The 144179-nt window shown below is 38.3% G+C and overlaps 6 protein-coding genes and 7 long non-coding RNA genes across 16 annotated transcripts in view; 10 read left to right on the top strand and 3 right to left on the bottom strand.

Moving 5' to 3' along the window:
• LOC131797972 (prefoldin subunit 1-like) overlaps positions 1–713 on the top strand; it is a 2946-nt gene extending 2233 nt beyond the window's left edge. The window contains exon 4 of the mRNA XM_059115635.2: positions 19–713. Within this exon, the coding sequence (XP_058971618.2) occupies positions 19–99 (81 nt within the window). The 3' untranslated portion in view covers positions 100–713. The remainder of the gene's footprint in view (positions 1–18) is intronic.
• A 1722-nt stretch (positions 714–2435) lies between these two features.
• LOC131797944 (kelch-like protein 2) lies at positions 2436–10847 on the top strand. Its single transcript, XM_059115610.2, has 5 exons — positions 2436–2764; positions 4277–4608; positions 5716–5988; positions 7122–7432; positions 7789–10847. Exons 1-5 carry the CDS (start codon positions 2728–2730, stop codon positions 8606–8608), a joined length of 1773 nt encoding a protein of 590 aa, XP_058971593.2. The 5' UTR covers positions 2436–2727; the 3' UTR covers positions 8609–10847.
• Positions 10848–15019: 4172 nt separating this feature from the next.
• LOC131797951 (uncharacterized) lies at positions 15020–43351 on the top strand. Its single transcript, XM_066163480.1, has 21 exons — positions 15020–15118; positions 17606–17684; positions 18017–18342; positions 18922–19063; positions 19834–20159; positions 20445–20589; positions 21147–21325; positions 21970–22113; positions 23628–23775; positions 24749–25077; positions 25316–25457; positions 26966–27291; positions 27936–28079; positions 31296–31493; positions 38120–38263; positions 39085–39232; positions 40230–40558; positions 40796–40937; positions 41696–42021; positions 42548–42691; positions 43224–43351. The coding sequence occupies exons 1-21, from the start codon at positions 15041–15043 to the stop codon at positions 43230–43232; spliced, it is 3948 nt and encodes a 1315-aa protein (XP_066019577.1). The 5' UTR covers positions 15020–15040; the 3' UTR covers positions 43233–43351.
• Positions 30018–30920, bottom strand: LOC136279807 (uncharacterized). The gene is made up of 2 exons (XR_010717012.1): positions 30723–30920; positions 30018–30233 (listed from the first exon to the last, which is right to left on the bottom strand). It is a non-coding gene; the product is annotated as an uncharacterized lncRNA (long non-coding RNA).
• Positions 43352–44503: 1152 nt separating the features above from the next.
• Positions 44504–45437, bottom strand: LOC131797976 (uncharacterized). The gene is made up of 2 exons (XR_009341250.1): positions 45220–45437; positions 44504–44731 (listed from the first exon to the last, which is right to left on the bottom strand). It is a non-coding gene; the product is annotated as an uncharacterized lncRNA (long non-coding RNA).
• Positions 45438–56683: 11246 nt separating this feature from the next.
• On the top strand, positions 56684–57288 carry LOC136279959 (uncharacterized). The gene is made up of 2 exons (XR_010717082.1): positions 56684–56869; positions 57130–57288. It is a non-coding gene; the product is annotated as an uncharacterized lncRNA (long non-coding RNA).
• A 973-nt stretch (positions 57289–58261) lies between these two features.
• Positions 58262–58888, top strand: LOC136279937 (uncharacterized). Its single transcript, XR_010717066.1, has 2 exons — positions 58262–58442; positions 58703–58888. It is a non-coding gene; the product is annotated as an uncharacterized lncRNA (long non-coding RNA).
• Positions 58889–61014: 2126 nt separating this feature from the next.
• Positions 61015–61827, top strand: LOC136279935 (uncharacterized). Its single transcript, XR_010717065.1, has 2 exons — positions 61015–61229; positions 61641–61827. It is a non-coding gene; the product is annotated as an uncharacterized lncRNA (long non-coding RNA).
• Positions 61828–64300: 2473 nt separating this feature from the next.
• Positions 64301–64826, top strand: LOC131797984 (uncharacterized). Its single transcript, XR_009341251.2, has 2 exons — positions 64301–64496; positions 64631–64826. It is a non-coding gene; the product is annotated as an uncharacterized lncRNA (long non-coding RNA).
• Positions 64827–69101: 4275 nt separating this feature from the next.
• LOC136279942 (uncharacterized) lies at positions 69102–70352 on the top strand. The gene is made up of 2 exons (XR_010717071.1): positions 69102–69267; positions 70126–70352. It is a non-coding gene; the product is annotated as an uncharacterized lncRNA (long non-coding RNA).
• Positions 70353–73326: 2974 nt separating this feature from the next.
• On the top strand, positions 73327–111929 carry LOC131797932 (lipoxygenase homology domain-containing protein 1). 4 transcript variants are annotated; one of them, XM_066163409.1, is made up of 51 exons: positions 73327–73454; positions 81493–81977; positions 82139–82264; positions 82850–83040; positions 83709–83889; positions 84624–84811; positions 85306–85495; positions 85689–85873; positions 86450–86642; positions 87028–87224; positions 87302–87467; positions 88358–88423; positions 88761–88784; positions 89117–89280; positions 89765–89957; positions 90515–90678; positions 91175–91367; positions 91949–92115; positions 92463–92655; positions 93098–93264; positions 93497–93689; positions 94088–94284; positions 94938–95088; positions 95401–95433; positions 95922–96094; positions 96813–96996; positions 97099–97289; positions 97721–97877; positions 98101–98124; positions 98353–98543; positions 99098–99254; positions 99625–99663; positions 100172–100344; positions 100658–100850; positions 101230–101423; positions 101777–101945; positions 102216–102266; positions 102517–102540; positions 103432–103619; positions 103940–104096; positions 104521–104544; positions 105029–105158; positions 105854–105974; positions 106439–106507; positions 106591–106638; positions 106843–107118; positions 107829–108173; positions 108565–108715; positions 108932–109067; positions 109560–109656; positions 110209–111929. In XM_066163409.1, the coding sequence occupies exons 2-51, from the start codon at positions 81527–81529 to the stop codon at positions 110713–110715; spliced, it is 8142 nt and encodes a 2713-aa protein (XP_066019506.1). In that variant the 5' UTR covers positions 73327–73454; positions 81493–81526; the 3' UTR covers positions 110716–111929. The 4 variants fall into 4 exon arrangements, with proteins under 4 accessions (XP_066019506.1, XP_066019507.1, XP_058971580.2 ...); XM_066163410.1 differs by lacking the exon at positions 73327–73454 and adding an exon at positions 77626–77646; XM_059115597.2 differs by lacking the exon at positions 73327–73454 and adding an exon at positions 79276–79541.
• Positions 111930–113396: 1467 nt separating this feature from the next.
• Positions 113397–126824, bottom strand: LOC131797943 (nose resistant to fluoxetine protein 6-like). Its single transcript, XM_059115609.2, has 15 exons — positions 126575–126824; positions 126004–126149; positions 124989–125106; positions 124060–124162; positions 122654–122931; positions 121466–121636; positions 120480–120573; positions 119603–119695; positions 118639–118810; positions 118054–118133; positions 117364–117459; positions 116884–116998; positions 116121–116328; positions 115880–116022; positions 113397–114977 (listed from the first exon to the last, which is right to left on the bottom strand). Exons 1-15 carry the CDS (start codon positions 126789–126791, stop codon positions 114861–114863), a joined length of 2151 nt encoding a protein of 716 aa, XP_058971592.2. The 5' UTR covers positions 126792–126824; the 3' UTR covers positions 113397–114860.
• Positions 126825–133596: 6772 nt separating this feature from the next.
• LOC131797983 (universal stress protein Slr1101-like) lies at positions 133597–137312 on the top strand. Its single transcript, XM_059115644.2, has 5 exons — positions 133597–133714; positions 133850–133971; positions 135718–135801; positions 136078–136178; positions 136856–137312. The coding sequence occupies exons 2-5, from the start codon at positions 133887–133889 to the stop codon at positions 137054–137056; spliced, it is 471 nt and encodes a 156-aa protein (XP_058971627.1). The 5' UTR covers positions 133597–133714; positions 133850–133886; the 3' UTR covers positions 137057–137312.
• The last annotated feature ends 6867 nt before the right edge of the window (positions 137313–144179 follow it).

Here is a 144179-nt window from a genome sequence, read left to right as displayed (position 1 = left end):
TTCCCTATTTCTCTACAGGCTAATAAAGAATATCTTCAAAGAAGTGTCAAAGAACATGAAGATAATATTAGAGAAATGCTTGCTAGCAGACCAAAATAGCCTTGCTAACACTTCTTATCTCAGACTTACCTTACCTTGAGCTTGAGTCAAGAGGGGTGCCTGGGTTTTTTGTCCCTTGCCCTGCCAACTTTTCTTTCTTCTGTGATTTTTTTATCCAATATAAGGGGGGGGGGCCCTAGGACCCCATGGCCCCTCCCCTAGATCTGCCACTGCCTTAGATTATCTTGCATTACTATTTTTGAGGAAGATATCAGAGTGGAGCAGTGGATGGAAATACAAGTGGTTAAAGGCAGAAAGTTTCTTGGGTTGTATAAAATTACATTTACCAATTTTAGACTGATGATGATGATGATAAAGGCTGGCTGTTGCTATTAATGGTCTTTGTTACTAGAAAAGGATAGTACTCCTCAAGTTATGGAAAATTGTCATTCTGCACATGGTGTGTTTTGATTATATTTTGTGTATCTCAAATGTATCTCTAAGTATTTTCCTTTTTTACCCTTGCTTACCTGTCAATGTAATTTAAAAACATGATATTTGCTAGTTGTGTCAGTTTTGTTTTAAGTTCAGTGTCAAAGAAGAAGAATTGAAGTAGTTTGGGCCATGTCTTCATGTTACTAGTAAATAGAAATATAAGATCCATAGCATATGTATCTCTAAGTCTTTTCCTTCTTTACCCTTGCTTACCTGGTTTGGGGAGAAAGATCTAAACTACCTTAATCCCATTACCCCCTCACGTCAATGACTACAGTTTCCATACTGCTCCTTATACACTTCCTATGCTACTCACAAGGAAAATTTATGTACAATCGCAAGCTTCTTTAGTTTGCATTAATTCTTCTAATCCTAAAGACCTTAATGTTTGATTCAAGAGAAGTGATCCTGTGGGGAAAATTAGATCCCAGTTAATGTTTTCATCAAGTGGAGGACTGACAGTTTCTTTCGTTACAAAATTGGAATCTGACCACTGAATTTATTACAGTTAGCTTATAGAAGGGGCTGAAGTGATAAAATTGGATTACTTTTTCATGAGCAAAATAAGGTTTGAGCTAATATCACTATGAATCCCTCTCAATGGAATGGGAGTGGAACTGCTTTAAGACAAAATGGTGTAAAAGGAATTGTTTTCTCCCCACCCACTTCCCCCAGAGCCCTCCCCCCTCCCCCCTCCTTGCACACTCCTCTTCTCAACCCTAAGACCTCTGCAGGCAGAGAGGAGGGTGGTAATCTGAGTGAAAAGGTCTCAATTATACTAGAAACTAAACTATGCTAGCCCCCTTTGAAGTTCCCATGCTCGCAATTTAGGTTCAATTCATTTCATTTATAAGAGTTCGCAAAACATTTTAGACTTAACCGCACCCTGTGTCCATTTTCCGCAGAAAAAGCGACCTATATTTTTTTGTTGCATAATTTTGTTGTACAAATTGTTCCATTTAAATAAGAGGACTAAAAAACATTCGAGGGGAAAAAAAGATATGGCTAAAACCGTGCTCAAAGCCCGTCACTCGATGATGTAAATTATAACCTCGAAATTAAAACTCAGAGGGAACGTTTTGAGTCGATTTCGTTTAAAATTGCGTAATTTTTTTACAAAGATATATTGTTCCATACGCTCGTGACTTTCTACCTATTAAGGTTTTTTTTTTCGTGATTGACAAATCGGACTCCCGCTTCGTGGTCGTCCGATTTTGTTAATCACTCGTATGATTACAGACCGAATTGTACGACACGAAGTCCTGTTAATCAATCAGTCCAATTAATCAAAACTATGACAAAATTTGGGAAGGAAACTAGACATCGGTTATACGTTTTCATGGAAAAATCCATTAGTTAACTCAGCGAAATGCGAGGCAATAGCGAGCGCACATGACGCGATCTGTCCACTTAGATAAGCATGACGTGTTAACTGTCCCTTTAACTGGCCTATTACACTTTCCAAGCATGACTTTACAACTTATGACGCGTACACTAACCTATTAGTGCTCAAATCGGGCTGGTGATAACCAATTACGTTCGAGAATTTTGTTATAGTTTTGATTAGTGCCAGAACAGGCATGAGTGGGGTAAGTTTTGCTCATCATCTTTCTTAAAAAAGCACGGTGACCTATCTTTTAAATTGTATTTTTTTCGAAACAGACATTGGTAGGGGTCATTTAGGAAAAGTTTTTTAAAAAGTTTCGGTAGCTTTTTTTTTTTTCTTAGGAATCACCTTAAAAAAATATAAAAATACAATGAGAAAGAATGATAATATAGAAAAATCCGGCAAAATGAGCCTTCTCTTATAAACCTGCGATGGACCGCGTTCCTCTCCCCTCCCCTGACAAATACTACCAGTGGATGCTGAGTAACCGAGCCGTTAAGAAAGTGTCTTCAAGTAACTGCAGTGGAAACTCAAGTTCAAATATTTGTTTTGGAACATCTTGTATTTTGGAATACGGTGTAATCTTGTGTGATCTTCAGAACAAATCACAGAAAGCTGGGAAAAAGCACAGATTTGATGTCATGGAGAAATCAATCTTTTGTTAACTTTTCTCTCGATCGAATTCAAACATCTGTACACAATTCACTGCTACCAAGTTTATCTCGCTTCGATCTTCTGGCAATTTTTTTTTTACGATTTAGTGGCTTTCAAAGCTTACATTCATCAAGGAAAGCACAGTTTGAGTAATGTATACTTCTGTCGTGTCGAAGGAAACTAACTTTGGTGAGTATCAACAATCATAGTGTCACTTGCTAAACATCTTCTTAGTAACACCGAAGAAACTCGCAAATGCGGCCAGTGTTTTTACCACTGGACATTAGTTGTTAATGATATGACAGTAAAGCAAAGCGGTGATCTTTTTCATTTTCTTCTCAAACTTTTTGAATTGTTTCGAGAATTGTGTGGTCGACTTTCCGTAAAATGTATGAATTTGCTTACTCTTTACCGAATATGTTTTCGTTCAATCGTGTAAACGAAATTATGTCATTTAATCGATCGGCGCCAATGGGCAAATATAGAAGCTTTAATTGGGCAGATTTCATATCTGTGTTTGTGATCACTGAAGCAAGGAATGTTCCATGTTTTTGAAATTTCAATACAAAAAATGGAAATTTAAATGCCAGTGATATTTTTCGTGCGTTGATTTCCTCTGAGATTTAGCTTAAAATTTTACGCAGAGTACGTTTATTTTTTTACCCCGTTTACTTATAATCGGTGGTGTTAACATGGTCGAGGAGGAAACGTAGTCCAGCTTTCAACAATATACACAATATACACAATACTCCTGAAAATGTTCGCTGCTGTTTGTGACAAAGCAGAGAAAAAGCAAACAGTAGGAAAAAGAAGGTTTTGACTGGTCTAGCCGTTTGTCTGCATGGGAAAAAACTGTGCCCTTGGTCTTGAGTTCAGCCTTCGGCCAAGCTCAATGATCCCCTCTCAGTAAATAAAGCAGGTTTAGTGGATTCAGCTGTTTGAGGAATAATCAGTTTACTCCTGTATATACTAACTTGTCCTATCCATTATTCAAAAAAGCCAGAACAGTCCTTTACAAAGCCATGTACCAGGTTTTCTTTAACCCTTTTACTTCCCTGATTGAGTGAAACAGAATTTATCAGCATAATGCCAACACAACATCAAGTTGACAAGAATAAACTGTTAATAGGGGATTTTTAGTTTATCCAATACTTAATTCTCCAAAGGAACACCACCACAATTATGTAGCAAACAATAAGGAGAATTGATAATAAGATCTTGGGAGTAAAAGGGTTGAGAAAAGTGTCAGCAGTAGAGAATATTATGCAGTTGCTTTACTTTATTCTTTATTTTTATAACGAAAATCCTGGTGAAGAAAAAAGGTACCCTGAGAATGTCTTTCTGGCTTAGTAACACAATGCAATGACATGACAAGGGTCAATTTTCAGATCCCTCAGTTTAGAGTCTAGGACACAAATTTCTCTGCCACCATGATTCCTACTAATGAATGCATGCATATAACCCTTCAACACCCAAATATTATTGACATGTAACTTCTCCTTATAACATCCATACATTGTTTAGCAAACAAGTAATGAGAATACTAAAACTTATCAGGTAGAAGGTGCTATCTTGATCTAACACCAATTCTCGTTACTAATTTATGATGAAATTTGTAGCAGCTTGAGAGCAGAATTAACTATCACAATTTGAGAGTGTAAGGGTTGATAATATTCACTAAAATTTGTTTTTTTCTCCCAGAAACAGAACAAAGTCCCCAACCAGAGGAGAAAGTAGTGATTCCTCCCTACAGGAGTCCAGAATGTCACAACAAATCTTTCCAAGTAATGAACACCCTGCGTGAACAAAACCAGCTGTGTGATGTTTTGTTGAAAGCGGCAGGAAGTGAGATTCCAGCACACAGGGTTGTCCTCGCATCATCTAGTCCTTATTTTTTTGCAATGTTCACTGGGGAGCTGTCAGAAAGTCGACAAACTGTAGTAACCATGCGTGAAATTGATAGCCGTGCACTTGAACTTTTAGTGCAATATGTGTACACAGCTGAGATCGAAGTCACAGAGGATAATGTTCAGGTAATAAATTCAATGGCTTTAATGCTTTTTTTAAACCACTGTGTAAGCTGTGACTTATAGGTACTTACAGTAGGTGCATGTACCTTTGCTCTGACAAAGGGGAAATGCTTGAAATGTCAGCTCTGAAACTCTTTGACTAATTATTCTTACCCTGTTATACTCTCCCAACAATGCAGCACCATGGTTTCTTTTATTAGAGACTTACTCCTTTACTCATAGATGTGTCTTCAATTGCGTAATAAGCTGCATCACACTTGAATTTTAATTGTTTCTACTTATGATCTGTTGGAGCACAGAATAATATTTTACTCTTTTTATCTTGTAAAATAAATTTATTGAACTGAGGACAGACACAAAGATGATGTTACCGTGAAAAACATTTTTCTCTTTTTGTTTAGTAAAATAAATCTATGGAAGGACAGATGCAAAGATGATGTCACCTTGAACAACGTTTTGCTTTTCATTGTCATGTAAAATAAATCTATCAGCTGACAGAGGCACAGATGATGTCACCATGAACAACATTTTGCTTTTCAATTCATGTGAAATAAATCTATCAGCTGACAGAGACACAGATGATGTCACCTTGAACAACATTTTGCTTTTCAATTCATGTGAAATAAATCTATCAGCTGACAGAGACACAGATGATGTCACCATGAACAACATTTTGCTTTTCAATTCATGTGAAATAAATCTATCAGCTGACAGAGACACAGATGATGTCACCATGAACAACATTTTGCTTTTTGTTGTCATATAAAATTAATCTATCATTGGATAACTTGCAGTACTTTCATCTAAAATTTTGTAGCGACTTCTATTTTAATTCTCCAGGGAATATATATTTTTTTGCATTATATGAATAATAAATGTCCATTTTTTTGTGTTTCTGACATAGGTAAACCTCATCAACATTCCTTTCTCACTTTAACAAAGGGATACATTGTTGTATGTTGGTGACATAGAATACCTCTGCCTAAAGTGGTGTTTACAAAGAGGACAGGCATCCTGTATCATAATCTTTTTTGGAAACATTGTGTAGAAAATGCACTTAAAAATTGTGTGTACAAGTTTTGTAATTTTTTTTTTTCATTTTTTTTTTAGGTTTTGCTTCCTGCTGCTAATCTTCTTCAACTAACAGATGTCCGTGATGCATGCTGTGAATTTCTGAAGGCCCAACTCCACTCCACAAACTGTTTAGGAATCAGAGCTTTTGCTGACATGCATTCCTGCAGTGATTTAATGATTGCTGCCCACTCATTTGCAGAGAAACATTTTAGTGAGGTTGTTCAGGCTGACGAATTTCTTGCCCTGCCAACCATTCAAGTAGAAGAACTTGTCTGCAGTGACCAGCTTACAGTTCCCTCCGAGGAGAAGGTATTGTACCCCCCAAAAAACTTTAATTTAATTCCTCAACCATTGACACCATAACAACAGTATGCATGTTCTCCTTAAACTGTTCTCTGTGCATATCTTGTGGTACATTGTATGAACGAGGGAAATTTGTTTAACAATCAAGAGCTTCTTTAGTTGGTGATCATTTCCTTTATCCTCATGATCTTAATGTTTGATTCAGAGGTGATTAGATAAAAATGAATAAGATACTATTCCCTCTTTGGAGTTAAAGGGTAAAGGTCATACACACATGCAAATGAATCCCTTAACTGCCAGACTGCTCCCTGGTTTCTGCAGAAGGTGACAAGGAGAATTACTAATCCTTTTGAATGAGAGACTATTTCATTGCATGGTCCCTCTCCTCCTCTCTGCTCTCCGCCTCTCCCTCATTGCAAACAGTATTTGAAGTCTCCCTGACTGTGTGAAGGCACCCATTTGTACTCCTGGGTGAGAAGAGACCCCTTTACCCTTTGACCCCAAAGAGTGACATGCATCTAATTTCTCCTCACAATGTTACCCCTGGATCACACATTTAGGTCACAAGAATAAAGGAAAGAAGTTCAACTGAAGAAGCTCTTGATAGTTTGACAAATCCTCCTTGTTAGCACCTTGTATGGTGAACAGTATGGAGAATATACATAATGATGCTATGTAAGGCTAAAAGTGTCCAGAGTGCAGTACATGCACCACAGGAAATGTATCGAGAACAATATGGAGACCTTGAAAACTGATGTTAGGTCGTAAAGGGGTTAAGCATTTAAGTTTAGTTAAGTATTTCTTGTAGTCAAAATTGATACCTTGAATAATCATCACAAATTGTTTTTTTTTTAACATACATGTTTTATATACATATACATGTCCCCCAATAGCTCATTTAGCTGTAGTGTATTGATACTTGAATAAAATAAAGTTCATTGTTATTATTATTAATATAGCTTGTCATTGCATAAGAAACAAAACAAAAAACAAAACCAAAATAAACGAAAAAAAAAAAGATAAACTTCACACGAACTTATCAGTCTTATGGAGAAAGTGGAAAATTATGTATCCCTTTGGTCCTTTCAGTTGTTTCAGAGCATGATGGCTTAAACGTATGTGTTTGTGTTGTACTGTAGGTATTCGAAGCTGTGGTTACTTGGGTGAATTACGACCCTGAACATAGACAGGAGTGCCTGGCACAACTCATGGAGCACGTGCGACTCCCTCTGCTGTCACGTGAATACCTCGTGAGTCGCGTGGAGACGGAAACACTGGTCAAAAACAATAACATGTGTAAAGATTTTCTTATCGAAGCTATGAAATATCACCTGCTCAGTAATGAACAGCGGTCATCTGTACAGTCACCGAGAACTCGTCCCAGGACACCGATTGGATTGCCTAAAGTGATGTACGTCGTCGGAGGCCAGGCGCCCAAGGCTATACGAAGGTAAGAAAGTGAGCAGGAGTCCGTTTTATGCCGATTTAGTATATCGAGAATTTCTTATTTTTTCACATGTGTACAAGGAGTATTATTTACTGTTATGCAAGTGGAGCTCTAGTTATTTAACGCTTTTTTTTCCATTTTCATCTTAACAAACATAATTATAAGCATACAAACAAAGCACTTTTTATTGAATTAAGCATGTTTAAGGCTTAGTCTTGACATGTGAAGTGAATTTATCCTCGCTTCCCCGTAAGCTGTCGGTTCCTTTTTTTTATTCAATTTTGTCGAACATAATAGTTCCGTAACATGGAAAAATAAAGCGGCTCGAGTTGACAATACTTGTTTTGTTTTACTGTCAGTGTGGAATGTTACGATTTCAAAGGAGAGAACTGGTACGCTGTGGCAGAGATGAACTCTCGTCGGTGCCGTGCTGGAGTAGCCGTGCTAGACGGGCTCGTTTATGCAGTTGGCGGCTTCAACGGTTCACTGCGCGTTCGCACAGTCGACTGCTACGATCCTGGGAAAGACCAATGGCGTCCTGTGGCTTCCATGGAGGCGCGGCGCAGCACACTTGGTGCGGCAGTAATGAATGGACTGTTGTACGCCATAGGAGGATTTGACGGTACAACGGGACTCAACACTTGCGAAGTGTATGACCCCAAGATAAACGAATGGCGATCTATTTGTCCGATGAGCACCCGAAGAAGCAGCGTCGGCGTAGGCGTCCTCGACGGTCTGCTTTACGCCGTCGGCGGGTACGACGGCGCGTCGAGACATTGCTTGAGCTCAGTTGAGTGTTACAATCCAAACTCAAACGAATGGGGTCTAATGGCCGAAATGAGCACGCGGAGGAGTGGAGCGGGAGTGGGTGTGGCCGATGGGCTCTTGTACGCCATAGGCGGACACGACGGGCCGCACGTGCGGAAAAGCGTGGAATGTTTTAATCCGGAGCAGAAACAATGGCGATCGGTAAGCGACATGAGCATGTGTCGTAGGAACGCTGGTGTGGCCTCGGTTAATGGCTTGCTTTTTGTTGTCGGAGGCGACGACGGCTCCAGTAATCTGTTTTCTGTTGAAGTTTACAACCCCCGGACAGACCAGTGGGGCTTACTGTCAACCTTCATGACGATAGGCCGCAGTTATGCGGGAGTCGCCGTGATTGACAGGCCTAATACCTAAGGCATTATGAGACTCCGAGTGTTTTAGATTTGAAATGTTTGTTTTAATTTATTCCCGGGAAATTTGCGCTAGCTGAGTGAGTCCTGTCGTAAACAAGGATGAGGTTGTTGTTCTTTGCGTTCCTGGATGTAGGGTGGTGCATATTTCGGAGAGCCATTGGTTAAGAGCCGTTTGTTAGTTTCGAAGAAAAAAAGAGATTTTATCGCATGATATTTAATAAGAAAGAACAAGAAAGTGAGCTAGGACGAGATCATGCACACTTTTGGCCGTTGTGTTTGGCAATTTTATAAATTTTATTTAACTGAACTGTCTTACTGAATACTGTAATGTAAAATACTAAAGAAAAAATAGGGCGTAATCATGCATACTTTTGGCCGTTGTGTTTGGCAATTTTATAAATTTTATTTAACTGAACTGTCTCACTAAATACTGTAATGTAAAATACTAAAGAAAAAATAAAACGATAATATTTCGCAAAGGCTTAGTTACATAAGGGGTAAAAGGGTAAGCTTTATTTTACGAGGGTGACCCAATCAGCCTTAAGGCTGGTATCCAGAGGGGCCCTGGATTAAAAAGTACAATAATTAAACAATAAATAATAATTTAAAATACGGGATGTGATAATTTAAAAATACAAAATTTAAAAAATCGTGAACATTTATCAAAAATCTAAAGAAAGAAAGTGACTCCGCGTTCTGAAAGTAACGAGGCAACAAATTAAAAAGGGCTGAGCCCGAATATCTAAAAGTAAATTTCCCAAGGCTTAGCTTCGGTTGGGCAGGTGCAAATCGGTTCTTCTGCGAGTGTTATGGCCATATACATTGTAGTTTCTAATAAAATAGTTATATCAGTAATGAAGTACTAGCTTACTTAAGCATTTATAAACTAAAACACATTTGTGTCTTTTCCGTTTCATTTCTACCTCAGCCACCCTAGAACACTTAAAGTGTCTTTAGAGGAGTCACGCCAATCGATGTGGGCAGCACGATTTTGTAACTGTTGAAGGGTTTTACTGAAGGTGACTGACAGCTCACCCCATGTAGTGTCGGTATAACACAGGATTGGCTCGATAAGGGTATTAGAGACACACCTCGCTGCGTTAAGAGTAAGGCAAGGCTGGTATCCAGAGGGGCCAGTCAAACACTCGAATAGAAATTCCATATCTACGCGCGCCCATGTATTCTTCTCTATGTATCTCGCACCAATCATATCACAGCTTTCTTGTAAATGATGTCATGGAAGCAGGTGGCTGTGCACAAAGAATGACATAAACCATAAATTTTGAGCTAATTTTGGTAAGTGTAATGGTTTGTGGCCTTAACAAGAGCCTCGTCGATTAAGGTCGAGATTTATCGGGAAATGCAAGGTTCGCATTTAACCGTATTGTCTCATTTTTTAAGTTAAAACGTGTTTTTCCCCGCTCCTTTACTCACAACTAACACGGCAAACAACTTGCATTCCATCACGCACCGATGCATTTTATTTTTGCGAAGAAGTATTTAGGCAATAGACCACAAAATACCTGTGTGAATTCAAATAAATTAGTTTTTTTTCCCTTCTCTTAAGGTGAAATAATGCGATATTTTGGTGCGTTTGAAAGCTTCAGTCTCCCGTCTCAACCCGCCTAGGCAAAAACAATATGAAGAATGCGTACACCACTTTAAGAGAACAGATAAAAACTATAAACTTGACCCGTTAATATCAGCATACACGCCTTCGATATTCTCAACCTTTGATAAAATTACTGATGTAATCATGAGGGATAATGTTATCCTAACTAAAGTCGATTTTAACTTACGAAAATATTTAGCCACCAAACGTCATGCTGCTCGTAAATTTAACATCCCCAAGCCCCACGCAATAACTTTTCGCGACCTACGTTTGTAGTTTTAGTGATGTCCATCACTGAAGGGGAATATGGGGATACCCAATTCATTAAGTAGATTTAATACCAAAAGGGGATATATTTACGCATAATCCGACAAAAAATTTTAACAGGTGGGAAGGCCGGAGGAAGAGAAAAGTGACTCACAGAGTTAAATTCTCAAGCTGATAGACGTAATCCTGATCACGTTGTACCAATAGATTAGAAAATCAAATCAGTTGAAGTAAGCTTAAAGAGAGAAGAGAAGAACAAAATGGCATACCATTACACATTTACAATAGCACCATGACCCTTTTTAACTGTGCTCTCTGAGGGAAATGTATTTATTATTAAATAGATAAGAAACTCCTTTACAGAAACAATTGTAATAATTTCCTGAAAGAATAAACTATTTTAAGTTTAAATATGGTGGTAGAGGATCTATCAAGTTGCTCTCTCGGTTAATTGTACCTCCCATTCAGGAGCATGTGTTTGAATAAGTTCTTGATTCTTGGAATGTAATTGTTCAACTGTTTTGTCTTTCTCATTAACTAGTCTTTACATTTCTTCAAACAACGTTTTGATTTCCATGTCTTAATTGTCGTGTTTCCTTTTACAGTCCTTAATTTCATCCCTTAGGAAGGAAATTTCCCCTCTAACCTCTATTGTCTGCCCTTCAAAGATATGAAATTTATTTAACTTAATTTTCAGGGCTTCTCTTTTTCTGCCCTTTGGTGTCTTTGTGTCTTCACCTTTGACATCTCCAGCTAGTTTGCGAAGAGATTGATGGATCTTTTTCGTGACTGCTGGGTCACATCACGACGAAAAAGTTTTTAGTGAGCTTAAAGTTCCTAGTAGATAAGCTATCTAGTCGTGGCTGGCCTCTCGTTCTTTACGTTTTTTATTCACAGGCAGAAAGACGTCGACGAATTCTTTTAACTTTTGAGACAACAATCAAGTTACGGCAAATTACTTAAGCTTGTGTTTATTAAAAAATACTCCAGAAATCAAACTGTAGGGCGAAATAATCTTAAAAGTGTTCTTTCATATGTGCCAAGGACAATTCTTACCGTTTACGCCGATAAAAAAACAGCAAGCACTGCTCCAGTGATCTTTTCAAAAAACTAGTCAACCTAAATCCGAAGGCAAAAGCAATGGCGGGCAAACGAATCAGGCGCGGCTACTTAGTTTGAGACGCGTTTACCGCTTACTGTACAGCGTTGCAGTCACAATAGTTGCACATTCTATTTAATTGTGCCTCCCATTAGCTCATCAAAGCTGGAAGCGATGATTGCGTTCTTCAAAAAGAACTTTGCCCGAAAATGAATTTCTATTACGTTCAAGGTAAACTAATTAATTTCAAATTTATAAGATATTTTGTCATCTGATATCCGGTTCCTGCCTCTAAATATTCCATGGTAAGATAAACTTAAAAAAACAAAATAAAACAAATGGCGTAAAATTTATGTAATGAAAACTGTCAGTTTTCCAGAATTTTTTTAAACCAAAACATTGTCTTCTTGAGCGTGACCAATCTTTCTTTATTTCAATTAATAACGTGTTTCAGTCTTTAAAAACAGTGAAAAAAAATAGACATGTTCCCTGGCTTGGGACTTGAGAATCGTTTCTAGAACAGTGCTAGGTTTAGTATTGAGCTTACTTTACCCACTTTATGTACACGAACAGTGGGTTTGTTTATGTTGAGTACAAAGACAAGTTAAGCCAATTTTTTTTGAATATCAGAAAGTATACTTACAAAAACTAAATAAAAACTTAAAACGTTTGAGACCAATACAGGTAGATTCAAACTTTTCGGGTTTAAGGAAAAACAACTCAACAAATAAGCGCTGTCTGATTCAACATGCATTTGTGATCAGCTGAGATTTATTCAAAACTCAAACGTAATGCAAAGTCTTGGATAAATATACAAAAAAAAAAAAAAGGCCACTGAATGTCATTTTAAGACTGAATGTTGACATAAATTATTGTCTTTTGGGTTCAAATAATTTTCCATGTAACTCACAAATTTTATTCCGCATGTCAACATTCCCTCCGCCCTTGAACAATACTTCATTTCCCTCTTCCAAATTGCTCACATTAGGAATGCAGTAGATTTAGAACAGTAAGAAAATGTTTGACTGTTTTCGTCGCCAATCCGGCAAACTTTCACTTAATCAAGGACATCATCTTTGAGTAAGTTTGAATATAAAAGAGGCCTTACAATTAATAACATCTCGCAAGATCTTCGTCTGTTCACGAAGATCACCAAGAAATTTTCATTCCAATTCGTTGCAACTGTGACATTCCACTGAAATTTGTAGGGTGAGAGGATTTGTTAATAAGTACATTATTATAATCGTTTTTCCAATTTCTACAAAGTTTACTCAAACGCATTATCTTGACATTTTCTCAAAGTTTTCTCTCCCTCTTCCCGAGTCAGTCCTCCCCCGCCCGGGGTTAATGTTTCGGTGTACTTTAGAAACAATAAAACTGTAAACAAGACTTCGAGATTTTTCTCGTTTTCTTTAATTATGCATAGACATTTGTTTTGGGGGGTAACACTTTTCGTTTCGTCGAGTTCTGAATAAAGAAGTCAGAATGGCAGAATTTGGCAAAAAGATTTTTCCTTGCTTTAATTATGTCGTTTTCGTACTCAACGGGGACCTCTGCGAAGGTATGAGTTGTTACCTTAGGTAAGCAGTTCTGTGTAACACGAGTCGCGGCTTAGCAGGTTTTATTTAGTTTAGGATAAGAGAGACAGAATTGACCAAAGAAATAAGTTAGGGTGAGATCAAGCTACAATGACCTGTGGTAAAATGTTTCAATGTTGATTAGATGGTATGGCAGCGAAGAAGTAAGAAATTTTCATTTATTTGCGAGTCAAAATAATTAAGTCGAACTGATATGAAAGGAATCGCATATTCAGTCTTGATAGGTTTCACACCTCAACACCAAATTCATCACCAAATTTTTTTTTTCTCTAAGGAAGTAGTATTCAATGATAATGTAGAAATGTCGCATTTCGTTGAATTCAGATTACCAAAATTGAATTGAGGTTACGCAAAATGGATCACACGCGAACTTTTCTTTGCTTTTTTATTAACAAACACATATTAAAGATTTTTTAAATTGAAATATTTCGGGAATATAAAACATTAATAAAAGCTGTACTTTCGCATTTCGTTGAATTGAGATAGTCACATTTATATTATTAACATAATCATTCGCAAAATGAGTCACGCGAGCGTTTCTTTGTCCTATCATTAACAGACGCATTTCATAGATCTTGAAGGAGAAATATTTCAGGAAGATAAAACATTAAGAAAAGCCTTACACTGAGCGTGGAAAAAAACCGTTTGTCAAAGAAACTACTACTATGCTGTAATATAACATTCACGAAAAAAGTCGTTGTTCATTTTGGCTTAAGTTTATCGTACATTTGATCATTTTTGAAACTCGAACGCCACTTCTATGATTAAACCTCCTACATTGTAAAGTTCAAATTCTGGGGAGCTCTCAAGATTGCACTTGTACGTGCTTTTTCTTTTTTATCTTTGTCGAGCAAACTATAACGAAATAGAGTGTAAGGAAGATGGTTAAGGGTCGTCGAAAAAGCTTGCTTTCTAAGGGAACCGAGTTTTTGTGTGAAAAAGTAAAGTTTCATGGGGTCAGTCTCCCTCGAGCCATTCGAAATTTGGTAAGTTCACCTCTTCAGAAAAATAGAAAGGTAAACAAGCCATACGAGATTTTTCGCGAATCCAAAACAATGGGAAGGCTGTACTTTCTTACTGAACATTCTTCAATTTTCCCTGTAGAAAAAATGTTTTTCTTTTAAACGCCCACGCCTAACTTAAAGGAATAAAATTCCTTCCTTCTCGTCAAAAACATTTTTTAGTTTCATCTGTCACCTCACCTGGATAACTTATTACCGCCGAATATTTTTCTTTACTTGGGCTTTAAAAGAATAAAATTCCCCTGAGAAATAGGACCGTTAACCCTCTCACTGATCTGAAAGTAAATTAATTTAACTGATAACCGCACAGATCTTGTTCGATGAAAAAGATTGTGATCAAAGCATTATCGATTGATGATTTTTTTCTTCAATTTTAATTCGATCCACAGCCAGGTAGAGTGGTTAAGAGAACTTATCAAACTGTACAAATAATTGATCTTGAGACCAAAAGGAAAAACAGCTAGGGGAGGGGAGGGAGAGTAATGGTTGATCTGGTTTGTGCGTGCGTTTTGTAAAGTTGAGACTGTTTGAAAATTTTTCCTGTCTCCTTAAAATTTTGGCGATAACCCAGCAACAAAACGCCTTTTTCCACAAGCAGAGAATTGCAAAAAAAGAGATTTGATTTTCTCTCTATGCCCCCCCAGCGCAACCCTCCACCCTCGATGAAAACCGTTTTGGTGTGTTTTGTATGAAACAATAGGAACGCAAACATCGTCTACGAGATTTTTCGCGTTTTTGAAACAAAGGAACTGTTCCATTCATAATGATGTTGTTGGCTAATACCGATGTCTTTCACCCATGCTATCGTGAGAAAGTGGACTTCAAACAGACCAGAATGGCTCTTCCTTTCGCAAAGATTTTTGTGCTTGCTCTTACGATTTCTTTCTCATATTGTGAAAAAACTTCACCAAAGGTATGCATTGCTTCGTAGTGTGTAGGGTCGCTTGGCCAATTATTCTGGTAATTTTTCCATTGTTCATTTCAAATTGGAAACTTTCGTAAGAAGTGGGAAAACGAGGAGTGCACTTTAATCGCTAAACATCTTGCAGATCTTTCGCTTTGTGAAATGAAACTTGGAAAATTTTTACTTGACTAACTTTTTTTATGTTCCCGATCGCTTTATTTTAGATTTTTTTAGCGTAACCGTTGAAATATTATTCGACTCGATTCACAAAGAGAATTCGAACAATTTATTCGATGTCTTATCAAAAGTGTTGTTTCCCAAAATAGCCGCAAAAAAAATTGTATGCCTCCGGAAAGTTCGTCAAAGTTAAGATGCAGTATTTCAGTTCATTTACCTTACCCATGTTTTGCATTCCGTGTTTGAATGATTCGTAATTTTGGCTTACTAGTAACAAGTGGTGACGAATGAACTCCGAATGACAATCTAAAATTGTTTCCTTCAACTTTTGACGCACGCAAAAATATGTACACGTGGACATTAGAACCGAAGAGCGAGGAGGGGGGGGAGTGATAATGAACAAATTGGCGGTAAGACTCGATCTAGAAGGCCGTTGGGATGGAGAGGGGGTGGGGGGTTGAAGAAGTAACGTAGTATTTCTCATCTTGATGTGATAGATATAACGTGACAAGAGTATGATGTGAGAGTAAGACATATAACGTGACAAGAGTATGATGTGAGAGTAAGACATATAACGTGACAAGAATATTTGAGATCCAATGTGGCGTGACATGCCGTGACATGCCGTGACGAGATACACCGCGACAATAACCAGTGGAAGAATTTTCGAGGTTGATGATTTCGCATCGACCAATTCTTCGTGTTGAAACCGAATGGTATGAGAGAATTGCTTCCCAATGCTTCGCATGTACAAGGCGCGAGTCTTTTCTATGTTCAACTTTTGTTATTAGTTATTTCTCTCCTTTTTTCCTATGATGAACTTTGCTTACATAATATTTAATTCATTCATTTCGAAATCTTTCTTCTCATCAAACCATCATTATATTAACCATTAACCTTAATAAGAAACGTGACCAAAATTTTCTTTTCTTTTGCGAACTTTATACTCATTCGATCAAACTTCACTCAGAATTAACATTGCAAGTGTGTCGTTTCTTCTAACTATTGGCAAATCTTATAATTTTACCAAGACCATTGAAAATCATAAGCAACGTGCAAACTTGTTAGCTTACTTAGGTTAACTTTCGAATAGTTTTTTTTTTTTCTATTTTTGATTGATAATTATTTCCTCTGTACTGTGGTAGAAGCATAGGAACTGGGGTACGAGCACTTTTTTTCAAAATTTTTGATTCCTTAAAATTAACTCACAAATTGGATTTTGAAAAATGAGCTCATTTATTGAATTTTGAGAAATTAACTTACTTATTGAATTTTGAAAAGTAAGTTTCATAGATCATTTCATTTTCATTAAATGTTTTTCCTTTAGTTTTTTGTTCATTTATGTGATCATAAAAGAATTATTCTCGAACGATTTTATATAAATTACGAATCAGCAACAATTCTTTCAAAAGATTGTGCTCTATAACTATAAAATATGATTGAAAAGTCATTGGATTTCACAATGTCCATAGGTATAACTTTTTATTCCATCTAATATAAAACGTCCATCATCAAACCATGGTAATCTATTTCATAGCTGTTCTCATTATGAAATATCTGGTTTTTTTTTCAAGATCATAATTACCTTTTGAATCCCTATTTAACTTCACTCCTTGATTTTTTTTATTCACTTTTCTCTGTTATGTTGCCATAACTATTATTGTAAGCATCATTGTTTTTGGTATTTACATATATATCGAAATTTTTAATATTCTCAGTCTATATCAGTGTGTTATATTATCTATATATCTTCACAAAAAATATTTTTAACATTTTCCTCTTTATCCAAAAATAGAAATTCACAAGGTTTTAAATCATCGAATAAAATGAAGCAACCAGATCTTTAGCAACTAGATTCAGATGATTTTTAAACCATCGAAGAAAAAAAACAAGAAGAAAAAAAAATGAAGATAATTGTTTTTAATAATCAAAACCCAATTTTAAAACTGGTGATCTGAAGGTATTGTATTTTTACTGCAACTTATGGCTTCCCCAAGAAGACTGAACAGCAGAGCGTTACACAGTTTCGTATTTGTCGACATTTAACAGCTAATTAGCTGGCTAATATAAATCAAACCCTCAGACTTTGTTTGACTTTGTATAATTGTTTTTAATCATCAAAACCCAATTTTAAAACTGGTGATCTGAAGGTATTGTATTCTTACTGCAACTTATGGCTTCCCCAAGATGACTGGACAGCAGAGCGGTACACAGGTTCGTATTTGTCGACATTTAACAGCCAATTAGCTGGCTAATATAAATCAAACCCTCAGACTTGTCTTAATTTAATTACTAAAATCTACGTCTTTCACCTCGCAGGTATATTCTACCGATGAAAAACAAGAACAAGGAAAACTATCTCTACAGAAGAGAAGTGTTTATTCAAACCCTTTGATGGGTAAGAAGCAAGCAAGGGTAAAACGAATTTAGGTCATCATACACGCAATTGTCTAACGTCACCCTTATCGTGGCCTTAGAATCTGCAGACTAGTTTCTCATGGCTTCTTACCTAGGCGTCTTGCCAGAATGTAATGTTAATTTGAGATACAGAGCATAAGAGCATTGCTTACCCACAAAATTTTGAAGCAACTTACTTTTAATGCTGCGTAAAAACGTTCAGGTGCACATGTACTGTGGTATATCATTTTTCTGTTTAAAGCAAAGCAATCTTTTTCACTTATATTGTTTATTATCTTTCCCTGATTCTTTCTTTTTTGTTTTTCTTTTCAGTTTACCCCTGTTCTCTTCCTCTTGGTTTGGAAAATGGTCATGTACCAGACGCCGCATTTTCTGCTTCTTCAAGTGCAAACAAGAAACATGGTCCAGCACGTTCCAGATTGAACATGCAGCCAAATAGCAAAGGAAAGGGAGCCTGGTCAGCGGGCGCTAATGATGGCAAACAGTGGCTTCAGATAGACTTCGGGGAGCTGGTACGAGTGACCAAGGTGGCAACACAGGGGCGTCAAGACGCTAACCAATGGGTAACGAAGTACATTCTGTCCTACAGTGTGGATGGGATGCACTGGGCCGAGTATAAAGAAAACAGTGTCACATGGGTAAGCGAAAATTTCGTTAAAAATAGTTTACGTTGATTTTTAAGAAAAACAACCTTAAATTTTGAAATAAGCGACCGTAGATCCTTAGATATGGAAGTAGTGTACAATTGCCATGACAATATTTTTGCTTGGTTTTTCTCATGATTGAGCAACCCAAGGACCTGCTAGCGTTTTGCTTCAAATTTTTTTAAAAGAAAGGGTTCTAAATACTTTTAGATGAACGTAGTTACGAGTTTAACCAGCCTTTACTTCGATCCATTGCTCAGATTTATTCTTTAGCGAGCTGTACATCATACAGACGCTTTGTGATTCGAGTTGCACCTGCTCCAAGCTAAAAATTTCATCAAAATGTAAAATCTTTCATCCGATGAAATAACTCCTGTATTAATATGAAACGTGATTAAAGTTTGGGTCAATGCAATCAAAATAATTAGAGTATGACCGTCTGAAATTGTTTACATTTCACCGACATGATGTATAGTGTACACCCACAGCCAAAGTAACAGAAACGATTTTTTCACATATTTTATTTCCGCGAAAGGGCTGAATGAAATTTTGAGAATCTTTTGGATTTCCTAGGTATTTCCAGGTAACAAGGATAGAAACACAGTTATGGAGCATCTTCTTCTCTCACCATTTGACGCTCGCCTCCTTCGATTTCACCCAAAGACTTACAATGGACACACATCTATGCGATCAGAAGTTTATGGCTGTAGGAAGGGTGGGTGTTAAAACATTTTTAAAACTTGTGGATTCTCGTTTCAGACGTTTTAGTTGGCCTCAAAAAAATACTCATTACTTGCTGTTACAAAAGCAAGTTACGTGGATATTATCAAAACCAGCAACAAGTCTCATGATTCTCTTTCAATCTTTTTTTTGAGAACTGATCTTGTTTCTGCGCAAACAGTCTCCTCATTTCTTAGTCATATCCGATCCTAAGAAAAAGAACTTTATGATAGCATCCACGCTTCGGGAATTTCGATTCCGTTATCTCAAGTAATAATATTAGAATGTAATAAGGATCCACGTAGGACTTTACTCGCAAACTTTCGACCTCGTCGCCCGACCAAGCCTAACAATATAGCGGTCCAAACGTTGCATCGTGAGACAAACGATAAAACGTTCATTGAAGTCTTGGATGATGTTAGGTTAGTTTTAAGCGCTGCAGGGGTCAGTTTGATTTAGTTTCGCCTCCCTTTTTATCTAATGTTTTATCTAGAGCGTTTCAGTGAGTTGGTTTTTGTAAACTTGCATTTGATCAAAATCTTTTAATTTTTTTTTAAATTTTACACTATGTATTTTACCCAATTGTTCAACATTTATAATACTAATGAAAATGATACAAGTTTATTTGAAGTAGTAGCAGTATTTGAACTTAACAACAAGTGGCTCAGCCGATCTTAAAAATAGTTATTACTTATTCATTACTGATGTTGTATTGTCTTTTTATCACGGGCATGCAACAAACGCCATATTAATTAATATTCTTAGTTCATAGCTGCTCCGTACCACTGGGTGTAGAAGATAAACGGATTCCTGACGGTGCATTTACTGCGTCAAGTAGCTATGACAATAATCATCGGCACTCACTTGCGAGGCTAAACCTCTTATCGGATGGCAAGCACGTGGGAGCCTGGTGCTCCAAGCAAAAGAGCCGCAACCAATGGCTTCAGATAGACCTTGGAGAAATCACTGCAGTGACCAAAGTGGCAACACAAGGCCGATATAACAGTGAAGACAGGGTTAGAACATATACTCTTTCATACAGTGTGGACGGACTACATTGGACGAGTTACAAACAACGTGCTGTGGAGAAAGTAAGCTCGACTGACTTAGCAAGAGATGGAACGCCTCTAATTATTACTATTATTTGAAATACGTGGGCTTTGCGAATAAATATCAAATTTATTTTTGTTACTTGAAGTTTAAGGTATTTACCCACAAAAACAGTGACGGGGAAAGAGCAATAATTTGTGGAACGTCATTGTGACCAATGTAGCCGAAAAAGACATTACAGGGATATTGAGTTGTTTAATACAGTCGAAAATGGTTAAGAAGTGAATAGTCTACTTACCATAAACGTTATTTTCTTGTTATCTCAGGTGTTCGCTGGAAATACGGACAGAAACACCGTCATCATACACTCCTTAAAACCTCACATCGAGGCTCGCTGCATCCGGTTTCATCCAAGGAAACACAATCATAACATACCTTGCCTAAGAGTTGAGTTGTATGGGTGTCGTAAAGGTGAGTTCAGTGGATATGCCAAAACAACACACTTGATTAAACTGGTCATATTCCGGCTACAATTCGACTCGTCTTGGTCTAAAGAGTCATCTACTTTGTCGACTGCTGACACTTTTCAAATAAGGGCTTCTCGACACCTGAGTTTTAAGGAATGTTGTGTGTGGCTTAGTGATCGACTTAAATGGAAGCAAAGTAATGAAACTTTAATGAATTTGGCTTAACGCAAAACTTCGTCGCCTAATAATCATCTTGTTCCGAGAGTAATTTATATCCTTGAATTCCAAGTGCTCATGTCAGTTGTGTTCCTTTGCATCTTTGTGGGCATATTAATCAGCTTAGATCAGCTTGGTCAGCTTTGGTCAGCTACGCGTGCAAAGTGCACATACCAAGGCTTTAGTGGATTGAGCGACCATAGGATCTATTGCGACTTCTGGAAATTACTTCTCTCCGTTCCCGCGGCAAATCAGTTTATTACATAACTATTTCTTTAGTTTTTGTTAACTTTCTTCAAATGGTTTAGAGCACTTGTTTCTTACAGTGTTATTCGCTTTTTACAGTCAAGAACTGTTTTATGCCTGTGGGAGTGGAAGACGGAAGAATTCCTGATGAAGCATTTACAGCTTCATCTTCAGCCAATGGTAACTACCTTCCAAACAGAGGTAGACTTAACTTACCACCAAGTGGAGGGAAATATTGTTGGGCAGCTGGACAGAATAATGCTAATCAGTGGTTACAGGTATGTGAAAAGTCATAATACTCCACAAAAATTTTCATGAATTGATTGATATGGAATAAATAACATGAACTGTGAAAGTTAAATGCTAAGATGCTGAAATCATCCAGACAATGAAATTGAGCTTTAAAACCAAGGAGTTCAACCCGTGACTAAGCGGAAAAGCCTTTGACTTTGGCAGCTGATCAGCTGTCTGATGGAAATGAAATAAAATTTCATGTAAAAGAACATCACCATGTTAATAAAATAAATAGGAAAAGCAACATAGAAGTTTCTTTCACCTAATTTTCACACTGAGGTGTCACTGTTTCTTTTTTTTTTTCGCTTGCATCATTTCTCTCCATCCGCATTATCATGGGTTTCTAAGAATTACATGTATTATAGAAGGCCATTAAAGACGCACAAGACAAAAGAAAAAGATGTAATACAAAATAAAGTAGTATAGAGAAGTGCAACTAACGAAGCTTACTGGCACATTCTGAATAAATATCATTTAAAGAAAAAAAACAACAACAATAACAAGACACACCTACCCAACATACACACATCACTGGTGATGAATACAAATAATTAAGATGGTTAATATTGAGCAAAATTATATTTATACAGTGCCTTTTTTATGAAAACGCTTCTGCTTTTTTTTTTAGGTAAATCTTGGACGTCTGTTCAACGTACGAGGCGTGGCCACTCAGGGTCGACACGATGCCAATCAGTGGGTGACAAGCTTTTCATTGTCTTACACTGCAGATGACTTTATGTGGGTTTTCATCAAGGAAAACTGCCAAGTGAAGGTAATCAGAAAACTCAGATAATTAGTTCTTCTACTTTTGTCTTGTATCTCCTTTTTAATTTCCCCCTAATATTCAAATAATCCTCCACATCAAGTTGTGTTAACATTGGTTTCCGTTGGACCCTCAGTTTTCGAAATTTAGATTGTAGGGTCCGGACCCTCTGGGAAAATTTTTGCTTATTTTGCGAAAAAATCTATCACCAGTTCCCCGAAAATTCTTCGAACGTTGCGATGGAGGCTCTTGTCTCATGTGATTGACATGTGCGGTTAACAAATATTGTGCTGTCTCGGTGCGTCACGCTCAACAAATTGGAAATTTGGCAGAGACAAATTTTGTCGAGATTTTTGGTAAGGCCAAACAAATTTTGTCAGTCCAGTGCGTCCGGACCCTTATCGTTGAGTAACTGCTTGATTTTGTTGACACTCACTTTTTCGCTTGATTCTTACTAAACTATGATTATCATCATTATCGTTATCATTATTGAAATTTTTTTGTACAATGTATTTTCGTTGAAAAGTAGATCTTCAACATCATAACATCTTTTAAATAGGGCTTTATTTGAAGCTCGTTGCAGCATTGCGAAAGGAGGCAGGCCACAAGGGAAATATTTAAAATTAATATTCGAAAAAGACGTTATTTTATAAAACAAATGATTTTATTAAGGTATTGTTCACTACGCCTTAGGATGAAATTGGACAATCAAGATCAGTTTAGTTTGGGCGCTTTTCTTTTTCATTTTTTCGCAAATGCTGGCAGCGTTTTCCGATGCTAACTTTGCACGTATCCTACATGCGGCTCGTTTCGTCAGTGCTGCGGCACTGGTAAGAATAGGCCTTGATCACCTCAGCTAAAAAAATAAAAGAAAAACAGAAAAAACCTCAGAAAAACAAAGTATGAATTGTCGCAGCGCAAAGGGGTGGGAGAGTGTTTCTTACTAGTACAACATACAAATCATAAAAGCAAAACAAAACAACATAAAAACAATTTGGTTGGAGAACATTATACATTTCATCGAAGTAAAATAACAAACTTTCATTAGCATACATTTTATGGCTGAAATCTTCGTTTGATCAAGGCCACTCTTCAAGCTAACTTTGACGATGTATACAATTAAAACATGTATTAATCTCTTAAAATATAGCCGCTACATTGTATGTATTCTTTGCGGGAAGAAAGAGAAACCCAATGATAAACATCGAGATAAATTGCCCGGGAAGTAAACCAATGTTCCTTGCACTTAAAATCGACAGGGACTTCGCGGCAATAATGCAACTGCACGTCTCATGCTACGTGTGCACGACCGTGCGTGTTGTTTGTTTATTATTAAGCAGGAGGTCTATATAAGAAAAACTGCACCCGAAGTTACGATTAATGATGGCCTGAGGACACAGGGCAACTGATACTCCAGAACTAAAGCACCACTTTTCCCATCGTAGCCCGACCTAGATCGGTGAATAATGTACTACCGTCTTCTCGGAATGACTGCGTTATCGAATTATCGCCTTTATTTGTAGACATTTCTGGCAAATAGCGACAGGACAACAGTTGTCAAACATTTCTTCAGCCCGCATAACAGGGTGTTTGCCAGAAGCGTTCGTTTCCACCCGAAAGGTTGGCAAAGCCACATCTCCATGCGAGTGGAGATTTATGGTTGCAAAGAAGGTAAGTAAGTGATTTTAGGCATCATTTTATTTTAAGTTGACAATTCAATTTCCTGCCTTGTAAATGATGAGGTGCTAAAGAAAAGTTCCCTTTCTGAGTGTTGGAGTAGTTTTTATAAGCTATTATGGCATGCAAAGAATTTTTTTTTTTGCGTTAAAATTAACGCAGAAAAGATCTTCGATGTTATTGACTCCCAAAAAATTATGAATAAATGAACAAAAAAAATTCCACGATGCAACCTTTTCTCGTGTGGTAACAAGAGTGAGATCCAAAGTAATAGATATTCGGACAGGGAAGCCCATGTTCATCTCCTACCAGCTATTTTGCGACTTTTATAATCAGTAATAAAGAAATAAATTAGACATAGATCTAGGAATGAAATTAAAGTGAAATGAACGATCCTCCCAGCTCCTCTGCGGGCGAGGATCACCTCTTCTCTTGTTCTTTTTGTGACTTTGATGGGTTAGAAGAGAAATCAAAAGGGCTTAACAACAGTCTATGGATCATTTAGTAATTTGAATAAACTTATTTTGTTCTTTTGAAGCCTGCAAAGGAAACTCGAAAACGGATCTACTGCATAATGCAGAAGTTTATAGAACTTTTTTTGCATTTCTGTGGAAATTTGATCCGAAAACATAAGGTCAATATGCCAAACAACTCCTGCAAGGTTTGAGCCCTGTTTATAATGAAGGAAATAGATTAAGAAATTCTTGTAATGTAAACGATAGCTTTGATTGATTGGAGGTAGAGATCAAGTGTGGCGTATACCTCTTCTAGATTTATATTGCTATTCAAATACTTGCCTAATTTCGCTAAGAGTATTGCCTTCAAGGTAAATCGTTTGAGTGGAAAAAAAGCATGTATTTGTTTTAGCTTTCGCCGTGTGGATTAGCTCGAGGATTTCATAAAATCATAAAATCCTGCATTTGATGTGTTCGAATTTTTTGAAATACTGATTTATGTGATTAAACAGATCGCAGTTGCTTTCTTCCTCTTGGTATGGAGAGTGGCCGTCTTCCCGACAGCGCAATATCAGCATCGACGTATTATGACTCAAGATACATCCCGCAGTTCTCGAGACTCAATAAGATACCTAGCTCAGGCAAGGCGGGGGCCTGGTGCACACGTACCAACAATGGTAACGAATGGCTGCAGGTCAACTTTGGGCGGGAAACAACCGTAACTAAAGTAGCCACTCAGGGAAGGTATGACAGCAATAATTGGATAACGAGTTACAGTTTGTCGTACAGTGTGGATGGCTCTCACTGGGCCTGGTACAGACTCTCGGATGGACATATCAGGGTAAGAGAAATAGGTTTCACGGACAAACTTTATTTGCAGTAATAGTAATTCTATGATAATTATTGAGGTCTGGAACCCATCGTGAACATGGTAGCCTTAAAAAACCAAATCCGTGTTTGCGCCGAGAGAAAGTTATAGAAAACCAAAAATAAGTAAAACGGTTTTGTTTGTTTGTTTTTTGTTTTTAAGAAAGACGGGAACTGATATTTACTAGTTTACGTATTATCATACATGACAGGTGTTTGGTGGTAACATCGACCGTAACACTCCAGTTTATCTTCCCCTCCATTTGCCAATTCAAGCCAAATATCTTCGAATCCACCCCAGGACATGGTATGGTCACATCTGTACTAGAGCAGAGATTCATGGCTGCCAGGAAGGTAATTTTAATTAGAAAAATACACCATTAAAGCTAAGATTTTTTTACTGTAAAATGGAAGAAATCAGATTGATATCGACCTACGAAAGATTTATGATATCATGCAAAGATATGTTTTCAAATACTTGTCGCTAAATCTTCCGTATAGCATATTAAATTATATTCATTGATCTTTGAATGTGTCTCACATTCAAAAATAATTTGCAATCAGCAGGCAACTTGTCAGTAGCAGCAAATGATCTCAATTTCTCTTCGCACCTGATTAACAGTTTTCCCTCCTAGCAACTATGCCTTTGCTCTCTCTATGTAAAAGTTAAAAGAATTTCGTGTTACAATATAAGAACACCCTAAAGCTGAGTTTGTTTTTTTCCATCACCATCTGAAGCAATAGCGTCTTTATCGGATTTAACGCCGTCTTCGATTAAACGCCGCACCGAGTCATAAGAATGCGGAGTTTACTCTAGGATTAAAAATTAACTAAATACACTTGACAATTTAAATCATACAACACCACATTGAAGAGGAAAACTAGTTTCTGATGTACAAAATATGTACAAAGCATCTATATTTTTTGCCGACATATAGTTAAGAGACATGATTTTGAAAGAAACGCCGCCCCGAATAAATGCTTGACTTGAATAGACCCAACGTCGGGTAAGCCGAAAATGTAATATCCGCTGAAAGTTCTAAGTGCGACATTTTTTCATGTTTGTGTTCAAAGATTATTATTTAAGTCTTTTCACCCCGTAACTAGCCAACGTTTACACTTATTATTTCATAAGCACCTTTTTCCTTTCGACATTTTTATTGCTACCTTATTGCCGCTCTATTGCTACCTCGCATAATTATGTATCGATATATATATATATATATATAACTGCCGACAGTACTGTTTGGGCCTTCTGGGCCTCGTCAGTGCAGTGCTGATGCTAGGAAGAAGGTGTAAGTACCATATATACATACATACATACATACATACACACATACATGCATATATATGTATACATACATATATATATATATATGTATACATACATACATATATATATATATATATATATATATATATATATATATATATATATATACATCAGTAATATGCCTGTCTTCTCTCTTTTAGCGCTAAGAGCAGTTCAATAACGTACCGCCGTTTTCGCTTGTCTTTTTCCTTTTCCCGTTTTCTGGCGTTAGCATTTTGCAGTATCAATTTTGGTCTTTTCTGTGGCCGTAACAATGTAAGTGTTTTATAGTTCTCCTTCTGTCGTGTTGCTTGTTGTTTCTTTATATCATATATTGTGTAACTTTTTCAATTGTTTGCAATCTAAGTTTCAATCCACCTCAAATCGTTGAGGAGTTAAAGTGAATTGTTTTGTTTCTACACGACGTGGAGTTGTTCATTCCGTGGCCACAAATTGTATTTTCGCATAGTGCAGTTTTAACCACCTTAGCATGCAGTTGAAGTTAAGAAACGAAGTAACATGGCAAACAGTCAATTTTTCTTTTTTTAAGGATCACATTGTTCCCTTTCTCTCGGACTCGAAGATGGCCGAGTTTCAGCCAGTGCTATGTCTGCCTCGACTTATAACGGCGGTAGATGCGCTGCTAGTTTAGGCCGTTTGAATCTTGCGGCTGGTTCAGGTAAAGCGGGATCGTGGTGTGCTAATAGGAATAACGTCAATCAATGGCTACAGATTGATCTTGGCACTCCCACGACCATTACTAAAGTAGCCACCCAAGGAAGGCAGGACGCATCTCAATGGGTAACAAGCTACTCACTATCTTACAGCTTGGCCGGCTCGTACTGGGTCCAGTACACTGTGCGTGGGAAAAAGAGGGTAACCACATTTTTACAGTGAATTGTTACATATAGCTTTTTAGGTTAACTGCTCTATTATTACAGACTTCTGAGGGCTTGTAACTCACGTAAGTGGTGACTTAAGGTAACTCTTTTGTGTCAGTGTTCTTGTGAGAAAGATACTTCTGGTATTCCGGTATTATAATTATTTTTATTTAGCTTCGCCTAATTATCTCAGGCAGGGAGACCACTACAACTTTAGTCAATTACAGTGGATCCCGCGTTAACAATGACAAGGCCAGTCGTCCTTACCCGAGAAGACTAGAATTTCTATCCATTTCTTGACATTATAGAAAGGTTGCACATTCTCCTCAGTCTTTTTGAGCGTTGGTCCGGCCGGGGCTCGAACCCTCGACCTCCCGCACAATTTGTTTTCAGCCTTCTGTTCTCAAATCAATCAGAGTTACATGTAAAGACGAATGGTAAACATTCCGAGAAGAAATGAAATAGTTCTTTTCCAGAAAGATATGTTCTCAACCGAAATTTTACCACTCATAATAGTTACTATCTTCTTGACACCTGCCTTTATGATACATATTTTTGTCCTGTATAAACATTATTATTTTTCAGTGGCCTCTTACACGAACATGGTACTTTGAATTGAAATCCTTAATTTTCTTTTAGGTTTTTCGAGGAAATTTCGATCGCAATACCATTGTTGTCCACGAGACCTTCCCATCAATCCACGCCCGGTTCGTCCGAATCCATCCTTTAACTTGGCAAAGCCATATCAGCATGCGTGCTGAGTTGTACGGTTGTCCTATTAAGGTAAGAGGGAACATATTTGACTCTGTTATTACTGAGATATAAAATAAAATATACAAGAAATGCCTGTAGCGTTATAATCTACAAAGAATTTGCCCTATATTAGATTTTTATGCAGGCTTGGAGGAGTCTGATGAGTGTAGACAAGCAAATGGCACCGTGACAGAGGAGTAAAGCAAGTCTGCATGTAACGAAATGCATTTTTCAGTTGCAAACTTATAATTAATCGGTAGACCTAAATTTTAAGGAACACATTTTCTAAGATAGCTCGATTTCGCAGCGATATCAAGATGGGGAACGGGCGGCAGCAATACATCGTTGAGTTGATATATCGCTCAATACGTTCGAATGAAAACCAATAATGATGCTAGAACAAGTGATGCTCGCGATTTTCGCAGAAATCGTTTATTATCTACCGTTCGCATTACTTTTGCATAATAGCGAGGCATGATTGTAGAATAATACACCTTTAAAACTTCCAGGACTTTTCCTATGAGTTATGTTACTTCAAGATATTATCATAAAAGTATATATTAACCATGAAAATTCTTTTTTAAGGGCATCTAAGGGGAAGAAAGCTCAACGAGAGGAAACGCCGAAAGAGGATCGACTCGGCCAGTAAAAACACATGAAGTAGATGTATAGGTTACTTTTGTTAGAGAATAAAGAGCTTTTTAAAACCAAGATCTAACCTCAGGGCATGTTTACGTGGTCTACATATCTCTGTAACCACTGTATCCTCAAATTGTATATTTATACGCGTCTTTCTATATCACGGTGTGGCTACTATCATAAATCAACTCCAATTCCGATTTAAAAATAAGTGGTTTGTTTAGATCGTGTCTTAACCTTTAAAATAAATCGCGCACTTTTTTGAGGAGACTTATTGTCTTAAGAAACTCTATACATAAAAAATCTAAATGGAAGTGCATGGAAGAACACATATGCCTGAAGAAACAACAAACTTAACAAACTCTCAAAGCTCAGAAGGGAAATGACAGATTTATTTCATTTATTTATTTATTTATTTATTAATACACGGTAAAAAACTCATCAGGTACAATGAATTCTAATACAATGACTAACATCCTAAAACCTAAAAATCCTAACCCTAACATTATATCGTTGACTATCCCTTGGGAGGGCGGAATTACCTTATGCTCCCTTGTCCTCCCTGTGTGAAGAATGTGTAGGCTATTCTCAGTCTCATCCTACTTGGAAATTTCTCTCATGAAAAAGAATACCTTTTTTTCCCGTGCTATTGGTTTTGAGACCCTACCGACGTAGTCCGGATTGCCTAAACTTTGTGAATTCTATAACTCCCCCCTCCCTCCCGGAAACGTTGAGTGATTGATTTTAAGTGACGAGAGTCCGCAGTTTTATATCGCCGAAAAGGGAAGTTGAGGCGCCAAACCTATTTGAAACATCGGGGAAGATGATTCAAGGAGCTGAATTTCTTTGATAAAACAGTTGAACTTAGTCTTCTGTTTACATCCACTTCTCAACTTTAGGTGAATCGTTGTAGTGGGCTTCATCTCACTTTTAATGCCAGAAGATGTTGTCTCGAAATCTCAATTTGTATAGGAAATTTGCGCTTCCTATACATTGTACGTCCTATCATCGCCATCAGTTATAGCCCGTCAAGTCCTTGTCTGAACGCAGCCTACTTTCCAATGATTATTTATGAATTTTCTCAATCGTATTGGTCTGGGACTTTTATGAAAAAAAAATGGTTTTAGTCTCACGAATAGCAAGTCTCTGGTTCCATTAAATTATGGAGCTATGGTTGAAGGTTCTTCATTCATTTCATGGTCAGAACTTGTTCAAATTGTAAGGGCCTTTAGTTGAAAGGCAAAGAGAGGTGGAACTTCCTCATTGGGCTCCTATGGCGCGAGTGTCAAGTTAACAATATGAACCAAACATAAGTCTCTCAATAAATGTTCTTTTTTTTATATTTGCCGCTCCTTTATTCCATGAATTTACTTTCCTTTTCAACATACATGTTCTGCTGCCGAGTTAGGTTCACGTTTTTTACTTATATTAGTGGAATATTTCGCGCCTTAAGAGAGTTTTCTGCTTGAGTCAGCCGTCAAGATCCATCCCATCGCAGTTCAAGCTTCTAGCTGCCTCACAAATACTCCGTGCTGTCACTTGAACCTACAGGAACAAATAGAAATAAGGCCACTCTCTAAGTACAGTTATGTTTCACTCATTAAAAAAGTCAGTTATCCCTTAGTCCCTAAAAGTTCAGTTCCTGAAACTAAATTAAAGCCACGATAACGTCTATAGTAAGGTCAGCTTGAGACAGCGAGAATTTCATTTATGTTTTAATGATGCTCTAGGGGTTGGCTGGTCACGATTTGTTAAACTATGACAGTGAACACTCATCCCCTTCCCTCCCCCTCCCCCTTCTCAAAAAAAAACCCTTCAAAGTTTGTGTGTAAAATTGACCTCTTTTGGCCCCCCTGTCGTGCCCATCTTCCAAATCAGTGCTACAGCTCGGGATAATCATTTCGGTGCCTCTAACGTAATGGAGAGGATTTAAAAGTTTCCCACATTTCTAAAGACAAATCTGAATGGTATATTTCGTCAGATTCGTTCAGACTTTTATCCACTAAAACTTTTTGTTAACTTTGCAATACTTACATTTCTTTGGAACGTTCGTTTTCCTTTCCCAGGTGGAAATATCCCTATTCCTTCACAATCCTGAACAAGAGCAGAAAAGAACAATAAAGCGGCCACGAGCATGAAAGCTTGGATCTTCATTTTAAAAATACTGCTGGGGATTGGGGAAGAAAGGCTGTGGTTCTATAGTCTTTAGTCGCTACTCGGTCCGGAAGGAAATCTTCTAGCGATCTGCAAGGGACACGAGTGGCTTTAAAAGCGCTCCCAGCAAGTATCTCTCCTTAACCAAAACAAGGAAAGGCCATTATCCTCTTGAGAACCTAAGAACTTAATTTTTGGCTCTCGAGTAACACAAGAGATGTGTTCCACACGCGTTTTACCATAACAATAAAGACATTTGCGTAAAATAGCAAGAGCGTGGCTGCCTGTTTTGTGACAGGCTCTAGACTTGAGTGGATTGAACGACCATAGGATCTATTGCGACTTCTGGAAATTACTTCTCTCCGTTCCTGCGGCAAATCAATTTATTGCATAGCTATTTCTTTAGTTTTTGTTAACTTTCTTCAAATGGTTTAATACACTTGTTTCTTATAGTGTTATGCGCTTTTTACAGTCAAGAACTGTTTTATGCCTGTGGGAGTGAAAGACGGAAGAATTCCTGATGAAGCAATTACAGCTTCATCTTCAGCGAGTGGTAAATACCTTCCAAACAAAGGTAGACTTAACTTACCACCAAGTGGAGGGAAATATTGTTGGGCAGCTGGACGGAATAATGCTAATCAGTGGCTACAGGTATATGAAAAGTCATGATACTCTACAAAAATTTTTATGAATTGATGGATATAAAATAAATAACATGAACTGTGGAAGTTAAATGATGAGGTACTGAAATCATCCAAACGATGAAAGTTGAGCTTGAAAACCAAGGATTTCAATCCGAGACTAAGTTGGAAAGCCGTTGACTTTGGCAGCTGATCATCTGTAGCAGGTAATTTAGTGTTAACAACTGGGTTGAAAACGTAAATTAGCCACCGTAAAGGGTAAAAAAGCTGACGTTTCGAGCGTTAGCCCTTCGTTAGAGCGATTAGAGGAATTGTGGGTTGTGTGTGGATTTATATGTAGAAAGTGGAGCTACGCCATTGGTGGGAATATGGTGACGAGAAAACAGGAATAAATTAGTTGAATGAAAAGCGCTCGTTGATTCCGTGGGGATTAAGGGTGCCGATTTGGAATATAAATTTTTGTTCTAGTGTTTTACGACTTTCCCGAACTGCCTAGATGTAAGGAAAGGCCGCAAACTGCCGTATTCTGTTTAGAATGATAAGGAAGATTAAAGTGTCTAGCGACTGGTTTGGATGCGTCCTTGTCATTTCTTTCCACATCGCGAAGGTGTTCTCGGAATCGGTCACCCAGTCGTCTTCCTGTTTCGCCGATGTATAACTTATTGCAATAAGTGCAAGTTATGCAGTAAATAACATTGGCGGAGGTACACGTAAAGTGATCAATGATCTTAATGGATCTTTTGGGTCCCGATATTTCCTCTACGTTATGAATGAAAGGACAAGTTTTGCATCGTGAGCGAGCGCATTAAAAAGTTCCAGATTGGTCATTGGTTTGAAATGAACTCCTGACTAAAAAGTTGCCTATGTTTTTGTCACGTTTGAATGAAATAAGTGGGGGTTGCGAAAAGATAGTACCAGTCTCTGAATCGTTTTGGAGTAATTTAAAATTTTTAAGAATGATAGATTTAACTGCGTGGTTGTGAGGGTGAAATGTAGGAGTAAACGGAATGCGGTCAGTGTTCTCCTTCTCGGCCGTTTGTAGTGCTGCCTGTCGATCGATTTGTTGGGCACGGTGGTAGCCCGCTTGAACGACAGAAACAGGATAGCCGCGTTTATCGAAAAACTGGCACATTGCCTCTGATTTTTCGGAAAAATCAGAGTCGTCACTACATAAACGACGGAGTCTGAGAAACTGTGAAAAAGGTATGGAGTTCTTGACGTGTGATGGATGTGAGGATGAATACAACAAGTAACTATGTGAATCTGTAGGTTTGTAGTAAACACTAGTACATAAGCCGTTGCCTTCAATTGAAATTTTGATGTCTAGAAAAGCCAAAGAAGTGTCGGAAATTTCCCAAGTATATTTAAGAGCCGGATGAAAGGAATTGACGGCGGTTATAAATTGAGTGAGCTCCTCTTTGGTAGAGGAGGTAGCGCCGATGCAATCGTCAATGTAGCGGCCGTAGAGTTGAGGTTTTGGGCCGTGGTATTGGCTAAAAAATTGATGTTCGATAAAACCTACAAAAAGATTGGCGTAGCTGGGTCCCATTTTAGTACCCATGGCCACGCCATTAGTTTGTTTGTAGTAGTTACCACCGAATGAAGAGCAATTGAGTGTGAGTACTAGTTCGGCCAGACGGAGTAGTGTTTCAGAGCTAGGTTCCTTAACAATGCGTTGATCGAAAAAATGTTTGAGGGCCCGGAGACCTTCGTCATTGGGAATGACAGTGTAAAGAGATGTTATATTCATGGTGAAAATAAGTTTGTTTTGGTCGAGGAAACTAAAGTCACGAAAAATTTCAAGTGCGTGTTGGCTGTCCTTAATGTAAGACGGTAGAGTTTTGACGATAGGTGCCATAATTTTGTCTAAATAGCTGGAAATAAGTTCAGTGGGACAACTGCAGGCAGAAACGATGGGTCGACCTGGGTTGTTAGGTTTGTGGATTTTAGGTAAAAAGTAAATACACGAAGTTCTAGGAGTAGTAATGATGAGATTTTTAGCAGTGGCCGGCAATTCTTGTTTAGCTATAAGATCGTTAATCGTATTTTTGACAATGTTTTGGTTAATTAAAGTGAGATCTTTGTCGACTTTAGCATAAAAGGAGGTGTCAGAAAGTTGCCGCAAAGCTTCTTTTTGATGGAGGTCGGCCCGCCAAACAACAACTGCACCGCCTTTGTCGGCCGCCTTAATGACACTTTTTTCAGGCGATGAGTCGTTAGTAACTTGAGGGCCGATAAGTTGGTCGAGTTTTTGGGCCTTAATTTGGTGCAGATGTTTAAAAAGTTTAGAATTGGCATCCTGAATTTTGGCACGAATGGATTGTACTAACGTTTCGAGCGTTAGCCCTTCGTCAGAGCGATTAGAGGAATTGTGGGTTGGTGTGTGGATTTATATGTAGAAAGTGGAAAAATCGCCTGAAAACCTCAAAACTGTAGTTACCATTCCAGAAAATTTACTACTTTCGGATTCAGAAAAATCAGTTCTCAGCAAGGGCTTAAATTTTGTTCCCATATCACAAAAAACCGACGAATTTTCAGTTAAGCAAGACGTTGAAAAATTCCTTCGCCGCGTTCAGTTGAAAGCCTTTTTTCATGACAAAGAGGATGATTCTAACACCTCGAACAAAGATACTTTCGAAACACTCCAGATTCGAAAGTCTAAATGGACTCCCCCAGAGGGCCAGTTCTCATCTTTAGATTTTTTCCTCAAAAAATGTCGCCACGATATCAACAAACTTAAATTCAATCGTAACACCAAATTTTCCAATCTTTCTTCGGAAGAGTGGTCGGCACTAAAAAGTCTAAAAAAACGCAAAGAAAAAAGTGTCATTAAGGCGGCCGACAAAGGCGGTGCAGTTGTTGTTTGGCGGGCCGACCTCCATCAAAAAGAAGCTTTGCGGCAACTTTCTGACACCTCCTTTTATGCTAAAGTCGACAAAGATCTCACTTTAATTAACCAAAACATTGTCAAAAATACGATTAACGATCTTATAGCTAAACAAGAATTGCCGGCCACTGCTAAAAATCTCATCATTACTACTCCTAGAACTTCGTGTATTTACTTTTTACCTAAAATCCACAAACCTAACAACCCAGGTCGACCCATCGTTTCTGCCTGCAGTTGTCCCACTGAACTTATTTCCAGCTATTTAGACAAAATTATGGCACCTATCGTCAAAACTCTACCGTCTTACATTAAGGACAGCCAACACGCACTTGAAATTTTTCGTGACTTTAGTTTCCTCGACCAAAACAAACTTATTTTCACCATGAATATAACATCTCTTTACACTGTCATTCCCAATGACGAAGGTCTCCGGGCCCTCAAACATTTTTTCGATCAACGCATTGTTAAGGAACCTAGCTCTGAAACACTACTCCGTCTGGCCGAACTAGTACTCACACTCAATTGCTTTTCATTCGGTGGTAACTACTACAAACAAACTAATGGCGTGGCCATGGGTACTAAAATGGGACCCAGCTACGCCAATCTTTTTGTAGGTTTTATCGAACATCAATTTTTTAGCCAATACCACGGCCCAAAACCTCAACTCTACGGCCGCTACATTGACGATTGCATCGGCGCTACCTCCTCTACCAAAGAGGAGCTCACTCAATTTATAACCGCCGTCAATTCCTTTCATCCGGCTCTTAAATATACTTGGGAAATTTCCGACACTTCTTTGGCTTTTCTAGACATCAAAATTTCAATTGAAGGCAACGGCTTATGTACTAGTGTTTACTACAAACCTACAGATTCACATAGTTACTTGTTGTATTCATCCTCACATCCATCACACGTCAAGAACTCCATACCTTTTTCACAGTTTCTCAGACTCCGTCGTTTATGTAGTGACGACTCTGATTTTTCCGAAAAATCAGAGGCAATGTGCCAGTTTTTCGATAAACGCGGCTATCCTGTTTCTGTCGTTCAAGCGGGCTACCACCGTGCCCAACAAATCGATCGACAGGCAGCACTACAAACGGCCGAGAAGGAGAACACTGACCGCATTCCATTTACTCTTACATTTCACCCTCACAACCACGCAGTTAAATCTATCATTCTTAAAAATTTTAAATTACTCCAAAACGATTCAGAGACTGGCACTGTCTTTTCGCAACCCCCACTTATTTCATTCAAACGTGACAAAAACATAGGCAACTTTTTAGTCAGGAGTTCATTTCAAACCAATGACCAATCTGGAACTTTTAAATGCGCTCGCTCACGATGCAAAACTTGTCCTTTCATTCATAACGTAGAGAAAATATCGGGACCCAAAAGATCCATTAAGATCATTGATCACTTTACGTGTACCTCCGCCAATGTTATTTACTGCATAACTTGTACTTATTGCAATAAGTTATACATCGGCGAAACAGGAAGAAATGACAAGGACGCATCCAAACCAGTCGCTAAACACTTTAATCTTCCTTATCATTCTAAACAGCATATGGCAGTTTGCGGCCTTTCCTTACATCTAGGCAGTTCGGAAAGCCGTAAAACACTAGAACAAAAATTTATATTCCAAATCGGCACCCATAATCCCCACGGAATCAACGAGCGCTTTTCATTCAACTAATTTATTCCTGTTTTCTCGTCACCATATTCCCACCAATGGCGTAGCTCCACTTTCTACATATAAATCCACACACAACCCACAATTCCTCTAATCGCTCTGACGAAGGGCTAACGCTCGAAACGTCAGCTTTTTTACTCTTTACGGTGGCTAATTTACGTTTTCAACCCAGTTGTTAACAGTAAATTACCTGCTATACTCTCCCACCGACGCAGCACCACAGTTTCTTTAGAAACTTACCCCTTTATTCATTGATCATCTGAAGGCTCATTTCTTCGTCTGATAGAGATGAAAATAAAATTTGATTTAAAAGAACGTCACCAATAAAATAAATAGGAAAAGCAACATACGAAGTTTCTTTCTCCTAATTCTCACATTGAGGTGTCACTGTTCCTTTTTTTTTCGCTTGTATCATTTCTCTCCATCCACATCATAAAGGGTTTCTAGTAATTACAGGTCTTATAGAAGGTAATTAAAAAACGCACACGACAAAAAGAAGAAAATACATTACAAAATAAAGTATAATGGAGAAGTGCAATTAACCAAGCTCATTGACTTATTTTGAATAAAAATTACACAAAGGAAAAAAAACAACATTAACAACACATATGCACGCACGCAACACATGCATATAGTTTATGATGAGTAAAATCAAGTAAGGTGGTTAATATTGAGCAAAATAATATTTATACATTGCCTTTTAAAAAAAATGTTTCGAAGAAAGTTTAAGAATCTAAAGAGGGGAGGGATTCCAATAGAATTTCCCAGTGGGGCCAAACTTCCTTATGTCCGCTCTAAAGAAAGTGAACAATCCATAATGTCTTAACAAATATAACAAATGCAGTTTTCAGGTAATTCAGTGCAGAAGAGAGTTAATTCAGTGCAGAAGAGGGTTAATTCAGTGCAAAGAAAGAAACAAATCAGACATTCTGATTGGTCAATAATCAAAGAAATTCGCAGATAGCCAATCAAGTGCGAGCCTTGGATGTCGCAACAAAATTTGTAAATTTGCGAGCGAAACAATGGCCGGCGTTTTAAGTAGGTTTTCTTTCGCCACCGCAGCTGAAAAACAGCTTAAACAACGAAAACATTGTAAAATGCACTGCTTTTTGGTTGTCCGTTTGGAAAAAGTGGTGTTTAGAGAAGGGAATTGCCGAGGAAATCGAAAATTACGAGCCGACCCAGCTTAACACTTTGCTCGAGCGATCCAACGCCGAAATTTAAAACAAACATGGTTAAACCTCGGAAACGACGATTCCATTTCATCGAAAGTGATTCGGACACAGACTGAACAATTCCTTGAACTGTTTAGCCGGGACTTTGAACTTTTTTGCACCTTAAAGATGTGAAGATATCATTGCATATTATTGTTTTGATCGTACGCACGGTTTGAATAAATTATTTTTTGCACTTGATGCGCGCTTTGCTTATGTTTAATTATGATATTATTAGTCTTTGAAAAAATTTACTCGTGCTTTTTTATTTCAAATTGCACTCGAAATCATGTGATTACCTGTACTAATAACATACATGCAAAAAATTCAGCATGCTCATTAGCTGAGAACACGTCAATTAATTCCAAACTGTGCAGAAAGTTGAAGTTGAATGCAGAAAGTTGTAATTAAATTAATTGACAGTTAAGTTGCTCCTGCCGACCGATATATACCTAACAGAGAAAGAATACAAACGCTCAGTTATTCTCAAAATGCAGGGAATAAATCTCTCAAAGCATCTAAATTCCACTCGCCGTACGGGTTTGGGAAATTTGGTTAGCCTTTGAAAAATTTACTCATGCTGACTTATCCTAAGTTGCACTCGAAATCATGCAATTACCTATGCAAATTGCTTTCAGAACGATATAGAATTACACACATCAGTTACATAAGAGTTGAATTAAAAAAAGTAACATACGAGCGTACCTGTACCATGCTTCGTGGTATTTCAACATGGGATTCGCATGGAGTAGACTTTAATACTACTCCATACACGATATCGGCTCAGATTTTCGGAGTCAGTGATAAAGAAGCGTTTTTGATGGAAATGCTTCTGCATCTTTTAGGTAAATCTTGGACGTCTGTTCAACGTACGAGGCGTGGCCACTCAGGGTCGACACGATTCCAATCAGTGGGTGACAAGCTTCTCATTGTCCTACACTGCAGATGACTTTATGTGGGTTTTTATCAAGGAAAACAGCCAAGTGAAGGTAATCAGAAAAAACAGATAATTAGGTCTTCTAATTTGGTCTTGTATCTCCTTTTTAATTTTACCCTAATATTCAATTAACCCTTCCACGTCAAGTTGTGTTAACATTGGCTTCCGTTGGACCCTCATATTTAGAAATTTAGATTATGTGCTCAATTTAGATTATGTGTCACTGCTTGATTTTGTTCACACTTAGACTTTTTTGCTTAATTCTTACACTAAATTATTATTATCATTATTATCGTTATCATTATTGATATTTTTTTTGTACAATATATTTTCGTTAAAAAGTAAATCTTAAACATCACAACATCTCTTAAATAGCTCAAAATATAGCCACTCTTCAAGCTAAATTTGACGATGCATACAATTGAAACATGTATTGAACTCTTAAAATATACCTGCTACATTGTATGTATTCTTAGCGGGAAGAAAAAAAAACCCAGAGATACACATCGGGAAAAATTGCCCGTCGGGAAGTAGACTAATGATACTTCGTCGTTAAAATCGACAGAGACTTCGTGGCAATAATGCAACTGCACGCCTCATGCTATGTGTGCACGGCCATGCGAGGTGTTTGTTTATTATTAAGCGGAAGGTCTACATAAGGAAAACCTTACCCGAGGTTACGATTATAGCCTGAGGACTTCAGAACAAGCACGATTTTAGCCCGACTTAGACCAGTAAATAATGTGTTCGTTTTTTTCCTGCAGTTAACTGGATTATAAACCAGTTTTGTTTTCATAATCGTGTCATGAACTTAGATCGAGTGCCGCCTGCTCGGAATGACTACGTTATCAAACTTATCACCTTTATTTGTAGACATTCCTGGCAAACAGCGACAGGACAACAGTTGTCAAAAATGTCTTCAGCCCGCATATCAGAGTGTTTGCCAGAAGCGTTCGTTTCCATCCGAAAGGTTGGCAAAGCCACATCTCCATGCGAGTGGAGATTTATGGTTGCAAAGAAGGTAAGTAAGTGATTTTAGGCATCATTTTATTTCAAGTTGACAAATCAATTTCCTGCCTCGAAAATGATCAGGTGCTAGAGAAAAGTTCCCTTTCTGAGTGTTGTGATAGTTTTTATAAGCTGTTATGGCACGCAAGGGATAATTTGTTTGCGTTAAAATTAACGCAGAAAGATTTTCGATTTCATCGACTACCAACAAATCATGAATAAATTAACTAAAAAAATTGTCCACGATGCGACCTTTTCTCGTGTGGTAACAAAAGTGAGATCCAAAATAAGAGATGTTCGGACGGGGAAGCCCATGTTCATCTCCTGTCAGCTATTTTGCGACTTTTACAATCGGTTGTAAAGAAATAAATTAGACATAGATCTAGGAGAGAAATTAAAGTGAAATGAATCTGCGTGCGAGGATCACTTCTTCACTCGTTCTTTTTGTGACTTTGGTGGGTTTGAAGAGTAATATGTAGGGCTTAACAACAGCATTATACTTTGATACTCTGATCATTATTGTATAGATCATTTAGTAATTTGAATAAACTTATTTTGTTCTTTTAAAGCCTGAAAAGGAAATTCGAAAACGGATCTTACCACAGTATACATGACTACATACTGCAGAATTCTATAGATTTTTTTGCACTACTATGGAAGTTTGATCAGATGATATAGGGTCAATATGCCAAACAACTCCTGCAAGGTTTGAGCCCGGATTAAAATAAAGGAAAGATTAAGAAACTCTTATAATGCAAACGATAGCTTTGATATATTGGAGGTAGAGATCAAGTGTGGTGTATGCCTCTTCTAGATTTATATTGCTATTCAAATACTTGCCTAATTTTGCTGAGAGTATTGCTTTTAAGGTAAATCGTTTGAGTAAAAGAAAGCATGTATTTGTTTTAGCTTTCGCTGTTTGGATTAGCTCGACGATTTCATAAAATCATAAAATCCTGCATTTAATGTGTTGGAATGTTTTTAAAACACTGATTGATATGATTAAATAGGTCGCAGTTGCTTCCTTCCTCTTGGTATGGAGAGTGGCCATCTTCCCAACAACGCAATATCGGCATCGACGTATTATAGCTCTAATCACATCCCGCAGTTCTCGAGACTCAATAAGATCCCTAGTTCAGGCAAGGCGGGGGCCTGGTGCACACGTACAAACAATGGTAACGAATGGCTGCAGGTCAACTTTGAGCGTGAAACATTTGTTACAAAAGTGGCTACTCAGGGGAGGTATGACAGCGATCACAGGTTGACGAGCTACAGTTTGTCGTATAGTGTGGACGGCTCTCACTGGGCGTGGTACAGACTTTCGGATGGACATATCAAGGTAAGAGAAATTGGTTTAACGGACAAAGTTTATATGCAGTAATTGTAAGTCTATGAAAATTATCGAGGACTGTCATCCATCGTGAACATGGTAGCCTTAAATCCAAATCCGTGTTTGCGCCGAGAGAAAGTTATAGAAAACCTAAAATAAGTAAAACGGTTTCTTTTGTTTGCCTGTTTGTTTGTAAGAAAGACGGGAACTGACATTTACTAGTTTATATATTATCATACATGGCAGGTGTTTGGTGGTAACATCGACCGCAACACTCCAGTTTATCATCCCCTTCATTTGCCGATTCAAGCCAAATATCTTCGATTCCACCCCAAGTCATGGTATGGTCACATCTGTACCAGAGCAGAGGTCTATGGCTGCCAAGAAGGTAATTTTGACTGTAAAAAAATCATTAAGCTAAGACTTTTTTTACTGTAAAATGGAAGAAATCAGACTGATATCGAAATACGAAAGATCTTTTGTATCGAGCAAAGATATGTTTTCAGAGACCTGTCTTCCGTAGAACATATTAAATGATTTTCATTGACTTTTAAATATGTGTCTCACAACATGGATCTTCTCCATCTAATTTGCAATCAGCAGGTAACTTGTCAATAGCAGTAAATGAACTCAATTACTCCTTGCACCTGATTAACAGTTCTCCCTCCCAGCAACTATGCCTTTCCTCTTTCTGTGGAAAAGGTAAAAGCATTTCGTGTTCCATTAAAAGAACACCCTAAAGCTGAGTTTGTGTTTTTCCATCACCATCTAAAGCAATAACGTCTTCATCGGATTTAACGCCGTCTTCGATAAAACGCCGCGTCGAGTAATAACAATGCGGAGTTTACTCTAGGACTAAGAGTTAAATCAATGCACTTGATAATTTAAAACATAAGAAATGTGTGTCAAAAATCTGGGCATTGAAAACGGAAACTAGTATCTGATGTGCAAAATATGTACAAAGGATTTATAGTTTTTGCTGACATATTGTTAAGAAAAAAAAAACCGCTGCCATGAATAAATTCTTGTCTTGAATAGACCCAGAGTTGGGTAAGCCGAACATGTAACAACTACCTTAACAAGCAGTTGAAATTAAGAAACGAAGCAACAGGGCAAACAGTCAATTCCTTTTTTTTTTTTTTTAAGGATCACATTGTTCCCTTTCTCTCGGACTCGAAGATGGCCGAGTTTCAGCCAGTGCTATGTCTGCCTCGACTATTAACAGCAGTTCCTGCGCTGCTAGTTTAGGCCGTTTGAATCTTGCGGCTGGTTCAGGTAAAGTGGGATCCTGGTGTGCTAAAAGGAATGACGTCAATCAGTGGTTACAAGTTGATCTTGGCAGCCTTACGACCGTTACTAAAGTAGCCACCCAAGGAAGGCAGGACTCATCTCAATGGGTAACGAGCTACTCACTATCTTACAGCTTGACCGGCTCTTACTGGGTTCAGTACACTGTGCGAGGGAAAAAGAAGGTAACTTACTTTTTACTCAGTGACAGTGAATTGTTACATGTAGCTTTTTGGAATAACCGCTGGTCTATTACAGATTTCCCAGGGCTTGTACCTCACGTAAAGGTGGCTTTAGATAATATATTGGTATCAGTGTTCCTGTGAGAAAGACACTTCTGTTATTCCGGTATCTTCGAGCTTGCAAGTTTTAAAATGTAGCAAAGAGGTTCTTCTTCAAATTCTTAATCATCATTTGTAGAGTAGGCTTTGTTTTCAGCCTTCTCCTCTCAAATCAATCAGATTTTCTAGTAAAGACGAATGGTAATACTTTGAGAATAAATGAAAGAGTTCTCTTTCAGATAGATACTGCTCTCACGACTGGTATGAAAGCAACCGAAATTTCACCACTCAGAATGGTTACTATCTTCTTGACACCTGACTTGATGATGCATATTTATTTCCTGTAATAAACACAATTATTGTAGGTTAGTTTTCAGTGGTCTCTTACATGAATATGGTACTTTGAATTGAAATTCTTAATTTTCTTCAGGTTTTTCGGGGAAATTTCGATCGTAATACCATTGTTGTCCACCAGACCTTCCCACCAATCCATGCCCGGTTCGTCCGCATTCATCCTTTAACTTGGCAAGTCCACATCAGCATGCGTGCTGAGTTGTACGGTTGTCCTATCAGGGTAAGGGGGAACATAATTTACTTTGTTATTACTGTGATATATAAAGCAAAACAGACAAGAAATGCATGTAGCGTTTTAATCTACCAAGATTTTGCCCTATATTAGATTTCTATGCAGGCTTGATGGGAGTCTGATGAGTGTAGACAGGCAAACAGCACCGAGATAGAGCGGTAAAGAAGTCTGCTTATTACCAAATTCATGTGTCGGTTGCAAACTTAATCAGTAGACCTAAGGTTTAAGCAACACATTTTCCAAGATACCTCGATTTCGCAGCGATATCCCGATGGGAAACGATATACCGCCCAGTGCGTACGAATGAAAAACAATAATAATGCTAGAACGTAACAATGATAATACTCGCGATTTTCGCAATAATCGTCGATTATCTATCGTTCGCATTACTTTTACATAATACCAAGGCATAATTCAAGAATGATACACCATTACAATTTCCAGAACTTTTCTTATGAGTTATGTTAGTTCAAGATATCATAAGCATTAAATATATTAACAATGAAAATTCCTTTTTAAGGGCATCTAAGGGGAAGAAAGTTCAACGAGGAAAGTCGCCGAAAGAGTATCGACTCGGCCAGTAAAAACCCATGAAGGAGATGGTTAAAGGTTATTTTTGTCAGAGAATAAAGAGCTTTTCAAAACCAAGATCTATCCTCAGGGCATGTCTATATAGTCTATATCTCTATATAATCACTGTATCCTCAAATCGTTATTAATACGCGTCTTTTTATATTATGGTGTGGCTACTGCCATAAAAGCAACTCTAATTCCGATTTCAAAATAAGTGATTTGTTTGGATCGTATCTTAACCTTTAAAATAAATCGCGCTTTTTTGAAGAAACTTATTGTCTTAAGAAACTCCACACATAAAAAATCTAAATGGAAGTGTATGGAAGGACACACATGCCTGAAGATGTGAAATATTTTATTCAATTGAAATGTGTTCTTCGAAACCACAAACTTAACAAACTCTAAAAACTTGGTAGAGAAGTGACAGATCATAATTGTTGACTATCCCTTGGGAGGGCGGAATTACGAGAGAGCTCCCTTGTCCTCTTTGTGTGAAAAATATGTACGCTACTCTCACTTTCATTCTACTTGGAAATTTCTCTCCGTGCTATCGGTTTTAAGACCCTACCGACGTAGTCCTGAGTGCAAGAGTCCGCAGTTTAATTGTTTATATCTCTGAAAAGGGGAGTGGAGGCACCAAATCTATTTGAAGGATGGAGGTGGGTGATTCAACGAACTGAATTTCTCTGATGAACAGTTGAACTTAATCTTCTGTTTACTTCCACTTCTCAACTTTAAGTAAATCGTGGTAGTGGGCTTAGCTTCATCTCGCTTTTAATGCCAGAAGACGTTGTCTCGAAATCTCAATCTGTGTAGGAAATTTGCGCTTCCTATACATTATACGTCTTATCATAGTCTTCAGTTATAGCCCGTCAAGTCCTTGTCAAGTAAACGGCTGTGAATATATGAAAGTCATATATTTGAACTACGGATAAAGACGTGAATATGAAGTACTTTCCAATGATCGTTTAATGAATTTTCTCAGTTGTGTTGGTCTCGGATTTCTATGAAAAAAAAATTGGTTTAAGTCTCACGAATAGCAAGTCTCTGGTTCCATTAAATTAGGGAGCTATGGTTAAAGGTTCTTATTTCACTTCATCGTCAAAACTTATTTAAATCGTAAGGGGCTTTAGTTGAAAGGCAAATAAAGGTGGAATTCTTATTTTCATTGAACTCTTATGGCGCTAGTGTCAAGTCAATGATATGAACCAAACACAAGTCTCTGAATAAATGTTTTTTATATATATATATATTTGCCGCTCCCTTATTCCATGAATTTACTTTCCTTTTTAACATACGTGTTCTGTTGCTGAGTCAGGTTCACGTCTTTTACTTATATTAGTGGAATATTTCGCGACTTGAGAGAGATTTCTTCTTGAGTCAGCCGTCAAGATCCATCCCATCGCAGTTCAAGCTTCTAGCTGCCTCACAAATACTCCGTGCTGTCACTTGAACCTACAGGAACAAACAGAAATAAGGCCGCGCTCTAAGTACAGTTATGTTTCACTTATTGAAAAAGTCAGTTATCCCTTAGTTCCTCAAAGTTCCGTCCATGAAACTAAATAAAAGCCACGATAACGTCTATAGTAAGGTCAGCTTGAGAGAGCGAGAAGTTCATTTATGTTTTAAAGATGCTCTAGGGGTTGGTTTGCCTATTTTACGATATGGTCAACTATGACAGTGAACACAGTCATCCCCTTCCCTCCCCCTCCCCTCCCAAAAAACACCTTCAAATTTTGTGTGTAAAATTGATTTCTTTTCGCCCCCCGTCGTGCCCATCTTCGAAATGTTACAGCTCGGGATGATCATTTCGGTGCCTTTAACATAATGGAGAGGATTTAAAAGTTTCCCACACTTCTAAAGACAAATTTGTATGGTATATTTCATCACATTCGTTCAGACTTTTATCCATTAAAATTTTTTGTTGACGGTGGAGTACTTACTTTTCTTTGGACCGCTCGTTTTCCTTTCCCAGGTGGAAATATCCCTATTCCTTCACAATCCTGAATAAGAGCGGAAAAGAACAACAAAGCGGCGACGAGCACGAAAGCTTGGATCTTCATTTTAAAAATACTGCTGGGGATTGGGGAAGAGAGGTTGTGGTTCTGTAGTCTTTAGTCGCTACTCGGTCCAGAAGGAAATCTTCTAGTGATCTGAAAGGGACACGAGGAGCTTTAAAAGCGCTCCCAGCAAGTATCTCATCTTAACCAAAACAAGGAAAGGCCATTATCCTCTTAAGAACTTGAGAACTTAATTTTTGGCTCTCAAGTAACACAAGAGATGTGTTCCACACGCGTTTTACCATAACAATACAAACATATGCGTAAAAAAGCAAGTACGTGGCTGCCTGTTTTGTGACAGGCTCTAGACTTGTGAAAACCCAACCACATGTGCCCTGAGTGTCGTGATAGATGTTGTCAAATTACATTCGACAAAATATGTCAGCTGAATCTGAATGAAGGTAGTATTCATCAGCTCTATTTCTCAGTTTCTTAATTTTGTTTGGCCACCCTATGATAAAATTGAAATCATAGGAAAACTCTTAGTTTTGAAAGGAATTCTGGACTGACTTGCACCCCATTACCATTGAGAATTTTTCTTTGAATTTCGGAAATCGCGTGATACGTAGATCTAGTCATTTAATCTTTATCTTCTTTAACGGAGCATTAGCATAAATTGGTTGTTTTACTCGGCCGTTAAATTATAGAACAATCGTGATCTTTTCGTACTCAGTTTTAAATTGAAAGCAATAAAAAAGACTTCTTTTGGTGATTTTGTTTCATGAAAATTTTTATAGTACAGATTCAATATTGATGAGATTCTTAAATTTTTACTTAACCTCTGGCGTTGGGGTATTTCTAGCATTATTACAGTGTGCTTTTATTCGATCCTATACTTGTCATGGTTACGAGGAAGACTACTGACTTTTTGACTGTAATCATGCGCTGTTTTAAAAAACATACGTGCATTGACCGTGCTGGCAAACTAAATGTTCAGAATGGGTGCTTATTGGCAATGAATACCGCTGCTCATTGAATGTTCTTTTAATTTCCTTTGTAACATCAAGTGTGATGCACATAAAATCTTTTATGAACTAATTAGTTAGGTTTAAAGCGGATGAAGGTCAAGAGTTATTGTCTTTCGACCACGCAAACACAAGTGGCACACAAAAAAACTAGGCGACTGTTACGTGGACCCTAGAACGCCCTCATATAAAACCTTTTTGAAAATTATTTTCATTGTGGCAATACTATACAGAGAAAAGCAACAACTTGCTCTTTTTTTTACAGACATCGGCTGTCAAAGAATCGGTTTTTAAGATGTTGAACCACCTTTCCCTCTAATAACTTCTTCAAAAAATTATGTTTATACCTCAACAGAATACAAATGTCGCTAAGAGTAATGTCATGTTCATATCTGATGTTTTGACAAATGTTTAAACTCTTTATACAAGTATGGTACACTCATCTAATGTATAACTCTTGAATCCACCGTTTCCAAAAGGATTTAAAAGTGTTCAAAGAAGAAACATGTTAATTGAAATTGGACTCATCATTAGCCTTGTTACTTTCTGATAATACAATCAATCGATCAGTCAATCAGTGTGTCTACAAGCTGTAAGCTCGCTCAAACACAAAAGAGAACCACTTCAAGGATCAAATGAAATAACATGTGACACTTCAATACCAGCAATAAGAACCTGGCTTTGCCTGAAGATAAAAATCTAAATGGTTCTCTTAACATTACAAGTAGCAAGATTAGATTCCTCTTTTTTTATCAGCTTAGCAAATGTGATTTCGTTTCTGCTGAGTATTAAGATCTATGAACAAAGTAAGCGAGTGCTTTAGAAATATTCATGGAAAGTTTGCAACTTTTCCCAGATGAAGCACTAAAATGGGAAACAAGTCCATGTGGTATTGCTGCTAACAATTAATGTTAACTGTCGGGGGCGGTTAGTAAGCCAAGAGTGCTGAACAGTTTTCGTGTTCCATTTAAAAAAAAAAAAAACTAAATGACTGAGTGTAAATGGAACCCACGCAAGAATATTCAGAATCATTGTAATTGATCAGGTGATTGTTGAGCTACGTGACTGCCAGTTGGTCGATGGTTATGTCATATCTTCAAAATAATCACCCGAGCCTGGTTATTAGAATCACGAAAAACTAGTCTTAAAAATGATCACCGCGCGAATTCTAATGTTTCTGAAGAATGAAATCCAAGAATTTTGTTGCTCTGACACTGATTACTTGAGTAATCAGCTAACACATTTATTTTCCTCAAGCTTAACAAAATTTGTCAAAAAATTCTCTTTATTTCTTCTTGTGGAAAATTCAACAAGATCCACTCCTCCATATGAATATTTGTGAATTAAGGGCAGCTTTACTCACAAATTTGGCAAATTACTTTCAAATGTTTAAAAACTAAGAAGTTTTCTTTGAGACAAGAAAAATTTGAATGAGATATATCCAAATTAATACTGAGAAAACTCCAAACATCAGACGAAGTGATTCGAGCAAGCCCATATTCCGAACACATTCGCGTCTTTCGTTCTGGGATTGTAGAGCTCATTGGATATGATCAATTCACATCTTCCCAGCCTAAGGAAAACATCCAATATGGTAAACTTTATGGTTAAAAGACCCATCTTTGTTTCCCATGATATATTATTTATTGTTATCTCAAGTGGCTCTTGTGTTCATTTCTGTCTTAAAGATCACTTCTCTCTCTTTTTTAATGGCACGTGTTGGCCAGCCTACGTTGTGCTATAATTCCTCTCCAACAAGAACAAAAGGATCTTCTGGAATACACAAAGCCATAAAGTAAATACTGCAATTGTTTTGGATACATGTGATCGCTATATATGATCGCCACTGTTGATTACACTTGGCCTCCATATGTTACAATTATCTATTGGCGCTTTTACTAGCAAAATTACTGATCACCAAACACTACGATCGCCCGAGTCTTTGATTCAAATCAAGGCGAAATAGCTCACTCCTTGCTTCAGCAAAAGGCTGGTAAAGTATGATAAAATGTGCAAAAACTAACTGAAGTTCGAAGGGTTTCTTACACTGACAAAAATCGATTTTGAGATTTGCACCATGCGTGTTACCTGATATTTACAAAAAGTCTCCCTCGATAGTGGCATGAAAAGCTTGTAAAATTTAATTCCTTTTTTGAATTGTCTTCGTTCTGTAACTTTGATTCCAGCAGTTTTCGATTATATCATGACTTCAATGCAAAGCGTTTTATTCTGACTGAGTCACCAATTGCAAAAACTTATCCACTCCCTGACGTTTTATTTTTCATTTATTTTCAATCTCATTTCATCTTCTTTCACTCGCATCAAATCATTACACGAAACATTGAAACTAGTAATAATCGAATAATTTAATGCAATCGGTTTCTATTCTAACACTCACTAATAACTCTGTCGTTTTCTGTTTCCCGATGCTCAGTGAAATTTTTCCCCTCACTGGTGTTTCTGAAAGACAATGATAGTTTCGGGCATGATGCTTATTGTTGTCGCGAAATTTATTTGTTGTAGTGAAAAAATATGATACGTAATAACAATGGGTTTTTCCCCAATTAGCGTTTTTTTTTATTGGACGAGATTACGTGCGCGATAACAAATATCTTCTTACCAGTTTTGATGTAAAGTATTGCTGTGTTTTTCACACCTTGTTTGTATTTTTACTCGCCTTGCAGGCTCGTCAAACTACGATACAACTTGCAAAGATACTTAGCGACACTGCACAAGCATGACGTCTCATAAGATGCATTCTTTCTGATTCCAAATTCACCCTCACCTATTTTCAATTATAACATAATCTGGCTTCAGGAACATTAACCAGGGTGATAATTAGCTGCTCTCTATTGACTGCTTTGCAAATTGTGGGTGTATTAAGGTGTCGAAAAGACTTTGATCACAAAAAAAGATTGTGCGGAAGTCGTTCAAGAACTTGTAAAAAAAACCGAACAAAGACACTTGCGTAATAACTTTTGTTGTTGTCACGTAACGTATGCGAGCTAGTGACACTCTTCGCCGAAATATCTTTTGCCGCAAGTAGTAGTTATTGTAAAGTGTTGTATAAGGCCTAGTTCAAACGTCGATCTTTACATGTACCGAACCTAATTTCAATTTGGGTCGACTCGAATAATTAAGAGCGGCAGTTGATTCAAACGTCGATCCGAATTTAGTCGATCCTAATTGCAAAACTGAACATAACTCTATTGTAGTCAGCGGTTAATGCCTACCAAAATGGCGGAAAAAAATGCGGGAAGCACAACTTGTGGAAATGAAGAGCTTGTTTTTCTTGCAAATGCGATTAAGGAGGGTAGAAAAAGGCGACTCAAGATGCAGTTAGCATTAAACAACCTTGCTGCCAGGAGAAGACGAGTTTTGAATTTGGCTTGCCTTCTATTATTGCTTATTTCAAACACCGAACATGGCATACAAAAGTACTCCTTACACGTAAGACAGGTATATTTTGTGGTTTTAAAACAAGAGGAGCACGAGCCTTCCTCCTTTCCCGCCATATTGTTTGAATGGTTCGAAGGCTTTCGCGCATGGCACGTAAGCGAACTTTCTTGAATTGTGGGTAAAACATAATTATTTTAACGTATGTATAATGTATGCATTAAGTTCGGTACATGTAAAGTACGACGTATGAATCAATGCCGATCTTTTACCGTTCTATCCGACTAGCCGAGTCGGATAGAACGGCACTGTCGATCTGAATACAAATCTGCCGATCCTAATTGATTCAAACGTCGATCATTACATGTACTTAATAGAAACGTTAGGTTCGGTACATGTAAAGATCTACGTTTGAACTAGGCCTAAGTCAGCAGCAGAGTGTTTCTTGGCACTCGAGTTCCGTAGCCGTTCCGAAGGATTTCGAGATAAGTTTAGCTTTAGATCCGATCCGAAGGGTCTCAGTAATAGTTTAGTGTTTATTTTTTGGTGTTTCGTCCTACCATCAGGAGTAAACGCCAATGTTGTAAGAGCCATATGCTTAATAGAGAAAACTCCTCATTCCCTCCCTGGAATTCAAGTTAAAGCTCATCCAACTTCTGCTGCTATTGCAGGTCATTACAGGAAACGCAGAGGCACACATTTAAGCTACAGTTTTCTCAGCCTCCCCCTCCCCCACGCACTTCCTGAATGAGTGCCCGGGACTCTCAAATGTACACTGGCTGATAGTCTTATCCATGTAGATTTTGCTGATAGCTGCCTTGACGGAGCCCTTCGTGCTTTCGGGCCTTATCAATAAAGGGCAAAATTACTGAGCGCTGATTGGTTGAGAGAGAGGGCATTTTTTCTTAATCGAGGGCATTTTTAGTAATCAAGAGAGGGCATGATTACCTGTTAATGATTGGCTAATCCGTTGCATAGCAACCGTTCGTTATCTTGAAATTTGTTAAAAATAGACTGCGCGCGTGATTTTCCTTCGTATAAATTTTGCCCTTTATTGATAAACAAGTAATCCCATGAGACCTCGTACTATTAAGGATTAATTGCACTTGAGTTTTCAAAATTTTCCAATTTGGAAAATTTTGGAAACTCTCGTGCAATTAATCCTTAATAGTACTTGGCCTCATGTGATTACATATACTAATCCGGCCCGATGAGAAGGAGAGAGAGAGTCCAAATCGGGGCGAGGAGGGGAGTGCAGAATGCTTGGTCACATCCGGATACTTTTTAAGGCCACCGGCGGTAAATTTGAACAGCCCTCCGAGAAAAGACAGCGAAACATGAGGAAAATGGCTATAAATCGCCTACTTAAGCGTACCCTTTTTTTTTATTTTAAACACAAACTACCAAAACTACTTGCCAGCATTTGGATTTTGTAGAAGATGCTTCAATAAACAAGTTCACACTAAAATTTGTTTTCTGCGATTTTTACAACTATTATGGAATATGCTTTGAAAAATGTCTATCGGGAGGGAAAATAAGCAGTCAATCAATAAAACCGTATTATAACTCACCCCACTCCCCTGGAATTTGTTCTAGGAACGTCAAACGCACTCTGACTGATAACTCTGTTCTGCTTTGGAAAATAAGACTGCCATTTTTCCCCATCACAAAATATATATATATATATATACATATATATATATAACCTCTGTTATGTCTAGAAATATGACCGGCAAAAGGTGTTCGTATGGCCGCTTATTTCAGTAGTTTAAGAACTTTCGGGCCAGCCGGGAGTTACATCGCCAGAAATCAAGGAAATTTCGAGCCCGCTAACAATTATCAGCGGTATATCGTATTACACTCCGGAACAATAGAATATCAAGAGAATTCAATATGGCGGCGATCCCGGCTCGATCTGCAAAAAAGAGTGTTTCGTACCATGACTTATACAATTTGAGCACCGCAGATCTTCTATTTGATGAAAAGAAAAAGAAAAGAAGACCTGCAAGTAAATCTTTGGGATTTTTCGAGGCAGAGCGATGACATGATGTCAGAATTTTGATTTGCTTTAATTTAATTTTCGCACTATGATTTCTGAATTTGCATTCAATGCCTGGCATATTTTTATTCCGAAAAGGACCTGAGAACTGATTTATTTCCCTGCAAGAACATAAACAAATATGACCGACGATTCGAAGATCAGCGTTGTTCGTGTTTAACTATTTCAGTCATAGTTTTCAACATGGCGTCTCGTCACTTACTCAACATGGAAAACAAGGGATATTCTGGCGCGTTGGGAACTTTTTTGATGGGAGGAAATGGCAATTTTACAGGATATTTGGACGCTTCAAACTCTGTAGCAGTCAATTCGATCGAGAGCAGTTGACTTTATTGATGCACTTTCCTGTAATAGGCGAGTGTTTGGGATGAAGAACGACGGATTTTCAAGAACTGTATGGCGACCTAGGTCAATGATCAATGACGAAAGAACTGGCTCGGGAAGTAAGTGGTTTTTATATATCGAGTCCCTGTGAGGTTTGATGAATAGCAGAATCAGTACTGAATATGTCTCGATCGAGAGCAGACGGGACCATGAGCTCCTGATTGTTATATTTTAGAAATTTTACAAATTTCCATACTATATTATTTGGACGCCATTATGGACGAAATGCGCAAGCGCGGCCGCCATCTTGTCGAATATTTCTGCCGATGATACTCGATTTTTTCAGCTTTGTTCGCGTGAAAGCCGACTAGGCTCCTCCAGGTATGCCTTTTTCCCTCACCTCAAGAAACTCTAATTGGAAAAACATGATTGTGACTGTTTAATTCCAGGATCACAAATAAGCGTTATAAGCATAGCCAGATACCTAGCGACACATTTTGCGTGTGGCAAAAACCGACGCAGACTCGTTGTCTGAAGGAAGGGGCCTTGGAAACTTGCATAAACTGAGGGGTAAAAGTGTTAACTCTAAGGCGACGTTCTATAACTGTGTTTGACCCAGATGAACTAACGGCGATTTATTGTTCTCAATTTCAGTGCCCTTAGGGATCAAATCTTCGTTACTGTGTGAAGCTTCATTTCGCCGTCTGTGTCAGCATAGTTAGGTAAGTGGACTGACGAAATTTCGAGGGTCGGCGCGGACCGGTTTTGTTTTCGAGTGGTATGCTTCCTGGCACGTTTTACGTGTCTAATGCAGATATAGGTAAAGAAGGGCGGGGAAACATGCATGCTTGCTTGTACTTGTCACTGCCGGACGAAGATCGCGTAAGCACTGAGGTTCAGCCTGACTTCATTTCATCGAATCATTTGATTACCAAAATCGTCAGTCATAATTGCTACTCATATAAACGTTGGAAAATTGCTATTATTACCAGAGTATTTGATTTTAAAGCTCTTTCTCTTTCTCTAAATTTGGCTGGCAGGGCAAGGATCTGTTTTCTTTTTATGACTTTAAGCGTCCTCTTTTGACGAAAACTTGCAAGTTGATAAGCAAGGCCAGTAATGCCATCTTGATAACAGTTACTTGAAGTCACGAATGGCTGTGACTGAATCCATTATTGATTTTGAGAGAAAGAAATACGATTGCTGCAGTCGCGTTCAAAGGATCATGGATCAGGTATCGTTTTTCAAGGTTAAAGTGATTGGTCCACTACATTAAGAACAAGAACACAGCATTACAATTCATGAAAGACAGGTGGTAAAATGAAGCCTGATTTGGTGTGAAAAAGGAGAAATATTGCACTAAATTGAGTGCAAAACATTTTGCGATATGCATGAACTGAAGAATTGTCATGGGAAACTGCCTATGTTTGCAAATCAAACAGAGATACTTTTTGTGTGCAAGAATTGGCGACGGAAGGTAAAGTCGATGTCTGATTATGGCGGGGATCTTTAGGTGATCAAGAGAGTGGTCTCTTACAGGAAAATGTAATCACTGAGGAGATATGGAGATAATAAAATACTAGGGAAGGAGGGGAAGCAAAATGAGAGAGATGACAACAGAGCGTGGACAAGAAGTGAAAAAAAGGATTGGAACTTCTAGGCATGCATTGGCATGTTGAAAAAAAATATGCTAGGTGTTCGCCAGTTAAATCCTGTGAAACATTCTGTAGATTTGGGATATCTTTATCATAGTTTGTATGGAGTAGCCCTAGAAAATCACAGAAGTTCAGAACTTGTCAATATATTTTTGCATATAAGTATCGCTGGTCACGCATGACTAACGCTTGTGCTAATGACGTCGCAACTGCTCGTTCTTTATTTGATGTCATTAAACGCCATGTCATAAGTATTAGTAGGGAAATATACGCAAAAATTCTTCGCCTTAATGATCATATAATTTAAAAACGTAAGACCTTTCACTCTAGAAAAAAACCGAAACAATTTGTAAACTAAAAATGAAGGTTTGTTTATTGGACAATTTTTTTCAGGTTTGATGGTCTAATACAGGCGTTATAAAGGAAGTGGTTTGTTTGTTTTTTCTACTCAGAAGTAGGAGTTGTACCTTATACATATCTCTTCGTTAATGTCCACGCAAAAAATATGTTTTTTTTTTTTATCTAAAAAAAATGGTTTGAATAGATTTACTCTAAAAACCTTACCCGAAAACTTGAATTTTATTTAGTGGTCGATACATTGAGCGCCTCTTGGATATTAAATATATTACAAATAGATAAAAAATCAAGCAAGTATAAGAAAAATGTAACCGTTCCCAACATCGGGTATAAAGCACTTGTATGCTTTTGAAAAGGCTCAGCCTAGGAGTGGATTTCGGGAGTCATGCGATAAAAGTCTAGCTGGGTTGCGACCGTCGAGAACAAGCCACTTCCCAGTTCTCGCGGTTCAGTGATCTGGTGACGAAATTACGGCGCAAGGACAAGGATAGGTGCGAAGTCGTCCTCACCGATAAAAAGAATAAAGTGTACCGGTGGTGAAAATGAGATAAAATTTCTCGAAATCCAGGATTGGAGAGTGAAAATTATTTGCGGGAGAGAGGCATTCAGCTAAATAATGGCGGCAAAGGAAAGAAAAAAGCAGAACTGTTCGATATATGCAAGACAGCTGCAGCAAGGAAGCAGATTCAACCAGCCGATCTGCTGAAGATCGCAAAAGCTGATGGAGGAGAAATTACAATCAAGTGAAGCCAAATTTCTACTTCCTAAAATGTTTGGGACTTGGATGCACAACTTCTATAACTTTCCAAAGTTCTCGTTCGGCGTTCGCATGCAGCCTGGCCAAGCCTGGCCTCGCTTTCTTCTCTGTCATCATTTACTCGTTGTTTTTTCTTGCTGATTCGATCTTGGCAAGGGCTTATTGTAATTTGCGAAACGATCTAAACGAAACGAATTGGAAATCTTTTACTTTTGAAATGAACTCAAAATCTGTAATAAGCAAAATGGAAAGCTATATTTGTGAAATGAAAATCTGTAATTTGCGAAAGGAGGATTCATGTTGTAAACTCCACCAGCCGGAAGGATGAATCGGTCAGTTCGTCACTAGCGTAGATTGCAACCACAACTTAGCATATAATATCAACTATAATTAACGTTTGAACCCCAGGCTAAAATTTCTTCCGATTTCTTTCCATCTCTGAAGATTTTTGTTGTAAAAAAAAAAGGAAACGGCATGAGATAGCTGCCATGGTTTCCTGCTGAGCTTCAGGAATGCGTGACGCTTCCAGGTTAAGTAAAGTGTCATGTCACGCATTTGAATTATTCATCGTAAATGTTCAAGTGAATATTTCGCAAAGTACACCCCGAAGATTTTCATTTCGCACTTTCCGTAATTGTTATTATTTCAAGGTTTCGTATGAAATCCACACTGGTAGTGAAATGACCGATTCATCCTTCCGGCTGGTAGCTCAGTTTTCTGCACTTCTTGTGTAGTTAATTACAGATATACAGATTTTGAGTTCATTCACAAATAACTGATTTCAATTTCGTTTCGCAAACTACAGTGAGCCCTCGCTACGATTAAGCAAGAAATAAACAATGGTTATATGTTGACATCAAAAACAACTTAGGCAAAGGTGCGTGTGGACGCCGAACGAGAGCTCTGGAATGTTAGAAAAGAGGTACGTCCAAGCATTCAAAATTATTGGGACTGGAAATTTGCTCTCGCTTGTTTGTAATTTCTCTTCCTTCAGTTTTTTTTTTTGTTTTTTTTGCGGTCTTTGGCAGAAGAGGCAATTTTCAGTGATCTGCCTCAGTGAGGCAATCTTTTTGCATCAATCGAAAGGTTCTACTTAGTTTTTTCCTCTGTCGCCATCACTTCCCCGAATACCTTTCTCACAAATAATTTTTCACTGTCCCACATTTTTCGCTTATTTTCTCAACCACGGCACTGTATTCTTTATACCGATGAGAGCGACTTCGCACCTAACCTCGTCCTTGCGCCGTAATTTGGTACCAGATCACTGAAACGCAAGAACTCGGAAGTGGCCCATTTAAAGTTTAAACATATCTGAAGCCTCCTAACGACGTCATTCCTAACAAATTACATCGTGACGGCCCCCTGCGTCTACCCGTCCTTGATCCTTGTTTCCTGTCCTTGTTACACATTTATTAGTATTTTTACCTTTCTCCAAAATCATAATATGCACCTGCCTTAACTTCTAATAATTCATGTGAGCATTTTAACTCAAAAGGCATTTTTGTATCCTCAAAAACAATGAATGTGTCTCAAATATTTTTGAAATAATTTGTGGCTAACAAAAAGGAAAATTTGCTCTTGCTTTGACCTCCTGTAAAAATGGGATAATAAACCGACGAGAAGACTGAATTTGTTTTCATTTCACACACATTCTTCCAAGTACCTTTTAAAGTTCGGCAAGATGAATTAGTTCAGCTTGTAAAAAAAATAGATCCATTATTAACCTAAGTGGACAATGGCTTCTTCAGGTGATTTTTGCCGTGAAGTGTTTAACTTAACATCCTTCACATAACTACTAATTGCTTGCAAAGGAATATAAAAACCTACAGCTTGCAATAGACTATACCCCTGGCAGTTCTGGGCCTGAAAGCGACACGTCGAAGACAACATTAAAAAGGAAATGAAGATCCAGGCTTTTTTGTTCATCACTTCGCTTTTGCTGTTGGCGTCCTTTGTTGAACACAAGGTGAAGGCTTTCGGCACTTCTTTTCCTCCTGGACGAAGACAATTGTCATCAGAGGTTTGTTATTTCCGATAGAGGAAATTCCCTTAATGAAATATTTTTTGCCTGACCTTTTCATGAGCTTGTGGGGATTAAAGTCCTGGTTTCGTTTGTATATTATCAGTTCAATTAAAATCTTTTCTATGTTGCTTGAACTCGTCGATTGGCATTTAATCAATCCTCAGCAAGCTTCACTCTTTGTTAGTCTCTATTTTACATTTGTGGGCTTTTCATTTTCATCGATTAAAACTGGAAATTTCTTAATTTTTCTCCTCCAGTTTGAGGTGACATCGAGGAGTATATGTGACGCAGCTAGGAGTTTGGATTGTGCCGGAATGAAGACGAACGACTGACATGTGTGAAGTCTCTATGGGAAAACGCCGGCTAAGAAACAAACAAAAGTAAAAGAAATTAAACGTATTACGAGAACTTTTAAATGTGTTTTATTTCGTTTCTGCTACTTGCGGTTGCAGCTCAGTCTTGCGATGTCATTTCACTACCTGACTAACACCTGTGGTCATCGCTGATTTAACCTTCATTCACAGACCTGATTCATTAGCATGCCCGCCCGTTTTTTTTAATTTTAAAATCACCTCTACCCGAGCCTGGTGAATTCCTTTCGTGCATTTGTTGGAGAGTATTTAAATTGAGTGTTGTTATACAAAAGGCCATCGGGCAAGGAATAGGCCAACTGCAATTAATAAAACAAAAACTAGAAAACTTTCTCAACCGCGACAAACGCACTTTTCTAAGTCGTGATCAAGTACAGAGAGCAGCTTTGGCTGAAGAGGTTCTCAAATATCCAAAGTAGGTTCCGTGATATTTTAATCCATCTTGTTTGAGCCTCCGCCGATTACGGTGGCTTTATGAAAACGATAAAGAGTAAAGCGTGGCTTTTGTGTATTTCATACTTCACTAAGATTTTAAGGACATTTCAGTCCTTTATACAGCTACGTTTGCTGTATGAGCACCTCGAATAAGAAATGAATTAACCACACATGTATGTCCTTTAGTTTGACAAAGTGCTACTTTTGTTGACCTCAATTGGGCTGATTGGGGTTCTCATGCCTTGGCTTCGCTTGGTAACAATAGTGGGACTCAACTGTTCCCTAAGTGAACACGAACTCTATTGTGATTTAGCTTTTCGATTTGCATCAGGAAGTTTGAGTGTGCTCGAGTAAAGGCGGTGCTCGTCAGGTAGGATTGCTGACCAATCAATTCATTCTTACAAGTGCCCTTTCAAGTTCGGTCAAGTACATGACTATAACTAAAAACAAAAAAGATTAACATACAACCTGGGTGGAAAATGACTTCTTCAGGCGATTTTTGTCGTTAAGTGTTTCACTTAATATCCTTCACATGACTACTAATTGCCAGCAGAGGTGTATAAAACCCACAGTTTGCCAAAGGTTGTATCTCTAACACTCGTGGGCCTGAGAGCGGATGCGTTGAAGATAACATTGGGAAGGAAATGAAGATCCAGGGATTTTTGTTAATCGCTACCCTTTTGCTGTTTACTTCTTTCGTTCAGGACAAAGTGGAGGCTTTCTGTGGTGGTTGTCCTCCTGGACGTAGGCAATTGTCGTCAAAGGTCAGTCTACTTCCGATGAAATGATTTTTGTTGAAGTCTTTTTTTCCACTTTCCTGACCTATTCATGCAGGGATTTGAGTCCTGGTTTTCGCTTATCATTTAAATGCAAAAACTATAGCCTATGTTGCTTCAATTCCTCAATTGATATTCAATCCTTCCTATCCTTAGCCTTACTTTTTCTCTGTTAGTCTTGAATTCCATTTGCAGTCTTTTTATTTTTATTGACTACAACCAATGCTCACTTTATTTTTCACCTCTAGTTTGAGCTGAGAGCCAGGAGTGTCTGTGAAGCGGCTAGGAACCTGGGTTGTGCCAAGATGAAGTTGGACGGCTGACACATGAGAAATCGAAAAGAAAAAACCTAAGAAACTATTAATAACGAAAGACAATACATGTAAGCGCATTACAAAAACAGTATGAATAAATGACCAGGGGAAGTTAAGTGAGTTAATCATAATTTTTGATTTGTTTCATTTTCGTTCTGCTACCTGCGGCTGTAGCTCAGTCTTGTGATATATTATTTCATCATATGACCAACACCCATGACCCTCGTTAAAATATCCTTATGTATACTTTATATGACGGATCCATTTGTGTATGGGCCTGTTTTATGAAATCACCTTTACATGGGCCTGGTGAATAGATGTCCAAGCATTTACCCATAGGGCATTTAAATGGCTTATTTCGAAGCCAAAACCAAAATCAAAACAAAGGCCCTTCAGGCAAGGAAATATTTTATAGGAAGCCAATCAAAAGTCGAGATAAAAGCAAGAAACTACCCCAAGCACAGGAAAACTCAACAAGCAAAGTCTTGATCGTGTGAATAGTTTCGTGTCTGCTTTCGTAGAAGGGTAGCTATGGATTTCGTCCAAACTCATCAATTTACTATTAAGAAACCGTTGAAAACTACCTTAAAATATCGGTTCAATCGATCCGCAATTAGTATACCACCAATGAACCATAACGCTGATAGCACAGATACTAAAAGACTTGAAAGATTTTCCGGTCTTGATTATTTCATAAACAATTTCAACTACTTTAAAGAAAATGCACCAAAAAGGGAAAATGGAAAAACTACAATTTAAGCCGGTACTGCGATACATTATTCTCTCAATCGACCAAAGAGTGTTCAATGATATTTCTAACGTCATGAATCTATCCCGTTTATACCCCCGCCAATTACGCAAGCTTGACTTAAATGATTAACATTAAGACGTGGCTTTTGTGCATTAGTTAAAAATTTTAAATATCCTTACACCAATTATATACTTACGTTTATTTTTCTGTATGAGTGACTGGAAGAACAAACAATTTTGCCACGTATGTCCTTTAGTTTGACAATATCCCACAAATGTTGATGTCTTAAGGGCTTACTGGGGCTATTATGCCTCGGCTTCCCTTAGTAACAATAGTGGGGCTCAACTGATCCTTGAGTGAACATAAGCTCTTTTGTGGTTTAGCTTTTCGATTTGTACGGGGAAGTTTAAGGGTGCTTGCGTAGATGCAATACTTTTCAGACAGGAATTGTGTGGTGCGTGAGGGTCACTGTTAGCTTTATATTAATGAAATGTCATTAGAGACATGAAAGTCAGCTAAAGAATAACCAAATAAACATGTCAAAGCCTCATACGGCAAATTGTTGAATTGGCTATTGGCTTACAAAAACTGAAATACTAATTGAGTTTCAATTCTGTGGGAAATGATTTTTCGACGATTTCTTTCTACTATTCATATGAAGAAGGGAGAGGTTAAATCTTTTTTCAGATTTTCAATTCATTCATGTTGTCCAACCTATTGCAAGCGACCATTTTTTAGGCCATGACTCTGTTGTAGCTTTGAGTCTTCCCAACCACTGTCTTGGTGATTTTAGTCGTACAAAAAAGATTTGTAAGGGGTAATTTGGAGGAGCTGTGTCTTACTTAGATGTTCAAGTAGGAGAGTGGCCACTAAAGGAATATCCCCTTAACAGACTTCCGTACTCGTTAAAAAATCAAATTCTATTTAGGTATCGATAATTTTAGTCCTTCTTTATTGAATGGAATTGGATTATTTCGGCATGAACACAAGGGTAATAGAGAGTGAATCGTTAAAACTCTTAAATGTTGGGAAGCAGAGCAGATGGATGGTGTTTAATGACTGAGGCACAACGGAGGGATTGAACTGAAGACTAATGGTTGAACTCGAAACCACAAAACAGCAAATCCATTTGGCTGGCAGCGTGGGCAAATCGAATCTGATCCCAAGCCTCTTAGCGGCTTCGCCCCCAACAATGGCATCATCTAGACCTGCTGAATTCATCATTTATATTTTAATACTATCTCCCCTCTCCGGAAAATACATTAAAAGCCCACTTGGTTTAAATTTATGTAAAATGGGCCAACAGTCCCTCCAAGTGCTCTTAAAACTTCAGCCAATTAGATGTTTAAAGACCAAAAATTTAGCTAAATTAGTAGCTCAACTGCATAATGGCCCTCTTGAGGGGTAGTTTTCTCGAATTACTTTACCTAACATCCTTCAAATGACCGACTGCTGCTCGAGGTCTATATATATTTATATATTTAGACCCAAAGATCTAAGTCTTTGAGAGAGTCTATGTTTGGAAACAGTGGGACAGTGGGCTTGTCTGCAACGGAAGGTTAAGAGATTGATTGAGTAAAAGTAAAAAAGATGAAGGTTGAGGGTTTTTTGTTCTTCGCTGCCTTGCTGATACTAACGACTTTTGTTAAAAACGAGGTTGAGGCCTTCGGTGCGGGTTTACCTCCGGGAAGAAGAGAACTGTCCGCAAAGGTTAGTAAAGTTGGAAAAGTTCAATTACTGAAATGTTTCGCATGAGCCTGAACATTTTCCTAGCCCCTTTTAAAATATAAATCGTCTTTTAACTTAATAATTTTTTTTTCTGATTTCCAGATATTGAATTTCTTGGTCACATCGATGCGTCATGATAGACCAATTAGTTCACGTTACTCAAAACGAACTTGCACACAGGATAATTTAAGCCCCTTTTTCCAGACTTAAAGGAGATTCCTATTCTTTTTTCCTAATAATACTTTCTGCGGGAGTTTCGCCGAATTTCAGTGTAGGTCAAGGGTTTTAACTTTGAAAAATTTAGTCTGAGATTCTCAAACTTACAATTAAGTCAACAAAATGCCTAAAACTGTTACATTATCCCATTATTAAGAATCAGTTTCCTTTCTTTAGGGTGAGATGACACCCAGAAATATTTGCGAGGCTGCCAGAATGTTGAATTGCGCAGGAATGAAGATAAACGACCCACAATGAAATACCCATAGAAGATGCAGACGCATGTTGAGCAACCATCCACGACCAAAGAAGAATCAAGAAATTACGAAAACCTGCTGAATAAAAAGACCTATTGAAAAATTGATGAATTGTTGGTGTTGTTTTGTCGTGTTGTTTGTGCTTGTAGCCTCTGGAATTAGTGCCACATTCTAGATGATCTATAACAGCACATTTCAAATTTCCATCTGAAAGATTCGAGAACGATAATTAGCGATTCATGACTAACAAACTTTCCATCACTGATATAATTTCAGAAACTGGTCTGGATAAATCTGGTCCGTTCCCAATTGCACCTTTAATAAAAGGCTCGAGTTATAAATTCGGCCTTCTCCAAAACCTTTACCCTACGAAGAGCTACCGAGTTGCTGAAGACCTTATGGTTTTTAAGTCTTCATAAATTCGAAACGAATGGGTAAAATCTTCCACTTTGATGCAACAATCTACAAGTGTTAACTATTTCCAGGAGGGCTGGCAAACCATTTCATTTTATCAATTGATTGGAAAGCCAGAACCTTCTGAAGCAAACAAAGTTCTTTTAATGCCGCTTTGAGTTTGACTTTTTTTGTTCGCGACACTTTGTTGAAAGGGTATGTGACTTCATTATTAGCTTTACTGGCAAAATGACATGACCTGAAACCATAAGCAGATGACTAAGAGCATAACTATATTGGAAGGCTCAAAGAAGACGAAATATGACGTACAAAATGTCACTTTCCATATTAGATTTATTTTCCCGATTTAAATCTTTGGCTTTTGGAACAGACCACCCTCGTTTCAACCGCCTTCCGTTTCTTGGTTTCGTTTCATTTCTTTAGCCGCGCTTATTTTGTTTTTTCCTGTTAACAATTTTTTTGGAAAGTCTAACAAAGTGTTTTGATGTACGCTCTTAACACCGGATGTTCTTGTTCACTTCTCCTTCGTTTCGTGCATAAGCCATCGTGCTTGTAATGAAATCGATGGGGCTAACGTTCCTTGAGGTTTACTCAATGCTAAATAATATATCTCTGATTACCTTTCCTTAAATTATTTGATCCTATTACGCCTGAAAAGAAAAGCAAAAAGATCACCTGATTTGAATTATAATTCTACAGAACCATGAGTGAGCTGGCAGGATTACCTGATATTCACCTTTCCGAGTGTACATTAAACTTGGTAAAAACTAATGGACATAAAACTTAATTTCAAGGGGATAATTTCGATCACGTTTTTTTAGGGAAGGGTTGAATTTGACAGTGTTCACAGAAGCTCAAACATAAGGTTGTGAAAAAGCGGATCAAAAATGATGATGCAGATATTTCAGTCCGCTGCTACTTTGCCACAACTCGCACCCTTTGTTCAAGATGCAGTACTTTGCCATTGAATTGAAAGTACGGTCGGAAAGGTTTGCATTATCATGAAAAAACAAAGCTGTTTATGAAATTCGCCGTCACGTCAGACTTAATTTTTTTAATTGTCCATTTTGAGATACCCAGTTATAAAAATAACTAATAAAAAGCCGCGATTGGTAACAAACGCAATTGCGCGATCCTAACCTCAGAAGTAAATTTTTTTCTTTAAACATAAATGGTCGCTTGGAGTCTGATCTCGACAACAGAGCCGATTTCCAAGAATTAAAAAAAATTCCCTTTTCAGATGAGACCTTGTACCACTAATGGCTACCATATTAGTTGGATGGCTTCATCATAATACTGAAGGGGTTGAAAAGTCTTATGTTTATTGTTTGTTCGGTACGCTAGTTAGATCTCTTATTCAATAAAGATACGAAAACTGTAGATTTTTTTTCGGTAAGTTGAGTGTTTTCTATGGGATGCATTTGCAACGAGTTTTTTCTTGAGAGTTTATTACATCTTGACAGTATTTGGTTATCTCTCGGATAGAAGTAGCTTTAGTAAAGGCACTGATATCCCATTTCAAATGCTCGCTTTCAATATCTCTCCTAAAAGACAAATGACAATATATCTACTTGGGAAAACAATACCGAACTATTGACTGTAGAAAGGATCATCACTTTTAGAACCAGGTGATGAAGTGTTTTTCAAAATGACTGTACTAATGGCTTACAAAGGTGCTAAAGAAAAAGAGACGCTAAACAATAAAACTTTGTGACGTTTCTCAAAAGCTTTAGGACTCAGCCATGTCTTTTAGAAGGCCTTCGCCATCCGTCGAAGAGTGTTCTAAGGCAGAAAAGAATGGGGGAGGAGAGGCTGCTGTGCTTCCCCACATAAGACTAAAAAGATCGGAGTTTAGTCCGGCTTACCTCAATGTTGAACATCAAATTCCAATACATCAGTATTTTAGGAATATTCCAGGTAAAAGTGTAAAAAAAAAGAAGAAAAAGAAAATTATGTACTACATTTATGATAGCGCTTCAGAGTTTCAGTTTCCAGTGTCTAATTTCGTATGAATCATTAAACCACTGTAAGTCTTTTTCAAGTAGATAATGGCTTCGAACCCTACAAGGCAGTGAGGATTATTTAACGTAAAATGGTTTAATTTGATATTGGGCAGAGACTGATTACTGACAGGAAACTATATAAATATATGTGCATACGTTTATATCGTAACAGTGCAGAGGCGTGGAGCTGCAGGCTTGGTAACAGACTTGTGAAACAAAGAAAGACAGTTAAAAAAATGAAGGTCCAAATGTTTCTGATGATTTCTATCTTGCTGATGTTTACTGGCGTTGTTCAACATTCAGTGGAGGCCTTCAACGGAGTTTTTCATCCGGGTAGAAGACAGCTTTCTTCCACAGAGGTTTGTAGCTTTCTTCTCAAGGAAATGCAGTAAAACTCGATCGAACTTGAGATTGTTTGCAGCACAGATCCTAATTGATTTCAATTCCACATTATAGCAGATCACTATATTCCCTTCCTTTTCGTTTTCTTTAGTTTGAGATGAAAACCAGGAGTATCTGTGAAGCGGCCAGAAAGTTGGACTGTGCGGGAGTGAAAATGGACGTCTAACCCGTGAAACTGAAGCCATCTATCAGAAAAAACTTTTAAGTAATCAGCTATGATAAAATAAACACTTAAAAACCTTTGTAAGTTTATGAATAAAGAAACACCACTGATGAAAATCTAACAATGATTGGTGCGTATATTTCGTTTGAGTTCTTGACATATAGCTTTACCTCATTACTGTGATATATTTGTTCATTTGTGACAAAAATCAAGGGTCATTGCTGAAAAAACGACACTCTGCTCGATATAACCCTGATAGCACACAGGCCTGTTTAATACCGAATCAATAGACCTTTTATCTCCCCTTTAACATTGCTCATCCCATCTGAAAACTTTGATAATAACCCGCAAACCGTTGGAAGTTTTCTTTAAGCTTAATAAAAGTTCGACTACAGACACAGTTACTTCGAGAACCTTCAGCAACCCGATTGCATGCCCATCAAATCGATGGAACCAGAACGCGTGGTAATGTCACGAACATGCAATCATGTTCAAACGCGTGGCTTAGTCTTTGGGATCTCAAAACGCAGTCATTGTTATAATTTCATGTAAACCTTTTGATGGCAGAGTGTCAAGTTTTATAGTTTTTGAAGCTTATTTGTCCTGTAGCAAACCTTTTTTCGCGTGACCAGAGTAAGGAAAAAGGCCAATAAGGACTGAGGTACAAAAAGCTAAAGTTAATTCTCACCAAAATGAAGGAAAACTTTTTTAATTGAGCACAAAAAAGCTTAAGTGGCCAATTTCTTAAGAATTTCAGGATTTATCTGTCTGATCAGTTGCGAAGCTAACGCGAGTGTCTACTTTAATAGCAAAGTAATGTAAAGCAAAATAATTACGATTACGAATATTGACATATTGGTTTCACTTTCAATTTCAAATTTTGTTACCCTGAAATAAGGTTTTCCTCCATTACGATACATGCCACACTAAAAACCACCAAAACAAAGTTAACACATTGTGTTTCTTGGAGCAAATAACTTAACAAATTAAGTTTGCGACTGTTGTTAATTCTCTTATTGTGAACTGTTCGAGTTGCCCCATATTTCCCTTGAAGAGTTTTGATAATCAGCATATGATCGATTGAGAAGCACATGGAGGAGATCATTTTCTGAGATAAAAACTGCAATTGTCTGCAGTTAATCTAACTTATAATCAGACTGTAGTAAAAAAAATCTCATGATTTCAAGACTCCAACTCTTGTTGTCTGCTTTGGTAGGAAGAAGGGTCGATTATGTAGTTGACAACTTCTGAGGTAGATTTAGAAGGTGGAGCGTTGCTGAAACCCAGCCGTACAGTTTTTGTATTTTTGTCAAGATAGTGATTCAGCCACTGGTGATTCTGGTGGTTTTAAATTCTGGCCTTGCGTGCGGAAAATGTTTTTATCTGTTTTGCAATACGGAAGGACATATTTTGTCTCGTTTTCAAAACCCGTTTTCAAATTTATCCAGTGTGATGTTGCAGCAGCCTAACTTGCCATCACTGGTTTAGCAACAATATAGCGCCATAAGGTTTACTTAAGCATATCATTAACAAGAGCACTAAAATCAAAATACAATTTTCCAAGCTAATTTTTAATTTTTGTGTCAAAAAGGCTTAACCACTCTTTTCTTTAAAGTGCCTATGACACGATTTTTTTTTTACGTTAATATTTAGCTTATCATATGTACAAACCAATTCCGATAGAAGAAAGATTTCAAAAAACTTAAAACTCGGTTTTTTCGGGCCCTAAAGTGCTCTTATTTTGTCTTAAAAGTGTCCCGTGAACTGGTTGACACTTACAAATCTCTCACATTTCTTGTAATTTTGTATCGGTCAGCGTTGAAATACTCTTGAAACAATGTCCAATAGCGATGTACACCTACCTTCCACAAGCTCTGCCGAAAGTTTTGGTACATCGTACTTAAATAGTAAAGAAGAAATGGAAGTTGTGAGTACGGTTTTACTCTACGAAGGAGAACCGCGTGCATCAAACGAAGATTTCGACTAAGACTGTTTCTTGCGTGCGGTGTTCGGGTCAAGATTGGAACAAAAAACTTCCGATACTGAATATTTAGTTAGTTGCATTTGTGTTTTGTTTTCTATGGCGAAATCTATGTTAAGAATGGGTAGCTGTGTTCATTTTTGTTGACATAACATTTTATTCTTTGGCACTAAGTGAAGCGAAGGTTCCCCTTAGTCAGTGCTCTAGAGTTTCGTTGCTGTACAATGATTCCCTTTACAAACCACAAGTTAACTTTTGACGAAAGAATCGGTACGATAATTTTGTGCCGAGAAGTCATCGGGCGGTCTCACTGCAAGTTGCTCCTTTCCTCAAAGATTGCGAGTCGTCGAGCCGGTCAAACGGAAAGCGAGTGAGTTTATCTGATTCAAGTTAACCTCAAATAGAGATTTTAATGGAGAAACTTTCTTTAGTTTAAGTGCAGCATTGCCATATGACCCATTTCGTTCGATGGCAAATAACTGACACCAGTATTGTAAATTAACTACTCGTATACGGCAACTTTCAAACAGTGCTTGGATTCGCTGCCATCTAATTCAATAAATTTTTTTTTTTTTATATTTATCTCGTTGCAATGCTGTTATCACATTGACATTCCTACTGTTGCTACTTTAAGTTTCTTGAGGGCAGGGGAGAATTGATGGCTCGTGGGATGTATTTTCGGAAACTTAGGTTAGGAGAATACACGACCCCTTCAAGCTTTTGTTTGTGCCAGTATCCGCCAGAGGTTTCGCACTGATCACGCAACAGGATATCGGTCTGTTCAGGAAAGGGCTTAAACTTTATCACAAATTATGTATATCTGGTAACAAAATACGATGGAAACCACAATTAGTAGGATTTTCATACGAAAAGAAAAGTGCAAATGTAGTCATGTGGAAAGACAAGGAGTATGAGTACATCTCAAGCGCGTGAAATAAACCCAAGGATAGGGATAAGGAGCTCACCATTCTTCGCTTGCGACATGTCGGCCGAAAATAATGTTGAGCAATCGTTTACGGTGTGGAAACAGGCTCCTTAATCAGCATTCTTTAAAGCTGAATTCTTTGGTTATCTTCCCCTGATTTGTCTCGTTAGAAATAATCGATCTAAGTGCCTAGCGAGTTCTCCTTGACCATTTTTTTTTTTGCATTAAAAGTACGATTTGGCGGCCAAAAAAGTGTCCCCATCAAGCGCGCGGCCAAAACGATCATGTTACATCGTTGTGACATAAAGAACTGTGAAGACACAGCTACATCCTTTGGAAATTAGTGTATAGAAATACCTGCTATGTGTTTATTATTCTTGTAGCTAACATCATTTGGCTCTCCGACCACGTAATACGTTCGTCCTATCTTCTAGATGTCTCCTTTCTCCACGTGTCTCCACAGTTCTTTATGTCACAACGATGTGACATGATCGTTTTGGCCGCGCACTTGATGGGGACACTTTTTTGGCCGCCAAATCGTACTTTTAATGCAAAAAAAAAATGGTCAAGGAGAACTCGCTAGGCGCTTAGATCGATTATTTCTAATTTTGAATACAGCTATCAACCAAAAAATTCAAAAAAAATTTCGTGTCATAAGTACTTTAAACAGGCTCTGTCGCTCTTTAGGTCTTTAGATCGCGCTTCACGTTAAAAAGATAACGATGGTATTTGGGAACCTCTCCTCTCCCATCCCTTAACTGTTCTGGGGTTTGAGGCATAATTTTTATAACGAAACGAAGATTTGAATAATGTGAGAGAGTGAACTTTCTTGATGAACTTCATTTAAAAATACTGCAGGGTGGAAATCTGATAAGAACCAATATTCTAATAAAATACTACTTATTTAGGTTTAAGCAGGGTTTTAAAGCGTGCCTCTTTGAACAAATAATTGACTCGCTACCGACATGTAGTTGTCTGGATGCCATCTTACAGACAGTGCTGGCGCCAAAATGATATCGTGGAGACAAGGGTTTAGTTGGGCTCCACTTTCTGCAATTGAGTCTATTACAGTTTAAAGGTGAGGAACAATCTAGAATAGTCACTTATCCTAAACAGGTCAAATGCAATTTGTTCCATACTGAAATTTTGCCTGTCTTTATATAGGACCAAGACCCCCTCCCCCTCTCTTGGGATCGAAAACGATGGTCTCGCATCCCTTCCCAAATCTTATAACCCAACTGAAACCAGGAAGGCAGTCAAAAATACGCAATTGAACATTCTTCCCCCTCCCAACTACGTTTTCAAAATATTCTAGTCATGTAAAAAACACATCAAAATCTTAATTCAAGTAGATAATGGCTCTGAAACTTTATCGAAAATGTAAATCTATCGTAAAGCGTTCAATTTGGGGGCATGATGAGATTAATTACCGTCAGGAATCGCCTTATAAATATTAAACCGAAGGAGATCAAATCATCATAAGCTTGTAAGTGTTAACGACAGGACTTGTAAAAACCCAAAATGAAAGGTCGATCGTTTCTTTTCGTTGCTACTTTGCTGCTTTTTACTGCCCTTCTTCAAGACTCGGTGGATGCGTACGGTGGAGGTCTACCATCTTCGAAAGCTACTACGAAACCTCCACGTTTGGAAGGCAGAGAGGTTTGTATTAAACATTTAGGGATAAAATATTTTGTCTTCGATAAACGTTGAAAGTATTGGTAAATCATTTGGTAATCATATAACTTGACCACCGTGCTGTCTTATTTTAACTTTTTTTTTGATAAATATATAACTTAAAAAGTGGCAAACTGCTGTATGCAGAGTTAGGAATGTGAGGAATGGTTATGTGCAACATAGGTTTCATTGAACAAATCTATAGTTATTATTCATTCAATACGGGTTATTTTTACAGTTACCTAATTATGGGAAACGTTGCGACTAGAACTGAAGTATAGCGTGGTGGACTCCGGGTCGTGTGGTCCCGGTTCTGGCCTCAGCTATAATCACTGGCTCGTCTTCATTTCCTGGTGCCTCTCTCCGCTGAGGAGTGTAGGAAAAGTAGCGGTGCACTTTTGTGAAAATTTCACGAAACACTGGGGGTGGGTGTGTGTATTGACGGTGGGCTGGGGGGGGGGGGGGAATAACCGGTGATATGCTAACACTAGCTGGTATTCAAAAGTTGCGATTGGCACATTTCGAAGAAATGTTACCTCAGCAGTCTGCTGTCGCAAGACGTTCCTGCTGTTCTGTATTTTGACTCTCGGCATCCATGCCACTAGGATTTCTATTCCACTGTCGCTTCTGATGTTTTCGATGTGAAGTCTTGCGTTGATGGCCTCTTTTGCCAAATAATGGATAGATTACACTGTTGTTCACTGCCACTTGTTTTCTTTTCCTAATTGTCGTTCAAGTTATAACGTAGTAATCTTATATAATTTATAAGTTCTACTTTGACTGTGCAGTATTTTACTATGGAGTCAAGCTCGCTCACCCATTTATGGTTTTTCTCCTCTTCAGTTTATGCCGATAGTAAGAAGTGTCTGTGAGGCAGCCAGAAACTTGAACTGTGCGGAAGAGGACACGAAATAACTGATATACAACTGAAGAAAACATCCATCATCTGAAAGCTTGTGCTCTTGTGTTACGATCGTCCATGGATAAGCACCAAGGACATTGTTACTTTGTACAAGAAGAAAATTAATGAAAGCCAACGATGGATAATTAAAGAAAAAAAAATCACTGTGTGGTTTGTCATGCGTAATGGGCACTAAACGGTAACCTTGCATGCCAGAGGACTAATCATGATTTAGCGCCTTGGGGAGGAGAGGGGGGTAGAAGAAATTGTCGAGATCACACGGTTTTCAGGGGGGGACCAGTTGTCGCCAACGGAGTATAAAGGAGGGATTATAGAAACTTGACTGTAAATTAACTGTCAATGAAAGAGGGGGAGGGGGAGGGGGAGGGGGAGGGGGGGAGGTGGAGGAGGAAAAGAATATCATAGTGTCACAGGGGAAGCTCAGGTAAATTTAATCCACGTGACAAAACCAAAATCTCCTAGCGCCCCCAACCTCACCCCCCTCGGGCGATAAATAGTGATTAGACCTCAAACTGCTAAACACTCCCTAATTGTTGCCAATTGTTTTGTTTTCAACGTACTCTCAGCGAAGTAGGACGCCATCAGACGCCTGGCACATTATGAAGACCTGTGCTCTTTCTCAGCGATGCGAATTAAATAATTTTTCTCCAAGCAGAGAAGCGTGAGCTTAGAGTATAGATAGTGGAGGCTTTTCCAGTTAGGATGGTAGCTTAAAGTTTTATTGGTTAGATTTTTGGAAGGAACTGCGTCAATAACTGCAATGCGCCTGGTAAACACTTACAATACCAAATCATATTACTGAAACGTCTTTTTTTTCCATTGAAGGAAATGGTGTGCTTATGGTTGGACGCAGTACTTGAGATAAGATTACGAGCGTAAGAGGGAATCACTGTTATCCTTAATACATCAATAATAATAGTCTATACCACAGTCTAACCTGTATTAAGCGGCCACCCACGGGGAATGACAGAGTGACCGATTACAACAGTTTACCCTACAGAATAGGGGTATTATAAAAAAAAAGCCATTTTATGCCATACCTGACCACTTAATGTACAAAAACTCGCTTGAAAATACTACAAACATTGATTACGGGAGAGAAATATGGATTAAATTTTTCTCTATGTATTATTCTTAGTTTTATTGGAGTAGTTCTGCTTCAAGTGACCGTTTAATACAGGTGGAAGACAATAGAAACAGGCCATTGGGACTAACTCCAAGGTGAGTGCGATCGCCGCGATAGAGCTGGAAATTACAGTGATTAGTAGGAAAAAACTCGGAAACAAATTCTGATATGACTTCCGTTTCCTGTAGTATGTATGTAGTATCCTGTTCCTTTTCCTGTTCTTTTCTGAATATTCTTACGGTCAACACAGTTGTCAAACGACGGGCATACGCGAGGGGATCAAATCTGGCCCGCTGCTTGCCGATTTTCCTCGCAAAATTGCGGAGGAAAAAAATGCCGCTGTCTCGCAAAATAAGCGAAAGAAATCGAAACGTCCATAGAAATTTTTTAAAGGAAATAGAGGTAGGGAAAAGGAACTCTCGAGACCCTTTAAACACAAAATTTATTCAAGTACGAGTATCCTATTAATTTACCATTCTGCTTTTAGATTTACCAAAAACAATATACGGTTTTAAAACACCGTGACTTACTAGCCTATGCGGTTGTAACTCGTGTGAGATAACTTGATTGGCAATATCAAACACACGTAAAAAACATCGTATTTTTTCACATGTGTTGTTACGGCTTTTCTCAGGGCTGGAAATCCTTGTAAAACACCGCAGTTTATATGATGAAACTTGGTTCTGACAGCCTGAAAGCGCGCAACCTGCGATTACAACGTTTATACATGCGCAGACGTAAGACCGCTGTATTCGCGGAGTCGCGCTTGGTGATTGACAGGAAATAGGATTGTAAAGATATGAAATATCGATCAATTAACTCACCAAAAAGAACAAAAATTTATTGAAACGTTTTATTCTGTTCAGCTGATGCGAGAACTAGCGAGGTCTAAGATCATCGATACCTGTTCTCAAAATAGGGAATACAATCCATTTATCGTCTTTCTTCACACAATGATTTTTCTACATTTAAAACAGTACTTGCGTTCTCTAGAACGCGGTAATGTTGCGATTTATCATACTGTTTCCGATTGAACGGTTTCACCAATTGAGTGAGGGTTGACGGTGGAGATGACGTTTCGATAACTGTAGTGTATTGAGAACGTGATAATAGCACTTGTACCAATATTGGTAATATCACTGTGGAATGATATAAAAGTAGTTTAATCAAGTAACATAATTGTACCAGCTTCACGATAAGATTAACTTGATCGATGAAAATAGAAAAAGCAATGAAAGAGCGAGTGTCTCATGTAAATGAATACACAACAACAACCTTCTCCATCGCTCAGTGGTTGAGCATAGGAGCACGCCGGGAATTCGAAGGTCTGACATTCGATTCGTCGTGGTTGCCCAAAATGTTTTCTTTGTTCCTCGCCATGGCGATGAATTACATCTTTCTTTAATTGATCCTGTCGTTAGTAATTACCACTCTTCCTAATATCTTCAAACCCACTAATCTTACTGGTAATTCCCTCTTCACGTTTCCACTGTTTGTTATCTAGAAAGGGTTCCATGATCCCTCATCTGATCTCTGTTAGTTCTGATCACCAGTTTGCTGAATATTTCGAGCATAAGTTTTATCAAAATCAATTTTGTCAATTTTATGGTTAATTCATGGTTGGAAGGTCTCGATGAAGATGAATTTTTAAAATGTCGATCAAGGGGTAGAAACTATGTAGTTTTTGCATCTTCTCACGTGAATTTTCTGCATCGATACACTTTAAACAACCACTTGTAACACAACTTGAAGCGGCAGCATTTGATACCGATGCATGTGATTTGCGAATTAGTTAGATATACATTATTGGCTGTCAATGTCGCCACCAATCCAGTACGACTTCCCTTTGTCCTCCAAAATGAAAAATAAATACAGCTTGTTTTCGTTGCTTCTCTGCCAGGGGTATAGGAAACAGCTTTAATGATCATAAATTATTCATACTTAGTTTAATGTTTTAAAGTTGTTTATATCATGATAATTTTATTTGGTTATCTCATTTGTATTCAGTGATAACAGACGCGAATAGATTGCTTTTATTCGAACTGCAAGCAGCCTTCCAACTTTGACGTTATTTAGCCCAGGGGCCAAGAGTATTTAAATTAGTGTTTGCAGCAACATCAGAAGGTGGGTGAAAAAAAAACCATTGAATCAAGCCTGAGTGATTTAAGAATTATATCGTATGTGTAGTTGGCTAAAACTGCGACACAAAAAGAAAAATGGCCTCTAATAACGACATTAATTTAAGATATGATGTCGATCGTAGCAAATTTCGATGCTTAACTTCGGCTCTAAAACTCGATTTCGGTGTTTAACTCTATCTAAACGGTCAACATTACAAATTTGTCAACAAATGTCAACCGTTTCTTTAAGGCAAAGTCACGCTATCGTATTATCGTCTGTTTTGTCATCGGGCGCTTCTCTTCCGAGGGACCTTCTGCCTATCTGCTTGGTTGAAACTTCGAACGGTAGGCATATTCATGTATGCTTCCTTTGAAGAAGATTTTTCCATTGAGTTGTCTCTGTCAGTAGCAGAAAAATTGATCTTCGCCCGCCAGAAAACCGCGCGAAGCATTCCACTGTCAGTAAGTAGGCTCGCTCTAGTTTTCGTTCAGCGTTTGTTTTTATGCGACTTGCAATACTTTTACACAGCCAGTACCAAACAACTATTTTCTGCGTATTTTCTCTTCAATCGATCGTTCAGTTGATTCCCTTCGAATATTGCTTTGCATATTCTTTCCTAGTACAATTTCCTCTCTCCCAGCACAATCGAAACATCTTTGGTTCACGTATGCCGATAGCAAAAGTTTCGCGTGCATCATTGTGTTTCTTTGAAGACTTTGAAACTCTTATTTATTTTTCACACGGTCGCTCGGTTTTTTTAAGAGTTTATTTTCTTAAGCAGCTCTTTCCTTAAGCAAACAATGATTGACTTCCTATTTACTCTAGAGGAGCGAAATTGCGTATGACGTCGTTCGAGAATTTTACCCTTATAGAAAAAAACTAGTAAATTCTAAAACAGCCTGCTTCACCCTGCTGCCAAACCCAAAATTTACTGACAGTGATTTAGATGGTATCACATTTTTTCATTTCTGAGCCTCGCTTCTTTTATCCCCGCATACACACTGACATTTCGCAATAGCACTCGTTAAAGTTATTATGGCTTCCATGTTACGAAGTATTGTTTTTGTAACGGTGCTATGAATTTATAAGTGTTAGGTGTAAAGGTTAACTTAAGTTGTAGAGGGAAATTAGTAGAGTGTCATGGTTGTGCGAATGTCATTAGAGAATTTTAAAGCTGATATGGAAACAACTTCCTCATTTGTCCAGTGGCATAGAACATTAGTGAGAAAATTTTCTTTAATAACAATTGACTAAAAGTAAAAGTAGTTGCAAAGGTGCAGTTCTTCGCCAATTTTAAGAGTCAGATTTAATTTGTGCAAAATTTTTTAGCCATACTCTTTGAATATAGACGTTTTCAAAATGATAATTTCGCGGATGAAATAGCACCATAACATCTTAACAGCGAAGTGGATTCAATGTAGGCATAATTTTTGTACTTGGTCTACAAAATAAACATTTCATGAGAAACATCATATCGTTGGATTCAGGCTTATGCTTCACTGTTCAAGTCAAATTACTCGCGGATAATAAAACTAGAGAGAGGTGCTAAGTATTAGCAAGTAAACATTAACAAGGCTTCTTTCGGTTCTTGTATCTCGCAGCAAAGGAATAAAAAGCGATATACTTTGTCTTTATACTACGGCTTCAAGAAGTCACCTTAGGGCAAAACTCATTTTAGGGGACCTTCGCTTAGGCGTGTAGGCTTCGACTTGATGCCCAATTTGCACGGTTGGCGAGAGTTTCGCTTATTAAGTAGTTAACTTTGAAACCTGAACAGCTTTAGTTTCTGAATAAAATTTTAGAAAGCCGGCTTATGTCATTTGTTGACAATGTTCACAATTAGCAAATGCTAACATGTGTTACCGATTTTAAGGGATCCATGACAACTAAATCTTCCCTAATGCACGCACAAGTCACCTATTGAGAAACTCTTTTTGGATGGATCGGGGGAAAATGAGTTTGTGGTGTACTTAATAATAAATTTTGCAAATTTTAAATCGTGTTCAAAATTTAAAAGTACATGCACTTGAATATCATATCTTTTCTTTCGCTAAAAAAGTGTACTCATTTGCCTAATTTAATTTTCTGATTATCATTTCCACGCGTAATGTGGTGGCGGTGAATAAATTATTACTTTAGATCTTCCTGTTTACATAACTACTCTGGACTTCCTCTATTTATACTTTTTAGTTCTTTCTATGAGCAGAAGTTTCCAACAGCTGCATCAAACATTGCCACCCCTCCTGAATACGCTGCATTCCTCCATAATGTTAAACCAGTTTACTAACAAGTTTTGTTTGTTTTATTTTCGAGTTTTATTCATTTTTTGATTGATAAACTATTAGAATATTATATAGACCCCATACACAGTGTCGTAAGGAGGGCATGGATAGCGTGTCATTTTCCATCCAAAGATTGGTAGCACTTGAAAATTTTAATTTATGAGACAGCTGAAAACATGTCATTTGAGGAGTGGGCGTATTTTGGAGGTAATGGTCGGGTTAAAGACGCCCTCAGGAAAAAGAAAAAAAAAAGAGAATAAGCTTAACTCAGTCTCACCGAACTTGAAAAAGAAAACATGAACAAACTTTTCAGAAATACTTTAGATAATTATATTCCGCAAAAAAAATTTGCAACAAATTGTTGTATCTCAAGATCAAGAAAATGCAATGATTGCTGGATTTAATTTTTCAACTGATTTATCATTTAATCAAACCTATGACAAAATTTTCGACTGTGATTGCCATTAGACCGATTTGAGCTCTGAGAGGACATTGCATGCGTCGTGCTTGTAACTGGACGGTGTAATTGGACATTGTAATGAAATAGTGCAAACGTCATGCTGATGAAATTGGACAATGCGTGTCATGAGCGCGCATTGTTATCGTGCTTTATGAAAGCGTATAACCTATGGTTGGTTAGTTTCTCAAATTAATACATAGTTTTTGATTCATTTATAACAAGACTTTATGTCGTCCAATTCTGTCGGTAAATATACTCTTAATTAACAAACCAGACTCGTGCTTCTCGGTTGTCCGATTTTGTCAATCACTCATGATTACAGACCGAGTTTGACTCCACTTACTCCTACTACCACTTTTATACAATGACTTTAGATTAATTTATACATAATTTGTTCGACTTCTGGAATAAAATCAGCCGTCACTGATTTTTCCTTTTTTTTCATATTTTTGTAGGTAAATGACCACCAGTTATGACATTTCTATAGAACCTTACAGCAGCTCTGTGTGGTGCCCAAGCCACCATTTTTTCTAGTATTTTCTGTGGTTCATTTGTGATTCAGGACTGATCAACTTGAATTTCAGGACGTTCAGTCTCAACAACCAATACAAAAGAACCGCCGATACGAAAACATTCCAAACTATCAGTTAAAAGAAAAACTCTAACCTAAATTGATTTAAATGACCACCTTATCAAGAAGGAGCGTGGGTGAAGATCTCGATCACTGACATCAGCTCCAAATTTTTTGAAAATAAATCAAATTAGCAAAGACCATTATGACAAAGAATTCAATTCCGGTGGTTAACAGAGAGATTTGTTTCTTTTTTAGTCCAATTAGAGAGTGTGTTAGTCTTAGAGACGGCAGGTGTGATGCGCTAAACCGCGGTGGAGTCAGTTGCGAAATGTCAGCAGGTATTAGTCAAAGCTGTCAAACAGAGTATCTTTGCGTATACTTCGTAAACCATTAAAAGAAAGCGACTATAATGGCCAACTTCAGTAACTTATTGTTCACAGGAAGGTAAATGGTCTAAGCTATAGAACTGATCAAATGGTTCTTAATCAATTTTCTGTCTATCAAATTAGGCGCGAAATTCGTCTGAATCAGTCAGCAGTTAGCTGCTTTTGTAACTCGACTTTGTTTGAACGCGCGAAAGTCAATATTGAATCTGTATCGAAGTCACTTTTAGAGCTGTTTAAAGCATCGCAACTTAAGACAAAATACATAAAGGATCAAACGAACTTTGGCAAATTGTAACTGAAGTGGTAAACAGCTAGTTGCATCGCAGCAAGCACTCTTTCATTTAAATCTAATCACCTCATGAAAAATTCATTAGAAATCAGCGTCTTCGCACGATGAGTTACCTCACCTACGCGACAAAAATCCTTCAAGCAAAAAACTTTCGTAAATAAAGAACGTTGACAAACTCGCTGTACAACAAAAACTACGAGTCAGGTAAGAAACAGTTTAACAGCATATTCTGGATCACAATAATCGGTGTTTCATACTTTAAGTGGAAAAACGAGGGAACTTTTTGTCAGTTAAGTTCCCACGGTTTTATGCATCTGATGAATCACAATCAATTTGACTGAGAACTTTATTAACCATAGCTGGAAATGTAAATGCACTACGGTGCCGCTTCGGCGATCGAAGTAGCTGTTTTATCTGACACGACCTGTTTTCAGGAGTTTTCAGGGAGCTCATTAGTTCCAGACTATTTGTTTTTTCTTGACAGCGGTTTGGAGAGTTCAAATTAGCGAAACACAGCGCCGTTGACAGCAATTCGAATGAGACACCTCGACAAATGTTTACCTGAGCTATCTAGACAGTTTACCTATTTAACCAAACTATTCAGTATATGTAAGTACATTTTGATATTGAAGGATAAGACCGACCTTAGATAGCATTTATCTAAGTTTTTGAATAGCCCATAGATGCAAAACAAGTTGAAAATTTTGGTTAGCCACACAGTTTGAATTTAAGCAGACTACGAAACCATTGACATTCTTGGTGTTACAGAATTCAGAACATATTTTTTATTCACCGACTCTGGTACTATACAGTTTATTGAGCTTCAGGGTGAAGGGAATAAGTTTTCTCAAAAATTATGTTTAGGTGTAATTTGTACTTTGTGGTGATCGAATATCTATTAGAAGCACAAAGTATTTGTAATCAAATGTATTCTTTTGAAATTCGTCAAGAAGTCGTTGAAGCATGGCAACTTTGCCGACAAAGAATATAAAAGATTGTAAAAGACTTTCATTGAAGCGCAACTTGTCCCCAGAGAAACCAGGAGTCAGCTCACTGAGTGAAATTTCATTGTCTTTCCAGACACGAACTCGAGTGGATAATTTTTTCTCATTTAATAGGAAAAATCGTGGGAAAAAATCATTCAATTGTTATAGTTAATATTGTCTGCAATCGTCGAAAATCACTCTCAGATTCAAATTACTCCACTTGATTACAGCGAGCATCTGGTTTGATTTTTTTTTTAACTGTTTCTTGTTGTTGTAATTTTTCTTTTCATATGCATATCAAAGCAAATAAGCAATATTTTCTAACGAATATGAAACGTTTACAGCAGTAAAAAAGAAACTGTTTAATTACAAGCAAGTGCGATACTAATGGTAAACTTGTTATTAGGCAAGGTTAAAAAAGATTGAAGTCTCCTTTTAAAGAGAACTACAAGTCGTACTCAATTTATTTTCATATCCCTGTCACCTCAGTTTCCAAACCATTTTTAATCTAGTCGGCCTTTGTACAAAGATTTTTTTCCCGGACGCTAATACAAGTATAATCTTTTGTGGCACAAGGTGCAAAGTTCTACAGTGTCTTGGTACAACGATGTCGAAAGAAAATTATTTTGTTTGCGCATTTTTTAAAGATTGGATTAGTGGTGAAATTATGCAGCCTATTGAAGTCTAAACATGATTAATTCTTGCGGGTGGCGGTATTCAAGACAAAGCAAGCTCCTTTTTCGCCGGAAAGCAGCCAAAGGTTACGGTGCTCTCCCCACCCAGGACATTGTAACATTCTAGAATTCTAGAATTTGCATTGTAACCGCGCCCTTAATCAAAACCAATATGGCGACGGAAACATAAATCCACTTTCCAAACAAAGAGAGGTTCGTATTGTAAACAGAACCAAATACTGACGATATTTGGCGGGCTTTTGCAGATCAAGTATTGATCAGCGCTGTCATCCGATACCTGTTTGCTGTCAAGAAATTTTAGACGACTCATCTGTTGAAAACAAAGTCTATCGTGCAAAGAGCAGTTCAGGGAGGTTTAGCGTTCGACGGGATTAGAAAGCTTCTGTTGCATCGTCCGAAGCTTTTGTGAGTCAGTCAGGTAATCTGTCAAGCCTAACCAAGGAATTTTGTCGTCTAATCAGGCTGCATTAATTTTTCTCCGCTTTATTTTGGAATCGCAATGATCGAGAAGGTTTTTTTACCAGTTTTGTTCACAATTTTGTCCCGAACACGAACAACGGTCGCAAACAATGTTTACGCATTAGCTTGGTTTGCACATACAAAGCGAATTCGGTCAACGAAGAAGGAGAGGGTGCAAACAACTTTTATGTCGCCAAAGCAGCAATCGTTATTTACAGCGTTCAGATTTATTCAATCACAGATTCTCTAAAACAGGTTTCTTCGATCCGTATTACAGTAAACTAATTTTCAATGCTTGCATGCATTCGATTAGTGATTTAAAATTCTAACTCGTGCTTGATTCTCCGAATTGAATTTGATTGGTTGGTATGATCGGTTGATAAATGGATGATTGCAATATGCATGATCAACTACACGACAAAATACTTTTATAGAAATTGGAACAGCACTTTAATACCTACAGTACAAATGTGTTAAATAACTCTTTTAATTCCGTTTCTTTCGATAGTGTTTTCGATATTGTGTGTTTGTGATTCTTATCATCTTCACAACAGAGCACTTTAAAAAACTAGTGCGAATATCTTATTATTATCTTTTAACTTCGAAGCTCCCACCTCTTAATATATTTCTTGCATAGTTTTTCAGGTTTAAACACTTAAATCTTGTAAACAGCTTTTAAAAATAAGCTTACATTAATCCACTTCTTTAAACTCAAAGCGAAAAATTGGTTGTCATGACCTGCACTCATGCTCGTGATGTCACCATGTGATACAAACCAAATTATCGCGTGTAGAAAACAAAATTGATTCGACGAAGAAAGAGAAAAATAGCTTGTGCTTCGAACGTTGTTGACATCGCGGACTCTGGGAAAAACAGTACCTCACATCGTCGATGAAGCGAAAATAGATATGTCAAAATTTGTGTCCAATTTTGTCTTTGCTGTTCCAAATTTGCACACGTTTTGCTTTTGTAATAAGAGTCATGTTATTTTCAAAAGAAGTCATTTATCAAATACAGATTATTTTACATTCTACAGAAGAGAATTCTTATCTTCAATTAACAGGAGTCATCTTTATTAGGCATGTTAGATTCAATTTTAAATTAACCCTCAACATTTCAGCACTTTCAACAACTAAATATCTGTAATCCAAATATTTCCTAATGTAAATTGAACTGCTGCACAGTTTATGATTGTTTTATTATTATTTTGACTTTTTCCATTACTAAGGTATTTTACTTCTAGAATTAACTTAAGGTACTTTCTCCTCACTAATCAAATCAATTCCTAATCAAATTCTCAGAGCTAAAATTGTAACAAGTGTATGGAGGGTAGTGAGGAGAATTGATAGGGTAATCTTGGTTGAAAAAAAGTAAAATAAAATACTAACCTAGGAGGGAAGAATCAGTTGCAGGGTTGAATAAAATGAGAATTCTTAATAGGAAATATTTATTGTATCTTCTAATCTTGCAGTATATTCTTTTCCAGTTTTTTTGTTTTGTGTTTCTTTTTGTTAATAATTACCACAAACATTCATATAACTTCCTTGAACTTATTTTCCTTTCAAAGATTTGAGAGGGCAAAGGAGCAAAGTGGCATTTTTTTTTAATTGCGTCCTTGGATTATCACTATTTTCTGTATTTTTAACAAAGGAATGATGCGAGATTATTTCAGTTTTTGTTAAGATCTAATCCTCTTTATTACCTTTGTTCTATGAGTCCTGTCATGTTTCCCATGTTTTTCCGCAATTTCAATTTTTCCAGTTGCCAAAGTTTGGAAGTTTTCTCTGATCAAGATGTTGTTATTGATAGACACCAAAATGTTTGGTATTTCTAGAGCACCTTGTTAATTGATTATTAAACATTGCCTTCTTTACCCTTCAACAATTTAATTCTTCATTCTTTTGTCACAGGAACAGATCCTTGACTGAAGTCAGTCTAGCCACTATGCAGTGGGAAACTGCACGAAATGAATCCTTCACAAAAAGGGAAGTGCGACAAGTTCACACAATAAGTGAAACTTCACATAACTCTTGGAGTGAGCGACAGTCCATTGACACAACCAACAGATATGGGCAATTTGTGAATGGTGCTATTACAAACGGAACTGACCCATCACAAGAGACGTCTTACAGTAAAAGAAAAATTTACATGGTGAATGGAGACACAACTTCTGAAGGAAGGGAAGATAGATTTCCATATAAAAAACGTGAGTCAGATGTCAGTGAGACAGGGTCTGTACAGCGCACATACAGTAGCGGGAGTGGCACAGGGAGAAAACTTAGTGGCAGCTCAGTTGGGTCCACAAGTAGTGGAACAAAGATATCCAGCGTAACTATGCCAATAAGATCTGCATCATTTGCCACGCGAAGAGTTTCCAGCAGTTCAGAAAAGCCAGGTAATTACAACATAGTATTTGAGATAATTGTTGATTACTCACTTGATTTGATTTAAAACTTTCTTCATTTAATTCCAACTTGTTGAATTCCATTTCCTGTGGCTTAACAGTTTTCATTCATTTTTGTAAATTTGTCTCTGCCATCCTGGTGTATTTGATAGTTCAAGCAAGTACTTCATCCAGTACAGAAGCTGCACCAACAAAACCAGTGACTCTGCCCCGTACATCTTCCCTGGTGAAACAACGTACACCTTCAGATCCAAAGTCAGGCCTTCCTGAAGTGAATGGTAAGGTCATGTATGTGCATATGTGAGCATAATGAAAATATGAGGGCATGCTTGATATTAGGCTTTTTTCTCAAAGAACTGTTTCAAAGGGGAATTTCTCCTCACCAATCAATGTGATGATTTCATGTAGTGATGATGTAAATGAAGGTTCTAGTTTTCTTAAAATTAAATCACCAAACTAGAATTTATTATCTTTATTTAAATTATCATTGCAAAAAAGCATCACTTATCAACATCTGTTTACTATCTGTATACTAGAAGTTTTTCTCCATGGACTTAGAAATTCTGTCTTGGTCACTCATGGGAACAAAAGGGTTAAATGGTGTAGCCAACCATGAGTCTCCTATAGCTCAGTGATAGGGCAGGCAAAGTGCTAATCGACTAATCCACTCCTATTGGGAGCAGTAAGATTTATCTGTTCCAAGTATGCCAGAATAAAATTTAATCATCCCTCAATTAGATCTTAGGGCTTAAAATTTACCATCTTCATTTACATCAGCTGAAAACTTGTCCAATAAAACTGATATACACTGTAAATGTTCATTATTGGAAATCCTATTTATTAATTACGCATTATCTTCCCAGTGAAATACAACATCAAAATGAAACTTGGTGAAGTCAAAGGTAATGGTGTGGATGGAAATGTCTATATCCAGCTGTTTGGATCCAAGGGAAACACAGCAAAAATACAGTTACGTCAAGCAGGAGACGAGAAGAACCGGTTTGAAACTGATCAGGAATATAAGTTTATGGTTACCACCATGGACATTGGAAAGGTAATTGTATGCAAAAATGGGTGGTACTAACAGTATATGTGGCTACTGGATAAATCAAAAGTAAATGGATTGTTTTTTCATTAAGAAACAATTGAGTATTAAAAGTAAAAAATCATTTTGTTAATCCCAAAGTTGTGTCAGAATGTACTACAGAACAATCTACATGCACAAAGAGATGCTTTTGTATATAAATGATGACAGCTCATCCATTTATTTCAGCTCATTTATTTTGAAGCCGTTGCTGTTTTTTTCAGGTGGCCTCTGCCTTCTTCTCTGAGGACTTATCAAAATTTAGTTTCTCCTTGCACTATCAACACATATGAACGTGATGAGAAGAAACAAAAAATATCAGTGTACAGGAGTTTCATAACTACTTGGATTGTTGGTTTATTAGGCTATAGGTGTATCTATATGACCTCTTACTGGTGCTTGTTTAGCCTGTTTGCAGGCTCTTGTATTTGGTGCTTTATGGCCCCCTCCTCCAGGTCAGCAGCTGCTTAAAAAAACATAAAAAAATAGGGACATGGTTTGTCTATGGTAGGGGGTTGGCCTTTGGGTAAGATTCCACCTTACAGAAGGAAAAGATTTTAAGGTATGTGTAAGACAAAAAAGAAATAAAAAGGAATACCACAAATACTTGGTGTATTTTCTGTACTTCACCCTCGCAGGTTGAGAGAATAAAACTCAGCCATGATCACATGGAATATGGAACAGGGCTTCATGTGAAAGAAGTGGAAGTTGATGTTCCTTCCTACGGCAGCCACTATACCTTCCCTTGCAACTGTTGGCTGGCACAAGATAAGCTCTCAGAGATGACAATCAAAGACTTGAATTCAACTCCTACACCAAGTAAGTCCAGGCATTAATTTTATGAAATAAATTCTTTTACTTTGAATTTGTTTTTTAAGAAATCAGGAAGGATCTTCTGATCTAATTGTGTGTCCATGTCTTTGTTTGATATCTTATCACAGCTTAAAAAGAACCCTGCAGGGGTGAGCTATGTATAATTGAACATTTAGTAAATGGCAATCTTCTTAGATGTCGCTTTCAGTGTAATTTTTCAATCCTAAACCTGTCTTAATGGACTTAGATACAGTGCAGCGCAGACTTCATGTACTACCATATGCTTGTCAGACACATCTGTGTCTGTTAACAGACCAGTCTAAAAACACGTTTGGACAAAGTGTATGCACTATTGTCATTTGTTGCCATAACTAATTGTCACCATAACAAACTAGAGGCCTTTAGAGTAAGTTAAAGACCAAGTTTTTTTTTTACTCCAATTTTTGCCTCAATGACAAACTTGCAGGCCATAAATCTGAGCAGAAAAAACAAGGTTCCCTAACTTACAGCATGGACTGACAAATGAGATTAGTAAGATACAGACATCTTTGGGTTCAAATAGAGGAAGAAGATTTAATTCAAACAAACTTTTGAATATAGCGGGCCATACATTGAAATAGAGCCTGCGAAATTGACCAATTATAAGGCATGTACTGATATGAATGATAAATGATCTCATTCAACAGTAGATCAGAGCAGTCATGTTAATTGGACACTAAATTTTATGTGTTGCATTACAGACAAAGGTTACACAGTCTCAGTTCATTTGGGTAAAGTTCTGGATCCATACACCAAGTTGTACTTGCAACTGTGCGGGGAGAAGGAGGAGAGCACCAAAATTGTGCTTCGCCCATCAGGAACTGCGACAGATACATTTCAAGAAGGAAAGACCTACAAATTCTCAGTTGAGATGCCAGATATTGGAAAGGTACTGAAGCTTTACAATAATCATATGACTGTCTTTTATTTCTCTTTATGATATAACATTAAAATGTAAGATATAAAGTGAACACTCTCTTAGAACTAATTTTTAGTAAAATAATTATGTGTAGCAATACATATTTCAAGTTGTTACATTGGTTTTGTTAATACACAAGCAAACTAGCCCGTGTGAATTTTGTGGAGTCTTACATGAAATTGAGTGTATATTTTAACACTTTACAACCTAGCTTCAGTATCTATCATTATTCTCCATACCCCTCTCTAAACATTTCCTTTAGTACTTGTAAGGGGAAGTTGTCTAACAATCTAGGATTCTTAGGTTGGCAATCATTTCCCTCACTCTTGTGTTTTTAATGAATGGTTCAGCAGTATTACTGTAAGGAGAAATTACATGCTGATCACTCTTTGGGTTTAAAAGGTTAAAAAGGGTACAATGTGAGCTAAGATACTATCAATGATTTTGTTTGTTTTGTGCTATAGGTGGAGAGAATCCGTGTTGGTCATGATACCTATGGAAGTGGAAAGGGTATTTTTGTAGATGATATTGAAGTTGCACCAGATGATGAAGAGGCTCTGTATTTTCCTTGTTCTTGTTGGTTGGCAGAAGACATTGGAGATGGAAAATTAGAACGAGAGATCTATCCAGGAACGAGGACCCCTCAGACATCAGGTAGACACCAATGCTGTACATGTACAAAATGCTCTGTGCTGCACCTAAGTGTAATTTTTTGTTTCAGTTTGCAGGTTTTCGATATAGTTTTGCTTTTGATTTTCTTTGTGACAGAATATGGTTATACAATTGCAGATCTGAGACAAACAAAAATCAAACTGAAACTAGTTTGAATTTGGTTTTTGTTTTTCAGAGTCAGACATTACCCACACAGTGTCTGTGCACCTTGGAGAAGTACTGAACCCTGAAGCCACATTATACATCTATTTGATTGGTCGTAGAGGGGAAACTAGCAAAGTTTTCTTGAGGCCAGAAGAACCGTTACAAAGAGAGAAGACGTATAAATTCACGCTTGCTCTGACTGTTGATATTGGAGGGGTACGTAGGCACATAATGAACAATACCCATTTAAGATTGAGTAGCTTGAGGTAGTTTAAATTTATGAAACATGCAGCTTAGTATCAGCTCTTTTAAGAACATAACCATGCCTTTTAAAAGTCTTATTTTCAGAACAAAATTGCGATTTTGGTTCATGATGCCACGTTATTTATTATTATTGAGTGAACATTCTTCAATCTCAAATTAGGAGCGTGAACTTTTGAACTCTCTGAAGAGCACATGTTCCCCGAGAGATCCACAACGCAACTTATAGCAGCTTGAAACGCGTTTTCAATGATACATGTGACTTAAAACATTGTTAGTATATGTATCAAATGGACGCCCTCTTTTTGAGTAGAAAAAATTTGTGAAACTTTGATTTTATTTTATCTAAAATGAGTAAGAAAGGGTTAGACCTTGAATATTTAGTTAATAAATTTAACTTAAAAACTTAAACGTTTTTTACAGACTATACCTGGTCCTCTGGCTTTGCTCCAGTATTTTACTTTAATTGTTGTCTATCTGAACTAAATCAGCAAAGTAGTGAGAAAGTTTTCCTCGTGTTTGGTACTCTAGATTGAGAAGATTCGCCTTGGACAGGACAGCCGAGGGTATGGCAAAGGACTGTTTGTGGAAAGTGTCAAGGTGGTTCCAACAGAAAGTGACCCTCCAGTAATGTTCCCATGTGCATGTTGGCTGGCTGAAGATGTGTGGGACAGTAAAACTGAGAGGGAACTGCTTCCTGGAAAAGCTGTTAAGAGACCTGAAAGTAAGTTCTGGTGGATGGACTGAATTTAGAAGGCCAGGGCGTTGGGAGGGAGGGGTGGTGGAGAGAATGCATAAGAAATGCTTTAATGATCGTAGAGGCAAGGTATTGTATTAAATTGGGGATTATCGGGGGTGAGGAGTGGGGAGGGCGTATCTTCACTATAGCAAAGTGGGCATGAGTACCTCAGGGGGGGTAGGGAGGGCGTCTCTTTAGCATAGCATAGTTGGCATGGGTACCCCCGGAGGGGTGGGGAGGGCGTTTCTTCACTATAGCATGGATGGCATGGGTACCCGCGGAAGGGTTGGGAGGGCGTCTCTTCGCTTTAGCATAGTGGGGATGAGTAAGTATTGTTGACTCTTATGTGTGGGAATATTTTTTGTTCCAGATGTTGCTTACAACTTGACATTTAAGACAGGCGACATGCCGTATGCAGGCACTGATGCTAACGTGACACTGCAGCTGTTTGGAGACAAAGGTCAAACAGAAAAGATCATGTTACGGCAAGAATCTGGAAAAACACTGAAGAGATTTGATCGAGGACGAACGGACAGATTCACTGTGCAGACGATGGACGTTGGCAAAGTGAGTGAATCTAGGTTTACCTATTTTTTTCAGGTTCCATTTCGCTTTGTCTGATTTATGACCACAATCTCGTTTAGGTTGAAAGGATTCGCCTCAGTCATGATAACACGGGTCCTAATCCAGAGTGGTATTTAGAATACCTGAAGATCGATATTGCCACCAGGGACGAAAAGTACATGTTTCCATGCAACCGCTGGCTGACTGGTGACGAGGACAGACGAGTTGAAGTTGAAGTTTACCCTGGTAAGAGAGAAAACAAAATTTGACTTTACTAGACAAAGAAAACGAGTCTCACGCATTTGTACTACACAGTAGTACTAACAATTCGTGAAAACTCTTCTCAGAAATGAAGAAACGAAGTAAAAAATTTCACTAAGGTCTTTATAACGCCTTTTTTTCTGGAATAGTTGTTTCATTGTATGCCAAAACAGTAAGAAGATATAGCACAAAAAGATGATTTTAACTCAATTGTTCTTGTAACGATTACAATATTTTTGGGCACAAATCCTGCGCGAGTCGCTCAGAGGTTAATAGCAAAGGATATTCGGAGTTTGAGTAGCCAATCAGAGTGCGCCTTCGACGTTATCCTTTGATTTAGTATATACTAAAATTGAATACCATTGAATTTTGAGGAAATACTAGAAAATCATGGATTGGTAACCTTCGTTGGAACAGGACTTCTCTCAGGAAGAGTGAGGTCAATTTTTCTTCACGAACAAAAAATGCTAAAAAAAGGAAACGAAGGAAGAGAAATAATTGGGAAAGGGGGTACTGTTGTTCTCGCCGTTCTTGGTTGTATTCATTTGCTGCGGTTTAGTCATTTTCTTGAGCCTATTGTCGCTTGCTTGATACATTCTTTCGTTCTGATTGGCCAAAGAACACTCCAAGAATTAATAATTGTAGATATATGAAAATCATAGATGTGCACTGCGGTGAAGAAACAAATATAAGAGATCCTCGCAGCTAAGAACACTACTGAACTAGTAGTTGAAATAAGACTGTCTTATTTCAACTACTGGTTCAGTAGTGTTTATAGTTGCGAGGATCTCTTAAATTCACTCCAAGAATTAGTAAACTGGTCGTAGGTAAGTTTAGCGGTATATGAAACATGCTACTTTATCGTTTTCTCGCAGTTGACGAGAACGCCGTTCAAGAAGAGAGCATTACTGTTGAAGAGGCTACACAAGAGTCTGCTGCTGGTAGGCGCCTTTGATTTTTTTTAATGTTACGTTTTGTGCAGTGTGAACATATTTAGAATAAGCTAAACTCGATTACTCAAGCAATAACTTCTTGCAAATTTCGTCGCCTTGCATAATCGTGGGTCTCCCCTTATGATGTTTTTCCCGTGTTTCTCTGGTTTTCCCTCACCACGCAGGAACCAAAATTGATCACAGTTTCATTGTTGACACTTGAAGTTAAGATATTGTTCCAGTTCTGCCCTTCGAGTGGATTTCATTGTACGGATGGGACCGGTTTCGGTGGATGTAAATAACGTGTAGCCACTGATTTCCATTTCTTTTTTTACTTTATTCTTAGCGCCTGAGATGGCGGAATATCAAGGTAAGGGCACATCGTAGCGTACAGAAACTACATTCGGTCAATATTAGTTAGGACTGACATACCACACCTGTTATTTAAAAATGAATGGATTGTTGTTGTTTAAAATTCTCTTTAATAAATTTTGAATGGAATTGTCTTCGCCAGCCAGTTCTGACGTGCCTATTATTCGGGAATTATTTTAATATCATTCACTGTTCCCTATTTGTGGTGTGATTATTCACTCTTAAGAACGTGGCAACTCGATGAAATCCGGAGAAAGTACACCCATGATTTTTACAAGCAGTCGTGAATGGACATGTCAACGTTAATTGTTTTTACGATTCGATTAACAGTTTCGTTCAGACTCGGCGAAGTCCTGGACCCTTACACCAAGCTGTTCATGGTCATTCACGGAGACAGGGGAGACTCAGAGAAGATTTATCTGACACCAGAAGGAGGAAGACTGGAACCGGGAAAGTTGTACACTGTTACTGTTACCACCACCGACGTAGGAAAGGTAAGTTACTTGTAACTACATGTAATAAGGGACGTGGGGGGTGGGGGTGGGGTAGAGTTATTTGTATATGTATACTGGACATTTGTCAAAAGATCTTTTGGAACTGCAATCGGTAAGAAGCTTTTTTCTCGAAAAAGAAAAAAAACATTGAAGGAATAAAGTTGGATTCGCAACAGATTCGTGCCATTTCCTCGCCAAATTGCTTCCCTACGAACCAATTTTTATTTGCATCTTGGTACGTTGTTTACTTTTTCGGTTATTGTAAATTACTTCGTTCGTAACGTGTTAGAATGATGTTTCCACTTTCTCTTCTCCCCCTTTTTTTAATACATCTTTTGTCGTCTTGGTTAGCCTTTGACTGGCATTTTCCAATGATACCAAACTTTTCTGGAAAACAAAAATAAGCAGAAGAGAAATTTATATTGAATAACGGCAAGTATTGATAAGTAGTAGCACCTCATGTGTGTGTGCCTTCCAAATACAGGTCCGTAACATCAGCATGGGTTGCGATGGTGCGTCCCCCAACCAGGGTGTGTTTGTAGAAGAGGTAGAGGTCACAGCGCCCAGTGGTCCTCCAGTGGTGTTCCCTTCTCGTTGCTGGTTAGCTGAAGATGAAGATGACGGACAGACTACTCGGGTATTAGTGCCCGGACAGTCTTTGACTTCACAGTATGATAGTAAGGAAAATTTCCGTTCGATTCTATAGTTTGATGTTTATTTTTGTTTTCATATTTTAAAGACATAAAAAAGTGCCATGATCGGTCGCATTCTCCAAGCGTATAGATGGGATTTTTTAAAAATCTTTTCAATTCTTCTTATTTTCTTTTGTAAGATACACGACATCTTTGTTACGTAATCTTTTCTGTTGCTTCCGTCAAGCTCATATAGACCAGGGGACATTCGTATGTCAGAAATTGCTGTCAAGCCCTAGTTGTTTATACTTTATTTATATTAAAAACTTCGTATTTCGTGACCTGGTAAGCTTTTTCTGACGATGTTACTCTGTATGTCACAAAATCTCTTTCTGCTATTTTAGTCTTATAGAAATATAACACATGATTGCTCTAGAAGCAGCTTATATGTACGTTTCGTTTCCTTTTACAAATGCACTCATTGCAAAACTTGTGTTAAACGCGCGAGAACCAACATGCTGAACGTAGAATCGCCAATTGTTTTGTCACATAACTCCAACGCTACGGTACGTCACGTAACTCCTTTGCTTTTTTCGTTACAGTCGGGTTTCGTCTTGGAGAAGTCCTGGACCCCAACACAAAGCTGTATATGGTACTTTATGGTGACAAAGGCGAGTCCGGGAAAATTTATCTTTTGCCTGATGGATCCAAGTTTGAACCTGACAAGTTCTACAAAGTATCTGTTAACATTAAAGATATCGGCAATGTAAGTCATTAATATTCTCGTCTCTTGTTTTTAAACAGCTTCAAGTGCAATACGTGAAATAATTTAACTTTTGGTTTAGAAACTTTTTTTTCTTTGATTTCAACCTATTGTTATGTACTGTATTAAACAATTGGTCACGCCCTTTCATTGCCAAGGTCTTTGAAGTAACCTTCTTTGCTCTCTATGATACGTTTCTCGTGTTCGTATATTCGTGTGTTGCATGAAGATTTAAAAGTTTAGTATGGAATCAAATAATAATCTCCTTGTTGATAATTATCTTCAGTGTATTTTAACACTTGTCTGCTGGATGCTGTAGTGATATTCTGAAGAGAAATTACTTGCCTCACGTGGCAGTGAAAAGGTTAAACAGAAGCATAGCGCATTTTGTAATGATGAAATAGAAATCGAAAAACCTATTACCGCTGCAGATGCAAAACAGTGGACGAAAAAAAGTATGTTTGCCACCTATATACAATGATCGCTTCTTTCGCCTCAGGTGCAAAAAGTCCACATTGGTCACGATAGCAAGGGTCGTAATAAAGGACTTTTCGTGGAGGAAATCGAAGTCACAGCTCCTGATGCTCCCAAAGTAATTTTCCCTTGTCGCTGCTGGCTCGCTGAAAACGAAGATGATGGTAAAACAGCGCGTGTGATAGAGCCTGGTGAATCACTAACACAGCCTTACGACAGTAAGTAGATGTGAGCCAGTCATGACAAATTCAATGAGCCTCGTACCCTCTGAAATATTGTTCCCCAGATGAAACGTTTGGCTAAATTGGACATGGCTGAGAACAAAGTTTTGCTAGACATTTGGAAAACTTCGTTTCCAAATCCGGCCCTATATGTCAACAAATCACAGCGCAAAACTAAGGGTATGGCTGGAAAGGCGAATAGGGCCTTTTACATAATTTTGCAACCTCCAGATAAGTCTAGGTCTAAAATGAACTTTCAACCGCGCTTCAATTAGTACAAGAACAACATTAAGGCGTTTTTCAATATAGAGTTGTAAATCAAAGCCAAAGATATAACAATGGCCTTCCAAAACAAAGGTGCAAGTGAAAATGTACCAAAGAACATTCGCTGTAAATGATATGTAAAACTGTTAGTTGAAGTGCGGGAAAATGGAGGCAACTGATTGGTTGGCAATGTGGCGCGAATTTTTAAAACATATAACAGAGTGTTGAAGGAAACCTATGCGGTCGCGGATTACTCTCGACACGACTGAAAATGGTCTAATTCTTACTGCATGCCTGTTTTGATTTTTCAACAGTTGCCTTCCGTCTTGGGGAGGTGATGGATCCTCGAGCTAAGTTGTACATGATTCTTCATGGAAAAAAAGGCGATTCTGGAAAAATTTACTTAGCACCATCTGACGGCAAAAAGTTCGAACCAGGAAGGCTGTACACTGTGTCTGCAAATATTAGAGATATCGGACCGGTTAGTTGCCAAACTTGTTTGTTAACCTTAAGTAGCAAGGCAAAAGGTGTGGTTATTGCATGTTGCATGATGTGATTTTATGCGTATATTGCGTGGTTAGATTTTGCAATTAGTATGATTCAGCTGTGATTGTGCTTCATATTTTTTCATCCCATGGGTAAAATCCCACGAAAAGTTTGATGTTTGCAATAGGAAAATAGACTTAATCCTTGAATTTGGGCATTGCCCTTCGTCAACTTTATCAGAAATCTGTCTTCTCATTTTCCTTATGACTTAACTAGTACTGGTGAATACAAAGTTATCTGGAGTGTGTGAAGTGAAGTTACAAAACTTTTTTGTGTTTTTAGATCGAGAAAATCAGTCTTGGAAATGAAAGTCGTGGACCGGGCCATGGTGTTTTCGTGGAGGAAGTCGAAGTCGCAGCGCCAAACGAGGAACCTGTCATTTTCCCGAGCCGCTGTTGGTTGGCAGAAGACGAGGGAGACGGATTGGCTGTTCGAGTTCTGAAACCTGGAGAAACTATGCAACCCACATACGACAGTAAGTTTAAATTGAGTAAGCGCAGGAAAATATGTACGCCGTGGGAAATAGAGCCTGGAAGAGATTTTACCTGTGGAAGGCGCGGGAAATGTTGTACCGGGCGGAAAGTGCGGAAAAAGCGATGGCATCGGTTAAAAGCGTCAGGGAAGAGGCGCCTATAAGACTTGAACGTGAACACCTGCCAACAACAAGGAATTTGTCAATACGAGCCTCGATCCTTGAAGTTTTCGAGAATCGATGATCGAGTTTGAGGTACTGTAGGAGTGGTTATGGAAATGGGTCAGGTTTTAGAGTGTACTCTTCAGGTCAACTGAATTGCATGGGTTCACGTTTAGTCAGATCTTAGAGCGAAAGTAAAGAAGGCAACTTCTGCAGGATTGTGTTCTTCTCAGCTGCCATAGAGTTTGACACTCAAGTAAACTTTTCGTCTCTTGTTTTGTAGTTCTGTTCCGTCTGGGAGAAGTGCGAGACCCTTGGGCTAAGCTGTATATGATCCTGTACGGAGATAGAGGCGAGTCAGGCAAGATATACCTCACACCTTCTGATGGGACAAGATTTGAGGCTGGAAAGCAGTACAGAGTATCAGTGAATATCAAGGACATTGGAAAGGTATCATGGATTTTTCTCTCTTTTTTTTTTTTTTTTTCATTTTCAGAACTCTGGCAAAATCCTCTAAAGTTTTTCTTTTGCAGAAACTTTTTTAATGTAACAGGGCGTATTGTTAATTCTCTACAGTTTGACTCTTGCACCCTTTGCACTCAGTTCAATGCCATACACAATCTTAGGACCTTATCAATTCAATTCGATTTGATTTAAAATAAATTACTGCTTACATTTTCAGATCAACAAAGTGTTTCTTGGTAGTGATGCCCATGGAAGTGGACGGGGAATTTACGTTGAGGAAATCGAAGTTCAATCCACTGGTGAGGATCCTGTGATCTTTCCTTGCCGCTGTTGGCTCGCTGAAGATGAAGGAGACGGCAAAACAGCCAGAGTCTTGACTCCAGGGGAGACAATTCATCCGCAGCTAGACAGTAAGTAAAGATATGAATTTCACTGTATTTTTAAAGACAGCAAACAAATTAACAGAAGTGATTTTGTCAGCCACCACTGCTGACAATCACAGAAGTGATTGTTACACTGTTATTTCTGTTATCAGATCCACGGAGACAAATTCCAGTTCCGTTCATTCTAAGTTGTCTTTCGCTGTTCTTCTGGTATTTTCATTTTTGGCCCCGACAAAAGAGCTTTAGAACTCAAGGATGATTTTTGATTTAATTTTGTGTGGCCCTGACTTAGCATCAGTGATCGGGAGACCTTTATTTAGGGTTATTACGAAGGCGTTGTGTAACCAACACTTAATGTCACCACCGCGTTGTCAAGCACCCACTGCGGTGAAGATAATAATAACTTCTGGCACTATCTCTGTCAGGTACTCTGTACAACATGACGTTCGAGACAGAGGACGTTCCCTTCGCTGGCACGGATGCTACTGTTTATGTAAAGCTGTTTGGAGAAAAAGGACAGACAGAAAAGATTGAGTTTCGAAGTGAAGACAAAAAGGAGGCGCCAAAGTTTAAACGCGGAAGAATTGACAAGTTTGCTGTGGAAACTGCTGATGTGGGAAAGGTGAATAGACTGGATTGGTTGTTAAACAATCCAAGGTCGAGCTCTGGGTATGGCGGTTGTGCGTGTGTGTGTTTTACTTTTTTTCTAGTGAATGAAACTCCCACATACGGGCAAACTGTGTGACAACTTTACCAAAGAATAGTCTAGGACTCCACCCACAATGGAAGGAGAGATATGTAATTGGAATCCAACTGATACTGGGACGAGTTTGCATTTATCTTCGTGATCTGAATTCAAGGAAAATATAAGTCAATCCTCTACTTGTAGTTAAGTAGAAGAATCGAAAAACAAGACGAAAACGTTAGTATTGTGTATGATATATGTTTAGAATAAATAGCGATCAGAAGTATAACTGGCTGTCAGTGTAAAACGCAGCGAAAACCTTAGACAGACGCAGAGTTGATAATATGAACTTTGTTTAATCAGACTCGTGTAAAATGACTGCTCTGATTCGTGTCACGTGATCCACCGAGGTGGGAACAATGTATATCTCCTGTATGCTCACGTGCTACTGTCAGAAAGGTGTAATTTATAATCCCAGGGAATAAACGACAGGGTTTTTTTTTCAGTTGCCTTCGAATAGTTTCTCTTTCTCAGCGCGTTAGGAAAACAGATAGCACTCTTTCAACTGACGATAACGTGTTTGATTTCAGCTGACGAAACTTCGTGTTGGCCACGACAACACTGGCCGTAACCCGGAATGGTATCTAAAGAAACTCTCCATTGAAATCCCATCACGAGACGAGACTTATGTGTTCGAGTACAACAACTGGATTGCAGGAGAGGAAGTCAACTTGGATCCAAGTATGTTCAAAATGCTTCTTTAGTCAGGATATGCCAGTCACCTGGTTGATTCCAATTCTGACCTCACTTTAATGAAGAGCATATTTTTAGAACATTTAGGTCCATCATGAACGGTTTAAAAACTATGTAGAAATATTTGTTCTATACTTTATAGTTTACGCCATTGAATTCGTGTCCTGATTTCATCAATTTGCAAGTTGTATTAATTTTGAATTGTTATAAATGAATTGTTTTTTTGCGTGTTAATGATGTAGTCTCTCTAATGTTATAGAAATTGTTGTTTAATAATACTCCATTCTTTTTTTTTTCCAGTCGATGAAAAAACAAGGACTGAGCTATATACCAGTAAGTTTCAGGGGTACTGGATTCTGAACATACGCCAATGTTATTTCAGCTATACCGCATGGAGTGATTATAACCCAGAAACAAAGAAAGACTTTACATATTACTAAAACCATCAGTGTGAGATTTATCAATAGGTCAATTCTCTCAAGTTGTTCTTTCGTTATATCCAGGAGCAAAGAGATATGGACATTAACAAATGTTTAAGCAACAGACGTGTACGTGAATTTGTGTTAAGTGCACAGTTTTACCCAATCTAAACAGTGTCCTATCCTTTTCAATCATCTCCGTCTCACTTATCCTATCAGTCGTCTTTTTGGCCTACCTTTGACTGAAATTTGAATGTAATTTTATAAATCGTAAAATCATCTTCAGAATCATTTTCTTGTGAACTTTAGGTATAATTTATGTATCAGAATTCGATCAGGTTCTTATAAAGTAGGAATGGGAAGGTTTTATTTAGTAGACATACTAATTTGCGCCCTCTGCAGTTCATCTTAAGCTGGGCGAAGTTGCCGACCCCTATGCTCCAGTGTGGATCCAGCTTGTTGGTGAGAAGGGAGAAAGTGGACAGATTCAAATCAAGCCTGGTTATGGTCCTAATGACAAGTTCGAGAAAGGCCGCATTTACAAGGTGGTGGCAAGAGTTGCAGACATCGGACGGGTGAGTTCGGGGTTGGAAATCCCAGGGTAATTAAATTTCCCAAGAAAGTATTTTGTGAAATACAAATGTCGTTTTGAAAGGTGTAGAGTGGAAGGTGCAATTGTGGATTGAATCCCAATGTTTGACCATTCAAATGAGACTTATCGACAAAGGCTTTGAAATTTTCCATTTGTCTTGTGCCTGCGCTTTTAAGATTTTTTTCCACCTTTTTAATCGAAGTGTACCACAGTTGTCGCACAGTTTATACGCTTGTTCGCATCGCAAAAGTCAGCAGGTCATCACATGGTTAGACTGGATCATATCATCTGCAAACCGTTCATGACTTTCAGAGTTTGTTTTAAGTGGATTTCCTTCTTTACTATTTTAAGTCTTGATTACTTATGGTGAAATGAGGTGTTCATGTTACTATCGTAAATTTCAATCAACACACGAACACAACCAATCAACACAAGAACACAACCAGCACACTGACCTATCAATAGACGGTGAGACACACAGAAAACTTTGATACGAAAACTGCTGAGGCAGAAGCAGACGAACAGGCAGACAGGAGCAGTCTGACACAGCGAAAACTGGAATTATAAGACACACTGTACTCGTAACAGCACGGATATGTAACAAACCTTTTCGGTAGATAGACAGACCAAGAGAGGGCGTACGAACGGACTGGCCTGACTATCTTCTGGTATATTCTAATTTCTTGCTCTGCCTTGTTTAGATCGTGGATGTCAAAGTTGGCCAAGATGCAGGCCACACTGGTATCCCCAGTAAAGGTCTTTACGTCGAAGAGGTTGTGGTGACTGCGTCACGTGGAGATGGAGTGGTCTTTCCTTGTCACTGTTGGACTGGGGACGAGGATAAAATAGCCGTGGAACCAGGCCTGGGAAATGAAGTGCCTCTTGGTAAGTCACCGTATGTGGTAAGGGATAAATGCCCAAGAAACCATATAATTTCCATTCCCTCCTTCTTTACCCACAATCCCTTCCTTTGTTCTGCCTCCTCAGATACCACTTATCAAGTAACATTCAAGACTGGAGACAGACCAAATGCTGGCACATCGGCTAAAGTGCAGTTTGAACTGTTTGGAGACACCGGTAAAACCGAGCCTATTCTACTTAGCGAAGACAAGAGTCTACGACTGTTTGAGAGAGGAAACAGCGATAAATTTAAGGTGGACACACGGGATGTTGGAAAGGTGTGTTTATGGTTGTTCAGAACTGAAAGCTTCCCTTCCTTATTTTCCTCGTGAAGAATCGTTCCCTTATGAAGTCGACCTTCCGATATGGCAAGGAAAATATTTCTTGGTATACCTTTGTTCTGAATGAGGGTTGTCGCTAAGAACGTCGGCTTTATACCGCCATTTACCTCTACTGGAAGTTTATCAACGAAGTCCTTTTTTAAGCTTTAGAAGATGAAGTGGTTATTGTATCAATACAGCCATCATGGGCAACTTAGGAGAGACGAAGCCTTACTCAGCTTTTGGTAGCGGTCTGCAACCTATTTCCAAGACCGTGACCATTCTTCTTATTGTTACATCGAAGACCTGTAAAGTCGCTGTAAATGATAGGTTTACAAGGATAGTATCAAGATCTCAAAAACGGGTTTTTTTAATATTTTGTGTTTCAGATCGAGAAGCTTCGCGTGAATCATGACAATTCTGGACGCGATCCGGACTGGTATCTAGAGGAAGTGACTATTGATGTCCCGGATAAGGGCGAGCAGTACATCTTCCCTTGTCATCGCTGGCTCATGGGAAGTCAGCGGAATGTTGACCTGATACCTGGTAAGTAAATAGAGATTTCATGTGAGATTTTCTTTGTGTAAGTCTGTCAGCGTCACAAATGAAATATGTGTTTAAGACAAACAAGACTTTAAAAAAAAGTGGAGGAAAAGAGGTGGAATCGGTACATTACGACTAGAAAAGCAAGTGAAACGGTGTACTCCGTTTAATGTATTTTGCGACGACATGCAAAACCTGACATTTTTTTCTCTTATTTTTTTTGCAGCTGAAACAAAAGATTTGTCACAAGGTAATAAGATGATCAGTAGCTAAATTACTTCATCTTTTATTTTTCAACGTCATTAGCGAAATTAAGATTCTGAAATGTTAACGATTACGATATCAAACTGCACGTTTTAAACAAAAAACAAATAACAGCGTGTTACGAGTAAATTCATTTTACTCTGTTTAAAACTATTGGTGTTGTTGTGCATGCACTGATTTATAATATAATAATAATTTTTATCTTTATTTATAGAAGTGGATTATCGCATCATGATAAAGACTGGGGACGAAAACGACGCTGGCACAGACGCCAATGTGAATTTCCAGATGTTTGGAAAAAAAGGAAAGACACAGAACTTTTCTCTCAGAGAAGAAGGAGATAAAAAGAGGTTTGAAAAAGGAAGAATGGACAAGTTCTTGATCCGGACACGAGACATCGGAAAGGTATTGATAGAGTTTTTTTTTGTTTGTTTGTTTTTGGTTTCTTCTCTGAATTTAGGTTTATCTTTTACCATCAAATTTAATTCTTTTCTCCATTTCATGTTAACGTTTGTCATTTTGCATTTCCTGTCACTTTTAGTAATCGTACTTCAGTACCAGTTCCTCTTAGTTTAATATGTTCTCAGTGGTCCTGAACATGCGCGTTTGATTTTCCCCCCCCCCCCTCAAGAGAATTTCAACCGTTGTCTGAAACTTAAAAAAAACACTTGCCTAGGACAACTTTGAACGGAGCGAGAGAGTAAATTCCTTATTTTTGGAACATATTTCTTTTGAAAAAGTTTAAAGTTGTTTGGTCGGATTGTGTTAATGATTTTGCAGCTGTTTGTCACGTGTTCCTTGTAGCTCTGGGTGAAATACCCGTCCGGTTTTCACGAGTTCACACGGGGTTTCACTCCCTTCGCAGAGTGGGATTAATTTTGTTCAGTCTCCCGTTCTTAACATATGGATCCCACAAATTGCTCGTTTGATTTAAAGACGTTGTCTTTTATCCCATACAGCTGACTTCTGTTCGTATCAGCCGGGATAATAAAGGCGTTAAACCTGGTTGGCTGTTGGATAAAATAACTATTGACGTAGACGAGAAGGACGAGCATTACGTGTTCTATTGCAACCGCTGGCTCGGAGGCTCGGACATTGCGATCGATTTTACTCCAGGTAATGCTGTAAGCTCTGTTGAGCGTGCGTTAAGGTAGCGAATGATTACAACATACTGTAAGTTTTGGTAACGAGTAATCGAAGAGCGTAAAACTTTTCACAACCGATCAGAAACTAGTGTTTTCCCAAAGTAAAGCGATGGAAAAGTAGAAGTATTTCGTGTTAAAAACAAAAGAAAAAGAGAGAAGTTTTGACGTTCATGTTACAGTACTTAGCCCATCCTGAGATTTGTTATGTTCAAACGAGTGATTTAATGTAGCTAAAATATATTTGAAGGTGAATTTGTGTATGTATTAACTGAATTTTGGCAAATTTCTTGGCACATTTTGTTGGGTTTTGATTTTGTTGTTGTTTCCTCCTACTTAACTAGAGCAAGGCTCATTACCAGGACAGGAAGGAATGTACACAGGTAAAGATTAGATTTCCTTTTTTGTCACATGATCAAAATTGTAGCAGAGTAGATGTTGGCTTTGAGGGAAACGAATGCCCTCAAAATTGTATGTGTCTCCAGAAAGCCGTTGAGGCACATTAGTAGATTTTAATGATCAATGTCCGTCGCATCTGAGCAAATTCGTTCCTACCCCTTCACTTAGTCTACATAAACCCTAGCTTGTCATCAGTTGTATGTTGTTGTCAGGAGGGGTAGGTGTGCAGTTGCTTAGATACTGACATTGATCCCCTTAAAGTTATGTTTCACTTGACCTTTGTCATACCTTTCAGCGTCTCATACACATTGGTAGCAAGTATAGCGAGGATAGTCAAAACAGTCAGCATGTTATTTTTGTAGTTCTTCTTAACCTTGACACGCTATTCAATTCAAAAGGTGAATTCAAAACAGTCAGTCTCGTGTTAAATCTGAATAGATTTCGCTATCCTTGAACTAATTGTGTCTTATTCAAATTGCTTCCTTGGCTTAGTGAGCGTCAAAGTTGGAGAGGTCCTGGACCCTGATGTAAATCCTTTCTATCAAATCGTTGGAAGAAACGGTGAAACTAACAAGATCAGGCTGCGAGAGGGTTACTCACGGTCTCATGTTTTTACTAAAGGAAACACTTACAAAGTGTCCGTTAAGAGCCCGGATGTTGGTGAGGTAAGGTCAGCAATAATGTAGTTGCTACTTGCTTGTCAGTCTGTGTAGAATGATTACATACTGGTTTTGTGTTTCTGCTCGGTACCATGTGTACAGAGAATCTGAAGTTCTTGGAAAATCTCTAATTAAGTCATAAATTTATATTCATGTCTTCTTCATTTCTTGAGGAATTTTAAAAACTGATAAAATATGGAAAGAAATTTCCTTTTTCAATAAGTGTTTAATCGTTGTAGAAATATCTGATATGAAGTTTAATTTCTTGTAATCGAACTTTTTTTGCACGTTGTAAGAACTCTCCGATTTCTATTTGCAGATAACAAAGCTTCGCATCGGAGATGACGGGTACGGTCGCGGCAAGACTATGTTTGTGGAAGAGGTGACGGTTACCAGCAAGGAAGGTGATACTGTACTGTTCCCATGTCGTTGCTGGCTAGGAAAAGATGACTCTAACACCAAAATAATCCGAGAACTTGTCCCAGGAAAACCTGTACCAGAAGAACTGGAAGGTAAGTGTAATTTTAAGTCAAATTTCTTACCCCACCATGACGCTCTTGTTTTCGAGAATTAAAAGAAGATCTAATTCGTGCAACCGCGATATCGTTCAAATAGCGACCTTTGCTTTCATTGGTAAAATTGTGGCCATGAATTTGTGAAATACGGAACAGAAGGAAATGAACATTGACGCCATAAAATCTCGCTGTACCCTTGTTAACGCGGGATTTTTTAGGTGGGCTACCATGTATGCACTCCCGTCAACCAGTCAGATTGTACAATTTTGTAAAGTGCACGATGTTTAAACATTTAATAAAATTCATGGAAGCTCGGTGGTCAAAGATTTGTTTAGAAGTAAGTTTTTCCTTTTTTTTTTTTTTTTTTTTTTTTTAGACATTTCATATCACATGACAATAAAAACCGCAGATGTACAAAACGCAGGAACCGACGCAAACGTCTATTTTGCGCTGCACGGCGACAAAGGAGAAACGCCAAAAATCGCTCTACAGGACGAAAGCCAGACATTCAAACGTTTCGAACGAGGACGAGCTGATAAGTTTGTTGTACAAACAGCAGATGTTGGAAAGGTAGGAAACTGAGTTGGTTAAATTAACTTCAAAATATAAATTACTGAGGTGCAGTAGTATCGAAGAAGTTGAATAGACCCATGCAAACACGAACCACCAACTCAGGACCATTTACCTTAAGGTACATTTTTCACTACTGTACCATTGATCCACTACATCCAACTATCCGATATTTTGTATTGCATTCTGTTGTTGGTTAAAACGACTGCTGAATGAGCGAACAAACAAAAAAGAACGATTATGAAATTATATAAAATCTCCTTATGCCGAAAAACTTCCCCATCCTATTTTACGGTGACTTCACCAAGCTGAGGATCTTTTCTGTTTACTTTTGGCAAACGTTCGTTGAACAGCTTGAAAAGCTGGTTATCGGTCATGACAACGGAGGAGAAGACCCCGGATGGCTCTTGGAGGAAGTTGATGTCGATATCCCTGTACGAGATGAACATTACAAATTCCGCTGTGACGGGTGGCTCGGTGGTGAACGGCCTGGTCAGCGGAAGGAAGCAGTCTTATACCCAGGTAAATATGAAGGGAAATACGTACAATTATTATTTTGGTATCCTAAAGTACTAGCTCTTGGAGAGTAAGGGCTGTCGTATGATAACCCGTATCTCACCCTCCCTAATGTTGATGGCCACAAGAAAACAACAAAAACATTACTGAAAGTGAGGCTTAATTAACGACCTCCTTGGAAAGATAGTGAGAATCGGGAGACATATTTGCTGTATGTAGATGCCCACATATTTCAGTTTCAAACAATGTTTGTGACCAAGTTTTTTTCTGCTGCAGTGGATGACATTGACGGAGAAGTTAAACCCACCGTTGTAGACGACTTACAAGGTATGTCACCTAGTGATACCGTTGTGAGTGACAAAATAGAATTTTTCTTTATTTTTTCAGTTGGTTGGTGTTACTGAAGCGTGGTTTTCTTCTAGGCTAATCTGAGTCATAAATGCAAATCAGTATAAACAACATATATATCTTTATAGTGGGAATATTCTTATGACTTTGATTTTGTGAAGGCATTTCTGAAACTAATTAATTGAGTTGTTTCGTGCTTTTTAATGACGCATTTTCGTTTTACTCTCAAAAACTGGAGCCTCCGGGTTTGGTGGTAAGAGAGATTTTTCTGTCTTCTCTAGCTTGTGTTGTTTCAAAAGCGGGAAATAAAAACATTTATTCCGATCGAAGAAGTATTTCTGAAAATTAAATGCTATCTTTGTTTATGCAAGGAGATACAATAGAACCCCATTATCTCGAACGGCTCAGAAAAACGAAAACAGGTCGAGATACATACCAAAAAGTCCGGCTTAAGCTGACAGTGAGCGACTGATAAACGTGCTTCAAGAGAAATGGCTTTGAATTTAAGTTCGCTGGAAGTACAAGTTTATCTAGTTCGGCTGAAAAGGGTTCTATTGTAGTTGTTTTGTTCATTTAAGGAAAGATGAAGAAGTCACAATTTTTTAGCTTAATGAAGCTGAGGAGACCTTCAGTAGCTTCAGTCGCTGGAATGGGAGTGGGAGGGCATCCCAGGCAGTCTTATTGTTTGTGGAAGAATGTGACTGGAACGTAATCGGTATTTCTAGGAAATCTTTCGCCTGAATCGCTTAGCCTCCATCAGTCTGTTAGAGTGAGTGGTTACACAGCATAAATAATGAGTTGCTTAGAGCGGCCCTCTGATGAGAGTATGGTTTCGTAGATCCCTTTAACCCCCTTTACTTTCCATTACGTTTCACATTCTTCTATCCATTATTTTTTTTAGAATGTGGAATGAAGATATTCGCTTCTAGTTTTATTGTTGTAACTTTTCTCCTTCTCCTGACACAGAGGGGTTTTATAAGCACCTCCAAGAGGTCGCTTTCCGAAAGACTCCACTATGGGTTTCATTGCGCGTAAGAGATTGGGCTACGTAGCAAGTTAGAAATGAAAAAGACTCCGTTTCCTTATTTAATTTGGCGTACGCGTGTAACGTACCTCCTAAGCTTTCCTTTTACTGTATCTCCAGACGCCGAATATGACGTGGAGTTTAAGACTTCCGCTGAAGAAAACGCTGGCACAGACGCCAACGTTTATTTCCAAATGATCGGCGAGGACGGCGAGACTCAAGAAATCGACCTCAAAAACAAAGGAAAGGGTTACTTTCACCGAGGACAGCTGGATAGATTCAGGATCAGGGCCAGAGATGTTGGTCGGGTAAGTGAAAGAGTAAACACTAGTCTTTTTTTGCGAATGGAATATAAAAACGGAGCAATCAATTTTTCCCTCCCTTTGTCTGCGCCAAAGTTTGATAGATTGGTATTAGTATGACTCCGTGATGCAAGAATTGATCTTGCTTTAAAACGTTCATCATGTAAGTGTAAGTCGAACCTAAGACCAATCGCTTTGATGATTTAATGCTCGACCAGCTGAGGTACAGGAAACCCATTGGTGATAAAATGGGCCATACCATCATGCCTTGCAGTGTGAGTTCCTACGTGGTCTTAAATGGATATCATCCTTTTTTCACCTTACAGCTCAAGATGCTTCGCGTAGGCCATGATAATTCCGGCTCTAATTCTCGTTGGTTGCTAGATGAAGTTGTAATTTTTTCTTTGGCCCGTGGTGAGCGCTACGTGTTCAAAGGAGGCCGCTGGATCGGTGGACGAACCAATGAGATCGATCTTCCACTTGGTGAGCTGCAAACCAATGCAAATTTTGTTTTTATTCGTATTTTCAATGGCTATAAAATCGTCACGAAGCTATTGCCTGTCTTGAGAAATTTTACCAAACGTTGTTTCTTTCCTATGCACCTTTTTAATAAAGAGAAAAACTAAATAGGTTTAATGAGGGTTCCTTACATGTAGTTTGAAAAAACCAATCTGAACAAAAGCGTGCAAAATCTTATGGCCAAATATGAATACAGTGGATACCTTAAGTAAGACTCTTGCTTGACTGGCGTAAATTATTTCTTTGGACTATACTACGAATCCTTGGAAACGGCAATCTCGATTTCGGCAATCCATTTAGTTGTTCTTAGTATTAAAACGTACATACGTTTTTTAGTGAATATCTAATATTACTCCGAACTGAATGTTTAGTTTCTTTCTTTCTTTAGATTCTTGGAATTACGGCCGACTAGGTGAGGAAACACCGTCATCCGAATAAAGTGCCTGTAAACAGATGAATATTATTCTTTTAGAGGGGAGATACGCTAAAGTAAATCGCAGAAAAGTACCATAGTGTAGGAAAATTGCAAACAGATATCGTTCATTGTGATGTTGGAAGTTCAGTAAGGGCTTAGTTTGGAACGTTGTACATTAAGCAATACATTTCGCGCTCGATTTTCCCAAAGTTAAGAAGAAGGTAGTTCCATAAAACACCTCATGACTCAAAATTTAAGCACTCTAAAAATTCCAATTACGAAACAGCTGGCATTTGTTTCTAATATTTTGTTTGCTTGGGCCTCTCTTCTCATTTCTCTCAACACCCTTAAGTTCACTGAGCGTTCAATTATCGCGCAAAAATATGATCCAACACTGAGTGGAGTATTCGTTTTGAGAAATCTTTTTTCTTTTTTTTTCAATTTATTATCTGATCCCTTTTCCACACTTTTTTCTTTTCAGTTGGTCAAGAGCCAGATATTCCAGATTTGATTGACTACATGCAATCCGGAGATGAGGTCAAGATCATCAATGCTGCTGGATATTTACAACATTTATGTTACAGTAAAGAATATGTGAAGGATAAAGTCAGGTATAGCACATTCTTTTGCCATATTTAGTGTCACTGAGTTGACGATATTGTAAGCGGATTAAGATAAACCACTTTTCACAGGTGTGAGTGTCACCTGCATGTGTAAGTTATTACACTGAAAATATGTGTAATGTACAAAACCCAGTCAAAGAAAGAACTCTTTTTGTATTTGTTTTTGGCAGGGGTTCTTTCTTCAGGTGTTCAGTTTAATGCATTACACTTGTAAGCATTACCTTGTCACAAACGTTTCAGGGACTAATTTGATAACTGTCATACAACGTGTCTAGGTACAATCATTTTGGGGGGGGGGGGATACCTCCACTTTCTAGCGGACCAACCCTTCTTGTTCCGAACGCACGTTTTAAAAATACCAGGTTTTCTAAAAAATATGGAATCGTTTTCTTGGTGAAGGATTCGCTCTTATTCTCTTTTTCTTATTCTACTTCAATGATGCAATAGATTTAGAAGGCTTGCAAATTAATTTCTTAAGAAATTGAGGTGAATTCTTTCGTATAAATTTCTCACTGCCCACCAGCTTTTAGCTCTTGGGTTAACAATCTAATTGTAATTCTTAGTTTTGCGTTTTAACGCAACGGATGGCGTCTGACTGTACTACTAGGCTAGTTCAGTTGTGTTGAACTTTTTTGTTACTATCTGACTCACTAATCATTTTGTTGGAATTTATGTTGGAACAGAGACCTTGGTGGAATTCCAGTGATTGTCAGGTTGCTGAGACATTCTGAATGGCGTGTTAGATATGCTGCCGTTTGTCTTTTGAGGAACCTCTCATTCAGTATGAAAAATGACGCTAACAGGGTACGAATACCTCTAACTTTTCTCTGTGTCCACTTTTAGTATTCTTTCTCCCTCTTTTTCATCTTTTTCATGCAAAACGTGACTCATTTGCTATAAAATTGTCAACGTCGTTGACACCATTTCAGTCATTTCAGTCACTGATTATGCAGAATGAAACTGTCACTTTCTTTCCCCGCAGTGTTTGGATTTAAGTGCAATAGGAAGCTAAACATGCATTAAACACCATGAAATTAAAGTAATGGAACCGAAATGGGTAACATTTTCAACTGAGCACGCTAAGGAAACGTTCTACTAATTTATCTAATATACGGTCCAATGTGTTTTTTTTCTCGGTGAAAATGGTCATCTTTACTAAATAACGAAGTTGCTGTTAATGTAGTGCCTTCATGATGAGTGATCACAAAACTTTCGCTTCAGTCCTTCTCATTTTATTTTTCAACATATATATTTTTTTATTTCAACAGTTGGCCATAGCCGACTGTGGTGGAATTGAAGCTCTTATAGAAATCCTGCAGGAAACGGAAAAGACAGAGGTAGGTAGGCCAGCTATGATGCGTTTGATTCTCTTTTTGCAGACGTCATTTTAACCTTTTTCTTTTGTGTTTTGCTTATGTAGTACAGAGAGGCAATTGTAGGAGTTCTATGCAACTTATCGTCGGTTGAGGTGAGGCATTTTGGCGCAACATGTGTCTATTACTATACACAACTTGAAATTATTTCCATTTTATGACATTCTCAGTTATTACACGTTAGCTAACTCACACTCGCCTAAATCTAAAACAGAACCATTTTGAAATTCCTCAGCAGATTTTATCTGGGTGGTACTGTAGTTACCTTAATAAAAATATTGCTTCCTTGTCTTTCCCAGTCGCTTCGTCTCAGAATCCTCTTGGTTTGCCTGCATATTATCGTTATTCTTATCATTATAACTTACTCTGAGTGGACGGCTGTGGCAGCACGTGGGCAGCCGCCAGTAAGGGCTGAACCTTGGCCAGCGGTTCTCGTTCATGCCACAAGACTCGTGCGCAATCTGTCGTCGGCCGGCACCAGGGCCCGCCAAGAACTGAGGGACGAGAAAGACTTGATCGACTGTCTAGTCTGGATTGTTAGAGTTGGTGTCAAGAGTGAACAGTATGATAATAAGGTAAGGTATTGATCAACCATCGTTGGTCTACTATTATCGAAAATATGTTTAAATAAAGAAACAAACAGAAGTGAGACATATTGTCCTGTGTGGCATGTTCCTCAGGAACCATTTGGCGAAGACAACCATTGGCCTGTAACGGAGCAGAAATGCCAAAGATGCTTGTTTTTCGGTCTTGTCCGTTTCCCCGCGCGAATTTATTCGAAAACAATCTCGCTTGTTTTAATTACACCTATCCTTATAAAGATTTAACGGTTTTGTAAAAATTAACGATTTATCGATTTTAAAATACTTTATGATTTGCTAAATGTGATACTACAGTAGTACTCAAAGATATAGAAACAACATCAGGGGAAGATTGCAAATTTTGAGGCATTTCAATAAAAAATATGGAGTTTGAGTTCACCACCAAATTGAAGAGACAGCTCGTCACATTTTCGTTGTTGTTAGTGGTTTACTTGCCGCTAATTTTTAATCTACAGCCGTTCTAAGTTTTAATCAACGTAGAGGTTACAGCAAGTGCTTTGACAAACTAGATATGTACTTCATCTCCCCATTAAGCTTTTCAACCGTTAAATGTAAACTGGCTGGAATTCGAATCCCTGACTGTAACTTTTCTATGTCCCACCTTCGTGGCAATTTTTGACACTTTCCCCATGTAGTTCTGAAGGTTTAACTTAGAAATTAATTTTTCCTCTCTCTTGCTTTAGTGCCTTGAGCATTCGGTGTGCACACTAAGAAACCTGTCTTACCGGCTGGAAAGTGAGATCGACAGGGATCGCTATGACGACGCTGACGTTGACGTGGACCCTGCTGCCGTCAAAGAACAACAAAGCCAGGGTTGCTTCGCCGGGTGCGGTGGAAGAAAGAAGAAAAAAGTGCCCAATGACAAGAGACCCATGGATCGACCGAGGGGTCCACCGCAAGGGGTTGAACTGATTTGGCAGCCGGAAACAGTACAACAATATTACGTGCTGCTACGGAAGGCAAAAAACATCGAAACCTTAGAGGGGTCGGCAGGGGCTCTGCACAACTTGACAGCTTGTTCTTGGAAGGTAGGTCCTTGGCCGGTCTCAAGTACGGGAAAATGTCTACAGAGGAAGCAATAAGGAGGAACTAGAGAGTCACTTACTGACCGCAGTGAAGATTTCTCGAGTGTTGACATTGTACTATTCATGGCACAATTTCAAATTTCAATCTCTACTGAATGAAAAAAGATAAAGGCTCAGGTGTAACACTTTTGCAAGCTCGTTCGAAAAGAATCCCAACCAAACAATGGCCTGGTTGTATTGTTGTGAACTATCATTGCACGCTTATCGTGGTTCTCCGTGTATCAAATCTGTTTGTTGTCAAAACGGTTTACTTTGGATTTTGCTTTCAGCAAAAGGGTCTTGAAAGCTTATGATAGGTTTATCATGGATTGCATAATTTTTAATTTTTCTTCAGTGGGCAATCAAAATCCGTGGGGATACAAGACGAGCACAAGCAATCCAACAGCTTGTGGAGCTTTTAAGAATTGACTACGATCCAACAATCCGCGCAGCAGCCATTGCCCTTCGGAACATGTGCGTTGACTCGGAAAACAAGAAAATTGTTGGTAAGACTCTTCTTTGATTCGTCTTAGTATGCACTGTTTCTTATGCACCATTATGCCTTGGCCCGTTTCTCGAAAGGCCTGGTTCACCGTTTCAATCATGCATTTGTTCGTCTAAAGGAGTTGTACCACTATTAAATAAGATGGACTAAATAGCGGTAACTTTCTGGAGACAATTTCAGACGACGTTGTCATTATTTACCTATTTATTCATTTCAGGCGAGAAAGCCGTATTACACTTGGTCCACAGGCTCCCCACAGGGGAGGAAGAAGAACGACTCGTGCAGGATCCGACTGTGGCCTCTCTTCTGTGCGCCATTTATCAGATTACCAACAAAAATGACAAAAACGCCAAGTGAGTGTAATTCGTTGTATCCTGCTCTATTTCTTGTAGTATTTTCTTTGCCACAGTGTTTCTCTATAGTTCATTGTGAAGGTTCTGTTTCCCTTTTGTCCTCAGAGTTATTACCTTTTTTTTTACGAAGATCAGCGGTGCACACAATTTTTCGTGTTCGTCAGGTCATGTGATAATACTCTAGAGAACTTTTTATTTCAAATTTCGCCTTATTCACGAGCATATGTAAGAATAATTTATAAAACATGAAGCTGGAAAATCCCTTAAAACCTGGAACGGGTAAAAAAAGCATACAAGCTAAAGAGGTCTATTTTGGCCTTGTTTTCTAAAGTTTGGGTTTCAGTCCCTGGGTATCTCTTAAAGACTTTTTTTTTATGTGATTGTGAGAAAACGTTTTTACACATTTTGCAGTAAATTTCTTTGTAAAGAATGTTGACAAGTAGTGTTTCACGTCTTTGTATGATTTTTTGGTGTCGTGTTCTTTTCTTACAGATACCTTCGAAAGACCAAAGGCATTCAAAAGATTGTAAGGATAGCAACAGATCAGAACAGGGTATACTCACCCCGTGTCATAAAAATAGCCAATCAGGTACAGACATGATTAAGTTCATGAAAATTTTTGTTAGCTTCATTTTGTGTGTGTGTGTGTGTGTGTCCATTTTTTTAATTTTTTCCATTTTTGAGGGACAAGCCAAGAGTTACTTGTCGCTATGAGAAACCCAATGTTTTGGGGAAGTCAGTTTGTGTTCCTCGGTTTGTCTCATTCTTCCAGATCGAAAGAAAGATGTAATTTTACTTTGTTTCTGTTTTTTACCAAGGCTACTTATCTACCGGGTTTGATATGGAATCAGATTTTCAGATTGCACAGTTTTCTTTTTCATTTACCCATGAAACTAATGGAAATGTGGCGCGCAGCACTCTTTGGCACTTAGCAACAAGATTCGGCGGCAAATATTTGTTCTTAACACTCTAGAGCAGTTTGAATATACTAAAGACCTTGCTACTTTTCTGCATGATCATTTAATTGACAGTTTGATTTGATTTGGTGATGCTGATTGTCCCTTTATCAAAAACGCGCCGAATGTGTTAGAATACAGTACGACCAATCTGAATACTTTTAGTAACGTCTGTTTTGTTATAGGTACTAGCCAACCTTTGGAGCCATAGTCAATTACAACAACAAATGAAGAATGAAGGCTGGCAGTACGATGCGGAACTCGCTCGTGCCCCGATGGATTTCGAAGCCACCTCCTTGCCACGAACGCCCGACGAACGTAGCCGAAGGGATCCGAACATTCGCCGAATGGAAAGCGACGATGATCAGTGGCGAAACGGCAGTCGCCGAGCGAGAGATCAGTGGGATGGTGAGCCTTCTGGAGTGACAGACATCTCCTCAGAATCAGATAGGCAACGCAGTTGGGGGGAGAGCTTGAATAACATCCCACCTCCTTATACATCTGATGACAACTATTCCCGGGGAAGTCGTTCAAGGGATGATCTCCCCATGGAGGTTATGTCGAGTTCACCAAGACCGTCGGCCTCTAATTCAGTCAGAGACGAGAATGAAAACTCCAGTGACAGGACTTTTAAGTTGAATGGTAGTGGGGGTGGGGGTGGGGGTGGAAAGAACGAAGACTTGTGGGTGTAAGACTGTGGCCCCTAAAGACTTTATATGGAGTAGAAATGTTTGAATTTTCTCCTTTTTTTGCAAGGTTTTTGTAGTACCATTAGATACGAACGCGGGGATGCTTTTTTTTCCACTTACTCATTGAGTACGAGGAATATGTCATCTAAAGTTATTTAATTTTATTTGATCTAAAGATGGCGACTCGATTTGTCTGCTCGTTTGGCACAAGAAAAACATATTTTGAAGTGAACACCTATTTACGCTGAGCTACAGAGACTATACTTACCTCCGAGAATATAGCATGTTTCTAACAGCATGTTCCATTGTAAGGTGATCAATTTCAGGTCATGTTCACGGTTAGCGACTTTTTCCAGAGCATTATTTCCTTTTAAATTATTCACGGCGTCCGTGGTTTTTGTTGCGTCATAACAGTCCTGAAAATTGGCTGTTTTACATAATTACAGTAGACAAAACCCGTGACATTAAACTTTATAGCGTTTGCCTTTGTTCGTTTTAACTGATTCAAGGACTTGAATTTTATGAATATTGTGTATTGAAGCTTTTTCAACTGCATTCGGCATATTTATTTTAATTTTCGAAGTCTTAGCTGCTGTTTTTAGCTTAAATTGTGCGAAACTCATGAAACAGGCGATACTGTTCTTTCCCAAACCGAATAAAGATAAGCATGGAAACTAGGCGTTGTTTATCCGCCATTAATTCAGAACATCTTAAAATGCTACAGTTTGAACAAAACGATGTCTACAAAATATGACACGAAATGAAAGTTAAACTTGAAAAACGCCTACTGTTCAGACTGACGACCGACTAGCTGAAGGTATACGCTTCGTTGCATGAATAGTCTTTATTCAAGTGTTATTTTGCACGAGACGAGTTTGATGAATGTGTTCCTCATGCCGCTCTTTAAAATTGCAATGTTTTATATATAGTATTCATGTAGTTGTTACTGCGCATTTCGTATGTCACTTCTAAAATTGTGTTTAATTTCATGACAGCACAGTAGATGCTTTGTACAAAAAAAAAAACTCATTAGAATACGAGTAAGTATGTAATGTATATTGTATTTAGTGTAGATCGATACAATATTTTAAAACGAATGATGGCTGCAGCGTGGTACTCTGTGGCTGGGTTATTTTGTAGTATTGGTAATATTTGTGATTGTTAACTTGTGCTTTGCTCATGTAGTTCTTTAATTGAATAATAAACATGAAGAATGTTTATAAGTGTTTCAGTTGTACTCAATCTTCCTAAGAGGGAGTTTTCTCAGTCTTTTTTTTTCAGAGGAATGGATTTGTCTTTCGGGAAGCTGCAACTGACACGACCAATCGCAAGATCTACCTTAAAAAATAGATTCAAGCTCCCTTGCGACTGTCCAGTAACAATATTTCAATAATTGTACGTGTGCATTTAGAGGCCTTCATTGTAAGGAATATATCAGATGCGAACACGAGCGAGGTTAACCTGAATCATGCTAGTATCTTGTTTAGATCACGTGCAGCATGTAAGACATGTTTTTATATTTTCGCAAAATCAGCAGAAAAATAAAACGCATATACACTCACGGGTGCGAAATTTTTAACCAAGGAAAGCACCGTTTAACGAATCGTGGGTCCAGATTTTATCTGAAAAACGTTGGCTCGACGGATCGAGGAAAAAGATAGAGGAGATCGCTAGATTTGAAGACCCCTATTATCTCGTTCTATGTACAAGGGAGAGTCCAACATAAGTCTGGTAGGATGCGGGATGAGGCTTCAAATCGTTGCGGGATGTGGAATACGAGATATGTTAAAGGCGAGATGTGGGATGAAAAAGGAAGGCGAGACCGGGATATGACCAGAATTTGCGAAATTTAATATCAGTATCAGTATCCAAATATAGACTGTCAGAGAATTTCCACGTTACATGATAACACAAGTTGAATATACTATTGTATACTCCAGTATTCACAAGGAGCAATTGTAAGGGCGTCTAGCTGCTTATTCACGGCGTTCCAACATTCCTTAGAGACTTGGGCGTTCGCCAAAGAGATATTTGGATGTGATAGTGGAAGGTTAAGTGGTGAACCCTTTAACTCCCAGATCAAATTTCTAATTCTCCTTACGGTCAACCATACAATTTTTATAATGTTAGTTCAGAGAATTTCATACTGGATCAACTAATTATCCCCAAATTTATATTTTTCTTTATTCTCATCACTTATCTGGTTGATATTGCGTTGATATCGCGAGGAGAAATTCTATCTTGGTCACTCATAGGAGTTAAAGGGTTAAGCTAACTGGCCGTAATGGCAGAGAGATTTAAAGCCGAAACACAGGACGTTTAAAGGGTGAAAAACAAGAAAAGTGCAGAGGCTTTAAACGTGTCAGCCATTTTAGAGCCAAAATGTTATAGCGATAGATGTGATCGTGGGTTTATCAATTTGTTCCGTCGTGGACCCAAAAGCTAATCAGCATGGCACGACTCAAGATGTTAAAAATACTATTAGGGCACTGAATCTGCCAACAAGAATTATAAAAAAAGCGTAAAACTTAGCCAATTGATAAATTATTTATCTGGCGTCAATAAAAAATAATCTTTTGAAATAGATGAATTTGACAGAAGAATTGCAAAGCAACCATTTGAAAATTGAAATATCCTCACACGGCTTTTTGCCTTGTTTTTGAAATTTGATCAAAGATACTCAATCATTTTTCAGCTTATCCTTTTAATTACATGACAAACAATCGCTGACAACAGATCATGCGATATTTATATCTGTCTGCCTCATCTTAACAGTGGATTTCCGATATTAACAACACAACTAATCAAGTTATTACCCCAGTCCACACTCCTGAAAACACGTGCCCTCAAGGGAAATCTAGAAACCGAGATCGGCTAAACGGGAATTTGAGTAACTAGGAGCTCGAAGAAAAGAGGAAAACTACTGTATTTCTTTCCATTTATAGTACTTTGTCGAATAGTATTATTCAGTTTGAGACGCTTCAGTTTTAAGAGTGAGTTTCAAAGCATAAATGCGTTACCAACATCACATCTGGTAGAATGATTCCCAACAAACTCTTCCAAATGGGCCAAAATTGGTCTACCAGGCTTCGTAAAACTAACTTTTCTAAGTTTCAGAAACGCTAAGATTATACATATGTATCTTCAATGTGCACATACATTGAAGGAGACATTAGAAGTGGAAAGAAGGACTATGCTTTTCAAGCGAAAATGCTCAAAATACGGCTATTTTAAAAGTGAAGCGCCTTACTGGTATCTATGAGGCACGGGTCGTTGAAATACAATATGAATAGTGCTTTAGGTCGTTTGTCTTGCCTGTAAGTTCATAATGACGTGACATGTTTGTTGATCCTTCAAGTGTCATCGAGATTTCATCATTTCATGGCCTTTGACAGACATTATGTCATACGATGTTCCCCAGGAAAGCCATGTCATACGCCTAAAAATTCTACCTCGAAAAGAAATTTTCTGAGCCTTATTTTATTGAAAAAATTACCTAACTTGACGTTTTTGCAGCTGAAAGTAAGACCTTTTCACCCTGCAGACAGCCCCCGTCAAGTGTAGGGTGGAAAAATATCGCAAAAATTGTAACGCGTTCTGTAGATATACACACCAGGGACCTTAAGCAAACCTAGACGGCGACGGCAACGAGAACATGACAAAACAAAAGATATAATGGACAGAAAAACAGCTCAGCGCATGCGTCTTAAAATACATATATTTCTTAGCCGTCCTCTGCAAAACAACAACGTGAAATCACCGAAATTTGCGCCGTCTGCGAACGGAAACCGCGGACAATATTTATTTTCCATTTGGATCTCAACGTTGTCTACATACGTTTTGCTGAGGTTGAGGTGTGGCGCCGTGAAAGACGGTAAACCCATGCAGCCATTTTCAAAAATTATGATTAAAAATATAAATTCATTTCTTAATGGACATCGTCCTTGGCGTTGCCATCCTATCTGCTTAAGGACCCAAATATCAATTTTTTTTATCGGGTATTTATCAATTTCTCGTCTGAGCCAGTCCTACGAAATATGCAAACAGAGCAGTATCATCCTTATAGAGAGGTCAGCTTGTAGCATCATCAATGAAGTCACTGGTAAGTAACGAGTACACATTGTTGAACACTAACATGGCGTGAATTTTTAACTTTTACTCCTAAATATAAGTTTCTCCAGTTGCATCGTGGGAAATTCCACGCAAACAGACACGATGAAGGCTACTCCGTATGAGATGCCAACGATGCCAACGTAGCGAAAGACCTGCGAAAATACAATTATGGAAACAAGAAATCACCTTAAGGCTGGTTTCGGATAAAAGAGCCGAATAAGATTCAATTCACATTGGTGTCATTTTCCCAAATCTTATTTGCTATTAGACTGAGCTATAACTATGGACCACACTTTCTATCGGTGTTACCAGTCTGATAACACACGCAGGATGTTGGGAGAACACGAGAAAGGTTTGTAAATCACGGTCCGGAAACGAGTGATTTACAAACTAAATGCATGGGTTTACTGGGCAATAAACGACGGGTTTTTCACAAATCAGGGCGCTCGTAGTATCTATAGAACATAGTTTTTTTTTCTTCAACATACATGATACAAATTGGATCGGGTTTCCGCAGGAATTAAAGTCATAAAGGATAGGAAATAATGTTCAGTAGTGTTCATTTCAGATTAACGATCGAGTTAATGCATTTTATAATCCATCAAATAGTACTGCTCCCACACGATTGGTCTAAACGCGTCACAAAACCGAATATACCCCAGCTGAAACAAGGGGATATCCGATGATATTACTCAAGCGACATTCCCCAATGTCTTAACTTAACGTTCAATAGGACAAAAAGTCTTCGAGAGAGTATTTCACTGTTGGTACAAAAGAAAGGACACTTTCGCTAGTTCATAAAGTCGTATTAGAAAACACTGAAAAGTAAACATCCAACGAAATAAACTCGCAGCTTTCCTCGAGCTTCGTTGTCGGAAAACTGTTCGCTTCTCGGAACAAATAATGCCCGCGGACAAATATCCGAGCAAATGGAGGCTAACGTTTCGATGATAGAAAACTAAGCAAAGCCATCACAACACTGAATGAATTATTGCTGTGGAAGATTTTCTATTAGGATGAAATGTAGGAGAAAATTTGGAAGAATGCTACTCACCATATAAGAATCGGTGTAGAACCAAACAGACTCAAATCGCGCGTACAGATTCTGAAGAACGATTACGTGAACAAGATAGGCACAGTAAGTTAAACGACTTAAGGGAATCCAGAAGCGAGCGGACAAAATCCTGTTCACCAAACCTTCAGAGTTAAAAAAAGAAAATCAAGAAAAGGTATTACAGTCATTATCTATAGCCATGTGCGTGTGTCTGACTTAAAATGTTAACTTGTTAACTTACCTCCGAGCCCACTTTGACATGCGAAAATTACCCAGGCTATAGCCAGGCTCCATGCAAAACGTTTTAAGATCCCGTATGCGATTTCTTGGGTGGGAGAGAAAGGGTGAGGATTGTGCTCTCTTACAGTCTTGTACTTGCCATATAAAGAGGACACAGCGAGAACGATAGCCAGACACCAGCCAGTCACATTAAACACGTATTTTTTGACCTTGATAGGGAAAAAAAACAGTCATCATTACAAGGATTCATGAATACCCACAGTGTACAACTGAATTTCGACGCAAAAATATTGATCTCGTGACTAAACAAAAGTCGATAACAAAAATTGGCGAGAATCAGAGAAGAACGAGTGACAACTCGTGGTGGGCTTTGGCCATGAAACTAAGTCCATAATGACAAACTTCCTGCATACTTCTAGGATTAGAATGTCGATAAGTGTTGGTCCTTAACCAAGGCAGCTTCGTTCATCCCCTAACGAAAATATCAACATAGAAAGCCACGAAAAATTAAATAATGTTTGGCTTTGCTTAACTTGATCACTGGCGTTTTTCTGCGCTTAAGGCAACGTACTTCTTGTTCTTTTACATAGTGCGTCATGAGCGTCTTGCATTGGGTCAGCTGTACACTCCGACTTCTCGCTAATTTGCCGCCTTTTTGTGATTACGTCGGTTATGGTTTTCTGACACTCAATAAAAAAGTATATTATTTCTTCTTTCAGCGTCTGCTAAAAAGGAGAACAGTTATACCATAATGACTGCATCACCTTTGTGGGAAGCCTGTAGTCCTTTGTGTGATGAAAAAAGTAGCCCAACACCATACCAACAAGGTATGACGCGATACGACAGTAAGGCTTGGTGTAGACGAGAGCAAAGTCATCACTGCATCAGAAATAGAAAATATATTATTAACGGACCGATCATTATTTATCGCCTAAGGGAGGGGGACACGATCGGAGGATTTGGTTTTGATACGATAAACTTTACCAGATCCCTCGATAAGATTTATTATTCCCACTCAATGGCAGTTAAATGGAAGTCAATTTTTCCCCTTTATACTATGTTTACGACGGCCAATCTTCCTCATTTCCCCATGGAAACTATGTGATTTTCCCAAAAAATCCCCCACACCCCTCCCTCCCCCAGGCTATTAAATAATGACGGGTGTCCAAGTACCGCTCAGCCATATTCATGGAATGAATAACCTTGACAAAGTGCTAAATATAAAGCAAAGAGAAGATTCTTACTCCGTAAGATCATGAGAAGAATAAAGCGTTCCTGTGATTGCAAAACTGGCACATGACAAGACAGCAACAATTGCAAGCAGTCCTCGAAGGCGCAGCCTAAAATTTAGAAAAAAGAATCTAATATTAAATCGGCTTAAGCTTTGGAATAGAGGTAAATAGTGATAGACTGTGCTCGCTAAGAACACCAAATTTAGTGGAGTTTCCGTATCCTTTGCTTAAACGAATGCGATGGAAGATGTGGAACAACCGCTGGCCTTACTATCCACAGTTTTAGCTTCATGCGTCTGCGGCAAAGTTACACGCAAGAATACTATATGGCAAAGACCAAATGCATTTGACTGACTTTGAAGTCGTTTATAAAATCATAAAACTACTCCTTAAAAGTAAAAAATCTCGACTGCAAATTGACATGAAATCAATTTTAGAAAGGTATTTTACAGTTGTTTTTCTTGGACATTATCTGTTCCTTGAAGCTCACAGTTTTCCTCGAGCGTCCCTCTTCGCATATTTTCGCGCCGAATGGCGGCTATTGTCGATCTATTTACTTGGAATCACTAAGTTGCAGACAACAACTGTTCATTAGTCACTAGAAGTAAGAGGAAAAAATATTCAAGCCAGAGGGAAAGAATAAAACATAAAAATTATCGTGAAAGTTCCATTGATGGATTGTGTTGGATCATCAGCTCGTACCAGTAGGCTATGAACAAGATCACAGGGGCAATGGTGTAAAACTGCATGTCACTGGCCAGGTACCATGACCACATCATACACTGCAGAGGAAAAACAAAACACAGTGTAACGTTACACAAAATTTATCCAGAGTTTTTAAGAAAGGTAAAGGTAAAGCTTGTACTCCAGCTTGTTGGTCTACCCAGCAGAGTTTATCCCGGTTTTTTTTACCATGGATGGGAAGCTATTCCATCGCTAGACTACCCCCTTAGTATTTAAAAGGCTTCCCTGATTGTTCAGCCTTTAAGCCTTTTTTACCCTTTTTTAGAGTGCAAAACTCCTGGGTAGAAAAAAGGCACTGTGAAAGTCAATCGTTTTCCCTAAGAACTGCACAACACATTGATCTGGCGATCTCTACCCAGAGACCAGCGCACCTACCAACTGATTATATTAAAAACTTATCCACAGATTCTAAGTGACACTTTTTGATTTATCATGTTCTCATCAAAATTGAATCTCTCACCTTTATTTCGCAAAGAGTAGACAACTGTGCAGCTCAGCACAACAAAGATGTTTTTACTTAAAGTTACATATAAGATGTCTCACCCCACCATCAACTTTTGGTTTGGGATAGAAGTTGTTGATGTAGAGAAGATTTGTCCACCAGTACTTGTTACAAAGTGATTTTTCTTGTACTACAAACCATCCAGGACCCTCGCCGAGAAATTCACTTATTTTAACGTAAAAAAGCAACACAAACATGTAGGTTGGAGTCAACCTGCGAGAAAGATTATAAGCACATCACTGAATATCAGGGAGGGGGGAAGTTTTTAAAGAAACTGTGCTGCTGCGTCGGTGGGAGAGTATGAGAAGGTAACTTGGTCTTACCAACTGAGTTGGTAACGAAAGTTGGCCACCGTAGAGAATTCAAAAGCTGAAGAGTCTTTTGAGTGTCAGCCCTTTGTCGCTCTGACGAAGGGCTAAGGCTCGAATCGTCAGCAATGAAACTCTTTACTGTGGCCAATTCACTGAATATCTTTCGAGAAGACTAAATATAGAACCTTAACATTTACTTTACATGGCATGATGACGGAAATAGTGCTGAAATGTCTATTTACTCACATTTACAATCGATTTTGTCGATGCTCCGTCGTTAAAAAGTGATTGTATCTTTTTTCTTGGAAAATTGTAAAATATGTACGTTTCCTGGAATTTAGTAGCCAAGGGACAAGTCATTATTCATCACCAGGGGGGATCGGAGGACTTTTTTCGGGGGGGAGTGTCAATGAGGATAAAGAGGGAATACAGAAAACTGACTGCCAATGAAAGGGGATCCTTAGAAGGCGGGGATCAGGTAAATTTTATTGTGACACAACCAAAACCCTCGCCCACCCCCCTCCCCCCCATAGATAATGACCGTCCCTTATCTCTAATTAACCGGTTAGCCTCTTCGGAACAGTATCTTGTACATAACAAGGGTTAACTTAATTTGACCATGTATGACTTGGATACGTTGAAATTAAAACGCAATGTATCTAAATGGTAGAAGAGGGATGTAGGAGAAACCTACCTCCAAATGCGATGAAAATAGAAGAAAAGGAGCGGCAACTTCCCCTCGTTTTTGATCATACGACGAAGTGACAAATAAGAAACTAAGAGTCCACTGCAGATGACAAAACAAAATCACTGAAATTTACCGTTTGAACTCTTATAACGGGTAGCGGTTGTGGCTATTCGTCGTGGCGCGTAACGTTATAATGAGGTACAATCATTTGCCTCACAATGTCACAACCGCTGTGTCTTTACCTCGGCAGACACACCATTTTACTTGTTCACAATATATATATAATAAAATCAGTATGGTTCTTTTTATAGACCCTTTGATAAGTTCATAACATATAATTATAGCATTGCTAGATTTCAGCATAACATCTGTACTTTTAAAAATACTCAAGGGATACAAGCATAATGAAACTACTTCAAGTCGTCACCCAGCGCTTTTCAACTTTAAGAATACCTCCAGATGGGTTTTGTGAAGTAAAATGATATTTGGTGATACGGCTAGTCGTCCGTTACGCGATGCATCATATATTAGTGGGCCACTGATTTCATCGTTCAACCCATGTATATCGAGTTCATATTGACATTCTTCAAGTTCTTCAGATTCAAATGCTGGTATAGAAAATTATGAAGAAGCCACAAAATTTTCGAGTTGCTGTGACAACCAATGACAAAAAATCGAATAGGAGAGTTTGACTGATTCTGTTCTTCAATTCCGTAAAGAGAGAGGAAACGTGGAAACGAAAAAATGTCGTAGTCGTGTTCGGTTTTTATTTTAAATTTTTCTGTACTTTTTTTGTCGCCTACAGAAAGAGCGACAATGGACGACAAATCCGTTGTCTTCCTAGACTACAGGGAATCGGAAGTTCATAACATACAATGCTTACCTTAGGAAGAAGAAGGTGTCAGTTGAAAGAGTTCCATTCCTGATCATTTGAAAAGTGAAACGTTGAGAAGTTCGCTTAAGTGAGTTCACATTACCTATAAAAATAACAATAGTTGGAGGCAATTCAGAGCATGCAATGACTGAGATTCTGTACAGCTACCATGAACCCATTCATTCAGTAACAAGGCTCGTATCCTGCAAGAAGACTTCTTATGGAGGAGAAGAAGTTGAGAGAGAGAGAGAGATGAAATACTGGGATGTGGTATGTGATGAGACGTCAAGCGTCTGAAGTGGCTTGGGTTCGATTCCTGGACCTAGTGTCACGTGTTCGTTGAATCTTCTAATGGTTTTCGAATCAGTGGACGATCAACCACTGAATGGGTTTACCACTGCTAAATTCAACTAGTTATCCATCTATTATTCATCTCTTCATTAATTAATCAATTTGATTTTAAGAGAAATATCTAGAAAAGTACTTTTTATGATTGCTTTCATAACAAATTAAAATGCAGTAGAAGTGAAAACTTAAGAAAGAAAGAAAAAACATAATGCTGCGCAACAAGAAGTGGCAATTACTCAACCGTTATAAGCTCATTGTCTGGGGGAGGGGGCGATCAGGTAAATGTCATGCCCCCCCCCCCCTTCACACACCAGGCGACGAATGTTCAGTCCCTAATCGTGGTAAGTTGTAGGGGTAACTCTAGTGAGAAGTTAATCAATGTACGGTGAGTCTGTATGGTAGAAATGACTCTAAGATGTGGTGAGAGAAACTCAAATGGCACAAGAACCTTAATCTTTTCCCAAGCCTTCGCCTGTTGGATTACATTTACATCAAATCTGGGTGCCATTTTGGAAAAAAAGCAACGAAAAAATGATTTGTGTCGAGGCAGTCGCGTGTGTGTTCTTTCTTAGCTTACGGGCAGCGACCAATCACATTGCGCGTAGAGTTCCGCCCATGGAATTAATGGCGAGAGGACTAATACTTACCTATTGGTACCGCAAACAACATTGCATAACAATGTCCCAAGATAATCCACCACATGGTCACTACTCTCATACCGTTAATTGAAGTAATGGCACCAGCAGGAATCTTGGTATCCATTATACAACTAGTGTTTTGTATTAATGAAAAACACAAAAAGAATCGAACCATACGATCTGTAGAATGAAAACATTTTTGACATGCTGGAGGTTACTGATGTGTAAAACGTTCACGATAAATATCACGAATTTATCGTCATCACAGTGTAACAAAATAGTTATCTTGTTGGGTAGGAGTCTGAGAGAGGCGGTGGCCTCTAGTCAGTGCGCTTGACTACCGGTCGGGAAGTCTGGGTTCGAGACCAGGCCGCGCCATACCCAGGAGTACAAATAAGTACCAGTGAACCGTTAGGGAAGCCTGATGAAATGCTCGGGGTTAACCTTGCGATGGACTGGTATCCCATCCACAGGGGAGTAGCAATACTTAGTCACTTATTAATTCAGAAACTGGCCGCGAATCATTGAGTTGCTTCCTAGGGAAAATTACCTAGCTTTCACGGAGGCTCTCTCCACCTGGTGGCATAAACTGGTACCGGCGAACTGTCAGGGACACTCCCTGGATGGGATGGACCGCCATCCCATCCAGGGGGGAGTAGTGATACTCTTAGCCACCTCTAGCCAGAAAGAGGGATAAGCTCAAAGGTGTAGTTAGGGTGGGGTCCTGGGATGTCCGTGACCCCCTCTTTCTTTGTGAGCCTTTTTGTCACATCAAATAAAACACGGCGTGGAAGAGGATATGAAAACTTTGTTGAGTATGCTCTACTTGACACAGTGTGACCCTTCCTTAAAAAATCTTGGCTACGTCCCTGAAACTCCAGTTAGATGGGCCTTTTAGCTCAAGTGCAGACAGGAAATTATAAAAGCTAACTAAAAGTGAATGCAATAGATAGTCAAAGCATATATCAAATGGTAGGATGCCATGTCAGGTGACGATACGAAATTCCACTCAAGGAGAGAGCTGCGCCATTTGAGGGCTGTTCAAATTCCTGATTGACCGTGCAAATTTTACCTTTTCGCCTACTTTTTAAGCGTTTGATGGTTTGCAGTTCAACTAGTTGAAGCCCTTCTCGTGTAACATTGATCAGGGTGTGTTCTTCTTACATACTGCAATACATCAGATTATGGTGTACTTACGCTGCCTTACTCTACGCGTTTGCTCGATTGACAGAGTCGTCCAGGGACCTGATTTCACGTGAGAGGAACTTTCAAGAAGAGGGATTTTCTCTGCGGTCACGTGATCACTTTTTTGATTACTGGGGAGGTTATCGTGATCTGTAGCTGTGAGTCTCTCTTTATCCGAAAAAGGGCTATCACTCTTGCTGACATGTGCGGGATGTGGCTCCAGAAAGCTCAGAATACAGTCGACGATTGTACCCAGAAGGCATAGGAACAAAATGAAACCACAAACAGCCCTGATGAAAAAATTACACTTTTATAAAAACAGCAGTATGTTACAGAAACAATGTAATTCTCATCTCCTCCACTAACAAGCATATATAGATTATGGCTCTTGCCGCATTTTGAGGTTCCGAAAATCACCCTTTGTGCTTTAAAACTGTCTTCAAATTTGCGTTAAATTCAATTATCATCAATTCCTGTGACCTCCAACTTTGGGACCCTGTGGGCGTAAAATTGAGAATCGCCTTCCTTAACAAGACTAAACCACAACATATCGGAGAGAATATATTGCAATGCAGTTTACAGGGTATGCAATATTCTAATGGCGACGATGATTTCGATGCTTCTCGAAGTATAATTTCTATCATCATAAAGAGATCGAAAATATCTGAGAAAAATATTTTATTTTAAATACCAGCCTCGCCATGTTTTTTAATAAGCGAATCAGTTTCGTTAAATTATCTCATGTAAGAGTGATTCTTAGCGGAAGCGGAAGGTCCTTGACATTTCGTATTGTAGGCTTTTACGTCAATAGCAGTTCTTAAAAGTAAAAACTTCTGTCTGCCCCCTCGATTAACATCATGCTTTTATCCAAACAACGGTAAATGTTAGTCCCTTCTTGTCACTCGTTCCGAGGAGAAGTAGATAGATGTGAATCTGATCATGATTCGAATTGCAGAGTAACAAGGTGTAACAAACAAGGCAAAAAATGCATTGAGGCGGTCAGCACTCTGGATGTGAACTTTTTACTTGAGATGTTAATAATTTAACAGAGAGATCCCTTGTTGCCGTGGGTCTGTTCAATTACAGATCATACCGAGATGACGTGAAAGTGGTAAGAAAACAAAGGTAGCACACCAGACGCAGCCGAGTGTATCGTTGATGTTCTTTCGCGTATAATTCAGCTTATTCAACAAATTTGAATAGGAAGCGACTTTGACGTCATCTTAGAACTATTCAAGCATTCGATGTGTATATGTAGGCTTAAAAAGATAGAAATCAGTTACTGCATTCGAATTTGACGCATCTAGCGTAATAAAATTGACATTGAACAGTTTATATATCAAGATTCCTAACATCCTGAACTTGGTTCAGCAGTAAAGCAAACAGTGGGGCCGCTTGTTATTAATAAATATACTCACAAAGTGATGATAACGCCAGTTGTATATTCAGACTTTTTGTTGCAGTAAGCATACTGTTCCTTTTCATCCACGGCGTATGGCTTCAAGGTGAACTTTGGGGAATCTAGAAAAGGCCAGAGGTTGAGTTACAGAGTTGGGAAACGGACTGATTTTCCCTCAAGCCTTTCTTACAAGAACGACAAGCTAAGTAATCGTCGTAACATCTTTCGGCGAGATCTTTCATTTGAAGGAACTGTGTACACTTACGGCGACATAATAGTTGAGAGGTTGAGTCAAAAACAACTTTTTTGTTGTGAAGCTTATGGTAAACAATTGATCTTAATGTCTATGTACTCTAACAGTGTTATTACTAAAACAGAATAGGGGCGCTCATTAGAATAGGGGCGCTTTTCAATGAAAAAAATTTGTGGGTGGCGCATAATGGAGAGTGGGTGCATTTTGGAAGAAGGGTGCCAAGTCGAATCACTACGTTAAACATAGAAAAATGTTAAGGAACATTGGAATTTGTGGCGTTACAGTGTTGCTATGTAGAGAGGGGAAAGGGGAAAAAAAAGGCGTCAAGGCTATTTCAGATTGGCTAGAGGGGGAGCTAAAACTTTTCATAAAGAAGTTTAGGGGGGGGACAGCAGTTTGAGGTACATTTTAAAGGCGGTCCATTGCCCAAGGTAGGTGTCATTCAAACTTACTATCTTATGGTTATATGTGACATAAACTTAAATAATTATCAGGCATATAAGAGGAGATGTTTGTCGATGGGAGGGGAGGGAAGGGGCTCATCACGTAAATTGAATAAAGAAGAGGGGTCACAAGCTATCTACATGGCCTGGATGGGGGACTTACAGAAATTTTAATCTTTCCCTCCTCCTTCGCCCCCCCCCCCCCGCCTCACATAAATAATGACCGGTCACTACGGGAAAAAAAAGTAGTACCTATTTGTTGAAAGATGTATTGTAGAGCATGAACCACATCTTGTTCATCGCAACTTTTTGGTACACAGAGACCCCAAGGAAAAGAGAGTTGATGTAGCCCCAAAGGAATAACGGGTTCCTGTGGCGAGATGAAACAACAACAACAAACAATAAGAAAGTTGGTTAAATTCACTAAAAATCAAATCTGTATGTGTCTCAACTATGTATGGCAATCCCTTAGAGTTAATTATATTTATATAATAGGCTCAGTTATGCACGCATTCTGATTGGTTCTCACTTATGATCCATTGGAGGACAAACGAATAGATGACGTCATCATTAAAACCTTTTTTAATTCTTTATTATATAAAACAAATAGATTCCAAGTTGCCGTGCGTCTGTTCAGTAATAGATCACAGAGGACGTCAAAATGTGGTAAGAACATCAGTAACACACCCGGCTGCACCTCGTGTATCACTTTTTTGTTCTTACCACATTTTGACGTCATCTGTGATCTATTACTGAACAGACGCACGGCAACTTGGAATCTGTTTGTTAACTAGAATTGGTAGTTCATTATTAATCGACTGGTAGGAGGCTTGGAGGAACTAGGCGAGGTCACATGGTTTTAGGGCAAAACGGAAGTGAGTTAGTCGTTGGTAAGAGAGTATAAAGGAGGGATCATGAAATTATATTTTGACATAACAAAAAAAACTCCGATCTCCTCCTCCCTTGCCGGTCCTTAGCATTCAAGCGAAGTTGCTATTAGTAGTAATAATGATAATAATAACCGAATAGAGACACAAAATTTGAAGGTTAAAAGTTAACTCCGTTTAATCACGCTATCACTTGACCCATAGTGGCGGTAACACTCCATCACTTATGAATCTCTACTCGGAATATTTAATAAAGTGAAACCTTTTTGAACCGATTTTTTAAATTTCTGTTTAAATAGAAATGTTAATAAGAGTGCTTACAGTTTACTCTCAATGATGTCTTATCTTCACTTAAATGATTTGCAACGATAGCCACCTACCTCAGTGACATTAAGCTGTGATATTGAAAGGAAAGCCGTGCAATAGTGGGCCTCAACTATGGTCTTTGTACATTCACTGTATGATCCTATCATGGCGAAATTTCCCAACAGCATTCCACTCGGAGGTTTACCAATAGCATCTAGGTCTGGAAAATACAGGTAACTTTTATTACGGTGTAGAATGAAAACTTGCGAGAGTTATCTTTTTTTTTAATATTGTTTAGGAAATATTGTGACGAAGTCCGGTGGGTAGAGCTGAAAATGTCAGAAACTTTAGGATTCACGTGTGAAACCTCATGGCCACATTATACTACAATGGTGGAATAATAATTTGATTGAAAAGAGGTGTGTTTCTTAGCTGTGGTAAGGACAGCGTTTTAGTCCCCCGCCACCATCCATTTTTTGTGTTTTCAAGTATTTTTTTTAATTTGTCCTTTTTTGTAGCATTTTCAAGTTAATCCTGCGTTGTATGAAGGGAAATGTGTAATCCGTTTTCCCGTATAAACGGCAGAAAAGTTCCGTTTACTTTTTACGAATAACTTCATTTTAAAAAAGACTCTTTCATACTCACAATAAGCAAGCGTTGAAGCGTTCAGCTTTGTCACGGCATCGAAACATTCCTCGGAAACTCCAGCGCTCGCTAAAGATATATTTGGAAGTGTTGATGGCAGACCAAATAGCTGTGCGAACTGGGCGTAGCGCCCAGAAAGAGATAAAGCCAACATGTACGGCATTTGAGAGAGGAAAAACAATAAGAAAACTGCAGAAGTTCTCGATAACATAGCCATGTCAGATCCTCTGCGCTCTAACCAGAGATCAAAATAATAGGGTTTCTTTATTCGTCTCCTTCCAGAAACCTGGTCCCGTGGTTTATCCCATGTTTAGCCTTTTGCACATCAGCTGTTAAATTCTGTGAGGTCATCCACACGCGGCCCAAGCTCCAGCTGTGAGATGATCATCTTGCACAATAACATTCATGGCGGAATTATCAGAGTTTGTATGGGAATATTTATTTACACACAGGCTGTGAGTAGGTGTCATTGATTTTACCCGTAAAATGTTCGTATTTCGAAATATTTATTGTTGTAAATTGACCGTATTTGGTTCCTCATTCGTGTTGAAATTTTCAACGCGCTCCTCTCGTAACTTAACACCGAGTCACACAACGCGTGACCTTTCATGAATTGTTGGCTTTTTCTCGAGATTTGAGCTTGGGCTAAAGCCCCCCCAGCCTCTCCCTCTGCGTGGTGCCTAATCAAGCACGCTTAAAATCCTTTAACTCCTATGAGTGACATTAACTGATTGCTAGTGGTGAAAAAAAAATCGTGGGTGAAATATAGCTTAAATTTCGTTCGTTGAAAACTTGATTCCAGGAATTTAATTCACTTAACTCGAGTGTTCTTGTTAAAGTTAGAATCCTTAGAGCCTGAAAATTGACTTTCTTCAGAAATTTTGGAAGGATCGCTGTAAAAGTCAAAATCACCTGACAATTGAGTACAATTGGGAGCTAGCACTGTCAAGAAATGTTTATTTCGTTTGCGAAAATAACGGGTATGGGGGAAGGTTGTTTGTTATCATGGGGTGAAGCCTTGCTGGGAATATCTGCTGGATATGATCAAAACAAAAAGTTCAAGGATCAGTCTTTAGGAAGTAGTTGGCAATATGAAAATTTTGGCCACCAAAATGTTTATGTTTTTAATGATTTGAAGACAACCTTGGGCTTTCTTGATGACATTGTTTCCGGCTTCCGATGAAGTTCTGTCTGCGTGATTGAGTGCATACTTTGTCGCTATGTGCTGTATATGATTTGGCTTGTCTTGTCACGCGCTCATGTGACACGCTCTCCCGGCGCGAACAAGACGTTTGCCCTACTCGTTTTTCAGGCTGACTCATATCATTGAAATGAGATAACATGACGCCAAGGGGGTTTATGTGAAATCACAGGCGGCTCAAGCTCTAGCTGTGAGATGATCACCTTGCAAAATAAGAGTCATGGCGAAATTATGGGAGAAGCTTCTCCTATGTACGTAGTAAACCTAGAAATGGATAACTCACTAAAACAGGTTCTTTTCATCACAGCAAGCGGTTAAAAAACAAGCGATGCACTGTTGAAATAAGGTAGGGTATATTTATTGAGAATTTGACTGTATTTTTTTTATTCCTAAGAGCGGTCGTAATATTCCCATACAAACTCTTATAATTTCGCCATGAATCTTTTTTTTCCGCTTGGGGCCGCTTGTGTGAGAAATGTGAATATTATTTGCAAATGACGGTAATAGCTCCTTTAGGCCGTATGTGCTTACATTCAATAAAAGAAGTTTTAGTTCTTTATATTTGTCGTGGTTGCAAGATCTTGGAGTATACAGAGATCGCTCAAATACTTTCTTCAGCGGACTTATTCTGAGAAGGCAGTAATTTGAAGAAAGGAAGCGATGTTTGCGTTTGTAGGTCCGTGTACGGTTTATTTGATACCTTTCGCGCGAGAATAAAGACATCACGCATGTCAAATGCGTGACAAGCTGATGGAGGTACGTTGATACTCAATTTTACAGGCATCTCACGCAATTATTTGGCGTCCTAAATATGTTTAAAAAAACTCTTAAGAAAAACATTTTCAACGCACCGTGCTCTAGAAATCTCATCTAAGTAAAATGACGTGTGAAAGCACTCTTCGAGGCGTTTGAAGCGCCGTCTTATTGAATTAGTCTTGATCGTTGGCTTCATATCTGCAGTCTCCTCGATCTAACACATGAAGCATACTTAGTCATATCGTCATGGTTTTTTTCATTCAAACACACTCATTTGTGAGCGAGTAGTAATCGCTTGATTGGCCAAACTGAGATAATACATCTCTAATAAACACAAATAGATTCCGATGAAAAAACGCGGTTTTCCGATAGAATAGGCAAAATTATATTCGTAACACCTTTCAACAAAAGTAAGATTACCGTGGTGGTGCTGAACATTCTTTCTAGGTGTTTGTTTACAGAGCGACGTTTAATCGTTTTTTTCCCAAAATTTAAGCCGTTTACTCAGAAGAAGCGCCAAACTTTGAAAAAATGGTGGGAGACGAAGCATTTATAATGACTTCCCTTGTATTGATTCTCGCCTTATTTCCCTGAAGGAGACGGCGTTTCTTTCAGAGGATGCGACTAATGTCTCGGCACATAGAGGATGACACGGATTGTTGAAACGGGAAAGTATTACGAGTGAATTTGTCTGCCATTCCGAAAGCATTGTTTACAAAGTTAACCACGAGACGAGCGCGAGTGTCTGGAAAATATTTTCTAGTTCACGATTTAGCAGGCATCTGTCACTACGGGCAATGTAATTGGCTGCGGCATTCATTAGGACGAGTTAAACCATCTCGCGAGGTAGTATAAGTTTGCGGGAATTTCCGGTCATAGAGGCGATTTCCCTTGTTGTTTTTGCATTTTTAACTAGCTAAACTTAGGACGAGCTCTTTTCCCTGTACTTCGAACTTCCAGACTTTTCCGACTTTAACTTGTCAAACTTGGTCTAGCGAAAACACAACCCGTAAGTCATGACGCGAAAAGTACTGGAAGCCAGACGAGGATCAGGGAATGTTTTGGAATACCCTTTCGGAGCTTGCGTACTATTTTGCAAATTTTTCCGGCGCGAATTAATCCATTTGCTTAACTTTGAAGGACGAAGAAAATTGGACAAACAAAAAAACAAAAAACAAATCAAAAAAGGCTTTCGAAATAGGTCGGCTATGAAACAAAACTGAAATGGTAGTCGTAGATAACAATTCAATAACTAAAACAGAAATGATTAATTTATACTCGCAGAGTTCAAGCATTTAGGAGGTTTCCTGGAAAAACAGGACCAAAGGTCACTGGATCAAGGATCAAGGTCAAAACACGAAGCCGTTTTTGGCGACTGCCGGAGGGAAGAGCAAATTATCAGCTGCTTTAACTTCATCTCTTCAATTTTTTACTGACGTCATATCCTTAAAGGAAAAGCAGATGGAATGCATCTGAAGAATCACTTGCTAAGAAGAAGACGTTTTTAGTCGTTTTTCCGACAGTATTTGACAAGAGACATAATTTGGAAAGTGATAAAATTGTATCGCCCCACTGAGTTGTTGTTGTGAGTCCCCTGGAGTATACATGGACGACAGTCGCCAAAATTGCACCGGAAGTCAGAGACGCAATCTCATACCGACACTCGGGATAATTTAGAAATTTCATGTGAATATAATATATGCACAAGTAAATCCGCTATGTAGCTTTCAGTCTTCAATAGGAGTTCTAATAGTCGGTAGGCGAAAATTTATACTTCCACAAAGTAGTATGGCTTTTTCAGTATTTAGTATTTTCTCTTATTTTCGCTTTTACATACGGAAGATCTTGACTGAGTCACGTAGATGAGCAATCAATCACGCCTATTAATTTATTTAGTTTGATTCATTTTGAACTGATCCTTGATCCGGTGATCCGGTGATCCTTGATCCTTGATTCTTGATCTTTGATCCTGTTTTTCCAGGAAACCCATTTGGGAAGAGTTTGGGGAAGGCATTAGGGAGGAGTTTAGTTTTCTCACCGCCTCAATTTATCAATAACATCTAATCAGCACGCCGGAATTATTAAACTTACTACAAAACTTTTTTTATCATTCGACAAAAATTTTTCTTTATTCATCAACATAGCATCTTTCACACGGCTGTATGAAGTCACAAAACATGAAACGTTTGCAAAAGTCGCTATTATATCATACAGTATAAGCCAAAACATTAAAATAATGCTCACTCCGGTCTTGATGCTTTTTCTTGTAAAGTGCTACATCTCCGGACTATATGTGACATTCTAAACTCCATGACGAGTGCGCATGGGACTTAACATTACTCGCTGTAGAATGACTGCAGAGACCCTCTGGAATAGTTCGCGGAAAAGGGGTCCGTGGATCGCCCTGACGTGTCAACAAAATAGATTCGTCAACGCGACTACATCTGGGTTGATTCCTCTCGAGTTGGCGCCGTGCACCAAACCACACCTAGAGAAAATAATTTTAATTTATTACCTTATCCGAAAAATTTAACCATACATTTGTTTGTCAAGTTTTGAATAGAATAATTATCAAGGAGATCTAATATTTAAGAGCAGGAACACTATTTCAAACGCTAATTCCACCCCTATTACTGACGAGTGTAAATTCCCAACCTACCCACCTCTCACTGAAACGATTTACACGAACGACTTTTTGACCCCGTGCACTCTACGAATTGATTCATTCGATTCCGGTCGTTTTGTATCTGTGTGTGATACTTTCTTTCGTTCAGAAGAACAAATAATTTTTTTCTGACCAACAAAGTGGTTTCTATTCAATGATGCTTTGTTTCGAAAGATACGGGGTTCAGATGGCACAAAAAGCAAATATTTCTTCACAGCCCTGTCTTCTCATTAAGACTAAAGCTCTCCACGTTAAGACCTTCAGAACTCTGCTTAGGTTAAGGTGATTTTTCACCCTGCAAACTCCAATTTTGACTACTTGAATTGAACAATATTCAGGAAAGAAAAAAACCTACGTGTATTACCTCCATCTCTGTCTTGGCTACTCCAAGTTCTATCGCTATTGTCGTCTTCTCATTATCGCTTAAACATTTCTTTCTCTGGAAAACATCCTCTAATGCTGTCTGCTGTCCAAACGTCAAACAAGTTCTTTTGACCCGGAAGGACTTTTGGATCACGGAGCTTCGATAAGAAATGTCTTTGTTTGGTAGCAGATCTGAATGAAAAAAATACATAAAGTTAACAACATACAGCATAAACAAACAACTAAACTGAATGTGCTGAATTGTAAAACGGATAAAAGATGGAAAATAGATCTGACCGTGAGATCAAGTACTTGAAGTTTATTTACTTAATTTTCTGTTCGTCTATAGTAGTCATGAAGAGAAACTGCGGGAGGATGGCTCTAACCCGTTTCCCGCACGAATTTTGGAAAAATTCACGCGGCTCTTAGTTAAAGGGAAAACCTCAAATTTCTCTTCTGGTGTACAAGGTTTCAGGGAAATGGTGACTATTGTCACAAAGATGAAAGAAAAAATTCACGGGTCACGTATATTTCAGGAGACAAATCGCGCACACAGGTTGATAAATTCGCGAATCACGCGCGCCTTTCTGTAAAATTTAGGCGTCACAAATGAATTTCGGTCTTATTCACGTGTCACATTTATACCCTTTGCTACTTTCCATGGAGTGAGGGACAGAACATCCTTCGTTTGTTCGGGATGTCCACAATCCGGGTTTTTTTTCCACGACTGAAAAAGATCCATGGAGTAAAAACAATTCTGACTCACCAGGAGTTGACAGCAAAACAGACGGTTCTGTCTCTCCGAAGTCCAGCCGACGGCAAGCAGCGCTTGGCCGTTTCTTTCCGTGTTTCGGACGGTCAACAGTCATTTTCTTTGCTCTTTTGACAACTTCGCCATATTTACGGATGCCATCGGTATGAACCACGAAAAACTCAGCAGGTGCTTCGTCCATCTTCTCTCGAGTGTGTAAATAACGCGTGCGCATGTGACAGAACTAACTTGTTTAAGTGCTCATTCACTTCGATGGTTTATATAAATTCTGATGAAGGAGGAGTTTATCACTGTTGTTTCAAAATAATTAATCATCTTTTGAAATATTCAGCATTTAATTAGCAAACTCACAGGAGAAATATCTCACCTTGTGATTAAGTAAACAACAAGTAACTAGACAATGAATGCTAACTTGACACCAACTTGAGAAAATTGATTCTAACGATGATAACAATGATTGATGATCAAACGGTAGAATCTTCTACGTATCACAGGGGACTATTTAGGTTTGTGTGACTTTTAACTCTTGATACACGATTTTACAATATGAATAAAGACGTTGTTTATCAATTTGTATTCCTCAATCTTAACGAGAACAACAGCAGTGATAATGTAACACGAGAACAAAAGCTAGGTGCTTTCGATAAACCGTTCTATGGAATTTTGTCATTTTGAGTGCACCCGCAGCGAAAGCGCAAGGAAAAAGTTACGGGACTTATTAACCTTGAAACCTGAGTAACTTGCGTATCTTAAATAGGAGGAGTTTCACCTCTAATGCTAACAGTTATAATATCGATCATTTAAGAGCGTTGATCCTGTGAATTAGCGTGATTCGCTTTGGAAAACGTTACGCAGCTTTTATTGCTTTGCTAAGCCCAGTGATAGCATTTGTTAGAAAAGGGAACTAATTGTTATCAACTGAGTTGAAAACGTAAATTGGCCACCGTAAAGAGTTAACTAGCTCTTTACTCTTCGCGGTAGCCAATTCATGTTATCAACTCAGTTGATAATGCTAAAATTTCCTGTTTTACTCTCCCACCGACGCAGCACCACAGTTTCTTTAGAAACTTACACCCTTTATTCATTTACGTAAGTAACTCAGGCATCGTAACGCATCGCCACGAAACACAACGCAAGATAACAAAACGTAACGCAACATAAAACTATGCAACGCAACGTAACACAAAACGTAAACGCGTAACGCATGACATCCAAAAACATTGCAACGCATAACGTAATGCGAAAAAGCACTGATGAAAGCATATTTCGTTTCTCTCTGGGAAAGTCCTGGTTGTTTTTCACTGTTGCTTGACCTGCATTCTTTTTGGGGAGATGAAAAACAAAACAATTTTTTCATATGAAGCTTAGCTTACTCGTCAAGAGGTAAGAACAAAACTGAAGCTGTACGAAAACAAGTTGTTTTTAATTTACACACCACAAAAAACAAGATTTTTGAAAAATATCGAAATCAAAATAGAATTACGCTGACTTTGCACGCTTTTTTATCTCTCAACCCAGTCTTTCTCGTTAATTTGACCCTAATAAGTCTCTAATAATGGCGGAGGCTGATTCGGGAAGGCGTTCGAGAATCACTCTTATAGCAGTAGATCAAAGTGAATGGAGCGAGCAAGCTTTTGAATGTGAGTACGTTATTCCATTTAGCTGTGAGAAAAAAGTATGTTCTTGCGCGCGTCACACTGTAGGTACTGCAACTGAATTAAATATCCGATATACTGAAATTTTAATTAGCTCTACATATCTACCGAAGTTTTTCACTAATTTTTGACGCCAAAACTTTAAGTAACCTAAAGACAAGCCCTCGTTGTTTTCAAATGGTATAAATTGTAATTTGGTTTAATTCAGTGTAGCAGTGGTGTTATTAAAATGCCAACGCTCATTCCCCACGTGTCCAAGCAAAAAATGCCCAATTCAATGTTTTTGGCTATCTTAACGTAACAAACCACAAATCTTAATATCTAATTTTAAAAAATCCGTATTATTCGCGTTATTTGTCTTGCTGTGTCTTGATTATTGACCGAAAAGCTCCTGTTTTAAAGTATTTGCAAGCTGTAAAGCATTTCCTTTTGCTTCTGGTGTTTCAAAAAGATAATCGATTTCAAATCGATTTTCACATGGTAATTTAGGTGCAAAATGGAAAAACTAAGATGTTATGATGGTTATGTAGGTAATGTAACTCGATTGTAAAGGCTAGGATAATTGCATAGTTTGAATTCCAGTTTCTTTGTTTGTTTTTTTTTCCTGACCCTTAAGACTAGCATCTGATTTATCATAACAATATTCCCCCTGAATCACTTATTGAGGTCATGAGAATAAAGAAAATAATCACCAACTAAAGGAGCACTTGATGGTTAAACAAATTCTCCTTATCAGCACCTCAGGAAATATAAAGAGAACAGTAAGAAGAATATGCATACTGATGTTCGGGTGTTCAGGTTATTTTTGTTGTGTTTCCCTGTGAGATCAGATCAGCAAAACCAGTATAATGTCATGAAATTAAGTTTGAACACACAGAGTGCTTAGATGTTTTATATGGAGAAACTATCACCCAAACCTTATGTGGTGAGGGCATTTCCCGTGACGGGGTATACAGCAAATTCATAACTCCCACTGGCCTCCTTTAAAAGATCCTGCTGCAAATGATATTATTTACAAGGGTATTTTGGTTGATTAAAGGGTTACACAAGAGAAAGAGAGTAACAAATGGTTCATTTTTAACCAAAACAATTTTTATTTATCTGTTCTTGTCATTGAAAGTTATTTTTAGGGATGGAGTACTGCAGGTATGTTACTATTTTTCCATAAAGAAAGTGTAGGAAGAATCATTAACATTGAAAGTGAAATTAAGTCAGAAACACCCTTAACTGTCCATGCAAAATTGCAGCCCAAAGCTGTAGACTTGTTATCTTTTTCATTATTCAATCTTAAAATCATCTTCCCTTCTTCTGCATAGATCAATGGCAGGAGTAAGGCCCCTGAAATTATGATTCTTAGTAACACCTTACTGGTTAAACTTGTAACACTGTTGCATAATTACAGTATTGGTCACAGTATCAAGTGAAACAACCATACAATTAATCTTTATGCTTAACATAATTCCTCAAATAAGCTCCCACACTCTAATACGCAACCTCCCCCTAATTAGAGACCCCTGAAATAAGCCCCCCCCTTGTGTCCTCCCTCACTTTCTACAGGGGAATCAGCACAGGAGAACAATAAGCACCCCATCTCCCCTTGATAAAGCACCTGCCCTCCATTAGGTGCTCCTTGCTCCCTTGTAGCCAAAATAAGCACCCAAGCATTTATTTAAGGAAATTTGGCATATAGGGATTAAAGTGTTCACAATTCCACTTTGTTTTTTCTCTCAGGGTTCATGGAAAACATCTACCTCGAAGGAGACCAAGTAATTCTCTTAAGTGTTGTAGAGCAACTCCATCTTCCATTTCTAGCTGGTATGTACTCAAAGCTTTTTTTTACAATCACGGGTTTGGGGGTGGGGAAGGGGGAGGAATTTGAGGGAAGCTGGTTTGGATGTGCCAACAGGGCAGTCAATAAGTTCAAAAGTGTTGTGAGGCACTGAACGCAGGGGAATTGCAGGGACAGGATGAGTATGATGGATGCAAAGCTGATGTAAACTGACTTCAAGAAATTTGATTATACTATGTTTTTAATTATGTACTTGGTAATGAATTTTTGGTTCCTTAAAAATTATTTTATACATTATGCAGATGCTGTGGTCATTGAGGAATGGAAAAATGAGGTTCACAAAATGGAGGAAGAATTGAAGGCTTTGGAGAGGAAATATATTGATAGGTGTTCAGATTTGAGGGTATGGGGTCACCTTTTAGTTGGTTGTTATTAAAATTATTTGCCTAAATACCTTTTGGATGGATGCCCTCGACAGAAACTGTATCAAAGATATTGATAATAATAGAATGCATGCATTCTCGTCCCTAATTTCTAATTCAATCCTTCCCCCCCTCAGAATTATTCTTAACAAACTAGAGATGAATAATCGCATGCATATAGTGAATGAATCATCATCATCATCATCATCATCATCATTATCATCATGCTACAGGTCAAAAGTCTTGTCCTACCTTCATCCCTCAAAAAGTTTAAACTTTTTCTCTTGGTTTTATCCCATTATTTGTTTCCTATTGAACAGTGGATTAATTTATTAACTCTTCTTGTAATTACTGATGGAAGAAGAGAATACCTTGTTGGCATTCAGACTTTTCTCTTTAATGTTATCCAGTTGTCTGACCTACAAAACTAAAACGCTCAATAGCAATTTGACCTGGAAACCTTCAATCCAGTTTATTTATTACTTAGTATTAGACATCAAACATGAACATATTTTGGCAAGAGATTAAATCACAGACTACAGACTATACATGCTGCAGAGAGAGAAGTTGATTCAAAAATGGGAAGTAACAAGGTCCCTTTTCACACTACCATTGAAAAAACAGCCATGTAATCAGTGCTGCTTTTTCTTGTTGATAGACTCCCATAAGATTTAGGGTGGAGCAAGGAAAACCAGGAGAAAAGATCTGTGAGATAGCTTTGAAAGAGAAAGCCACACTGATTGTCCTAGGAAGTCGGGGTTCTGGCCTCATAAGGCGCACAGTTCTTGGAAGTGTCAGCAATTATGTAATTCATCATACAAAGATTCCAGTCATCTTGTGTCCCAAAGATTATCTGTGACTAATTTAACATTCTGTTAGGGTGTGGTGGGGAAATCCACATTTTCCCTTCCAGTAGCCCTCTCTATTTATTTTCCTTTCCAAGGAATTCCTAAAAAGAAGAAAAACACTTTTTTCATTTTCTGATTTACATGTAAGATTTTAATGTTTATCGCCATGTGCTTATTTAGTTGGTCTATCCTGAACGTTTAAGTTCCTTCTGATGGAGTTATTTTGTATAAAGGAAATAGCTTTGATTTATAATGGAAGAAAGTAAATTTAAATTGTTACGCCCGTCCTATTTGAATTGCTATGTATACTGCTGGGGGAAAAGAACTTGCACCACAGGAAAACCTGGAACCTCCTCACAGGGACTCCCTTCTTTTCCCTAATCTTTAGGGCTTCAACAGTGTTAATCGTGAGCTGTAAAACGGGACGAAACACAATCGGAACAGGCCCACTCATATCCACCACAAACTTGATATTTTACGGTTTACAGTCAAGTCGCTCGAAAGTCATCTCGCTTGAAGTCATATCGCCCACAACCGGAGACAAGTCGCCCGAAACGTTAAGTCATTTCGCCAGAAATCACGAGTCATGTCACCCGATTTTTTACCACATGTAAAAACGTCAAAATGGTATATCTTTGGAAATCGCTGAAGGTACCGATGGATTTAACTACCCTTTTGGGTGTATCAAACCTTCAGCGAAACATGCATAACCAACATAAAAAATTTTATCTAATTCAACTTCTTGAAAACAAAGCGGATAGTCCCAAAGGTAATCTATTGTTTGCGCTATTGTTTTCTTCTAACAAAAGACTGTATGCATAATGAAGTATGGGGCTGTGCGGAAACTTTGCCCATCTGTCTACCGGAGCTTTGATCATCACTGAATGTTTGGACAGGTAAGAATCTACCAGCGGGTTGGGATCAAACCGATTCGCACTGAGTACGAAAAGTCCGTGGGTAAGAAACGAGAAATATCAGCTTTTGGAACTCTACGGTGGTCAATTACCATTATCGATTGAGTTGATAAAACCTTATTATTTGTTTATACCCCTCATCGACGAAGCATCACAATTTAAACTTACTCCCTTTAAACAGTGCAACGACCACATGATCGATTTTTGTATTGCCAAAGTCTTCATGGTGTCGTCGAAAACCAACACCTCTTGAGCGAAAAAGATTTAGGTTTCAGTCGTCATTCTTGGTGGAGCGTTTGGTTGAGTAAACCCTTTAACTCCCAGAAGTGATTGACATGCAACTTCTCCCTATAATATCCATACATTAACCAGCAAACAGGTAATGAGAATACTCAAACTTATCAGGAGAAGTTTTTATCTTGATCTAACTCCAAATTCTCGTTACTAATTTACAAGGAAGTGTAAAGCAGCTAGAGAGGAGAATTATCAATCAGATCTTGAGAGTAAAGGGTTAAAACGACCAACAGCATTAGATGGAAAACCATGATTTAATTTCGCACGAAAGTCAAGTGTCACTTAAAACAACACATTTTTCTTCATATATCAACAACTTTATTTAATGTCGAGGAAGTTTCTGATAATTTCAATACAAATTTCTGGGTGTTTGTTTGAAAGTCGCAATTTCTGGGCGGTTTTCTCACCTTCTTGAAGACCGCGCAAATTTCTAACTTGTTTTCTGTGCTTGGAATTCTACAACTCATTTTGTGATGCTTGTGCCTAGATTCCTGAATTACACACCTAGAGAGAGACTGGTTTGGCCGACGAAACACTTGTTAGATCGAGAGGATGCCAAACACATTCGGGGCCTCATTACTACAGCCATCCAACAGTAGTGTGGTGACACATCTTGCGTAAAAAAGATTCCAGAACTATTATCTCTGTCAACAAACTAGTGAACTGTAGTGTTGAAGCTCTTGGGAAAGTCTGGTTTATGATAGCTCACTAAAACAGCTAAGCGTAATAAAAAAGCAGAGTTCACTTTTCTGACTATCATTATTATCGTAAACTACAGTCACCCTGTATTAAGCGATCACCAACGGGAAATGACCGCTAAATACAGGTTCCACTGATTATTATAACAAACGTTCAACAAAGCCATTTTATAGCATAATTGACCACTTAATGTACAGAGTCTCGAAAATACTTCTTTGATTTTGGAAAAGAAATATTCTTTTAAAATTCGTTGAATTTTAAATTAAATCATAAATTCTCGAAGTATTATTTTTAGTTTTAATGACTGGTCCCACTTTCAATGATCGTTCCACACAGGTGGAGGACAATTAAAACAGGCAGTTAGGACTTGATAAAGAGTGACCTCGACCGCTTAATAGAGGTGACCCTGAATAGAGGTAAAAATTGCGCTAAGTCTTGCTTTTTTTTTTTGCTTTAAGTTTATGACGTGGCCGTTTATTATAGGAAGAGTCCTTGCTTGCTGTTCGATTGGCGACGTCAGAGCCAGCAAGCTGTACAATCATCAATTCGACTTCTTTTTTTTTCCTTCCCTCTGCAAACAGGTCCAGTATTTGAGATGCCAGTGGTCATTTTTCATGCACTATAGTGTCGCGTGATAGGTGTAACAAACTAAAATAGATCCATGAACATTCATGTAACTATCCTTTTGGACCAACCAGCTATCTGGACGGTTTATGTTCATAAGTTTACCACAGAGATGCTGGTGTTAACTGTGATCATTTTGACGCGCACAATACAACCTAAAGGTATTTTGCTTTGTCTTGTAAAATCCGTGTTTGAAAAACCAAATTCCCTTAAGATGACAAACTTGTTTGTTAGGGTTTAAACAGTCCTTTCACTGCATGGATCTCTTGTAATTACACTTTTTCCAAACCTGAAATTTTTACATTTCAGTAACGGTGTACAAAAATTGAAGAACACTGTTCGTGTTTTCGGGACCCAAAAGCATCTCAATTCTGGGACATTCCTGGCGTTGGGAAATCAGTAGTCTGAAAAGCAATATACATTTAAAGATCACAAAGGGACTGACTCAATTTCTAGTCTCGTCTCGTGAAAAATCTGGATGAACAAAAGATGGCAATGATTTAGCCAAGCTAAAAGGAGTTTGATTTAAATGCAAGCGTAGGAAATAGTAACTTAAAGAACAATGTACATTTAACAGATCAAGAAGAGAGATTGATTTGTGATTTTGCCTCATAAAAGTCGTCATGAATAGAAGTTCGCAATGAATGATTTTTTAAGTCATTAGCCTTTCATCAGATTTATCATCATTCATGCATTCATGCTAAGCTTAGGAAATGGCTTTAAAATGATCATTAAATGTAATTTTTTCGCCATTATTGGCCGCGGTTTCTGTTACCAGTGACAATGGGAAAACCATAAATCGCATGAAATTGCACATACAATCAAGGAAACGGAAGACCTTCGCGGGTTTCTTTGCAAAATCAATTAACGCGCTATTTAAATCACTACTAGAGTAAACTATATAACAATGGAAAGGTTATGAAATGCACTATTCGGCAATATTATTTCGTTTTAGCTTGATCAAATTATAAACCGAATGAGGCGCGAAAATTACAAATGGACGATCTTTATTTGAGCGAATTGATCGGGAATTAAATCTGACCTCACAAATAAAACCTTTGCACAATTTCAATCCTGAGAGTTTAATATTCAATATCATGTATTTTTCGATATTCCTATTTGTTCGGTCGCCTTTGTTTATCGAAATTTTACCGATGCGCGTTACGACGGAGGCCATTGCGGGAGATCCATTTTGAAAAACAGAAAACCCCAACACAGCTTTCTTTAGGTTGGTATCTTGGCAATCTTCGGGCCGAATTTCAAGGCAATCCGTAAAGTTTACGTAACCTATTTTTGTTCCCTTAAAAAAAGGCACATTCGCGCAAAAACAAAGTAGGACTGCTTTTGCTTCCAAAGTTTTAACAACAATTCACGCCTTTGGGTGATTAAATGTCAAATAATGTCAAAACTCTGAAAACTCGAAAAGCCGACTTTCGGGAACCTCACAAAAAAAACATATTTTGCGAACTACTATCTAACAGTTTCACCGTGGCAGACCTTTAGTTCAATCCTACTGGCCAGTAATTTCGATTTCCGTTCTATTTCTTTTTTAACTTAAGCACGCTGCGGCAAAACTTGTGTTAGAAGTAAATTTTCCAACACTCGTCGTTTGATAGGTTAATTCTTCTTTATTCTTTCTTCACAAATTAATACAACGGGGACTAGCTTCTATATGACAGGGAAAACTAGAGTCTCCGCCTATAAAGGTGGCACTGCGGATGACATTTCTAAGCCGTCAATCTTGTGCAGGGGACAAAGAACGCGCCTTCACAACACAAGGGTTCTTGAACACAAGGTTTAATAATCGAGAGTTGCACACTCAGCATATTTTCTTAACAAAACAACAGGATCGGAATTGGAGTCTCATCTTTGGCTAACAAGCTTTACCTCGCAAGTAAAAACCTACAAAACAAACACTTAATCACTGTTGGAACGGGATTTGGAAATACACGAGCTCCTAAGACTCACCATACGATGAGAAACTCCCGGCGACTAGCGCGTTACAAAGCACATGGTTTCTTTCTCGCTACACGACGACACTGAGACGCGCTCACTAAGCATGCTGGGAGTATAATTACAAAAATGGAATGGAACGGACTTAGGAAAACAAAATTGTTCTCTTGTTGAGGATTGGCCTCAACAAATCTTCTTGTGTCGTCATCGTACCATCTCAACTAGCGAATCACGCTTGACTACGTATTACAGTTCCCACATACTGAGTATGCACCTTCGAGTTGTTTATGCAATTAAACAATCAATTTCTACCTTAATTTTCGTATCTTTACGTTTGAGATCGGCCAGAACAGAAACGAGATCGATAATATAAAAATTACAAATAACCTTGGTTCAAAGTAATATTTATACTTGAAAGGGTATCTTAAGAGAAAATCACCTTTAAAGATTGTTACATCACAACATTTTGGTCACAAGAGTTAAAGAAGAAAGGCGCTCACAAGTACCGCCCCCCAAATTGCTTTTGGTTACGAGACATGAGGGGTATCACCTGTTTACACCTTAAATTACCGCTGGGGTCAAGAAAGTGTCGAACGCGACCTATTATCAGGGAGATTTACTCTTCCTGGACTAACAAATTAACTTAATTAGGAACATGGCTTATCACGAGTTCCATGTCAACCTCACGATCACAACGAGGAAAACGTGATTAAACTCACTAGGAGAACGTGACCAAACTCACAAGAAGAACGTGACCAAACTCAACCTTTAAGATAAGACCACCAAGAAGGAGTAAAGAGTAATCAACCTGCCCTTTTTATAATTTGCATTAAATGACTTAAAATAATATAATGTTTCCATTCCTTTTTCGACACCAATACAAGGAAACCCTCACGATATTGTAGATTAACTATAATTTTATAATTTTATCATTTAACACTTGACAACTGTCGCTCTGATCGAGTGCGAGTAGCGAGGACTGCCTAAAACAACAAGATTGCCAGAAATTCGGTGGGTCATTCGGTGAAACCAGTCAGCAGATTGTCGAAGTAAACATGTTCACGACAGGAGTAAGCTTATTATATGTTAAAGGAGAAGCGGAAAGAAACAGAACAGTGGAAGTTTTATAACAAAACACTCCGATCACAGTTGCCACAGTCATGGTCAGGAATCTTTCGACTGTTCTAAAGAATGCGCGTAATTAGCATCACATCACAAAAAAATGTCACCACCTTTCACCATGAAGATGACCAAGACAAGATGAACAACTTTATACTTATTTAAAATTTCACTTTTCCCAGACTTCTTTCAACGATATAAATCTTCCCTGGCTCAGAGTGAAGTTCCTTTTCTTTCCCCTGGCCTTGAAGTAATTTATTTTTCCCGGCTGTTCCTGACCTGTGACAACCGCGCCCACAAATAACTTGCCGGAAACGAAACAATATTTCGTTTACCATGATAAAAACAAAGAAGGGCAGGTGCCATTTTTCAATTACTTAAATCGTCTTCGAAAATTTCAGATCATAGTATGGCACTAGGTATTATTCTTAAATCTTAATTTGGATCTTTTTTTGACCCTAAAAGTCCATATCTGTTTTAAAAGAAAATGAAAAACAACATTTAAAAATCGAGACGAGACGAAATCATTTTTCTGATCATTTTACTCGCGACTTGCAGTTGATGAAATATAGCATGGATACTTAATTTCTGAGTCTTAGGATCCCTAGGGTATTTAGGAAAAGACAAAACGGAAGTTGTGGAAACATTGTAATTGTCACAAACGCCATAATATTGGACCACTCTTCATGCTTCGTAGTTAATTTATTATGGCCGCGACTGCTGTTTACTCATCTCAGACCTCGTGACCAATCTATGACGTATGAAGTTAAAAATGTCTATCCAGTTCGAAAATACATTTTTACGAACGACACGCGCGCGTTTTAATATTTTACAAAAGCTTTTTTGGACACTATAATTAAAATAACAATGCCTAGTTTGAAAAAAAAATTAGTCCTCGAGTCTATAACCAAGATATAGATATTTTCCCTTTAAATCTGGTGGCTAATGATAATTTCATCGTCATGATAATTTTAGGAAACCCGTCAGTAGCCACTCTGTTCTGTTTCAACCATTTTCAACCGTGATTTTAGAAGCGTGCGTGCCAAGAGGATCGCTTAGTTTTCAAACTTATTACATCTAGTGTAAAACGAGGATGGGAAGCGAATCAAATCCGTCAATCAAACAATAAACTTTGTAAAGCTGCAAGATGTTTCAACCTGATTATTTCACCTTAAACTTTTATTCCTCTCTTAAAAACCCTCCCAGCCACAAAACTCTTTATCACATGAAAAAAATCTTAATTTCTACTTGGCGGAGTGTGACTTAAACACGAATGACATCAGAGCTCCGCAGGGGTCACCCATCATAACTAATAATGCTATTGTTAAAAACCATATATAATTTGTATACTCTCTCTTTTCTTTTGTTTCTTTGGGAAATGGGTTATTTGTCACTTACCTCAAGAAAGTTTAAAAAAGTGGAGATTGTTACGGGTTAATTCCGAAAGAAAGTTATTTTCGTAACGACCCGAATGAGAGTCAATCACCAGAGTTTCTAATGGATTATCACACTTCCCAATCATCTGGTGTTT

The sequence above is a fragment of the Pocillopora verrucosa genome, chromosome 3 (assembly GCF_036669915.1).
Source record: "Pocillopora verrucosa isolate sample1 chromosome 3, ASM3666991v2, whole genome shotgun sequence".
In the NCBI taxonomy this organism is placed as follows: Eukaryota; Metazoa; Cnidaria; class Anthozoa; order Scleractinia; family Pocilloporidae; genus Pocillopora; species Pocillopora verrucosa.
This window is presented reverse-complemented; position numbering and strand designations above follow the sequence as displayed.

Coding starts and splice junctions, on each gene's coding strand:
- LOC131797944 (XM_059115610.2), top strand. CDS start 2,728: ATGTATACTTCTGTCGTGTCGAAGGAAACTAACTTTG. Junction 5,989..7,121: donor CAGTTCCCTCCGAGGAGAAG/GTATTGTACCCC, acceptor GTTGTACTGTAG/GTATTCGAAGCTGTGGTTAC. Junction 7,433..7,788: donor GCGCCCAAGGCTATACGAAG/GTAAGAAAGTGA, acceptor TTTTACTGTCAG/TGTGGAATGTTACGATTTCA.
- LOC131797951 (XM_066163480.1), top strand. CDS start 15,041: ATGGCTCTTCCTTTCGCAAAGATTTTTGTGCTTGCTCTTACGATTTCT. Junction 17,685..18,016: donor TTATTCAAACCCTTTGATGG/GTAAGAAGCAAG, acceptor TTTTCTTTTCAG/TTTACCCCTGTTCTCTTCCT. Junction 42,022..42,547: donor CTGTGCGAGGGAAAAAGAAG/GTAACTTACTTT, acceptor AATTTTCTTCAG/GTTTTTCGGGGAAATTTCGA.
- LOC131797932 (XM_066163409.1), top strand. CDS start 81,527: ATGCAGTGGGAAACTGCACGAAATGAATCCTTCACAAAAAGGGAAGTG. Junction 101,424..101,776: donor AAACAGCAGATGTTGGAAAG/GTAGGAAACTGA, acceptor TTCGTTGAACAG/CTTGAAAAGCTGGTTATCGG. Junction 107,119..107,828: donor GTGAACAGTATGATAATAAG/GTAAGGTATTGA, acceptor CTCTTGCTTTAG/TGCCTTGAGCATTCGGTGTG.
- LOC131797943 (XM_059115609.2), bottom strand. CDS start 126,791: ATGGCTATGTTATCGAGAACTTCTGCAGTTTTCTTATTGTTTTTCCTC. Junction 124,163..124,988: donor ATACATCTTTCAACAAATAG/GTACTACTTTTT, acceptor GGCCTTTTCTAG/ATTCCCCAAAGTTCACCTTG. Junction 122,932..124,059: donor ACTGGCGTTATCATCACTTT/GTGAGTATATTT, acceptor TTTTTTCATCAG/GGCTGTTTGTGGTTTCATTT.
- LOC131797983 (XM_059115644.2), top strand. CDS start 133,887: ATGGCGGAGGCTGATTCGGGAAGGCGTTCGAGAATCACTCTTATAGCA. Junction 135,802..136,077: donor CCATCTTCCATTTCTAGCTG/GTATGTACTCAA, acceptor TACATTATGCAG/ATGCTGTGGTCATTGAGGAA. Junction 136,179..136,855: donor ATAGGTGTTCAGATTTGAGG/GTATGGGGTCAC, acceptor TCTTGTTGATAG/ACTCCCATAAGATTTAGGGT.